The sequence below is a fragment of the Vicia villosa genome, unplaced genomic scaffold (genome assembly GCF_029867415.1).
Source record: "Vicia villosa cultivar HV-30 ecotype Madison, WI unplaced genomic scaffold, Vvil1.0 ctg.000077F_1_1, whole genome shotgun sequence".
Classification (NCBI taxonomy): Eukaryota; Viridiplantae; Streptophyta; class Magnoliopsida; order Fabales; family Fabaceae; genus Vicia; species Vicia villosa.
Genome location: NW_026705001.1, coordinates 174716 through 308596, shown reverse-complemented (window position 1 = coordinate 308596; position 133881 = coordinate 174716). Strand labels below are relative to the sequence as shown.

The following is a 133881-nucleotide window of genomic DNA, read 5'->3' as shown; positions in this document are numbered from 1 at the left end:
ATTTGTACTATGAAGGAGGAGCTGAAATCAATTGAGAAGAACAATACTTGAGAGTTAGTTTATCTACTGGTAAGAAAGAAGTCAATTGGTGTAAGATGGATGTTCAAGGTGAAGACAAATCCCAAAGGTGAAATAATCAAGCATAAGGCTCGATTAGTCGCAAATGGATTTTTGCAAAGATAAGACATAGACTTTAAAGAGGTATTTACATCGAAGGGTAGAATTAAAAACATTAGGCTAGTTATTGGTATTGATTCTAGCATGATTGAGTTTGGTATAATTTATTTTAACATATTGGGTTTAGCATAATTGATTTATGTTTGGATACATTTATGAAAATGTAAGTTGAATAATAAATTTCAGTGTAAAAATCACCAAGAATTAATTCTGGAAGCAGGAGCTACAAATTATACCTTTAAGTAAAATCAATTTTAAAAGAATAATCAATTATACTTAAATAGAACCTAAGATGTTAAAATTATTGCAAAATCAATTAAACACTCTAAAAGTGTTTTTACCCCCTTCTAGAATTTTTGTTAAGCCAAAAAAGGATTACATATAGATAATCAAAAGAAAAGGAATACAAGAAACATAAGAGGGAGACCAAGCCAAAACCTCTTAAGAACAAAGTCTAAGCCTAGGGGTTCCCTCCTTGTCTAACAAGTAATCCAGATGAATGTCACTATGCACAAAATTAAACCAAGTTAGACTTTTGCTCTTTAAGCCGATATTAGCTAAGAAATCCGCACAAAAATTGGCTTCATTGAATATATGTGTGATTTTAAAACTTATAGAGAGTGTATACGCCCAACACGTAAGCCAACGAGATTTGATTTTCCACGGGACCAAGTTAGAATCCGAAAAAGTTTTAACAACCAAGACACAATCTGTTTCCAACCATAGCTTTTTTTTTGTGTACAAATTTTAATTAGGCTTAGGTATCATTTACAAAATTAATTGGATCAATATAAAATTTTCGTATATAAAAATATTTAGATCAACTATAGATTTTTTCCTGTATACCATTTTTAATAAAAATTATTTGGATTATAAATACCATTTTTCGTATATAAAATTATGTAGATTAATAATAGATTGTTTTACTGTATACAAATATTATTTTTGTTTAGGTATTGTTGTGAATTCAATGTCAAGAACAAAGTATAGAACAAGGGAAGAATAAAGGACAAGGAATAAGAAGAACACAAGAATTTGTTATAACTGCTATTCTTTTACTTTCTCTTAAAAAACAAGATTACAAGTTTACAAGAATAACAAATAGCCTCTCTCACCCTAAATTAGGATTTCCAGCCTTGCAATAATGAGAGAGTAGTATGTTATTTATAATAAAACCTAACATACTAACTAATAGACTTTTTCCACAAGGCCCATTATACTATGTCGTAGACCACTGATAATTGACATGGTATATTCCCACCCTACCTATAAATAAATCCTTCAACTTTTTTCATCACTCGATAACTTCTTAATTTTGCTAGGAAAAAGAAAGTTAATGTTAATTAAAAAGATAATTTTATATCATTCTATATTTTGATGACATTTTTATCCATTATCAAGTTAGTTAAGCTCATTTTGAATTTTTCTTCCATTTTTATATAATTTTATCTGAATTTTAAAATACAATAATTATTATTATTATCTACAAACCTCTATTTATTTTACAATATTATTTTACAATCATTTTTAACAAAAAAAAATTTGTCAAAACAAATTTAATATTATTTTCAACTTTTTTTAACTAAGGTAATATTTTTTGGTTTCCACCAATATCTTACTTAGTGGACATTCTAATCTATTTGGATGAATGTTTTTATAGAGTTCATAAACTAAAGATCAATAATACTAAAGTTTATTTGCATTGACCTATTAGCAGGGCCGGCCCAATCAGACAGAAGACCCCGTTCTAATTTAAAAAATGAGCCCAATTTTTTTTAAAAAATATATAATTATAATAATTAAAAATGACACATAAAAAAATAATTATGTATTAATAAAACAAATTTAATTATAATTATTTAGACTTTGATCAATCTCATTTTTTAATTGTAATTAATTTTTATTATAACATTTTTTTGATTTATTGAATTTTTTTAATAACAATTTATATATTTATTTATATTAATGCAAAAAAAAATTGGACTTTTTAAAAATTGGAGGCCCTCTAAAATTTGGGGCCCTGTGCTGTGGAGCCTCTTGCTCTTGCACAGGGCCGGCCCTGCCTATTAGCATAAGTATTGTGAGACTATTTGCTTACGAAAATTTATGAAAATAACTTATGACAAAGTTCATAAGATGTTTTCGGCCTATTATAATAAATTTTTTAAGATAACTGTGTTTTATATCTGTATTTTACTTCAAAGTACAAAATACAATATAATTATAATAATAAAATTATTCATATTTATTTATAATGGCTGACCTTATAAGTTTAATAAACTTTTTTTTTTGTGGCCTAAGGCCTAACTTTTTTTAAATAGGCTTATAAGAAATCCTAGATATTTTTTATTTGAAGATTTTTTTATGCACCCATACACCTTCTTAGACCTAAAATACCCCTATATTTTGGATATGCATATGCGAAGTCACATTTTTTTATAAGAAAAAGGGACTTCGCATATGCATATCTGAAATAATTTGACTTATTCAAGGAGCGCAAAACAGAGACCTCACTCTTCCCATTGTCTTCAAACACCAAATACACCCCAAATAAAAAAACCCATTTTTTCCTAACACTACATTGAAGTTGAAAGGCTCCATTGAAGATTCTCAAGCATCAAAAGTTCCATAGAAGCATTCAGATTCATTTCAATTTCAACTCAAAGCTAAAAAAATTGTGTAAGTGTTCTCTACTCAAACCTCATCCTCAGAGTAGTTATTAGGTTTGTTAGAATCTAGGACACTGTGTATGTTGATGTTATTGTAGTTCAATGTTAGTGTCTGGAGTTAAAAATTAGATTTTGGATGAGTTAGGTCAAGAAGTGGAAGCTTTGAAAAAATTGTTGTTCGCATGTTATTTCGCAAGTACATATCTGAAATATCCTCTAACTAGTTTCAGATATACACTTGTGAAATCTTCCATGATTTGATTTTTTTAATTTTCAAATATGTTTCATTAAATGGATGTTAAATTATTCCCTTACCTTACCTCTTATTAATGAGTCATATTTTTTCAGGCAAATAGTTAACAACTATGAACCGACTGATCAACTAAAAGAGAGCCGCACAACAAGGAATCACTCAGGGACAGTGTCGAGTCCGCATGGAGGAAGCGCCCGCGGGATCCTCATCCGCATCGATGAGTCGCCTATCTCGGGCGTCTTCCTCTCGTGAGGTTACTCAGGAAGAGGAGGTACCTAAGCATGGTGAGGTACCTAAGGAGGAGGTTCACCCTGAGCATGACGATGTTGCTCAGGAGGATGTACATGATGCATATGAGAGGGAAACATCAGCTACCCAAGAGGGCCTTTTGACACGTTCATCTTGATATACTATAATGACCATGTCGCTCGACATATTTGGGATGGTGAGGTTATTTTCTTATTGCACTTTTTAATTTAAACGGTTTACTTACAAATATTTGGGATGGATTTAAACGGTTTATTCTAACATTGTTATTTTTTTGTGTGACAGGAACAGATGCCCATAAAATGTGTGAACCATTCCCAGAAAATCTTCGATCTCTTTAAATCGTAGACCGAGTGGTTTAATGATGTTGTTGCTGGATCCGAACTTGGCGGATTATGCTGTACCATATATGTTACCATAAGCCATGCAAAGCAGGGGGCATTTGCCGAAAGGTGGAACAAAGAGACGCCATCTTTCCACTTTTCTGTTGGGGAGTTGACAATCACCCTCTATGATGTGGTTTGTCTGCTCCACCTACCTATCAGAGGGAGGTTATATGACCATTCCCGGATACAGAGAGTTGAGGCCATCGAGTGGATGGTGGATTATCTGGGTATGAACCCATATATGGCTGATTATGAGTGTAAAATAGCGAATGAGGCGCATGTCAAGTTCTCCACCCTAGAAGAGCTTTATGAGCACCACTTGGTGGCAGCAGCTGGGGCCGAGGATGAGGGTGATGCAGTTTTTGTTGAGTATCACCGCGATTGTGCTTTGCGGTGTTGGCTGATGTTCTTGGTTAGCACGTCCCTCTTTGTGGACAAAAGTGCAACCTACGTGGACCTGACATACCTCCGGTATTTTATGAATTTGAGTACAGTTGATGAGTGAAGCTAAGGGGCCTCCATTCTAGTATACCTATACCAGAAGCTAAATAAAGCATGCAACTGGAGGACCAGACAGTTGACAAGCTCTTGCACACTCCTCACGATACATTTCTTTTCAATTATATGACACCCGATACTCCAGGGCATCCACCTAGGCCAGTGCATGAGGAGATATCGGAGAATCACCAGGTCGAGGATGACCATGCCATTGATCTCCAGCCGATATGTCAGCGGATACAGTTGACTGGGCATGAGGCATTGGGCAGAGGGATCATTCAGGAGGGCGGTGCAGAGGCGATCGCCATAGTTGAGAGGATGGTCGGTGAGGTGTAGAGTGCGGCGGTCTACAGGAGGCAGAGGAGGTCGCAGTGAGTTAGGATCAAGCATACTCAGCAGTAGCACTAGCCCATGTTTTATGACTTTTATTTCGTGATATAAAATAATAATTTTATATCATTTTATATTTTGATGACAATTTTATCCACTATCAAGTTAGTTATTTTGAAAAAATTTCCCCATTTTTATATAATTTTATTTGAATTTTAAAATACCATTAATTATTATTATCTACGAACCTCTATTTATTATACAATATTATTTTACAATCATTTTTAACAAAAACAAATTTATAAAAAACAGATGGGTCTTGCTAACGAATGCTCTCAGGACAGCATACTAAATAAAGAAAATATTCTTTATAAAATTTATGATTTCAATTTTCAATACATTGAATGCACATATTTTTAAAAAAATTTACCACTTTAATCACTTAAAAAGTACTCCAAAAACACTGGTTAACATTTCCCAAAACAAATTTAATATTATTTTCAATTTTTTTTTAACTCCTGTAATGTTTTTTGGTTTCCACCAATATCTAATTTAGTGGATTATCTAATCTATTTCAAAAATCAATTCTGAAATAAGTAATTTCAACTCCTATAATTTTAGTAAAGGAGGGATGTAGTAATTAATTTCGGCTAATTTCCCCTACAAACAATGTAATTAAGCTGCATAACTACTACTAGTGAGTACTATTTTATAGGGCCGGTCTTGGGCCAGGCAAGCAGGTCCACAGCCTAGGGCCTCGAAAAAACGGGGCCCTCAATTTTGGGAGGTGTGGTTAAAAAATTATAAATACTAAAAAAATATTATATTCATATGTTAGCGAAATCATTACATAAACCCGTGCTTGTGTTCCAGCAGTGCTGCCATAACTTATGTAGAATGGTGTACTTGGTTCGATTCTTCCTGAGCACTCTCTGTACATTTTATTCATTTTTAATTTTTATCATTCAGAAAGAATATAGAGAGGTAATGACTAACTTAGTTAATTATACCTTACAATTAACATTCCACAAATTTTAATTATAAAATAATTTGTATATAATTAAAATTTATAATGAGATTTAAAATCAAATTTTAATTTTATTACTTTTATAATTTTATTTTAATTTATTTTGATATAAATTTTAGAGACAATTTATATGTTATAATTAAATATTTAAAAGTTTATCATACAATTAATTTATTTATATATTATCACCTGTGCTTTGATTTATTATTTTTTGATCATAGAAATAAAATTCTTATCACTTGGGTAAACCTACGTATTAGGGACAATCCATGGTTTACGCCTACTTTTACATTTTCTAGCCATATGATTTGGTTTTCCACAATTAAAGCAAGAGAAACGTCACTTTTATTTCCTTGAGATAATGAGTATTGCGTAAAAATTAGAACAATTTAGGCACTTAAAAAATTTGCATTCTTAATATTTAATTGCTATGTATTTTTAGTGTAAAACTTTTTACACTATCAATTCATCACAACCACTCAATTATATTACTTTTAAATAAATTAAAATAGAAGTCAAACATTTTCAACAAATTAACGGTGTAAATGTTTTTTACTGTCAACAAGTAAAACGTTATTTTTTACTAGAGGTCTATTTTTTTTACTCGGGACCTCTAAAAAGTCGGGACCGACCCTGCAATCTTATATCTTACCATCTTATCATATGTACGTCGGGACACACTAATAATTATAAAATATTTACTATTATTCAACTAGAAACAGTAACAGTAAATATATAATACTGTGACACAAAACAACATGTCACAGAACACAGTAAAACCACGCATGACCTTAAAAATAAAAAAGTGAAACTTTTTTTTTCACTAACAAAATAAAAATAAAAACAGACACGGACAACAAAATTACCTCTTTCTTTTTACTACCGTGTTTTTCAAAATCCTCTTGTGCTGAAACTGGAAGCTAGTGCGTTCGACCGAGCAAAACAAACCAACAAAACTCGTTGGATCTTGTTCTTCCTCTGTTAAATAAATACCACTTTTTTTTCCTCTTAATCATAAATTTAATTTAATTTAATTAAATAATAGTGGGAGAAATTCAAGGAAGATCTGAAAGTCCAAAAAAAAAATGCAAGGTATTATTCATGTTATTATTATTCCTCTTTTTCTTCTTTTAATTGTTTGTGTTACTGTGAACCCTAAATTTAAATTCTCTCGAGTTTTACGCTTCTTTGACTCAATTTGACTTATACTGATTATTCTTAGCTGTGTTTTATCTTTCAGTTTTTGTTTCTGAATTATGCGTTTATTGTTGATGTGGATTTGTTTATGTGAATTTTGGTTCTATTTTTGGGTTGAGAAATTTGATATAAAATTCAAGTATTTGAGGAAATTTTAGGAATTTAGGAGATGTGTTTGTTGTTTGTTTCTGTTTGTGAATTTTGGATAGCCTTTATGCCTATTTTATATCCCTTTCCCTTATTCAAAGGGTGGGGAGGATGAAATTGTGGTTCCGGTTTGGGCGTGGCGGCTATTTCGACGAAGCTGGATGTTTCTTTTTGCTTAATTTTTTGGTTGGGGAAAATGTAGGAGAGGGGAGGGAAGAGATTAGTTTAAACCTCCAAAATAGGGCTTAAAATACCTCTCATTCATCCATTTGGCGTGCTCTTGAATCTTATATTCTCGTTAAACAACTTTGTTGATCTTAGCGATCTTCTGTGGGATTTCACTGTCATCCTACTCAAGTCCAATCTTATATGAGATCCGGCTCACCCACGGGTAGCAAGCTCGTAACGTCAGTTGCAAAGTTAGCCCAGAATTTTGGGTGATACTCATAGCTACGTGGCTTGTAGCTTGTAAGTCCAAGTGAGTGGATAAAATCGCATGGTGCTTCCCAAAAATAGAGTTCAGTAGGTCATTGTTGTTAATAGGAGTAATATTTTCTGATCATATCCTATCTTAGCTGTGATCATATAATGATCATATACATGATACAATGTGAATAGTGCTGGTTGTAATGGTGATGGTGATACTCTTAGTCGTCATCATATCCTATCTGCAGGGGATAAATGCAATGGGGCTGTTTCAAGTTTTCTTAGACATTTTATCCTTTCATGTCTTGAAAGCCTATTTTTGTTTCATTCAAAAGTTTGAGAACAGATAATGATAAAAACATCTATTGTATAGTTGGAATATTGAATAGTACAATAGTTTTTACAACTATTTTTGAACAAGTAGAAATCTATCTGACTCCTAAAAGGACTTAAACGTCTTTTTTTAAGAGTTTTCTTGTAACTATGTTCTGACAGCTCAATGCGCACTAACCATAGAGGCTGAGGGGTAACTTAAGCCTGGATTTAATGCAGAGCCTGCCTTTAATTTAATGCTTTTAGTTGGCATGTAGCACCGACACCTCTGAAAAAAGATGTGTCTGTGTCAGTGTTGAACACCTTCACCGACACTTGTGATTACGTTTAATTTTTTTTTCTTTTCAAATTATTACCGGTGTCGCCGTGTCAGTGTCATAGGTTGGCGTAGGTGGAACGAAAGTTTTTTACAATAATATTTAAACAATAAGCCGGTTACGGTGCAAGAAGTAATTTGTTTTCCTCCTGTTTATCACTTTTACGACTGGCGTGCGAGTTGAATTTGCTGATTGATGGCCTTTCGTTGGGACAAGCATCTGAAAATAACAGATGGTGAGATCTGTTTACTCCGAAACCGTAATCCTTTTCTCTCTCAAGTCTTGATCTGTAAACAATTATTGTATATAAAAAATCTGATCCATTTGTGATTTGTTTTGACATATACTGATAGCATCGAATTTAATGTTAGTAAGAATTGACTCATTCCAATAGCTTCTACGGTTTTATGCATCTTCCTGCTCTCAATAAATCCTCATGGTACCCATTTACAAAGGGCGCCGAATTTAGGTTAACTGTATGCTTTCATCCGTCTATCTATATATAAAAAATTAGGTTGAAAATCTTTTTTTTTTTTTAATGATGGGGTGTATCAGTTTTGTATTACCTTTTTTATCTCTGAATTTTCGGGTCACGTTAGAATTATTGCTATCTTTTCAACTTAATGAATGCAGGATTCTACTCTCCTCCAAAGAAGGAACAGTAGTTATAGTGATGTTAATGAAGTTTGATACCTATTTGCAGGTAGATCCCCAGGCCAGGAATCAATCGGGTCTGGGACAAAGAGGTCCAGTGCGTCATCTGGTGGTAGGTCTAGGAATCAGAAGGAGTTCTTCTATAAATTTGTTGAAAGTGAGAGTCTGAATGAAAAACTTGTAGATTGGTTTGAATCTGTAACAGAAAAATATACATCGAAACAGCAAGCATTTGATGTTCCATTTGAGTTGATCGAACTTCAAAAGTTTGATTATGCATTAGAGGGGATTCCATTTCAGCAGCTAACACGCATGCCTAATGCTGTTCATGCTTCTACATCTGAAGCTGTAGAAGCAACATCTTGTCTTGCTATTGAAGATTTTCTACATGCTAGTATGAAGGGTTTGTGGGAGGCATTTTGGAGTCAAGATGAGCCTATGCCTTTTTCTGCGGCTTGTCTGTATAATGCTAACATGAAATTTTATCAGGCGGAAAATGCTATTGCTAATGGAAGGCTTGGAGGACTTTGTGGCACTGGTATATTGCTTAATAATTCTAGACATCCTCATGGGAAATGGGATCATCTCCTTGAATTAACACTTCTAAGAACCGATATCAGAGGTCTAGCCGTTGGCAGTGACCGCCAGCCTTCTTTACCAGTTCTAGGCGAAGCTCTATTTTATGCTATTCGAATGCTGTTGGCAAGGAGTTTGAGTAGACTGAGTTTCTTTCCGGATCCAAGCACGGTTTTTGTTCTTTTAGTTGATTCCCAATACGGGGGAGTTGTAAAGGTTGAAGGAGATGTAAGTAAGCTCAATTTTGATGTGAATAATGTATATGAATGCGCCGCTGAATGGGTAAAAAATCATTCTAGAATTTCTGTTTCTCCAATTTATAGAATCTGGAACAAGCTAGGAAATGCAAACTGGGGAGATATTGGTGCTCTACAGGTTTTATTTGCAACCTTTCACTGTATTACGCAATATGCTGGAATGCCCAAGTACTCTATTGAGGATTTAGCTGCCGATCATAGTTCACGTCTCCAAACGAGAAGAATTGAGAGGCAGTTAGGAGATACCACCAGAGTGAATGGAAATGGCCTATTTCATTACCAGCAGCGTAGTGTTTCCCCTGAGATTGTCGAAGTTCAGGATGATTATGTCAATGTTGATTCCAAAGAGTCGATGAAATTAGAAGAAGGATCTTTATTATGGCTCGAGGATTCAGATGGACAAAAGGGTTATCAGATACAAGAAGTAATCAATACCGGTGAATTGACATACTACATTGCATCTTATGTTGAAGACCCGGGAATAGATCTGTTTCTGTATGTAGGCTCTCATCCCTCCCAGCTGGAACCGGCATGGGAAGATATGAATTTATGGTATCAGGTCCAGAGGCAAACCAAAGTATTGACAATAATGAAGCAGAAAGGTCTCTCAAGCAAATATCTTCCTGAATTAATTGCCTTTGGAAGGATCATACACCCTGGTCATTGTCGAAGGCCCAGCTCTGGTGGAAACTGTGACCACCCTTGGTGCGGGACCCCTGTTCTTGTGACCAGTCCAATTGGTGAAACAGTAGCTGAAATGGTAGAGTCAGGCCGATTTGGTTCAGACGAGGCTATCAAATGTTGCCATGATTGCTTATCAGCACTCTCAACTGCTACCTCGGCAGGACTACGGCATGGAGACATCAGGCCAGAGAATGTGATCTGTGTTAGGTCTGGCGTGAGGCACCCTTATTTTGTTCTAATTGGGTGGGGCCATGCAATTCTTGAAGACAGAGACCGCCCTGCCATGAATCTTCATTTCTCATCTACTTACGCACTTCAGGAAGGAAAGCTATGCTCCGCCTCCGATGCAGAAAGCCTAGTTTATATGCTTTATTATTCATGTGGCGGTGTATTCCCTGATCTTGATTCAGTAGAGGGAGCGCTACAATGGAGAGAGACATCTTGGTCAAGGAGATCAATTCAACAGAAGCTCGGTGATATTTCCACAGTGCTGAAAGCTTTTGCTGATTATGTCGACAGTCTATGCGGAACACCATATCCCATGAACTATGACATATGGCTGAGAAGGTTGACGCGAAATATTCAGGAAGATGATCATGGAAAGGAGATTGTTAGCGCATACTAAGATTTCCAACTGGGTCCATTTCCTGAAATGAAAACTCTATCTATCCTCTTAACATCTTTCTCATAGCATTGGTTGGACTTTTGGGGCGAGGATAAAAAATCGAAGTCAACAGTTTCGTATCTGATGCTCATGCATTTGTATTCATTGAAGGATTGTTTTGGGGAATGGCTGGTGTTTCTAATCAAAGGAGCATATCAAAATAGCCAATTCCTTCATTTTGAGGAGCCAAGACATGAATTTTAACAGTTTTCTTTTGATTTCATTGTTCTTGATGAGTTCCTAGTCAAAGTAAGTTTTATTCATTACAGCATTTGTTTGTAAAGATAATAGGCCTTCTAGAATACCCTGAGAGTCGTGCAGTTGCATGCATGATTCAAGACCATATAAATGGTAAGCACATTGCACAGGGTATATAAATCTTATTCTGTAAATGCCTTATTTTTAGTGTGTTCATTGTTAGTATCTATTTTATTGTTAGTTCGTTTCTACTTCTTATATATGTGCTTCAAGACTTCAACTTCATGTGGGGGAGGGATTATAACATTTTTGTTTGAAAACAGAAGACATTTTTTGTGACAAATTAAATTAAGATTTTAATTTTTTGTAAGAGCATAAATTAGTACAACTACAATAAGATATTTTAATGACAACTTCATAATTCCAAATCATATTATACGGTCAAATTCAAAATACAATTAAACTAGGAATTGCTTCAAAATTTAACATCAATATTGCCATTAAAATCTAATCAACAACATTCAAATTAAATTTCTAAAACACTAAAGTACCATAGAATTCAGATATTATTTATTGTATGAAATTCCAAAAGATAATTGCACGTCAAATTACAATTTAATGTTTAACAAGAAAAAAGTGTAAGTTTCTAATTTTTTAATTATAAAAATAATAAAGATCAATTTGTCTCTAATATTTTTTTATAAGAACCTAATTTTTTTTTTTTTACCTTTTCAGTTACATGAAACATGGATTGCCAAGTCACGGTTTTAAAAAATAAGAAGAAAAAAATCAATTGAATTGTATTTTTTAAAATGACTAACATTCCATTGTGTATACGCAAGAGATCAATTATTTTTTGTTATTAGAATAAATATGGATAGTGAGATATTTATGACAGACCAAAATCAACATTTCCTTTAACGAAATTTATACATATTTATTTAATTTTTTATTATTACATTAGAATGAAAATCAACAAAAATGTCTAATTATTGTTTTTTATTCTAAAATATCTTTTAAATTTCAAATAGAAATAATTTCGTACAACACAAATTTATTATTCCAAGTTGTATTAATAATAAGTATAAATAATTAATTCTCACATGAAATCTCTGTATTTTATTTCCGTAATTTAGTTGAGTTTTCCCGCATTTGAACACATCCCACTCCACTGGTTTCTCTATGGTAGCCACGTGTTCTTTCTCATTTCCTTTCCTTCTTCACGATCCACATATCTTATTTTCCTTCTTCATTTCTCTCTGAGGAACCAGTTCGTTCCTTCTTTTCCACGGTAACAATTTATATTTACCTGCAAATATTGGTTACTATTATTGTTATTATCGTTCAATTCACTTAGCGATGTTTTGCATTGGATATGAAATTGTTTGAATTTCAGTTGATAAGGAAATTGGATTGTGTTTAATCATAGATGCATGTTACCTGATAATGCTTGTTTGAATTAATTGTAGAAATCACGTGGTTAGAATATTCCTATCATTTTATAAATCACAAATGATTTTGAACCGTGCCATGCAACTTCTTTTTTTTGAAACTTACGATTTCAAATGATTTATGATTCAAGATTTACTTTGGAAATACACGATTTGAATTGTGTTTTGATATTGAAATTTATAACATCGTTTGCGCGATTGGTTTGAGATAATTATTTCTGTTGTTATTACTATTTTGATTTTGAATAACAGAAGTATTTCTGCCTACCTTGTTTTCATTTCATTTTGTATTTACAATTAAAAACTAGGGTTCTTCCTTAAGGAAAAGTGTTTTCTACTTTTCCCTAAATGATGGTAATAGAGGGATTTTGGTGCTTTCTTGTTGCCATAAATTATTTTCAACTATAATATTTTGAATAGCAGTATGGTGATTTTAGCCATTTTTAGGTCCAAACGGAGCAGTGAACCAATGGCCTTTTAGGTTGCATCTGTCTAGTTGACACCGATTAGTTATAGTTCAGTACTTCATTTTACGTACTAACATATTTTCAGGATGTTTTAGCTTGATTAAGATTTGGAAAGAAAGATGTCGTTTAAGAAATTGAAGGAGAGTATAACTGAAAAAAAATTATCTCCAGAAGAGCAGCAGATCAAGGTACTAGACATTAATTTTGTTTTGCCCTATTTTATGAACCTGAAGTATTAAATTTGATGTTTATTGTTATGTTTTAACCGTGCAGTCTCTATGATATTCTTCTATTCAAAAGTTTGTATGTAATCGAGCTATCTGTTAGGCATTGAATACATTTCTCTTAAAATTCCCACCTTACCAAAAGTCGGTAATGATCAAGTTAGGATAATTATTTCGTTTGTTGTTTTCAGATCGAAGAAACCAGAAAGATAATTGGTCCAATTGCCGACAAGTTCCCGACTATATGCTCGGATGCATCAGTGCTAAGGTTTCTTAAAGCACGGAACTATAATACTATTAAGGCTGCAAGGATGTTGAGAGGCACCATAAAATGGAGGCTGGAGTTCAAGCCTGAGAGGATTCAATGGGTGTGAATCAAATGTTACTTTTTATCTACTTTTTTCAAAAAATTATATAATAGAATATGCAATTTAGAAAAATATGAAACATGGAAATGTGTGAAACATGCTAGTCCTCCAAGTTCTTTTGGTATGTTTAATGAGTAGAAACTTGGGAACTTAGATAAATATAGCTCAATCCAAATGAAGAACGACTAAAACAAAGCTGTTAGCTTTAGTTTTACAAATGAACTCGATGTAATGTAACTAAGAAAGATCTATCACTGTACAATTTTAATTTTCATTGCAAACAAGTAACATTCTCTGTCTGTCAAATTTTATACTGTGTACCCGATTTCAGGATAACATTCCTGACCATAATCAGGTTGTTTTAACTAGCGATTAGTTACTTACCGTTTAGTAGATTAGTGCAACTAAAAAACCGTTATCTATTGTATTTCATACAATCAGGATGACGTAGCCAAAGAAGCTTTAACAGGAAGGCTATATAGGGCTGATTACTTGGACAAGCAAGGAAGGGTTGTTTTTGTCATTAAAGCTGGATTTCAGGTAATCTAAATACCTTGATGGGAATTCATTCGTTCCAATCTTTTTTGCGGTGATTATACTTGATCCTTCTTGTTTTGTTGATGTCATTGTTATTATAATTGATGATTCAATCTTGTAACTAAGTCCTTAGTTCTCCAATGTAGACTGCAAGTTTGGCAATGGTACAGATCAAGTACCTCGTTTACTGTTTGGAGAATGCTATATCAAATTCACCTTCCACACAAGAACAGATGGTTTGGCTAATTGATTTTCAAGGGTGGAGCACGTCGTGTATATCAGTAAAGGTCACCCGAGATACTGCTCAAGTCCTGCAGAATCATTACCCGGAAAGGCTAGGCCTTGCAGTCCTGTACAATCCACCAAAATTGTTCGAGTCATTTTGGACGGTACGATATCATAATCCACCAAAAATTTATGTATACATTGTTGTCAGTTATAGTGTTTTCTGTGTTTGATAAGTGTGCACTCTTTGGATCAGATGGTGAAACCGTTTCTTGAACCTAAGACTTACAAAAAGGCGATATTTGCGTACCCTGACAACCCGAAGAGCCGAGTGATGATGGAAGAACTCTTTGACATGGACAAGCTAGAATCCTGTTTCGGTGGAAATAATAAAGCGGGAATGAACTTTGAAGCTTATGGTAAGAAAATGAGAGAAGATGACAAAAGGATGTCTGGTTTGATTAATTCTGGCTGTTCAACCCCTAGTTTTTTAAGCGCGGAAGGTAATGAAACATTGCATTCAAGTAATGGTTCCGAGGATGGATCATCTTGTAGTGAAGCAGTTTATTCAAACTTCGAGGAAGATGATGATATTCAAACACAGACACCTCGCTCCGAATGTGAACCCGAAAATGAGGTTGATCATAACAAAATTGAGTGAAGAAGTGAAATAAAAGAGCACTGATAACTAACAGGGTCAATTATGTTACGCATCCAAAATTTACCAAACCAGTATGTAATGTTGGTTTTAAAGTGAAATTGGAGGAAGTTTTAGTTGTGATTCTTTTGACATGAGAGTTTCAATTAGCACTCAGGAAATAATGTTATTTTCTTATTCCCTCTCTCCTATTTATCACTATCTTTCTCTCTGAGGGGGAGTAGGATTATGGTGTTTGTGTTGTGTAATGTCTAAGGATTTATTGAGAAGCACCATTCACCACTCTTTCATGACCACTCTTTCGTGTACAGCCTAAGAACAGTGATTAAGAAGTTGATAATTAGATACAATTTTCTAATTGGAAATTATAACATTTTTACGAGGGAACGAAGATTGAAATAATTCCGGTCAATCTTCAAAGAGCTGTAGCGAGTAACACAAAAGATATTTGAACGTGAAAGGGTAAGGTCATGGCAAGCACATGATTTAGCCCGATCTAATATTCCTTAACGGAAAATGTTTATTGTTAAGAAAATGTGAAAATAAGAAGTGAAAGAATAATCTCAACCATTCATTATCACCACTATCCTATGATCCCAATTAAATAGGAAATTAAATTTAAAATAAATTAAAAATTCTATTATAAAATAATAACATGTGTACATTCTTGCATTTCTTCTTCAATTTCTTTCGTACTAAATAACACTACTCTTCCTTAACACAAAAGGTATTTGAGCGTGAAAGGGTAAGGTCAGCGTGAAAGGGTAAGGTCAAGTGGCAAGCACATGATTCAGCCCAATTCAATATTCCTTATCCATAATTTATGGGAGAATGTGTCATGTTTGGAGAATATTTAATTCATCCCAAGTCTCCATAAATGTGTTTTCTATTATGAGGGATGACTCAGTCCACTCACTTTCATTATTAGGTTAAAGTCATGGACGTGTGGTCGGATTAACAGACATGGGAATGAGTCTTCACATTGACTCATGGATCAAGTAATCACATCTATAAATACCTCAGTCAAACAATTGGGTGGATCATTAACTTTTTACATATCAATGAATCATTCATTCATGTTTTTCTTATCCAAATATTCGACTAATATGACTTGAATCACTTTGCATCGATTTTTACCTAAGGATTCAATTTATGCATGCAAAATATGATTTAATGAGGTGCACCCACTTTTAAGATATGCACAAAATATAACTTAGAGGAGACTTGATTACTAAAATGATAAGCGATAAAAGAGAATAAATGGGACAAGCAGCAATAACAAAATCCTAGAGAGACAAAACAATTTCAAAAGATTCAGACTTAAACTGCTTATTAGTGCTTAACACATTTGTCATCAAGTACTTAACTTGAAATTTTTGTTGTATTTTTCTCTCATTTTCTGTTGACAATATATTCTATGTTTGTTTACTACTTCATTATCAAAAGAATGAGTAAGAACAAAAGAGTCATCTCCAAAATAATTCCATAAATCACAATTAATGGAATTAAAAAATACTTTTATTTTCTCTTTCCATATATTAAAATTTTCACCATAAAATGGTGGAGCCGTATTTATGAAAAGATCTTGTGAAAGGAATAAGTATTTGAAGTCACAATACTACCTCCTAAGACGATTAGTCTTTTAACTTGAGTTAGACTCTGATTTCCATTTGTTGACCAAATGACTTCAAACACAGGAGAGAAGGTGAATTGCATTGGTTGAAAATGAAAAATAATTTATTAAAAATTTGTTTATTAAAACAATTATATTTAATTTGATAAATATCTAGAGATATGGCAGTGAAAATATATAAAGAAGATAAAGATGAAGAGAGTTATGTAACACAAGTAACATAAACAAAATAAAGCGAGAATGTTTAGAGAGAGTGAACCATAGATTTATACAGATTTAGTATAATCACTTAGCCTGCTCCTATTCTCAAGAGTTTCCTCTTGAGAATTTCACCAAAATCACACTTTAACTTTTTACAGGATTTACCAGAACTTTCAACAACAAACAAGTAGAGATTTTACTTTGGCTAAGTTCAAGAACCAATGAATAAAACTTTTACACTGATTTATCTCCAGAACCTTCAAACAAAGCTTTTGCACATGTCAAGATCAAGAACCTACAACCAAAGCTTTTACACGAGTCAAGTTCAAGAACCTACAAACAAAATTTTATCATGTTTAGCTTGCAACATGCTAAATATTTAAAATGATAATTTACAAGAGAATCACACTCTTGAATAAAGCAAATTAAGTACAACACCAATTACAACATAACTCTCACAAGGTGTTTTTTTGTCTTTTAGCACTATGACAGTTCTCGTGGAAAAACAATTTCAGAAAGAAAAAATAGTAGAATAAAAATAGAGATATTTCTATTCAGAAATTCAGTGTTAAACGAAATGAGGAGAAACATTCTTTATATAAAAAATGATTTAAAAATGAAATGATTCATGGGTCAAATTAATTGATTAATTCTAGATGGTAATTGATGATACTCTGTCATTACGTAAAATTCAGGAGTAATTTCGACGGAATCAGAGAAATAATGAACAAAAGTCGAGCAAAAATGTGAAAGAAAATAGAAGTATTTCCCATGATGTAACGTGCATGGGATACTCTCATCATGGACACGATGAAGCAGCATTGCGGGCACAATGGTTGAAATACGGACGGAATAATGCACAAACCTGACAGGCATAAATTGCTATAAATGAGTCTTTTGGATGCCTTTTTAGGAGTTTAGGATTTGACAGAGAAAGTGACGGGTTGGAGTTCTAAAGCAAAGATTTTGGAAGTCATTAAAGACATTCCTCTTCATTCTATTTCATGATCTTTTCATCTAAAATCATGATAATTGTTACATGCACTTTGAATAGCTAGATTCCTTAGATTATGTCTTTGTAGACAAACCTGCTTGTACTTGTTGGATCATATGGTTGTTTGATGTTAATTGAATTATTTTGTGTTATTATTATTATTATTATTATTATTATTATTATTATTATTTAATTGTCCTTGATTTTAATGCTTTTTATGTATTGACGAGTGCATGAATCGATACTAGATGAGTATGGATTATTGATCGTAAGTCTACCGGTCCGATCTAGGGCTATTATTCATCTTAGTAGTTAACTAGAAATAGATAATTATAAGTTGTGGCTTTTGAGTTAACGAACTTAGAACGCCTAATTTAACTTTGAATTGTCCTAAGGAATTAAGGGATTATTATGTAGATTAATGACTTGTACACCAGGTAATTAGGTGTAGTGGGCGTGTTAATTTGACGTAAGACCTTAACGTATTATAAATTTAGTTAATGCACAGCTCATCAAACAGTATAAGTTGGGGAGTCGAAAGAAGATCTAATCGCCTTTCTTTATTGAACTGTTTTCCAAATATTTTCTAGTTTTATTTGCGAACCAAATCAACTTTGAAAACTCCCTCATTATTATTTACGTAAATCACATTATTATTACTTTGTTAAATTTTGCAATTCTTGGGGAGACAAAATTTTTTTATTACTTTGACGAGACTAGTACACTTGCTAGAATTGTCATAAGTAATCAATTAAAACACCATCAAAAATAGAAACCCTAATCTAAAAAAGGAAACCCTAAACAATTATATTGATTAATCGATTATAATCATTTCTAATATATTAAGAGGTGTTTCACCTTTCTTTAATTGATTGGACCAAGTCCTCAATTGATTGGGCAGGGTGTAAACTTCTCTAATTGATTAGAGACCACTTTTTAATCAATTTCGTACATGCCTTGTTAGGTTTTCAAGAAGTTTTATGAAATTAGAGATGTTTTAGAAAGTATTTTTATGTGTTTGATTACCTCATTACTTCAAGACTTAGTCTTGATCGTTTACAATTTAATTAATCACTCTATGACGTTAAGCATAGGACCAAGCGAATTTTTACACCTTCTCTCTTAAAGATCCTTTTCCTGATTCAACAATTTGATTATCAATTCAACTAGATCTTTGAATTGTCGCACTTATGAGGTTTGAGATATCTTCTTGATCAGGTGCATCATGAGGAGCTTTAATTGATATTTAATATAAATTGTACATTAATTTTCTAATATTTTCTAATATTTTATTATTAACGTTTTTCTCAATAATTTATAATATTTTATTATTAACGTTTTTCTCAATATTTTATAAACAGTACACTAAATTGTACATTAATTTACACTTAATATAAACTGTACATTAATTTATTATAATATTTTTTTATAATATTCATTTTATTTAATATACTGTACATTAACATATTATACATTTTATAATATTAATTTTATTTAAAATACTGTACATTAACATATTATACATTTGATAATATTAATTTTATTTAATATACTGTATATTAACATTTTATACATTTTATAATATTAATTTTATTTAATATACTGTATATAGTTAATATTATGTTTTATAAATTTTATAACATTTTGTAATTTTTTTATTAACGTTTTAACATTTTATAAATATTAACATTTTACAAATACTAATATTTATAAATATGTTTAAAATTCTACAAATTATAATGTTTTACAAATTAATATATTATATTAATTTTTTATAAATTTTTTAACATTTTATAATATTTTATAATACTTTTTATATATTAAGAGTATATAAAGTACATTAATATATTAACGTTTTTTATAATGTAACTTTAATGTTAAAATATTAAATAAATATTAACTTTAAGTATTATTTACATTAGACAAGTTGTTAAAATATTAAATAAATACAGCTACAATATAATATAAAAGTTGAAAAAATGCATCACAATATAAAAGTTAAATTGCATTTTTTTCAAAACATACGGCTACATCATTTTTAATAAAAATGTTAACATATAAAATAAAATAAAGTTAACAAAACGTTAATATATATATATATATATATATATATATATATATATTACATATAAAATAAAATAAAATAAAAATGTTAACATATAATATATTATTTAATGAGCAAGATTAAACCAAATGAAATGAGTTGGTTTAGTGGTTGGGTATTGGCATGATATACATATGGGAACCATTTTTTAGAACTAATAATCTATATTATAATAGTTAACAAATCCAGTCAGCCAAACAAGAGATTCATATGCCCAGTCAACCAAGATTCATCACGTCCAATCAGCCAAACAAGGGATAGGGGGTAGCGGTCAGCCAAGATTCTTCACGCCCAGTCATCCAAACAAGGGATAGGGGGTAGCGGAAATGGAATCTGTGTTTTATAAGGGGGGAATCTAACAAAAAAAAAACTAATAGGGGGAAACCAAAACTCACCCTAATGGCAGGGGGTGAATATGTATTATCCCTACTTGCAAGCATATAGATACACATTTATTCCTAAAAGTATTTGCATGACTTTGAAAAGAAACAGGTCTGATTGTGTAACAAATATTAAGCAAGTTTATAATTTTGTACACATAAGCAATAGTGTCGTAAGTGGTATAAGAGTTAAAATGTAGCAATTGTTGAAATTGTTGGATGAATGTGAATATGTTTCTAGGTATAAAATGTTTGGTGATGAAAAATCATTTCAAAATATATTTGACGCATTCATAATCCATTAAGTATTTCAACACCTTTTCCACTGTATTCATAATGGATTCAACGTATAAGACAACCAAATACAAACTACAATTACTTGAATAATGTTATTTAGGATCTAGAAATGTGTTGTAATTTGTTGAAGGACATGGATAATATTTTGTAAGTCATTGTCAGTGATTATGATACGACAATAATGAATTTAGTTGCAAATTATTTCCTACTTCATCAGAGCTTTACCGTATCGGTATTTCATAATTAAAAAAATTATATCTAGATATAAGTTTCTTGCAAAAGTAAAGAATATCTAGGCTCAATATGGGAGTGTAAAGAATGTCAAACCTAAATAATTATGTAGTTTTGTAATGGTATATTGGAAAAGTGTAGTACATTCTTCTATAAATAAGTCTTATACTAATTTTGCTATGCATTTTATAAGTGTGTGAACAAAATTTTAAAAGTTTCTAAATTATGTTAAAACTACAATAACTGAGGAATCCCTTGGGACAATTTTCACAAACTTAAACTGCCTCAACACGCGCTCAGATAAATGGGGGTATGTAGTGATATATTTGCAAATGGCCTATTAAAGGTGGAAGGTTGTATCCCATAGGAGGGACGATGACCATATGTCTCCCTCGAATCCGAATCGCCTCGCCCTAAATACCCCTCACTCGCCCAAGTGATGGGAAATATGGGAAAAGACGTTTCTTTGTTAGAGAAAAGTCAGGGTCAATATTTAATCCACATCCTTCTAGGAAGTATGGATTCAACGGTCCACCATTGAGTGAGTGGGCGATTATCATTTCCAAGGAAACCCTAGGCCTAAGTGCCTCTATAAATACTTCTCTTCTAACAGGAGAAAGGTATATCATAACTTAACTAGCATAACACTTATACACTCGTAATACATAGCCTATCACCTCACATGAGATGATCTATATTACCACCATAAGCATCATCAAACATGGCCTCTCGATACCACAGGTAAGACCTAACCACCCTCATTTACTAAGGCCTCTGAGTATCTCCTAGACGTGTAAGGATACCACACACATGTAATTTTTGGCAAGTATAAGGTACATGACTCTTCTCCTAGAGGCTAATAATACTGACTATCAGCAAGTATCTTTTAATGGATGTGTCAGGAGGTGAATAGTGTATGGAGAGAAATAAACGACATTCACCATAATATGGCCTTGAGTGTGCCTATATGTATCACTAGTGGAACACACCCTATTTGGAGAAAGAAAATAAACTTGGACAACTCTTTGTAGTATCCAGTGCAAAGTTCCCACTTAGAGATAGCTGGAAAATGGTGCAATATCCAAAATTAAAAGTAAGTTACATGAAAAATATTAGTAATTATATAAACATATTAAGTTACACAAATATTACATGAAGGAAACAAGAGTTTGCTATCCAATTGTTCGGTATTGAACTTCCTTACATTGTCCATCTGGGTGTACAAGTGATTAATACATACAACTCTCCAAGAGAACTCATGAATATTATCTACCCATGTAAAGTATTGAAGACTCCATTCATAACGAGTATTTGGTATTGTTTTTATAGAGATAATGTTTTCTTTTAAGTGATTTTTGTTGAATTTGTTTAGAAATAGAGTTAATAATATGACTAACTTAATTTCTTCTAGCCAGATAACCGAGAAAGTTTGTTTATTGCTTTACCACTTTAGTAGGATATGTTGAATGACAAAGATAACGAGTTTCAATAAATCAGGACGCCAAGTCAAAACTAGAGAACTAAGGAATGAAACAAAGATTGCTCGGGAAACTTTTACCTAAAACAGCACATTTTGACCAAGAAACTACCTTACTCGCCACTGGTTCAATTGATAGGCGGCCATAAAGGAATAAAGGGTGTTTCCTTAAAAAATGCATGATTCCCTGTGAAAGAGTAAGGTGTTTCCTAAAGAACACAAGTTTATTTTGATTCTCGTGAAAGTGTGAATCTTTTCACCAAACCCTCAATATGTGCCACATGTCTATTTTGTTTAGATATTGAGATATTTGGAGACGAGTATTAAGAAGAATCAAAACAAGGATCACAATTGTGAGTTTTGCACACAAAAAATCTGCTGCATAAACAATTACAGAGCATATTGACGGTTGGGGAAATATGTTGTTTCACTAAGAGTTTTGAAGTTGAAGCTTCTCCTAGAGATTCTTTATGTGTAATTTCTCTTGTGTTCTCTTTATCTGTTATTTGTGACTTGAGCGGCTAAATTCTCATTGTTATGAGTGAGTGATTGATTTGGAGTCAACATTTTACTAAAATTTCTAATTGAGTAATAATTATTATGTTGTTTCTCTAATATTTGTACTTATTAATTTTTATCACTTTACAAACTTTAAACTAAATTACGATTTTCTTTTTGATCTTCGAGTTCACTTAACAAATGAGGTGGGTTATATAGTTTGCCTTCCATTTCCGAGGAATAGGATTGGAACCTTGAAATCTCTTCATATCTTTCACATTATATGAAATTGCATTATTTGTGTGATCGTGCTTATATGTGATTTTCTGGTTTTAAAGTAGTTTGACTTTGTATGGAATTTCGAATATTTTTCCATGATATTGAGAGTTCAAATGTGTGTGTATTATCTGATTTTTCCTTTCTCTTTTTGATATTTGTCAAAACGGTGAGAAGTTTGAGAGATATTATCATCGTATTTACACGTGTTAAGTGTTTAATGCATAGGGGCTTGAGAGCTCAAAAGATGTTCAAAGGTCTCGAAGAGTTTTATATCATTTGTCATACAATGATTAATAATTTTGGAATAAAATTTCTCAATAAAAATAGTCTGCTCAAATCAAATCAATGATATCTCAAATTTTTCAGACATCAAAAAGGGGAATGCTCAAATTATAATCATTGTCTTTTATTTTGATTTTCGGTTTAAATTTAATCTATGTGAAATTAGTTTATCTTTATTTGTAATTTGTTTTAATTTGTGTGTAATTATATTATTTCTCTTATTTGATTAAAATTGTACCTTTTAGCTACTCTTACATTCAATAAACTAGTTTTAGACCCATGGGAATATGTTTTTAGCCTAGGAAATTTGGTATTAAAAAAATGTTCATTGTAGTTGGAATCACAAGTTAGAATGTTTAAATCCAAGTTTTTATGAAGCTTGATTTGAATCACACCTTCTGGTAATTCGAATCATGTATCAATTAGAAATTAGGATTTTGGTTTTGTCTACCTAATTTAAATCATGGATGTGTGTGATTAGAATCACATCACTCCTTGACTCGAATCATAAAACTTTTGATCTGAGTAATGCAAACTCAGAATCTTTTAAAATATAACTATGATTTGAATCGTGCCTTAGTTTGACTCGAATCATACACATGAGTCTTGATTCAAATCAAAATATCAAATTCTTCATTTTACTACATTGATTCAAGTTATTTTTTCTTTGATTAAAATCATAATCTCATGAGTTGAATCGAATTATTTTGTATTATCTTCACCTTTATGTGCCTAACCTCTAGCACCTATTTAAACCCTTTTAGTGTCTCTTTCTAGGGTTGGTCATTCATGACACATTATGGTTAGAGAATTGATGGGTTGGTTAATCATGTCAATTTACCCAAGGATATTCATTAATAAAAAGAAGTCTCCCAATGAGATTCTTCCGAGATGAGATCTAGTGACATCCATACCCATATTCACAAAAAACATGAGAAAAACTATGAGATTCTCCATTCACAAACATATTTCCTCCTTGATTCAACCTTATGATAAGCTTCCAAGAATATTGATATAATCAGATTTTAGCTTTGTTGCATGATATTTTTTAGACACCCCTCATCATCTTCAACCTTGTACCAAGAAACCATTTTTGTGGTGCTCAACTCTAAAGATTGAATGTAAGAGATAGATCCAAGGTACATTAGGGAAGCTAATATTTTTTTGTGAATTTTTGTTGTGTGTATGAGGAAAATTAGTCATTTTTTGTCTATGGTATATGGCGGTTATCATCATACATGAGAAAAAATTCTCTATACTCCATTGAAGACTTCAGTGGAATTGAGTAAAGATTGTCGCAGAATAAAGTTGGGAGTTTTCCAATACTTTTTGTATATAACAATCGCTTAGACAAGGAACATGTAGAGCCAAGTAAATGTTATTGCATAATAGAAGCTTGGAGCAGGATTATTGTCTCTAGTAAGATCATTGGATCAAAATTATTGAAGATCTTGAATGTGTGCAGTTTCAGTAATCTGCTTTAACACAAGGGAAAATCAGTTTACATCTTTGTTGGCTAAAGCATTGGGATTGTAGTGTTCAGATTGTTGATAATCTGTTATACCAAAATACTTATATATTAACTTTAAAATAGTGGAAGATATTACAATTTTCAATGATGAAACCATTTAAGAGTGGACTAAGCTCTAGTGAGGTCAAATGAATCAAACCAATATACATTTGGCGTGCAATTTTCCTTTACTTATATCCTTTAAATTTGTTTATAGTGTTTTATCTTTAGAATGTCATCTAGATTTTGATCTTTCTAATAGTGTTTTATCATATAAGTTTAGGTTTGTGATGTATCTAGTTCAACAATTATTTGATTCCTTGATTATGATTGTAAATACTTTAATTTTGGATTATGCATTATGCATAAAATTGTATTATGATCAATGTTGAATTGCTTTCAAAACAACTTCTTTTATCCCGGTTATTGAACTCTAATTTTACGTAAGGAAAAGTTTTGAAATGGTTTAAGGGGATTGGTCTATTCAACCCCCTTCTAGATCGTTTTATTCCCTTATTCTCGCTCAATAACTTTATGTTGAGTTTCTCAAGCGAGTCTTTATGTTGGGTCCCCCATGTAAGACTTTATGTTAAGTCCCCTAAGAGAGTTCTTAAGTTGTTTGTGTTACTCTTTGGACCTTAAGAACCGTCATAGGGAAGTCGAACATTTATATTTTCCCAGAGGGCGACAAAAATCTTCTACTAGTAGTTCATCGTTTATATTACCTCTGAGGGAAACAAGGATATTCTAGTGGAAGTCCAATATTTATATTTCTTTTAAGGGTGGCGAGAATCTCCTAGTGGAAGTCCAACAATTATATTGCCTATGAGGGCGACAACGATCTTATAGTGAAAGTCCAACATTTATATGAACTTGGAAATTAGTTTACTTTATGTGAATGAAGTAATAAGTCGTGCTAAGAGAATTCATGCATTGGTAGGTTAATTTCCTTTTGCCTTATTCAAGATAGGTAACTAAAATATGGATGACTATGGTAATATCTCATGTTAATTGAGTTCTATGTCTTTGGGATGAGTCATCAAGTTAACTCCTCGAGCTTGTAGGATCCATTGGGGCACTTTATGATGTATATGATATAGAACCTCCCAATTAGGCTATAGTTTTCCCTGTTAGCTAGAACGACCACTTGCATGAGCACAAGGTCGCCCTCTTGCATCTCTCTCGAAACTACCTTTGAGTTGTATCTTCTAGCCACCCTTTGTTTGGAGGTGAATTCCCTGATGTGGGCGACATTTCAGGTTTCTTCTATTAGGTAGGATGCACATATGATTCCTACCTCATTTTCCTCTTCATTAAATTGAGAACGTCTCTAAGTAAGTGTGTCGATTTTGACGGGATATCATGGAGTCAACATTGTAAACCATGGTAAGTGGAGGTCCTTGTTGGTTGAACATGGGGTGGTGCGATACAACCATAGCACTTCGTGAAGTTGCTCAGCCTATAGTCTTTTAGCCTCATTAAGTTTTTTCTTAATCCCAACAAATATTATTTTTTCGCTTATTCAACTTGCTCGTTTGCTTGTCGATGGACAACAAAAATAAATTTCGTCTGAACAACTAGGCTACGACAGAAATCCACCACGGTGGAACTGGCGAGCTGGGTACCATTGTCAGAGATTATTGCTGCTAGTAAGCCAAACTTGCACATGATTTGTTGTCAGTAGAAGCGAAGAACCTTTTTTGCTATGATCTTGGAAACAACCTCAAACTCTATCCATTTTGTGAGATGATCTACTCATATGTGTCATACCCCAATTTTTGACCTAAGATACCACCTCATATCATAGCATATGCATCATTTGCATCTCTAACAAATTGCATAGCTTGTGTTTGTTACTTGTGACTCAGCAGGATTTAATCAAGAAATCACTCATCAATACAAGTAACAATCAATTAGGGTTTTGTTCTCCCTTCATCTCAAAAGAACTATCTTCATCAACAATCAACATTTGGTCCTCAGAGATTCATTTCAACAAGCTCAAAGACTTTGAATCGACTGAATTAGGGTTTTGACTGAAGATAGCATACTCCTGACTTTTGCTCAGGATTTGACCTAATGACTTGGGACATGACCTCAAGACCCCAAGTGCATCATTTTGACCTAATCCATTGGCTCAAGACATCTCCTACACAAAGATTGATCAGACAAATCCTCAGATCAGGGTTTTTGAACTATCAGGGACTGAAATCAGGGATCACATTTGGGAAACCCTAAAAATCCCCAGGGAGTCAATCAAAGGTTTCAATCATCTTCAAATAATCCCTATGGCAATATACAATGGAAATTACATCTCAATTCAAGACCTACAGGCATCAATTTCATCTGGTCGACAATTAGGGTTTTTGACCTAATTCACTGAACAACTGACTTTTTAATCAGGACATGGTGTCACAACTCAAATCATGGCTCAATATCCTCAAATGCTTCAATATAATCCATTCATACCATTCATTTGATGAGGATAGCCTGTTTCATTTGAAATCTCCAGAAACGCGATTCGTCTGAAAAAGTCAACTGTACAAGATCACCATTGACTTTTGGGGAATTTTGGTCAACCATGACTTTTGAAGTTTTAAATCATCAATATATGATATGAGAAGTCATTTGATCAAGGGAAATCAAGAAAATCAATCAAGAATCAAAAGTCAAAAGTTTGACTTTTCATACTTAGAAAATTTTCTAAGTGTTTTTCAATGGTTTTTTCCAAACTTTGGAAGGGAATTTCTCAAAATTTCACCTACAAACTGAAAAAAACTTCCAACATGAAAGTTGTAGATTTTGATCCAATAAACAACTTTAACACATATAAATTTTTTCCATAAGATCAACCATTTAAGAGATATGGTGCTTCAAAGTTGGTACTTTTTGAAAACTTCACTTGAAATCTCATTTTCTTCAAAGTTCATGGACCTTTTTCACCCACTTCCTTAAAGATCTTGAAGAAACTTTCAACTAGGGTTTTGAAGTGTGTCATATGAGCTTTCCAAAATGTCCAAGAGCATGAAAAAATTTGAAGTGTAGCTATGGTTTTGAATTTTGCCATTAGTGAACTTTTCACTTGAAATTTCAAGCCATTTTCACAAAGTTATGAACCAAATTGCCAAATGGACCAAGTAATGATGCATAGAGGCAATAATTGGGGATATTTTTCTGATTTGAGACAGATGGGAAAGAGATAAGAAGCATAGCCAATTTTAACCATGGTTTAGTAACTTTAACCATATGCATTAAATGGTAAGATTCCATTCTATCTCTTAAGTGCCAAATCACCATTCTTTGATCAACTTGCAAAGCTTGGAGTTCAGAATCCTTGGCCTATAAATAGAGGTCCAAACTTCATTCAAATTCACACCAAAACCTCATAATCATAGGTTTTCTCTCTTCTTTCTTAAGTTACAAGTTTCATGAGTTTCAAAGAGGGAGAATTGCAATTTCCATCTCTTGCAATTTCTAAGCAAAGTGAGGGTTCTAACATCCCATAAACATCAAATGTGAAGTGTTTGATCCATCCACACACCCCAAAAACACTCAGAATTCAAAATCACTACCTCACCTCCATATGAACACATAATGAGCCTTATCATGCCAATTTTCATTCTAGCTCATTTCTGTCCAATCTAACCATCCAAACACATTCCATATACCATATATGAGCTGTCCCAACCATCATCCATGATCTGAAACACCTCCATCTTCAAATTCGATTCATACTTGAAGCAACTGCAGTTCAGGTGCCACGGCCATGCTCAGATGAATCCAGCTTGTTCCAGACATCCAGACACCTTCCATATGGTCCATTGAAGCTATCCAGATCAAGAAACAACTTCTGTAACACCTCTATTGCAGAATTCGAATCCCAGCTTGGCCGTTTTTGAAGGTAAGTGCTATGAACTTCAAACTCATACATACATGCATCATAAATGAAAAATTGAGTTGCTATCTTGTTTCTGCACTATCACTGATCATTAACCCTCAATCAATTTCACAATTCATCAATCATACACGATTTCATGATCAATCTCAGAATTAGGGTTCTTCGTGTTCATCAGAAAATTGATCACCTTAGAGCAAAAATAAATGAATTATGAGGGCACCATCATGATCCTTATGAAAAAACGAGTGAGTTAGACCCTTCACTTGATCAATTTGGTTCAGTTTTCAGAAAATTCAAATTCAAAATGGGATTGTGTTCTTGGCGCGTTTTTTGGTTCATGAGTTTTAAAATTCAGTTTGAAAATATATTGTACCCAGCGCGTATTACTAACAAGCCACAAGCGTGGCTCAGTTGGCTTTTGTTTTGAGTAGTGACCTCAAGGTCACGAGTTCAAGTCCCTATGGGACCAAACCCTTCTTTTTATCACCTATTTTCTTAGATTTTTTACACAACTTCAACCATTAATTCAACCAATCAAATTAACTCATTTTCACTTCATTTTTTACACACCTCTTATTTAATATACACATTTTGACAATATCAAAAAAAATCACAAAAAAATATTTATTTAATGTGTTTTTAATTAGGTTTAAAATGATACATTTTAAGTGTTTTTAAATACTTTAAATATTGTTTTATTTGATTTTTTCAAACCTAATCACTTGTAAATATTTTTGTGATCAAACCCTAATCACTTAGGTCTTAATTAAGCATTAAAACTTGTTTTAAACTTAATTAAGTTGATTTCTTTCAAATTCAAATCGTTTTAAACGAGCGATCACAATTCTTTTCAAAAACGATAAACCATTTCTTTTTGGAACTATTGATTAAATCTTTTTTAATTGATCAAATGATTTTCAAAATGAAGCAGGGCCTCTCGAATATTAGAGAGTATAAGACCCACTCTTCTTCTTTTTTTTCAGTTTTTCTTTGTACAGAAAACTTTTTCAAAACAATACTTTTCAAACTGTTTTTCAAAACAATAAATCTCACATCTTTTTTTTCAGAACCATCCACCCTGTTTTGTAAATAAAACAGGGGCCTCTCGAATACTAGAGAGTGTAAGTCCCATTTCTTTTCTTTTTTGTACAGTTTTTCTTCAAACAGAATAAACTTTTCAAACAAACTTTCAAACAGTTTTTCAAACGACGCGTCTGTAAATAAACAATCAACCATGTTTTGTAAATAAAACACGGGCCTCCACGTAGGTATAAGTCCCAAGCCCTTTTGTACATACCCATTCCTGTACATGAAATTAGGTATTTCATTGTACACACACCGTTTTGTACATATCTCAATCAATTTGATTTTTAACTTTGAATAACAAACCAAAAATGAAGGTTTCTTTAAATCTTCCCAAAAATATACCATGGGCCTCCACGTAGGTATAAGTCCCAAGCCCTCTTGTAAAAACCTGTTTACATAGCTTTGAATAAATTCAAGCGGACCTCTCCCCGAGTGTAAGTCCCGAGCCCCCGTGTATGCAAATGGATCATGCTTACAGGTATATTTCCTTCATAAACTCCATTATATACACACACTTTGTCATATATATATAATTGTTCATACCTGTTCATGTTTGTTAATACTTGTTCATGTTTGTTCATATGTGTGATATGTGTGCTTGTTCAACTTAGTACAACACTAGGTTCCCCATAGCCTCCTATTGGGCTTCGTGCAAAGAATCTCCACTAGTTTAGGTTAGGACATAGAGTATGGTTTCTCGGTGAAATCGCTCTAAGAGCTCAGACCAACTATACCATGCCTCCCCTTGGGCTTTGTACAAACGAGTGACCCTCCCATAGCCTCCTCTTGGGCTTACAATGCAAGGACCCTCGATAGTCCCTCCCATAGCCTCCTCTTGGGCTTACAATGCAAGGACCCTCGGATAGCCTCCTCTTGGGCTTCGTACAAGGACCCACGGGCTTCTTATAAGCATCCCCAATATCCAAATCAAGTACCCTAGGAGATTAGACATTTATCATCTCTATGATAGGAGTATCTCTTCTATATCATCACAAACAATCAATCAATCAAACTTTTTTGCCACAAGGCTGGCTAATCAATCAAACAGTTTTGCCACCATACTGGCTGATTAATCAAAGTTTTTGTCACAAGGCTGACTTCATTGAAACTTTTGCCACGAGGCTGGCTGACTAATCAAAACTTTTTGTCACAAGGCTGACTTCATTGAAACTTTCGCCACAAGGCTGGTTAAACAAAAAAAACATCTTTATCATTCTAAGCACCCTAAGTGGCATGGCCCCGGGCTTATAATGAAAAGACTTTCAAACAAAAATCAAACAGATGTATGTGATGATATAGATTAGATACATCGAACATTGAGATGACATTTGTCTCTTATCCTTTGCTTCCACTAGCATAAGTGGGAACTACGATTGCTCTGACTTTCTCAACATCCCTTTGAGAATACGTAGGCACAAGGTCTTATTCCTTGGCGAGCAAAACCTCTCTCTCAAACCACTCAAACCTTAGCACCCGTAGACCCCGAGCTACAGATGCTCTGATTCCCTCTAAGGGATATGTATGCAGAGGATCGCGATGATCTTTGCGAGCATAATCAAACAAACACCTTAGGTCCCACCTCTTTCTCACAAGAACCTCCACCATAACATGGAATGAAAAACAAAGCAAAGAAACCTATAGAGTACTATAGATACGTTGGGTGCTAATACCTTCCCTTCGTATAACCAACCCTCTTACCCAAAGATCTCTCCCCCACTTTTTTAGGTTATTGCAGCTTTTTTCCTTTTCCTCCTTTGGAAATAATAAAAAGTTTGGTCGGTACAAAAGAAAAATCATTTTTTGAGCACTCGAGCCCAAAGAAGGCATCAGGTGTCTCATCCCGAAAAAGACAACGATTTTTCCCCGCGACAGAAAAAATGGCGACTTCACTGGGGACCATCTTTTTATTGTTTCCAAAGGAAGGGTTAATTCTATTTGCTTTATTTTTCATTTCATTTTTTGTTATATGTGTGATTCTTTGGTTCTGTTACTTGCGTGGTTCTGTTACAAGTGATACATTATGGACAAATCCTAACCCGGATTAAGTACACATAAGAAATTAGGTGGAGGGTATAGTCATGTGCAGGCGCACTTGAGAATCCTTCCGCTCAGTGGAGGTTCCTTGTTGGTAATATATGTTTAGCATGTTTCGTAGCGAAGACATTATTACTTTCATTGAACTGTAGAAGCTGAGAGACCGTAGAACACCAACCCATCCTGGCCTTATTAGGTTGTGGTGCAGAAACTATTCAGGTGAAGACTTGGATTAGTTGTCATGCGGAGAACCACACTCAGACGAGTTTTTCTTGAGAATATTACTGGCTCATGAGTTTAATTGTGGAAGGCCGGTAATATCCGAAAGAAAAATGTAGACTCTGACGTATCAGTAGAACATGTTGTGCAGGTGATTAACTAGAACTATCCCATTTTTGGTTCTCTGACCTCATGCTCGTGACTTTGGACCTGTGAACTTATGTGTTACCATGTTTGTATACCATGTTTGTAGTACCATGTTAGTGTTACCATGTTTGTGCTACCATGTTTGCTTCACCATGTTTGAATATGTGGCATCCATGCATCCATGCATTCATACATTCATTAAAAAACCCATCTTTTTCAAAAAAAAAAATAAAAACATGATTTTTCCAAAAAATTTAGAGAATTTTCTTTGCAAACATTATAGGATTAAGTTATGGAAAAAAGGTATACCAAAAAGTACGGTTTCAAAGCGCCTGATGTGGAAAGACTGATAGAGTTAGCATCTTCTGTACAAGATCCTTGTAGTTTTAGGAAAAGTTATGGAAAGCTTTTGCCTATTTTGAACACTCATGTTGATGAAGGACTTCTCAAGACTCTGGTTCAGTTCTATGATCCCGTCTACCGTTGTTTTACCTTTCCAGACTACCAGTTGGTACCGACCTTGGAAGAATATGCCAATCTTTTAGGTATTCCTGTGTCTGACAAGATACCCTTCAATGGTTCGGAAGCCATTCCTAAGTCACACGTCATTGCAGCAAGTATTCACATGAAAAAGTCTGAAGTAGAAAGTAATTGGACTACCAAAGGAAACCTCCCGGGTTTAACTTCACACTTCCTGGTAAAGAAAGCCTTTGATTTCATCGAAACTGGTAGCATGATAGCTTTTGAAGCTACACTAGCCTTGCTCATCTATGGGTTAGTTCTGTTTCCCAATATCGACAACTTTGTTGATATCAATGCCATAAAGATTTTTCTTATTGGAAATCCTGTTCCGACTTTGCTTGGTGACATGTATTTCTCTGTCCATCATAGGAATCGCCAAGGCGGTGGAATCATTGTTTGTTGTGCACCTCTGTTGTTCAAATGGATTGTTTCACACTTACCTCAGTCTCCTATTTTCACAGAAAACCGAGAAGGTTTGCGTTGGCCTCGAAGACTTATGTCTCTTACTAATAATGATATCTGTTGGTACACCTTGGCTCGCTGTGGTACAGAAACCATTGATAGTTGTGGGGAGTTCGCCAACGTACCCCTCATTGGTACGCAAGGAGGAATTAACTACAATCCGGTCCTAGCCCGACGACAACTCGGGTATGCAAATTCAGCTAAACCCATTGGTCCTACAGTGGAAGGCTACTTCTACCGAGAAGGGGATAATCCTAAAAGTTTGAAAGCGAGAATGGTAAGAGCTTGGTACGACGTCCGATGGAAAGAAAAAGGCGAGGAAAGAAATTGCATTGCCATGGACACCTACACTTGCTGGGTAAAGAAAAGAGCAAAAGAGTTCCAAATGCCTTATGCTTATGAAAAACCTATGTTTCCTGCAGTATCTCAACGACCCAACATTCCCGCTATGGAGGAATACCAAGACACTTTGACCAAGATGAGGGTAGAAAAAGACGCTTGGGAAGAAAAGTTTCGTAGCACTGAGGTGGAAAATAGAAAGTTGAAGAAAAGAGTGAAAGATCACGAAGAAACTCTCTATTACCAAGATGGATGGCTCATGAGTAAAGATGAGAAGATTCGTCAGAAAGATGCCGCAATCAGAAGATACATCAAAGAAAGCAAGAAGAATCTTGAAGGCTCAACTAGCAACGCTCCGACTCCTGATGATTGGAAGAATATTGTTGACAAGCTGAGGACTGAAAAGGCCGAATTGAAAGCTCACTATGGGAAAGAAATCATGAAGCTCAAGCTGCACAATGCATTTGGTTCTTCGTCTGATGAAGATGCTTAGGATTTATTTAGCTTTTTTTATTTATCATTTGCTTTTGTAAGGAGCTACGCTCCAATGTTGTAACATTTCCCATTATTGTAATAAAAAAAATGATGATGAATAAAAGATTTGTTTGTGTTCAAATGTTTGCAAAGAAATAATCTTTAAAATATTTGGAAAAATCATAAAACTTCTTTTTACATGCATCGTTCTGCATATCGAGTCTGTTGTATAGAGTCTCATCTTTTGGATCTTTCTCCAATAGATCGTCAAGCTGTCGCGTCTCAAAGTTTTTCGACCGCGCTCGCAATCAGATCACAGATATGATACTCGTTCGAATAGAAGAAGAGTAATGGAACACTCTGAACAAGAGAATATTGAGCTCCGTGGCACGGTAACCACTCTTCAGGAAAAGTTGGAAAGCCTCACTACTCTGGTTGACTCCTTGATGGCCGCACAAAATCAACCGCCGCCACCCAACAGCCAAGCGACGGTAACATCTGAAGTCACTACTCCAGTTTCTACAGTTGCGTTCGGTATTCCATCTTTCTCCATGCCAGAAGGTTGGGGCACGCCTTTCAGTTTTGGTACAGGATTTCGCCATAATTTCTCTGGGGTTCAAACATCCACGACTGAAGCGCCTGCTGCACAAAGTTCACAGTTTACTCCAAATCAGGGGGTAACTTTTTCTCAAGTCACTATGGCACTTTCTCAACCCACTATGACGGTTCCGACTCCTATGGTTCACACTGTTCCTTACGGAGATAATGAGATTTATCATGATCAGGGTGATAGCACAAATCAGCGTAATCTTGTGGGAGATCTCCAAGAACAATTCAACAAGATTCAGTTGGAAGTCAAAGCTATTCGGGGAAAAGACTTGTTTGGAAAGAATGCCCAAGAGCTATGTTTGGTTCCCAGTGTACAGATACCAGCTAAGTTCAAGGTCCCAGACTTTGAGAAATACAAAGGAAGTTCTTGTCCACAAAGTCATCTTGTGATGTATGCCAGAAAGATGTCTACTTATGCAGATAATCATCAGTTGCTTATCCATTACTTTCAAGACAGTTTGACTGGTGCCGCACTGAAGTGGTACACAGGCTTGGATAGCACTAATATTCGAACATTCAATGACCTAGGTGAGGCCTTTGTCCGACAATACAAGTATAACTCGGATATGGCTCCGGACAGAGATCAGCTTCGATCCATGGCTCAGAAAGATCATGAAGCTTTCAAAGAATATGCCCAACGATGGAGAGAAACCGCTGCTCAGATTAATCCACCGTTAAAAGAGAAAGAGATGACAAAGATCTTCTTGAATACTCTCAGTCCGTTTTACTATGAACGCATGATTGCTAGTGCTCCAAGTGATTTCACCGAAATGGTAAACATGGGGATGCGTCTAGAAGAAGGAGTCCGAACCGGACGTCTAACTAAAGAAGGTGGATCTTCAAGCGGAACCAAAAAGTTCGGAAGTGGTTTCCCAAAGAAGAAAGAACAAAGTGTTGACATGGTATCCCAAGGAAAGCCAAGAGGAAATGTCAATCGTCAACGACAGATTGCTACTATTGCGCTAGTCGTTAATACTGCACCGAATCCGGGTTTTACTCCGCAGTTTCAGCAACAGCCTCGACCACAGGTTCAGCAGTTTAACAATAATCAGAACCGTGTACAAAGAGCTCCACAGTTTGATCCGATTCCAATGACCTACACAGAGTTGTACCCTGCCTTGATTGAAAGAGGTCTTGTTCAAACTAAAGCACCACCACCCGTACATGAGAAACTCCCATGGTGGTACAAAGCTGAGGTCTCATGCCCTTATCATCAAGGAGCCCCTGGCCATGATCTCGAGCATTGCATAGCTTTGAAACATGAAGTTCAGAGGTTGGTAAGATCTAATCTCCTCTCTTTCAGAAATTTGAATCCTAATGTGCAAGCAAATCCGCTGCCCAATCATGGAGGGCATGTTGTAAACATGGTGTATGGATGTCCTGGTCCATATCGAGTCTATAATATCAATCACTCAAGAGCCGATTTGGTACAAATGCATGCTACTCTCTGTCGAGGGCAGAATTTTCGCCAGCATCACTATGGTTCCTGTAGCATATGTTGTGTAGATCCTCACGGATGTTCGATTGTGAGAAGAGATCTCCAAGTACTGTTGGATAATGATACTATTCAGATCTACAGAAATAGGGATGAAAATGAAGTTAACATGATAGGATGCTATCCGCATGAGCTTTTAGTCTCAGATATCAACTCGGAAATGCCTACGGTTAACGTCATCGTTCCTCATTTCAACATGCCTGAGCGCATGGAAGTTACTTATAACAAGCCGAAGGTTCCTGTTGCTCCTTTGATCATTTGTCTACCTGGACCTGTTCCTTATAACTCTGACAAGGCAGTTCCATACAACTACAATGCTACCATGATAAAGAATGGACAAGAAGTTCCTTTACCTACTCTTTCATCTGTCGTGAATATCGCCGATGTGAGTCGAGTAACAAGAAGTGGACGTGTGTATACTCCACTACCTCCAAAGCAGCCTGTTGCCCCTGCAACCGGACAAAATCCTGCCAATGTTCCAGTGGGAAATCCTGTGGAAACTCCTGTCAGTAACACAAACACTGATGTTGGCCAATCCAGTAGAACCAATGTGAATCTTGATTTTGATGAAATTTTGAAGCTTATCAAAAGAAGTGAATACAAGATTGTGGATCAGCTTATGCAGACTCCTTCAAAAATCTCAATACTTTCATTGCTGTTAAACTCTGAAGCACACTGGGAAGCCCTGATGCGAGTTTTGGATCAAGCTTTTGTAGATCATGATGTGACTGTTGATCACTTTGATGGGATAATAGCCAACATAACAGCTTGCAACAATTTAAGCTTCTGTGATGAGGAACTCCCCGAGGAGGGTAGAAATCACAATCTTGCTTTGCACATTTCTATGAACTGTCAGTCAGACTCTTTGTCCAATGTGTTGGTAGACACCGGATCTTCCTTGAATGTGATGCCAAAGACGACTCTTGCTCGCTTGTCTTACCAAGGAATGCCTATGAAGTGCAGTGGTGTAGTTGTCAAAGCATTTGATGGATCGCGAAAATCTGTTATCGGCGAAGTCAACCTTCCCATGGCAATTGGTCCACATACATTCCAAATCACTTTCCAGGTCATGGACATTCAAGCTGCTTATAGCTGTCTGTTAGGACGACCATGGATCCAAGAAGCAGGGGCAGTAACTTCTACGCTCCATCAAAAGTTAAAATTTGTAACAAATGGAAAATTGGTAACAATAAGTGGAGAACAGGCCTTGATGGTGAGTCATTTGTCCAATTTCTCTTTTATCAGTGCCGATGATGTTGAAGGAACGCGGTTCCAAGGTCTCTCTTTAGAAGACGAATCTTCCAAAAAGAAAGCGTCAATCTCTTCTTACAAAGAGGCGGTAAAAGTAGTGAAAGATGGAACTACCACTGGCTGGGGGCAAGTTGTGATCCCGACCAAGAATGAAACTAGAGCAGGTCTCGGATGTCCACCAACATTCTCAAACTGCACTAAGAAGGATGAAACCCTTCGTCCGATCAAAGAAACATTCATTAGTGGAGGATTCCTTAATCCAATTCCTCAAGAGGTTAATGTCCTTATTGAAGAATGCATCGAAGAAGGTCTACCTAATCCTGAAGAAGAATGGAAATGTTATCTCAATGACTCGGGATACATATCTCAGGAAGAACCATATCCTCCTTCAGAGAAATCCAAAGGCAATGAAACTGAACCTGTTCCTGCAGAAATTTGGGACACCTTGGGACAACCAAGTGGAAAATTTGATTACATGGTGAAATATACTGCACCTGAAAGTTACAAGATTGCGATTGAGGATATCCAACCAACTGGATGGGGAGATCCCTTTGACTATAATGGTCAACCAGAAGAGGTTTATCAGCCCTGTCAATTTTCTCAGCAGCCTGAAATTACTGAAGATTTCGGATTCAATGCATCTGCCAAGATTGATAATCCTGATGATGGTTATTATCACATAAATGCCATTTTTGAAGATGAAGGGGAAGGTGATCCCACAGCTGACTTAGAAAGTGTCGCTGACAATGAGTCTCTTCATCCTGAAGACTGGGAAATACATCCTGAAAATTCTGAAGATTGTGACTCATCTTATGCTCTTCAAGAAGTAGAAGAAGACCGTTTCAACTCTACAAAGAACAAGGGTGACAAACCAGGACCTTCAAATCCTGCTCGACCAGCAGACGATGTCAATGCTGAAGATAATTCTGGGGAGAATTTTCCTGAATACATAATACACAGAGGAGTTCGTTGCTACTGGAAGGCTGTCGACGTTCCGAATGTTGTTCGCCGCTCAAAGTAATCACCTCGCTGTTATTTTGACCTCCTGCCTTGCCCAAAGCAGAGAGATGTTTTATAAGGCTTTGTTTTTAAATGTTCCGCCCAAATAACTTTGTGTATAGGGCTTTGTTTTAAAAGTTTCCCTCTTTGTCCTGCCCAAGACAAATGAGTTTGTGTTTAGGGCTTTGTTTCAAAAATGAATCATAAATAAAGTGTCATTTTGAATTCCCTACATTATATGTTTTTTTTTTTTTTTTGCTTTTTTCTGGAAATGGTAATCCTAAAAAACCAAAAAAAAGAAAAAAAGGCTTTTCAAAAAATCTGCATACACTCTTGCATTCATAAATTTTCTGAAATAAATATAAATCATATGTGCAGATTAACTATTGATAAACCCATTGAATGCAATAACCCTATGCCCTCTCCCAACTTTGAGTTTCCTGTGTTCGAAGCCGAAGAAGAGGAAGAAGAGGAGATTCCGGACGAGATTTCTCGATTACTTAAGCACGAGGAAAGAACCATTCTGCCTCACAAAGAGCTTCTAGAAAAGATTAACTTGGGTTCTGAAGAAGACAAAAAAGAAGTGACCATTGGATCGCTGCTTGATGCTGATGTCAAGAGTAAGTTGACAGACATTCTCAAAGAATATGTTGACGTGTTTGCCTGGTCCTACCAAGACATGCCTGGGTTGGATACCAATGATGTTCAGCATTACTTGCCATTGAAGCCAGAATGTCCGCCAGTTAAGCAGAAATTGCGAAGGACTCACCCTGATATGGCTAACAAGATCAAAGTGGAAGTTCAAAAGCAACTCGACGCAGGTTTTCTTGTCACCTCCGAGTATCCTCAATGGTTAGCCAACATAGTGCCAGTTCCGAAGAAAGATGGCAAAGTCAGAATGTGTGTTGACTACCGTGATTTGAACAAGGCCAGTCCAAAAGATGACTTTCCATTACCACATATCGACATGCTGGTTGATAACACCGCTAAGTTCAACGTCTTTTCCTTCATGGACGGGTTCTCTGGTTATAATCAGATCAAGATGGCTCCTAAAGACATGGAGAAGACGTCTTTCATCACCCCATGGGGTACCTTTTGCTACAAAGTGATGCCGTTTGGATTAAAAAATGCAGGCGCAACTTACCAAAGGGCAATGACTACTCTCTTCCATGACATGATGCATAAAGAAATTGAAGTTTATGTGGACGACATGATAGCTAAGTCCAGCACAGAAGAAGAACATATTGAATACCTTTTGAAGTTGTTTCAACGACTAAGGAAATATCAGCTTCGCTTGAATCCTAACAAATGTACTTTCGGGGTTAGATCTGGAAAACTCTTAGGTTTCATTGTCAGCCAAAGAGGTATTGAAGTAGATCCCGACAAAGTCAGAGCTATTCAAGAGATGCCTGTACCAAAAACTGAAAAGCAAGTAAGAGGATTTCTCGGACGATTGAACTATATCTCCAGATTTATCTCTCAAATGACTGCTACTTGTGGGCCGATTTTCAAGCTTCTCCGCAAAGATCAAGGGGTTGTATGGACTGAAGATTGCCAGAAAGTGTTCGACAGTATCAAAGAGTACCTGTTAGAACCACCAATATTGATTCCTCCGGTTGAAGGAAGACCATTAATCATGTACCTTACCGTGTTGGAAGAATCCATGGGTTGTATGCTTGGGCAACAAGATGAAACTGGTAAGAAGGAGCATGCCATCTATTACTTGAGTAAGAAATTCACAGACTGTGAGTCTCGTTACTCCATGCTCGAAAAAACATGTTGTGCTTTGGCTTGGGCTTCAAAACGTCTCCGCCAATACATGATCAACAATACTACTTGGTTAATCTCCAAAATGGATCCGATCAAGTATGTCTTTGAAAAGCCTGCCTTAACAGGAAGGATTGCCCGGTGGCAAATGCTGTTATCCGAATATGACATTGAATACCGTGCTCAAAAAGCGGTCAAAGGAAGCATTCTCGCCAATCACTTGGCGCATCAACCAATTAATGAATATCAATCTCTCAAGCTTGACTTTCCTGATGAAGATGTCTTGTACTTGAAGATGAAAGATTGTGACAAACCGTTACCTGAAGAAGGTCCTGAACCTGGATCAAGATGGGGCCTAATTTTTGATGGAGCAGTAAACGCTTTTGGCAATGGAATTGGGGCAATCATCATCACTCCCAAGGGTACTCATATCCCATTCTCCGCCAGATTGCTATTTGAGTGCACCAACAACATCGCAGAATATGAAGCTTGTATCATGGGTCTCGAAGAAGCCATTGACTTAAGGATCAAGATCCTCGACATATATGGAGATTCAGCTCTCGTGATCAACCAAATCAAAGATAAGTGGGAAACTTACCACCCTGGCTTGATTCCTTACAGAGATTATGCAAGACGTCTGTTGACTTTCTTCAACAAGGTTGAATTGCATCATATACCTCGAGATCAGAATCGAATGGCAGACGCCTTGGCTACTCTATCTTCCATGTTCAAAGTCAATCATTGGAATGATATGCCTATAGTCAGAATTACGCGCCTTGAAAGGCCCGCCTATGTGTTTGCAACTGAAGCAGTCATCGATGATAAACCGTGGTTCCACGACATCAAACGCTTCCTTCAAACTCAAGAGTACCCACTTGAGGCATCAAACAAAGATAAGAAAACTCTAAGGAGACTTTCTGGCAGTTTCTTCCTGAACGGAGATGTGCTATACAAAAGAAACTTCGACATGGTTTTGCTCAGATGCGTGGACAGACACGAAGCAGACATGTTAATGCATGAAGTGCATGAAGGGTCCTTTGGAACTCATTCAAATGGGCATGCAATGTCCAAGAAGATCTTAAGAGCAGGATACTATTGGTTGACAATGGAATCTGACTGTTACAAACACGTGAAGAGATGTCACAAGTGCCAGATCTACGCAGATAAGATCCATGTGCCACCGAATCTACTCAACGTTCTCTCATCTCCGTGGCCTTTTTCCATGTGGGGTATCGACATGATTGGAATGATCGAACCAAAGGCTTCAAACGGTCATCGTTTCATCTTGGTAGCAATTGATTACTTCACCAAATGGGTCGAAGCAGCATCTTACGCCAATGTTACAAGACAAGTGGTTGTGAGGTTTATCAAGAATAACATCATTTGCCGATATGGTATTCCCAGCAAGATCATTACTGACAATGGTTCAAACTTGAACAATAAAATGATGAAAGAACTGTGTGAAGAATTCAAGATTGAGCATCATAACTCTTCTCCTTACAGACCAAAAATGAACGGCGCCGTTGAAGCCGCCAACAAGAACATTAAGAAGATCGTCCAGAAAATGGTCGTCACTTACAAAGACTGGCATGAAATGCTGCCATTTGCTTTACATGGGTACCGTACTTCCGTGCGTACTTCAACAGGGGCAACTCCCTTTTCTCTAGTATACGGCATGGAAGCTGTGCTCCCCGTAGAAGTTGAAATACCATCAATGAGAGTCCTCATGGAGACTAAATTATCAGAGGCTGAATGGTGTCAAAGCAGATACGATCAGTTGAACTTAATCGAAGAAAAACGTATGACTGCTCTATGCCATGGACAGTTATACCAAGCAAGGATGAAACAAGCCTTCAACAAAAAGGTTCGACCTCGTGAATTTCAAGAAGGCGACCTCGTGCTTAAAAAGATCTTGTCTTTTCAACCAGATTCTAGGGGCAAATGGTCTCCTAATTACGAAGGCCCGTATGTTGTCAAAAGAACATTTTTTGGCGGCGCCATGACTCTTGCAACCATGGATGGTGATGAACTCCCATATCCTGTGAATGCTGATGCAGTCAAGAAATACTTTGTCTAAAAAATACAAAAGAACAGCTCGGTAAGTTGAAAACCCGCAAAGGGCGACTTAGGCAAAAATGAGCGTCTCGGTGGACTGAAAACCCGAAAGGGCGGTCCAGGCAAAAATTAGAGACAATAAACAGAAAAGAATTCATCCTGGTAGATTGAAAACCTGAAAAGGGCAATCTAGGAAAAAATTAGGGATTTATGACAAAGTAACTGCATCAGTCCGTACTTCGTCACCTGAAGAGTCTTTTCATCAAAGGATCTTCGATCAAGTCAACACCAATCTGAAGCGACAAGCACGGTTAGAACTCAAAGTTGTTTGGGGGAATAGTGGTTATTGCTTTCAATGTAGCCTTTTCCGCATAATTACCATTTCCAACTTTTGTAAATACTCTATGGAATCATGCCTTTAGCTGATTACCATCCTATTAAATAAATTTGAGCCTTGTGCCCATTTGTTTGCAATCTTTAATTTCTTTCAGCTTGCAAAAAGACGCTTTAATTGTGTTATTCACTTTTGAAACAAAAAAAAAGGAAAAAAATAAGTTTTAAATGAATTTACTTTACTTTTCTTTTTCAAAATAAAAGCGAAACTTTCCTTTGAGTTGTGAACAACGGAAGGAACATCAGCGGTCGTCTCCATAGGATGAACAAAAGGATTCTCCTTGAAAATTGTCGAGACAACGGTATTTTTGTTCCAGAAAGGAATTCTTGAAGCAATTACCCCTCGAGGTAAAGAAGTTCTTCTATCCCCAGTGAAGAAGGTCTTCTATCCACAGTGACGAAGATTTTCCATCTCCAGTGAAGAAGCTCTTCCATCTCAGTAAAGATGCTTATCTTCCCCAGAGAAGTCTAAGGCACGCAGCATCATTCATCACCTGTGTTATCTACACCATGTCGAAGAACATTTGCCAAGTATCTGGTTGTATTGCGACGTCAGTCCCTCTCCAGTATACCTCTTTGTCTGTCAGTATCGTCAGCATGCATGCTACATTCATGACATTCATCATTCATACATATTTGCATCATTTATGCATTCTTGCATTTTTCGATGTTTGCTTTAAAATCACTTGTTTAGGAAAAAAAAGAAGAAGAAGAAAAAGAAACAAATATGGGCGTGTCATCTCTCCAAGTAGGTCGTCACCCATAAGCAGAAAAGAACATATTCTTTCTCCAGTTCCCCACTGAGATCATTCCTTGTGGAAGAAGGTTTCTTTAGTTTCTCCTCTCAAAACAAAGGAGAAAATCCCCATTTGAGTTCATTCCTCATGGGTACAAAGTCTTGTTTGGACTATTTCTTTCCAATTCATTCTTGGTTAGAACCCTGTCTTTACCGAAGATTCAAATTTTGATTCCTCAAACAGAATCGTGAAAAACAGACCATAAGCAATAACCTCATCATCTGAGCAGCTTATGTCTCTTTCAAAAGCTTTTTCCTCACAAGGAAATCAATCATGAAGACCATTTGACAATCAGGGCCTTAATACTGTTCACAAGGCTGAATAACCGGTAATTTCCCTAGCAAAGTCTCCAAGATCATTTTATCACTCGGCTGATAATTGATCATGTCTTCAGAACCACTATCACGAGGCTGGTAGTCGGTAACCTCTTTGTTCTGGTTATATTATTCAACATGTCTATCACAATGCTGATAGTCGGTAATATTAACCAAACCTTTGAAACTCTTTTTACCTTGTCAAGTCTATCACCATGCTGGTAGTCGGTAACACAGTTTCATACCTTTCACCTTCGCATTATTAAACAAGTCTATCCCCATGCTGATAGTCGGTAATGTCGATAGGTAAGCTTTTCTTACAAAGCTATCATTCCCAGGAAAAGCATACACTTGCTTTCCCGATAAAACGGATTCTCTTCCTAAAAATGGATTGAGGCATCCTTCCTAATCTCTTTTCCCCAGCGGAGTCAGTTTTGATATTCCCTCGGTAAAGATATCCTTGCATCATTCGCAATTTTGGTATCTTAGGTCCAAAATTCGCGTCTTCTGATATTTAAGTCTCTTCCACCCTATCAAAACGAAGATTTTCAATCTTCATGTCTCAGGTTGAAGAAACTTAAATAGGGGCATCTGTCATACCCCAATTTTTGACCTAAGATACCACCTCATATCATAGCATATGCATCATTTGCATCTCTAACAAATTGCATAGCTTGTGTTTGTTACTTGTGACTCAGCAGGATTTAATCAAGAAATCACTCATCAATACAAGTAACAATCAATTAGGGTTTTGTTCTCCCTTCATCTCAAAAGAACTATCTTCATCAACAATCAACATTTGGTCCTCAGAGATTCATTTCAACAAGCTCAAAGACTTTGAATCGACTGAATTAGGGTTTTGACTGAAGATAGCATACTCCTGACTTTTGCTCAGGATTTGACCTAATGACTTGGGACATGACCTCAAGACCCCAAGTGCATCATTTTGACCTAATCCATTGGCTCAAGACATCTCCTACACAAAGATTGATCAGACAAATCCTCAGATCAGGGTTTTTGAACTATCAGGGACTGAAATCAGGGATCACATTTGGGAAACCCTAAAAATCCCCAGGGAGTCAATCAAAGGTTTCAATCATCTTCAAATAATCCCTATGGCAATATACAATGGAAATTACATCTCAATTCAAGACCTACAGGCATCAATTTCATCTGGTCGACAATTAGGGTTTTTGACCTAATTCACTGAACAACTGACTTTTTAATCAGGACATGGTGTCACAACTCAAATCATGGCTCAATATCCTCAAATGCTTCAATATAATCCATTCATACCATTCATTTGATGAGGATAGCCTGTTTCATTTGAAATCTCCAGAAACGCGATTCGTCTGAAAAAGTCAACTGTACAAGATCACCATTGACTTTTGGGGAATTTTGGTCAACCATGACTTTTGAAGTTTTAAATCATCAATATATGATATGAGAAGTCATTTGATCAAGGGAAATCAAGAAAATCAATCAAGAATCAAAAGTCAAAAGTTTGACTTTTCATACTTAGAAAATTTTCTAAGTGTTTTTCAATGGTTTTTTCCAAACTTTGGAAGGGAGTTTCTCAAAATTTCACCTACAAACTGAAAAAAACTTCCAACATGAAAGTTGTAGATTTTGATCCAATAAACAACTTTAACACATATAAATTTTTTCCATAAGATCAACCATTTAAGAGATATGGTGCTTCAAAGTTGGTACTTTTTGAAAACTTCACTTGAAATCTCATTTTCTTCAAAGTTCATGGACCTTTTTCACCCACTTCCTTAAAGATCTTGAAGAAACTTTCAACTAGGGTTTTGAAGTGTGTCATATGAGCTTTCCAAAATGTCCAAGAGCATGAAAAAATTTGAAGTGTATCTATGGTTTTGAATTTTGCCATTAGTGAACTTTTCACTTGAAATTTCAAGCCATTTTCACAAAGTTGTGAACCAAATTGCCAAATGGACCAAGTAATGATGCATAGAGGCAATAATTGGGGATATTTTTCTGATTTGAGACAGATGGGAAAGAGATAAGAAGCATAGCCAATTTTAACCATGGTTTAGTAACTTTAACCATATGCATTAAATGGTAAGATTCCATTCTATCTCTTAAGTGCCAAATCACCATTCTTTGATCAACTTGCAAAGCTTGGAGTTCAGAATCCTTGGCCTATAAATAGAGGTCCAAACTTCATTCAAATTCACACCAAAACCTCATAATCATAGGTTTTCTCTCTTCTTTCTTAAGTTACAAGTTTCATGAGTTTCAAAGAGGGAGAATTGCAATTTCCATCTCTTGCAATTTCTAAGCAAAGTGAGGGTTCTAACATCCCATAAACATCAAATGTGAAGTGTTTGATCCATCCACACACCCCAAAAACACTCAGAATTCAAAATCACTACCTCACCTCCATATGAACACATAATGAGCCTTATCATGCCAATTTTCATTCTAGCTCATTTCTGTCCAATCTAACCATCCAAACACATTCCATATACCATATATGAGCTGTCCCAACCATCATCCATGATCTGAAACACCTCCATCTTCAAATTCGATTCATACTTGAAGCAATTGCAGTTCAGGTGCCACGGCCATGCTCAGATGAATCCAGCTTGTTCCAGACATCCAGACACCTTCCATATGGTCCATTGAAGCTATCCAGATCAAGAAACAACTTCTGTAACACCTCTATTGCAGAATTCGAATCCCAGCTTGGCCGTTTTTGAAGGTAAGTGCTATGAACTTCAAACTCATACATACATGCATCATAAATGAAAAATTGAGTTGCTATCTTGTTTCTGCACTATCACTGATCATTAACCCTCAATCAATTTCACAATTCATCAATCATACACGATTTCATGATCAATCTCAGAATTAGGGTTCTTCGTGTTCATCAGAAAATTGATCACCTTAGAGCAAAAATAAATGAATTATGAGGGCACCATCATGATCCTTATGAAAAAACGAGTGAGTTAGACCCTTCACTTGATCAATTTGGTTCAGTTTTCAGAAAATTCAAATTCAAAATGGGATTGTGTTCTTGGCGCGTTTTTTGGTTCATGAGTTTTAAAATTCAGTTTGAAAATATATTGTACCCAGCGCGTATTACTAACAAGCCACAAGCGTGGCTCAGTTGGCTTTTGTTTTGAGTAGTGACCTCAAGGTCACGAGTTCAAGTCCCTATGGGACCAAACCCTTCTTTTTATCACCTATTTTCTTTGATTTTTTACACAACTTCAACCATTAATTCAACCAATCAAATTAACTCATTTTCACTTCATTTTTTACACACCTCTTATTTAATATACATATTTTGACAATATAAAAAAAAATCACAAAAAAATATTTATTTAATGTGTTTTTAATTAGGTTTAAAATGATACATTTTAAGTGTTTTTAAATACTTTAAATATTGTTTTATTTGATTTTTTCAAACCTAATCACTTGTAAATATTTTTGTGATCAAACCCTAATCACTTAGGTCTTAATTAAGCATTAAAACTTGTTTTAAACTTAATTAAGTTGATTTCTTTCAAATTCAAATCGTTTTAAAACGAGCGATCACAATTCTTTTCAAAAACGATAAACCATTTCTTTTTGGAACTATTGATTAAATCTTTTTTAATTGATCAAATGATTTTCAAAATGAAGCGGGGCCTCTCGAATATTAGAGAGTATAAGACCCACTCTTCTTCTTTTTTTTTCAGTTTTTCTTTGTACAGAAAACTTTTTCAAAACAATACTTTTCAAACTGTTTTTCAAAACAATAAATCTCACATCTTTTTTTTCAGAACCATCCACCCTGTTTTGTAAATAAAACAGGGGCCTCTCGAATATTAGAGAGTGTAAGTCCCATTTCTTTTCTTTTTTGTACAGTTTTTCTTCAAACAGAATAAACTTTTCAAACAAACTTTCAAACAGTTTTTCAAACGACGCGTCTGTAAATAAACAATCAACCATGTTTTGTAAATAAAACACGGGCCTCCACGTAGGTATAAGTCCCAAGCCCTTTTGTACATACCCATTCCTGTACATGAAATTAGGTATTTCATTGTACACACACCGTTTTGTACATATCTCAATCAATTTGATTTTTAACTTTGAATAACAAACCAAAAATGAAGGTTTCTTTAAATCTTCCCAAAAATATACCATGGGCCTCCACGTAGGTATAAGTCCCAAGCCCTCTTGTAAAAACCTGTTTACATAGCTTTGAATAAATTCAAGCGGACCTCTCCCCGAGTGTAAGTCCCGAGCCCCCGTGTATGCAAATGGATCATGCTTACAGGTATATTTCCTTCATAAACTCCATTATATACACACACTTTGTCATATATATATAATTGTTCATACCTGTTCATGTTTGTTAATACTTGTTCATGTTTGTTCATATGTGTGATATGTGTGCTTGTTCAACTTAGTACAACACTAGGTTCCCCATAGCCTCCTATTGGGCTTCGTGCAAAGAATCTCCACTAGTTTAGGTTAGGACATAGAGTATGGTTTCTCGGTGAAATCGCTCTAAGAGCTCAGACCAACTATACCATACCTCCCCTTGGGCTTTGTACAAACGAGTGACCCTCCCATAGCCTCCTCTTGGGCTTACAATGCAAGGACCCTCGATAGTCCCTCCCATAGCCTCCTCTTGGGCTTACAATGCAAGGACCCTCGGATAGCCTCCTCTTGGGCTTCGTACAAGGACCCACGGGCTTCTTATAAGCATCCCCAATATCCAAATCAAGTACCCTAGGAGATTAGACATTTATCATCTCTATGATAGGAGTATCTCTTCTATATCATCACAAACAATCAATCAATCAAACTTTTTTGCCACAAGGCTGGCTAATCAATCAAACTTTTTTGCCACAAGGCTGGCTAATCAATCAAACAGTTTTGCCACCATACTGGCTGATTAATCAAAGTTTTTGTCACAAGGCTGACTTCATTGAAACTTTTGCCACGAGGCTGGCTGACTAATCAAAACTTTTTGTCACAAGGCTGACTCCATTGAAACTTTCGCCACAAGGCTGGTTAAACAAAAAAAACATCTTTATCATTCTAAGCACCCTAAGTGGCATGGCCCCGGGCTTATAATGAAAAGACTTTCAAACAAAAATCAAACAGGTGTATGTGATGATATAGATTAGATACATCGAACATTGAGATGACATTTGTCTCTTATCCTTTGCTTCCACTAGCATAAGTGGGAACTACGATTGCTCTGACTTTCTCAACATCCCTTTGAGAATACGTAGGCACAAGGTCTTATTCCTTGGCGAGCAAAACCTCTCTCTCAAACCACTCAAACCTTAGCACCCGTAGACCCCGAGCTACAGATGCTCTGATTCCCTCTAAGGGATATGTATGCAGAGGATCGCGATGATCTTTGCGAGCATAATCAAACAAACACCTTAGGTCCCACCTCTTTCTCACAAGAACCTCCACCATAACATGGAATGAAAAACAAAGCAAAGAAACCTATAGAGTACTATAGATACGTTGGGTGCTAATACCTTCCCTTCGTATAACCAACCCTCTTACCCAAAGATCTCTCCCCCACTTTTTTAGGTTATTGCAGCTTTTTTCCTTTTCCTCCTTTGGAAATAATAAAAAGTTTGGTCGGTACAAAAGAAAAATCATTTTTTGAGCACTCGAGCCCAAAGAAGGCATCAGGTGTCTCATCCCGAAAAAGACAACGATTTTTCCCCGCGACAATATGGTCAGGAACTTTAGTTGGTCGGACACCAATGGGAAAGGGGCATAAGATGTATATGCCTCATTGGTAAAATTACCAGGGTGACTTGAAGAATTTTTAGTCTAGCATATTATAAGCAAACATGCTCTGACTGACCAAAATAATGTAGCTTATAAAAAATAGGCTTGCTCGACTATTTGCACAAATGATGCATGGTTTTTTTCTCTACCGGAGGTACGTAATGTCCCATGTTCGACTAAATTATCTCATTTCTCAACTTTTCCCCTTACCCTCACACGTGCATTTCCCTCAGAGTGCAATTCCTTGCAAGTAAATTCATTTAGTTAATGGTGCCATAAGCATGGAATAAGAATTAACGATAAAATTATCAAGTCTTACATAGTCTTAATTTATTTTAACATTCATGCGACCTTTGGAGACCTAATAAAAATTTGATTACCTCGTATACGATTGGATTTGCACTAATCTAACCTCATACCAAATCCTGATTTATTTTGACATCAACCTTTGTTAACCTAATAAAAATAAAAATTTGATTGCCGAATATTGGTTGAGTTTACACTAATCTAACCTCTTAGGTAACATTGTCCAATGAAAAATCAACTAATACAATATTTTAATTTTAAACATCTACTAAAATTAAGAGGCTCCAAATCATATTAAATATGGAGTATAAATCAAAGATGAGTTAGAATTTAATACCAACAATCAATTTGTTTCTCAAAGGTATGATCCCCTTGAGATCCTGAGTTCGAAGGAGCCTAGGACCAACTTTCAGAGGCTACGTGGGCAGTAATGCTCTCGGGTGGATTAGTCGGTACGGAAGGAAGGAGACCACTCTATAAAAAAAACAATTTATTTCTCTCAAATCAAAGAGTAAGCAATTTAAAGCACGAGCTCTCACGCAATAAAAACAAAACAATTTTTTTTATTAATCTCTTAAAATATATAAATATGTAACAATAAGTATATAAAATATGTTAATTTAATCTATAATATTAAAGTATTATAGAAGAATTGACTAATTTGTATAATATTTTATGATAAATTGATCGAATCCATACACTTTAGTGATTATTGATTTTATTTGTTGGTCTAATTATTTTCATATATTTTATCACTAAGAGAATGTACTCCAACACTTATTCTCTTATAATTTATAATTAGTTATTTTCATACTTACTTGCAGGCCAATCAAAATCATGAACCAAATTAAATAATTTAAAAATATTCATTTATTAGTTTGGCAAACCCAATACCAACACCAGCCTGGAAGAACAAATCACTGACAATATGGCATGTCTTATGGAATAAACATAAAAATAGTTAAAAATTCAATGATGGTGACCAACATCTATTCTATTTATTCTTTATTTCTGTTAATATTTAATTAGTTTTACTAACTTCTACAAGTTAAACAATTTATATTTAGTCTCTAAGTTGTGTTTCAAAAGAACAAATTAACAATACTCATATTTTATTATTCATAAAATTTTAATTATTTAATAATAAATATCAATTTTCATATTAATTAAATATTAAATATGAACCATGGCATGGTGACTCATGAACACTATGTGAAGAAATTAAATTCAACATTTGAAATCAAACAATTGAACCCTAAAAATCAAAATTACCATGACATATGATGTCCCACAACATAGATCTCACAAACATGAGAACATGACAGAGTAAAAGGTTTCTTTCCAGAGACAGCAACAATGAAAAAAAGAAAATTTAGAATAGTTTTATTATTGTTGTCATCATGATGATAGTTGTATTCTATCCTTTTCTTTCTTTCTCTTTCTCTTCTTTTCGTGCCGCCCCACACTCTCTCTTTTGTCAATGCCATAACACATTCATCTCCTTTTTCTTCTTAAACCAAACCAACAAGAATTCCCAAATACCCTAATTGATTATAGCTGGTGAGTCATTTATCTCAACGAAAAAATTGTTCTTTTTTTCATATTCGCTTACCCTTTATCCCCTATTTGATGATACTGTGATCAATTCATCATTTCCTCAAAAAAATATTTGTTTTGTTTTTAGGGATTGGATTTATCATTGTGGTTCTGTTGTGATTCATTCATTGGTGTGAGGTAATATTAAGCTTAATTTTTTGATAAATTTCTAAACTTTCTTATTTTAGCTTTTCTTCTCTTTTATGAGAACTGTTTATCATGGATCAGTGGATCTTATTTGGGGTATTCTTTTGTTTGTTTATGGTTGATGATGAATGAAAAACAGGTTTGAACTAAAGGGGAGTTATCAAAAGAGAGGGAGATGGGATCAGCGATTGAAATTGGAATCAAAATTAGGAAACTTGTTTTCATTTCAGTCAGAGGGGTTTATAGATCAGCTTGCCATCATCCATTTCTTTTGGGATTCTTAGGTTTCTTGCTTTTTTTGTACAGATATTTTCCTTTTCTGTTTTCTCTTTTGGTTTCTGCATCTCCTGTTTTGGTTTGTACTGCTCTTCTGCTTGGAACCCTTCTCAGTTTCGGGCAGCCAAATGTACCCGAGTTTGAAGAAAAGGAAGAGAGAGTTATTCATGGTGTTTCGTCTTACCAAACCGGGTTTTCGGAGGGTGAAACTGTTGTTTCTGATAGAGATGAGAGCTATTTTGTGAGAGGATATTCGCAACGTAGGAGTGATGTCGAAGAGAGTGGCATTGATGAAGGAAGTGCGGCGGGTGAGAAAGATGATAGGACTGAGAAGGATCGTGGTTTGCTTTTTGAGTCCGTGCTGGATCACGAAAACTTGATAGATGTTCAACCCGAGAATCAAGTAAAAGAGGATGTGGAAAGGGGATTCCGTAGTTTTGAGTTGGGAAAGAGCAATGAAGTTCGTGATGGGAACCTCACGTCTGAAGTTGTTTCGAGTGATGATGAAGCTATTGAGAAACAGTATGTGATGGTTCAAAAAGAAGATGATGATGTTTTTGAATTTGAGAATGGGAAAGTTCTGCGAGGTGAATTTGTTTCTTTTAAGGAAGGTGATGCAGATTGTTCACCCAGTTCATCTTGGAAACAGGTGGAGAAGAACTCTGATGAGGACGACGACTCTGAGGATTCAGGGTCTGATGGGGCAGAGAGTTCTTCGCCAGATGCTTCCATGGCTGACATCATTCCGATGCTTGATGAGCTCCACCCACTTTTAGACATAGATGCCCCACAGCCTGCTCATTTGTCCCGACATGGTTCTGATGCTGCATCTCAGAAATCTCAGAAAAGTAGTGATGATGATGATGATCAGAGTGTTGAATCGGATGATGATCAGAGTGTTGAATCAGATGAAGATGTTGAAAAACGTGGTGAAGCGGCAGAAGATGGTGTTGACGAAGAGGAAGAAGAAACGGAGGGTGGCAAAGAGGATGAAAGTAAATCTGCTATCAAGTGGACAGAGGACGATCAAAAGAATCTTATGGATCTGGGAACTTTGGAGCTTGAAAGGAACCGACGATTGGAGAATCTTATTGCCAGGAGAATGGCAAGGAGATTGATGACTGAAAAGAATCTAATAGACTTAGATAGTGCCGATATTCCCTATAATGTTGCGCCTATTTCTGTTAGACGCAACCCTTTTGATTTCCCCGATGAATCCTATGCTGCTGGCATGGGACTACCACCCATTCCTGGATCCGCTCCATCAATTCTACAGCCTAGACGAAACCCTTTCGATATTCCATATGACCCAAATGAAGAAAAACCTGATCTTAAACGGGACAGTTTTCAACAGGAGTTCACACATTTTAATCAAAAAGATGCAGTATTTCGGAGGCATGAAAGTTTCAACGTAGGACCATCAGTATTTGGGATGTCCAAGCAAGAGAGACATGATATTAGTTGGAAGCCTGTCTTTATATCTGAAAGGATGGCTTCGGAAGGTCCAAGCTATTTCCAGAGGCAATCTAGTGAAGTAAGTGATTCAAAGGCGAGTTCTGTTCCGGATACTGAATCAGTGAGTTCAGGTGATCAGGATGAAAGGAAATTCAGTGAACCAGACTTGTCTCCAGAGGCTGAATTAACGTCTAACATGGATCACGTTTTTAATGAGGCTGGTCATGGAAGCGCATCCTCTGAAGAAAATGAATCCGTGGAGATGATACAAGCTGAAGAGAGCAATGTTTTCCATGAAGAAAATGAAATAGTGCTCGGTGGGGTGGAAGATCCCTCTGAGATAGAATTTCTTCCTGCAACAGGAGAGAGTGAAATCGATGAGCAATTCAATGATGGGGAGACACGTTTGAGAAGAGAACCGAGTGTTGAGGTGAGCAGCAGCAGATCAAGCCAGTCTTCCCGATCAGAAGTGATTGATGACATACCTGATGATGAATCAGAAAAAACTGCAAATTTGCAGCATGAAGATGGTCACATCCCAGAATCAAGAATTTCAACCCAAATTTCAGTAGAGGAATCGAGAATTTCAAGCCAATCTTCAATGGAGGAATCGAGAATTTCAACCCTATCTTCAGTGGAGGAATCGAGAATTTCAACCCAAACTTCAGTGGAGGAATCAAACTTCCAGCATATAAGTCGTGAGGTGGAAGACACCCAACTGGTAGAGCCAGTTTATGATTCTAGTCCACCTGCAGCAGAAAAGCTCATATCTTTTTCTTCGGTGTCTTCTGATTCAGCAGCAGAGATTTCTGAGACAGTATTGCCTCCTGTTTCAGTCGATACTACTGCTGATGTGGCTGATAACGAATCGGAGGCACATGACAGACTGGATCATAATTCTTCTGATCATGATAAAACTCAAGCAGCCTCTTCTGAACTGCATGCAGAAGTCAAAAATGAAATGAGGTCCGATAAATCTCAAGATATAGATCAGCACAATGTTGCTGCAGAGGAGTCATCTGCAGTTATACCAAACTTTGTTGATCAAAATGATTCTACAGTGGCTGAGTTTGTGGATTCAAAATTTTCTTCAGATGTTGGATCAGAAAAGGGTGTAACTGATTCAGGCATGGTTCGTGAACAGGATATAGAAAACGTATTTGCTGATTCTGAAATTCTGCGTCAAGACAGTGTAGAATCTCTAGATTCAAACTATCAACTGGCTTCTTCTGAAAAGTTACATCCTATAGATAATGAGTCTGTGGAGGAAGATGCACTGCCGAATGAAATATCAAGACAAGATAATGAAGTTATGTCTGTTCCAGTCCAAGACGGCAATGAAGTTTTGGATTTGGTGGCTTCTGATGCCCACCATATACCTTCTAATAATTCATTTATGCATGAGGCAGGGGATTCACAGTTCTCACCAGTAGAAACGGAGCATTTAGAGGAAAATTTGTCAAATGAGGAACACAGATTTCCAATTGAACAAGATAATGTCTTTTTGTCAAGTTCTGTGGAGCAAGGTAACACAGATATCCACCAAGATTTGGATTACAATATGGTTTCTTCCACTTCTGATAGCCAACATGAAGTTGATGTCAAGTCTCCATCCAACTTGGAGTATCATCTGTCAAGCTCTGATAAATTGGTGGGTGCACAATCTTCCAATGATCATGATGAAAGTCAAGTAAGTCAAATTACTCATCCCTTGAAATTCTTTTGCTTTAGTTTCCATATGTTTAAGGAAAATCACGTGATAAATACACACACGGCTTTAAATGTTTTGCTAGATAGAACTATTTTCCTATTCAATTTAAACACGGGAATTGTAGTTTTTCCTCCTACTGGTATTATTCTTGTTGAAATTATGAGTTTTAGAAAAAAGAATGAGAAGAAGAGTGAAAAATATATATAATCATGGTGAAATATGATTGATACTAACTTGATACAAAAGACTAAACACCAACTTCTATTTATAAATGTAGAAAAATAACATCCGATATATTTTTAAATTATAAATAATGTACAATCACTAATCTATCTAAATAGGTAATTCTAAATCTAATGGATGATATGAATAATGGACTAATGGGCCGAATACAAATGACTACTAATAATTACAAAAATACATTATTTACACCATTTCCTCTTCCTCTCAAACTGGTGAATGTGTTTGGTTTGCTTCTCATCTATGCTTCTCAGCTTGAAAACAATCATTTCTGATAGAATTAGAGTTTGGTTTGCCTATCTTCACAACATATTTTGTAGGGTTGAGTTTGGTTTGCCCACATATTCTTAAGATGATATCAGAGCCTAACCTAGGTCACTTGTTTGGCTTTCTGCATCGTCCACGCTTGAGGCTCATTGAGACCTTAGCGTGAGGGGGTGTGTTGGAAATTTTGCCTTTATTACGGTCCGCCCTACTAACACAATTGCAGCATTTGGCTTGCCTTATTGTAATCTCTGACACCTTCATTGTATTGTATGAGAGTCTAATTCATCTCTACAAAACCGGCTCGTAAGGTGAGGGTTGTCCAAGCTTTATAAACACTACACAAATCATATCTCTATGAAATGTGAGACAAAATCCACCCCCTTCAAACCCAACATAATGAAGGCAAGTCAAATCAAATGTCGCAATTAGACAGCTAGGGGTGGATCACATTGAATACAGAATTTCCAACACATCCCCTGATGCTTAGGTCTCAATGAGTCTGAAGCATGGACAATGCGGGAAGCCGGAAGCCCAACAAGTGATCTAGAATAGGCTCTATACCACTTTAGAATTTGAACGGAGCCTAACTCATCCCTACAAAACCATTTTGTAAGCTAAGGATTTCCCCCACTTATAAACACAATACAAGTCAAATCTCTAAGTAATGCGGGACTAAATCCACCCCTTCAAACCCAACACAATGTAAGTGTTGGCGGCTGCAATGAAGGCAACACAAATGCCGCAATTAGGCGACTAAGAGCAGACCGCAATAGTTCGATAGGAATCCTTTTTTATCCATCATATTTCATCCCAACATCCTTTAAAAGATACTTAGCATATGACTACTGCACTTCTATTGCACAAGTGGATAGAATTGTTGCTTATAAAGAAGTAATTGTTCAAAATATGTTTTCTTGTGATTATTTCTGCATGCACGTGATTGAAACGCATGAATAAATGCATGAATAATTTATTTTTCCTTTTGATCTGTTTTCAACTAATGCTTGTAACAGCTCTGCTGACATTGCATTTGTTTGGGGTAAAGTGATGTTATTGATCTAATACTCTAAGCTAAAATAATTGATAATAAATTTTTTGACATTCTACAGAGTTCCGAAGATATTAAGGTAGAACCTTCACAAGATGCAGGCACTTCCAATTATGGAGTTGGAGAATCGCATGACGACTTAGATGCAACTTCGGTTTTTGTCTCTACTGCAACTTCTGTTAATTCTGACACACCTGAATTCCCCTTAGATGCAACTTCGGTTTTTGTCTCTACTGCAACTTCTGTTAATTCTGACACACCTGAATTCCGTTCACCCACTAGTGAAGCGCAGTTGGAAGTTCATAACCAACGTAGGGAAATTGCGAATGACGACCAAAATGAAGCTCGACAGAACTTAGTTCCTTCAGCAGAGGGCTTCATGTCTCCGAACAATGAAGAAAATATCAATGAATTTGACTATATGAATGAGATTAATGAGGAATTCTTGTCAGAATTGGACACCGTTGGGGATTTTAGTGTCGGTGATGTTGGTGCATTGCATCATAATGACATTGTACATGATGAAACTAGAGATGCTCAACTTAGTTCATTGCCGGAGGATGTAAAGACAGCAGAGGTTGAGCAGGACAATGACATACCAGTTCTTGAAGCAAGATCCCTTGAAGATATTGACATAGCTTTTAAGCAACTTCAAGAAGGAGTTGATGTTAGCGATGTCATCCTGCCAAGTACGATAAAAGATCAGCTTGGTAGTGAAGAATGTAAAGATCAAGTTGAAGTAAATTCAGACCTTCAAGTTATTGAAGCCAGATCCCTGGAAGATATCGATGTTGCTATAAAGGAAATCCCCAAAGATAATCATGGGGAGCTTCCAGAAAAATTGGATGCAAAAGATGCTTCGATCAAAATAGAAGCAAATGAAGTTGGCTCGGCAAAGTTGAATGAGCAGAAAACTGATGCATCAACAAATGCTGAAGAAATGAGCAGAACTACCGTTGATAAATCGGAAAATGTATCCAGTAGCCACTCTAGTAATTGAGAAAAAGCTCACAGTAAGAAATCTAGTTCCAGTTTGAGCTCTAGCGATTCTGATTGATATCGAGAGAGTTTATTTTGAGGGAGATGGAAGAGTAGTGAGTTTGTTATTTATGTTTTTTTCTTTGGTGGTGGGAATTTGAGTTTGTAGCCTCGGCAGCGACATGTCTTGGCTAATGGTAGTTGGGTCAGATTTCTATAATTGTGATGGATTGGTTTCTTCAAGAATGAGTTTTGGTTTTAATTCTTGAAGTCTGTAGTTTTTTGGTTCAGTTTTACCCTTGAGTGTGAGCTATTTGGTATATGTATAGGGTGAGAGCTTATTTCCAACAGTGTTGCCCCTTGTGTAGTCCAAAAGAAATTGGATTTTTGTACATTATAATTTGATTGTAGAAATGGTGATTGAATATGTTTGTGTATATACCAAGTAGTTGTTTCCGGCTTCTGTGTTATTTTTCCTACTTCTTTTTCTCTTCTTTACATAATGAGTATGTAGTCGATTCCATTTAATGGGATAAGGCTTGATTGTTGTTGATGTTGTAAGCGCTAGAAAATGAAGTTTGGTTCGACTTTCAAGATGGGCAGGTGTGAAAAAAACGGGGGAAAAGAAACATGAATTTTTTCACTTCATTACACTGTCTCAATCTCAAGGTAAACAAAAAGTTAAAAGAGAAAGCATTGTATCCATATCTTGACTAGTACAAATCTTAAGATGGAGAAACTGTTTACAACAAGCTGGAAGCTTACTTCAATGTCATCCATGAAAGAATGGAATTACAAAGCATGTCAGAGCCATGTTCTTTTTATTTTACTAGCTCTGTTTTTCACTTTCTTCATCTAAAAGTATGAGATACTGTCTTAATATTTATAAGTATTCCTAACCTATGAGACATTACCAGAAAACAAGTTACTTCCTTTGTTTCTTGTTTGCTGGCCTGGAAGTAGTCCCAACCTGCAGTGCAAACACATACGTGAGGGACACAAATAAATACAATTCTAAAGACTGTTGTCTGCAGCATACAGAACAAAAACTTTAAATAATTCAAAGGAATCTTCTGCTTTTCCTTCTTATTATCAGATATCATGATTAACTCTTCAATTCAGAGCAAATAGGTTTTCGTGAGGAAAAAAACTAACACTCTTCCTCATTTTCAACAAAATACTCTTGATAAACTTTGTTAATTTGGGATTTATCTTCCAATTCACCATCATAACTATAGTTATATAAAAGAATGTCTTACAGCAATTAGCTGTTCACTGATGTATGTCAGTGATCTCAGCATAGCCTCAAATGTATCCTTTGTGAGCTGAAACTTGAGCTCTGTTTCGCCTAATGGAGAGTTACTACAATCCTGCAGCTATAAAAGAAAACAGATATCACAAGGATATCCTTTCATACTACTATAACAACATTACCACCGCAGCTCCAATAAATTATTTCAACATTGCATGTTCACTGTTGCTGTCCTCTAAACAAGCTACTTTTTTACACATTACCTTAAGGGTGATTATAGCCACTCTATCTGCAGGGGATGCGCCGCGATTCTCCATCGTCCATGTCATTGATTTGAGGTAAGGAAGGTTTTCCTACAATTTTATTTTATAAATTATAACAAATAAATAAATAAAAGAAAATAGAACTTTAGAATTCTAGCTAACCAAAGCTCTTGTCAACTATATCTTCCCTTTCACACTTCGTTATTATTTATATGATATATTTTAACTTGGTTATGTTTTTTAATTCCATTTCATTGATCTTCCACATACTATTGCCATATTCTTTTTCCAAAACTTTTTCAAATTTGCCTAGCACCAAATCTTTTGAAAATCTTCCAATTTGAAGCATTGTACCAATTTATGCAGCTGAATGATATTCGCCATATACGTACAGAACATTCAACCATTTTCATATGCAGCCTAATGAAATCTTATACATCTACCTCTGTAATGCATACCTCAGTGAATTCAAGTATCTAAAAGATAAGACTGTGTAATGTAGTTTGAAATTTTTGATGATGTATAAAAAATTAACAGTAATAGGAAAAGATATGCAGCTAATGCAAAATCAAGGATATGATACAAGATAAATAAGAAGACATAGCAAAACCAACTGACCTCAAGTAGCAAGTTCTCAGAAGAAGCGATATCAAGCTGGGAAAGAGCATCATCTTCTTGACGTGGCCTCATAGATGTTGACATCGAGGAAGAAGGTGCTGAAGAAAAAGATGGAGGGGCCTGATCCAAAACAGTTGTCCTTGGCAACAAATCCTTAACACATAAAAGCAAGAGAAGAAGAATAATATCCAATTAATAACTCTAACTTTTTCAAAAATACCTATTGAAAGAAATTTTAAGATAAACGGAGCAGAACAGAACAGAGTGAAACCGAAAAGAAATCACATTTCATTGTTGTAGATATTTTATTAGGATGGAATGGAACAAAATTGTTGTAAAAAATGAGAGTAAATGATGGAATTACATGTTGTTGTGAAGATATATCTTGCTTCCAGCGATGACGATTTTTCTGGAAAGCGAGTAAAAGAATGGTTTGCAACTGCAACGGAAGATCGTCAGGAAATAATTTGAGAAGCTCGTCGTCGCTCCAGTTTTGATAAACAAATTTTCTGATAAGCCATCGAAGGCACGCCAACACCTATTTCACGCGTTTCGAATTAACATGAATTTCATTGAATTTGAATTTGAATGAAAAAGAAGAAAGCAGTAGAATATAGTACAGGATCGAGTTGGGAATGTGAAGAGAGATTGAGAAGGGATTGGAAATGCGATTTATCGGAAGGGGGAAGACCGGTTTTCCTTGTGTTCCAGAGAGTGGAGAGTATGTGGTTTAGAGTTTCCTCTGATTTTATGTGGTGAAGTTTGTAGAGTTGAAGTTGAAGCTCTTGCTTCATTTCACCGGTGTCCTCCATTTTTTCAGGTGAAGGTGGTTGTGTTGTTTTTTTTCTCGGCGATGGCGAGGGTTTCTCCGGTGGGTAATGGGGTGGTTTATGTTCTTGATTTGAAATTTTGAATAATGAAGTAAATTATTTGTTTTGTTTTTTAAAACTATGACTAGTATCTAAATTGAATTTATTTTTCAAAAAAAAAAAAAAAATTAAATTAAATTTTTGATTTTTTTAAAATAAAAAAAAAATTGTTTTTTTAATTAAAAAAGTCGATTTTTTACGGAAAAATAAAAAAAAAGCCATTTTTTTTCAAACAAAAACGTCGATTATTTACGAAAAATAAAAAAGTCGATTTTTACGAAAAATAAACAAGTTGTTTTTTTCGAAAATAAAAAAAATCAATTTTTGTGTATTTTCAAAAAACTCGATTTTACTGTATTTTCGAAAAAGACTCGATTTTACAGTATTTTCATAAAACTCGATTTTACTGTATTTTCAAAAAACTTGATTTCACTGTATTTTCACAAACCTCGATTTTATTGTATTTTTGGAGAAACTCGATTTTACTGTATTTTTAGATAAAATCAATTTTACTATATTTCCAAAAAAAATCAATTTTATTGTATTCTCCAAAAAAAAAACTCGATTTTACAGTAATTTTGGAAAAACTCAATTTTACTGTAATTTTGAAAAACTCGATTTTACTATATTTTCAAAAAAAAACTCGATTTTACTATATTTTCAAAAAACTCATTTTACTGCATTTTCGAAAAAACTCGATGTTACTGTATTTTAAAAAAAAAAACTCGTTTTTACTGTATTTTCAGAAACTCGATGTTACTATATTTTTTGAAAAACTCGATGTTACTATATTTTAAAAAATTTGTTTTTACTGTATTATCAGAAACTCGATTTTATTATATTTTTGAAAAAACTCGATTTTACTGTAATTAAATAACTCACTTTTATTGTATTTTTGAAAAATCGATTTTACTGTATATTTGGAAAAAAACTCAATTTTATTGTATTTTTGGTAAAAACTCAATTTTACGGTATTTTCAAAATACTCGATTTTTAGAAAATACAGTAAAATCAAGTTTTTTGAAAATACAGTAAAACCGAGTTTTTTGAACATATAGTAAAAACGAGTTTTTTTCAAAACACAATAAAATTGATTTTTCAAAAAACACAGTAAAATCAAGTTTTTTGAAAATATAATAAAATCAAGTTTTTTGAAAATTCAAGTAAAATCGAGTTTTTTAAAAATACAGTAAAGTACTTTCAACTGTTATTTTAACTTCAGTTCAATACAGTTCAGCGATTCGGTTCGGTTCATGTTTTTTTAGCAACCCTAACTATGAGTAAAAAAATACTTTCAACTGTTAATTTTATTTTGGTTAAAAAATGCTTTAATGGATTTAGATTTTAAAAATAATTTTATATACATAAAAGTCTAATGTATTTTTAAAGAATTTCTTAAAAGATAATAACTAATACTTCCTCTACTCTTATATATATATATATATATATATATATATATATATATATATATATATATATATATATAAAAGAAAAAAATTGTTTTTTTTAATTATTGGATGATTAATATATTTACTCTATATATTTAAAATATGTTGATTATTAATAAATTTAAAAATTAATTTTTTTATAAATAGAATTAGAGGAAGTAATATTTTTTTAACAATATTTTTATAATAATAATTTTATTACATTGGCATTTATATCATACTGAAAGATTTCAAAAGATTTTGTCGATTTATGAATTTTGTAGTCTAAATTTCATAAAATTCTAAACAACTTTTATGATTTTTTTAATAAAAGAAAAAAATTAACTATAAAAAGAACATTTCTCTAATACAACAACTATGCATTGAACATGAGATGTTTCGACATAGAGATAGGAGAGAGGGTGCAACAAGTCGATTTGAGGACTAGGTTTCGACATTTTCTGATGTCCGGTGGAGCCATCCACCACATAGACGGATGGAAGGAAGTGACGAGAAGGCCTTTTCGGAACTGGTTTCCAAGCTGGGACTCCTTTCCGTTAGGTAGAAGACCGGAGGTAGGCGGGGATGCAGATGTTGTTTCTGTGTATTTCTCTAAGTTACCAAATAAGTGCAGAGCAAGGGATTTGTTTGAATTATTTGGGTGTATTGGGAAGGTTGTGGAGGTTTCAATTGCACCCAGGAGAAACAAATTTGGGAAGAAATTTGGTTTCACTAGGTTCAAAGAAGTCATGGATGCGAGGCTCTTAGTAGTGAAGTTGGATAATGTAATCGTTGACGAGAAGAAGATTCATGCGAATATCCTTCGATTCGAAAGGTTTAGGAGTATTGATTCAGTGAATTGCTCAAAGGCGATGAGATTTTCCAGGTTCAAGAACCAAGGCCATCGGAACGATAACGTCGTTCGTGCTGGTAATGATTTTAACTTAAGGAGGGAGGATAAATCTTTTCCAGATGTGTTAGTAAACAAGCAGGTTAAGGAGGACAATGTCAAGTTTTTCTATTTGCGATTTTGTTCGAGGGAAGTCGACAAAAATAGATTTTCTAAAGCTAAGTGGGGATCGTGAATATTTCAGGTTCCTCTTACAGGATGCAATATGTTCTGGAAAAGGAAGGTTATTTTAATATTAGAGTTTCTGTTGTGGGTTCGAATCTTGTCCTTCTTGAGGAAAATGAAATCGGTGCTTTGAAGGAATTTTTAGAGGAAGACAATTTGAAGTGGAAGGGGTGGTTCAAAGAGGTCAGGGGGTGGAAGGTGTAGGAGGTGGACGACGAAAGGTTGTTGGGGGTGAGAATCTTTAGTGTTCCATGCTTTGCGTGGTACATCGATTTTTTTTGTGGCGTTGGCAAATTCTTTTGGTTCGTTTGTGATTACGGACGAGAATACTTCTAATAGAGTGGATTTTGATTTCACTAGAGTCACGGTGAAAGTGAAACTGTTTTTTCAAACTCCAGTAGTCGATTTCGGTGGACATAGATAGAAAGATTTTTGCCTTAACTCTCTATGAAGATTCACTCAATCAGCAGTGTTTTACAGGTATATTCGAATCTCAAATTACTGAATCGGTTTCTTCCAAGGCCTTGGATTCGCATGAAGCTTGGTCGTATGATTCAATTAGGGAGAAAGTCTATAATGGGTGGTGGGAGTCAATTATGGCTCAGTATGTTCCAGTCATTCCTGTGAAGAGGAGTATAGTGAGGAAGGAAACAAGAGGAGGAAGTAGCGGTGACGTAACTGATGTTCCTTTACTATCTGATACCTGTAGCCTTACAAAGAAGGATACCATGGTTGCATCGTTTGACAGAAGTATTTGCAACGCCTCTTCTCAGACCTCTTCGCTTTTGTCCTCAATTCCTCCTTGTGTTCAAAGCAACTCTATGTATAGGAAGAAGTCGGAGTAGCTAAAATGTTCTTTGGCTTCTCGAAAAGAGGTTCGGTTTAAGAGAGTGAAGTTTTAAAATATGGTGGAATTTGGTGGTGTGTTGAGAAAGGGAGCTCTTAGGGGTATGAAGAAGAGGATCAAAAGGAAGGGACAAACTAATATGAGGTCGATTTCGTTGGGTAGGATAAACTCTACCAACCCATCTCTCGACACTTTCGCTTCAGTCGGTTTGCATGGGGACCAAAACGAGTTTTCTCACATTTGTAGAAATAATTCAAAACAGTGGGAAAATTTAGGAGACAATGGAGGTAAATTATGGTTGGCTATTAAGGCTTTGGGTGTGATGGAAAGGGAAGAAGAGAAAATATGTTTATTTAATAAAATTGAGAAGTTGGTGAAGAAGAGGGGAGAAAGGTATGAGAGAAGGAGAATCTTACTTATTCAAAATGATTATTGGTTCTTTGAACATTAGGGGGGATACTCTTAAAAGGATAAGAGTTAGTTCTATGATTATAAAAGGTGGAGTGGGTGTGTTCTTGATTTAAGAAACTAAGTTGGCAACGATGCAAGATTTTTGTGCGAAAAGTTTGTGGAGAAATACACATATTGGGTACTCGTTTTCTAATTCTTATGGCTCGTCAGGGGGTTTAATAACCCTTTGGAAGGAAGGGGTGATGGAGGTTTTACATAGTTTCAAAGGAGAGGGTTATCTGGAGATTAAAATCTCATGGAAGGATCAATATTACGATGTGGTGAATGTTTATCCGTCTTGTATTCTGAGAAAGAAGAAAGAATTATGGGGTAAGTTGTTGGAGCTGAAGGAGGTGTATAGGGATGGGGAGTCAATTATTGAAGGAGATTTTAATGCTATTAAGCACCATAGTGAAAGGAAAGGGAGAAGTTTGAACAAAAATGTTAACGAAACGAATCTTTTTGCAGACTTTATAGTGGAAATTGGTTTGGTGGATATTCCTTGTAATGGTAAAAAGTTTTCTTGGTATAGTGGTGACAAGAAGGCAATGAGTCGTATTGATCGGTTTATTATGTCGGATACTATGAATGGTTCAAAAATTGAGGATAACGTGAGGGTTATTAAATATGGGGGTGTTTGGAAGTAGAGTTTGATGTTTCTCAATCCGATAGCTTGAAGAATCGGAAGGAGGCGACAAGGAGTTTTAGGTTGAATTTGAGGATAAAAGAAAATATGCTTGCACAAAATTCGAAAGTTAAATGGCTCAATGATGGCGATTGTAATAGTAGCTACTTCCATAAGGCAATGAAGGAGAGAAGAAGATATTATCATATCAGTCCTATTTCTTTTTTGGGTTCTCTTTTTGAGTCGGTTGCGGATGTTAAGGAAGAAGCGTGGAGGCATTTTTCTAAATATTTTGTAGAATCAGAGAGATAGAGGATGGTTTTTGGAAGGGATTACTTTCAATAGTATTAGTATGGAGGAGAGGTTACTTCTTGAGAATCCCTTTCAAGAGGAGGAGATAAAAGAGGCTGTTTGGAGTAGCGGGAGTTCTAAGAGCCAGGGACCCGACAAATACACATTTTTGTTCATTAAAAAATGTTGGTATTTCCTTAAAGAGGATTTTATCCGTTTCTTCAATTGCTTTCACTTTGATGATGTGTTGTTCTAGGAAATGACTTCATCTTTCTTGACTTTGGTTCCAAAATCTCCAAACTCGTTCTCTTTGGAGGATTATAGACCAATTTGTCTAGTTGGTTATATGTATAATGTGATTGGTAAGCTTTTGGCAGGGAGAAAGGATGTTGAATTCTATTGTATCTCCGTGCCAAAGTACGTTTGTGCCTGGGAGACAATTACTCGATGGTGTTTTGGTGGCTAATGAAGTGGTTGATTATGCTAAGAGGGAGGGGAGAAATTGACTTTTTATTTAAAGTGAACTTCGAAAAATCATATGACAAAGTGAATTGGAATTTCTTAAGATTCATGTTGGAGAAATTGGGGTTTGGCACGGTTTGGAGGAGATAGATGGATCTTTTGGTTTTTCAAAGAAAAATTTCTGTGTTAGTCAATGGTAGTCCAACTAAGGAGTTTGTAGTGGAGAAAGGGTTGAGGCAAGGAGATCCCTTATCTTCTTTTATTTTTGTCTTGGTGGCGGAGGGCCTAACGAGGTTAGTAAGAAAATTTATTGAAATTGGGGAATATTATGGCTTTATCCTTAATGAGAGGTGTAAAATTGACATTCTTCAATTCGCGAATGATACTATTTTGGTGGGAGAAGGTTCTTGGAAGCATGTGTGGGCTATAACGTTGGTGTTCAAAGCCTTTTAGCTAGTATCGGGGCTCGGTATTAACTATCATAAAAGCAAATTGATTGGTATTAATACTAGTAGCAAATTCGTGGAAGCTGCGACTTATGTTCTTTCTTGTAAGGTGGAAGCTAGTAACTTCACTTTTCTTCGGATTCCGATTGGTGCCAATCCGAGGAAATATTCGACATGGGCCCCTCTTTTGAATAGAATGAGGAAACGTCTTTCGAGTTGGCAAAATCAATTTCTTAATCTTGGTGGAAGGATTACTCTCTTGAAATCTATTCTTTGTGCTCTTACTATTTTTACTATGTCTTTCTATAAAATGCCATCGAGGATAGCTAAAGACTTCATGAGTATTCAAGGCAACTTCTTATGGGGGGTTCGGAGGGTAAGAGAAAGATTCATTGGGTGAGTTGGAAGAAGGTGTGTCTTCCATGTGAGAAAGGGGAGCTAGGCATAAAAAACGTTTTAGATTTTAATTTAGCTCTTCTTAACAAATGGGGATGGAGAATTTTGCAAGGCTTCGATAATCTTTGGTATGATTTATTGAAAGCTCGCTACAGTGACATTTCTTTGAAGATGTATAGTGACGGGGCTAGCGGTAAAGTTTCCTTTTTTGACTCATCTTGGTGGAAGGACATCCTCAAAATCAGTTCACTTTCTCTTAGGGATCCTATTGTGGATTTTTGTAAGTTTGTAATTGCGAATGACTTTAATATTCCTTTTTGGGAATCTCGTTGGTTGAAGGAGTCTAGCTTGAGGGAGGAGTTTTCGAAATTATTTATGCTTTCTAGTTTGAAAGAAGTTTTGGTGGTCGGGATGGCGGGTTGGAGGAATGGAGAGTGGTGTTGGAGTGATATTGGTTTTAAGGCTTTAACGTGTCTTCTATGAATCGTTTGAGATTTTCTTATATCGAAATGTTATTAGGATGTGTTGTTGTGTGGGCTCCAAATGTGACAAGGTTGTTTGGTCCGTGGACCTGGGAGGATTTTTTGGTCTCTTCTTATTATGATTTGTATACTAGCTTCCAAAATCCTTTTGGCCCTCGCAATAGGAACGACGTCTTCTTGGACAAGGTTTGGAGTTTGGAGATTTATTTCAAGATCAAGGCTTTTGGTTAGAGACTTTTTGTTAATAGACTTCCAACGAAGGATCTTTTGAAGTTTAGAGGTATTGCTTTTCCTTTAAACTCTATAAAGTGCGCATTTTGTGGTATAGATTTTGAGGATAGGGATCATTCATTTTTCAATTGTAAAGTGGTGAAGATTATTTGGAATGATATAGCTCTATGGGTTGACAAACTGGTTGGTATAGAGGAGAAGTGCTTATCGAATTTTATGGATTGACACTTGTTTTGCAAAGGAAAGAAGGTTAAGGAGGGCAAGTTAAGTGTAATTTGGCTTGCAACTACAAGGTCTATTTTGCTTTTGCAGAATGGAATTTGCTTTCGGAATGACGGTTGGAATGTTGATTAGACGGTGTGGAATTAAATTTTTTTGATTTGGAAGTGGTTGCTTACAGGAGATATTACTAATCCCAATTCCAGTTTTTACGACTTTAGTCAATACCTTTTGTTATTTTTATCGTAGTTTCAGTTGCTTGGTAATTTCTTTCTTTTTGTCAGGTTTTTTACTCTCGTTCTATTGTGTAAACAAGTTGGAGAACCCTTAGTTCTCTCGTTAATATATTCTTGCTTACACAAAAAAAAAAAAACTATGCATTGAACATAAACGTTTTAGGTGTAGGAATAATAAGATCCCTAAAACCAAACTCTCCTCTACAACAAATAGTCCCTTTGTACTAATTAAAGGAAAAAAAAAACACACATACACATTTTTTCTATAATAAATTACAAATAAAAAATATTAAATTTTATTTTATTTTAATATTTTTTTACCAAAAATGCATCTTTTTAAAAATAAAATTAGATGAAAATTGTATTTTATACTCCTACTATTTTAAAAAAGATTCAACTAAGTTTTTCCAAAAGTGAATGATGTTTTTCTTGAGGTGCGTAGCTATCAACTAAGTCATCTTTCTACAATACATGATTAAATGGTTCCTTGGACAATTGATATCGTTGTACTTTTCGAACTTAAGTACTTTGAATTTTGGAGGAACCATAACATCAATGACCAAGCATAAGTCGAATGCATTCAAATTGTAACTATCATTCTCTTCAATTGCCCTTAGTCATTATGTGATTGAGCGTCTTGGGGTTGGTGATTGGCGATTGTGCACAAATTGTCGGATACATGATTTGAGGTATCATTACCCATTGAGAATGATGAAAAGGAGGACGATTAACATCTTGCGGTTGAGGAATAGAGTTATGGTGTCCTAGAAATGGGAGAAAAACCACGCCTTTGTCAATAGACAACCAAAGAATAACGCTATGTGAAAATTGTTTCAACACATAATATACCCTCAATTAACCTAGGTCCCAAATACAACCACACTCTCCAAAATAAATATTGAACTACATCTCACAACACAATAATACAAGAGCATAAGAGAACAAAGAAAGTCAAATAAAAGCTTAAAGTGTTTTTGGCTGGTGCATCTTCTAAAGAAAAACTTGAATCCTATATATAGCTTTGGATTCCCTCTTCCATCACTAAACTAAGTGATGTGGGACTTAGAAGAACTTTAATCCTATATATAACTTTAATCCTATATATATATATATATATATTATTTATGCCACATGTATTTTCACTTCTATCCTTAGCGATGATGATGTCAGTTGTACTCTCTTCGGCTCAAATTCTAAAGCTCCCATTAAAGGTATCATTGATGCTTTATGACCATTCATTTTTTATTTTAGATTCTCGGATCTCGTTGCTAATAGTGGAGTTACTCTTTTAGAGATGAGGGCAGAAGATTCTTTAATTGACGCTGAAAAAAGGATGAGGAGGATGATGGATGATGAGAAAGAGGAAAAAGAGAAGGAGAGAAACAATTTGGAGAACCGGAAACAAGAAATGGTTACAACGGTTGATTTGCAATTATTTGTGAAGGAATTTGAGATAAATCATCGCGATACCGCAAAATTCTTTGCTTTGTTGAGTTTATTATCATTGGTGGGTAATTATGATTTTTCTTGTTACATATTCGTCTATATTAGGTGTTGTTATTGTTTGAGTTGTTAATGATCTTTTAGGAAGATTTAGTTTTGCTATAGTGGTGGTTTAAGATGGTTTTTTACTTTTGTAAATAAGACATCTGCCATAAATAATACGCATAGCAGTCAAATCACAATACTAAAGTAAGAAAAAATGACTTAGTTAAATTTTCAAAGGGATTAAATAAGAATTTTTTTCTCAATAATTAATCTAGACTCTGTAGTTTTTGTGAAAGATTAAAATGAATATTCTTTTAATATTATATTTATTTTTTATACATAAGTAAATAAATAATTTTTTTAATTAAATATTACTTTTTATTTTTTACACATAAATAAATAAGAGATTAATTATTGTACATTGTGAGTGTAAAAAGTTGAGAATATCTTACCCCACCCTTTTGGGTCTCTCTTGCATCATGCAAGTTACCTAAAATGCCTATGCTTCCGTAGATGTACCTCAGGAAGCACCATTTTATTTTGTTTAACGTTGTTTTTTTTCTGTAGATGTACATACGAAAGCTTTCGTAGATGCATCTACAGAAGCATTTGATGTTATATTCGCGTCAGACTCTTCTCATTCCCCATTCTTCATTTTTCTCATTTCCAAACACTCAAACTCTCCAAACCTCAAAAATCAAACTTCCACAAAACTTGTTTTCTTTCTCTCGAGTTCGGCCGATAACGTCAACATCAACTATTAACACATTCCAACAACTTCAAAACTTAATTTAATCGGTCGGTTTTTGACTTTTTGAGTTATTTTAGAGTATTTGTAATAGATTTAGAGTTTAATTTTTAGGTGTAGAAATGATTGAATAGTTTTAGAAATGTAGTTTAGAGACAATGCAGGTACTGTATGATGTGTAAAATGGACGACCAAGCCACCAAATTGGGATTTTTAACCCTCTGCAACAGTGACCAGACACCATTGTTGCATTTTTGAGGTTTTAGAATCTTCTGTAGATTCATCTACGGAAGAATGGAACGTTGGGTCATTCCAAGATGCACCTACGGAAGAAAACCAGTTTATTGAAACGTAAGGTACTTCCGTAGATGCATCTACGTAAGATAATTTTTTTTTCTTTTCTTGTTATAACTACAGAGTATCTAACTCAATTTTATTTTTATCATAATGCAGACATTATGGCCGACCATCCAGACTGCATTATCCATGGGAGGACTGCACAACATGCATCCGTACGACATGAACAAAATGCATGTAGTATCACAGGGGACTGATGGAGTTGCCGTTCTAGCAAATGTACATGCTACACCCGTTCCAGCAAGGCCTTCTCCATCCATTCCAGGTGAGGGGACTTCTTCATCCATTCCAATTGAGGGGCCTTCTTCATCCATTCCAGTTGAGGGGCCTTCTTCATCTACTACTTCATCACGAAGGCCTCAGGATGATGTTAAGGGTTCCTCACAGATGCCCTCCGCCCGCAAACGTCAACGGGGAAGTTCTTCTACTCCTGTGCCTGTGCCAGTGACGACCGATGCAGGATCTCTAGTGCCACCTCTTGAGTTGCACGAGGATGATGAGGTGCCGGTGTAACGCCTCAGTCACCCATCCCATAATTGCTCAAAGTCAAGCACACTTAACTGTGGAGTTCTTATAAAACGGGATACCGAAAATAAGATGCATCTTGTTGGTATAGGTAGTACCCATAAATCCTTATATGCTTTCCATTAACCATGCAGTCCCAAACCTGCACGACATCAGGATCCCTTTCATTCCGATGTGGCAACCACCCTTGCCTTCTTCGGCCTTAGGTGTTACATGCGGTGCAACCACCCCTCGCCTTCTTCGGCCTCGGGTGTTACAGCCGGAGCCTATCTGGTACCCGAGGGTCCTATAGATATATCCCAGTTGACAGGGTATGCAGATCATTCAGCCAAAAATATCTAAGAGAGAGGTAAATTTTCTTTGGTTATTACTTATTACTTTTTTTCTCCAGTTTCTAATTAATTGTTTCTAACTTTGCTTATTAATAATTGTTTTTTTGAAAAAAATTTAGGATAGGGAACCCTAGAAGTTCTACAATCACGACCGGAAGATTGCCGCTCTCGTGCAGCCTAACGAGGCTTGGTTCCAGGATGTCCTCACAGCTTCTAGGCCGAGGGACCTCTGTCAGGTCGGGTTCTAGAAGATACATAATGGGATGCTGATGGCATTTGTAGAGAGGTGGCATCTAGAGACATTGTCATTTCATCTTCCTCACGGTGAGATTACCATCACTATTTACGACATTGCATGCCTCTTGCATATACCTATCAGGGGTACCCTCCTTAGTCACGGTAGGCTGGTGAAGGAGGAAGCGAGGGAGATGCTGATTGAGGAAATGAGGGCTGATTCAGAGGACGCGCTTGAGGAGGTTGAAAGGACCCGCGAGACGCATGTCAGGTTTCACTTCTTGAGGTGAGAGTACGATGCTGAGATCCTTGCGGCACAAGCTACTACTGGTGACAATGATGAGGTGCATATACACAAGCAGTTGGTTCTGAGATGTTACTTTCTATATTTGTTAGGCACCCAACTGTTTGTGGACACGAGCTCGTCGTATACAATCGTTGTTTACCTGAAGTATTCATTAGATACCGCATGTGTCCGAGAGTACAACTAGGGAGTGGCTACACTCGCGTACACCTACACAGACTCGGAGAGGGATACCTTTGGAAGACAAGGACTGTGGCAGGCAGTTGAATCCTTATAGCGTTAACAATCTTATACCCTTCTATTTTTTCTCAAAGTTTGTTATATATTTGTGACAATATATTTGATCCCCGTGTTTTATTTTTTAGGGTTGGATACTACAACACTTCCCAGACATTATTGGCTGGGGAGAGGTGTCGGGTTACACTGAGGCCATGTCGCGTGCTAGAGCCTTCGTCCCCTTCAGAGGGAATCATGTGTCGGATCCTTTCAGGCGCTGTCTCGACCTCATGGCCGCTGAGGACGTTCGATATGACTGCTATGATGATCACCGTGAGGCGGTTTTGTGGAACGACATCGCCCTATATTATGGATGGTTGGCTTCTAGTTTGACCATTATTATTCGTTATCTTCCGGAGCGCGCCGTGGGTTAGATTGGCTACCAGCAAACAATACCTCGCCACTCTTCGGTCTCCGCTCATGTCGCCATGACCCGTCGGCAGCTAGATGATGCCTTTGCAGACTGGGAGCATCACATGGTTCCTGACGAGGCTCGGGTGACCAGATCAGAGGTAGACTGGAGCTGCGTCAACGAGTACAACACCTGGTACCATGGAATGTCACACCCATAGATGATTTCCACTACATCGAGATCACCGCCCAGACCAGCCCACGAGGAGATTTTTTGAACTCATCAGGCTCAGCTGGACCACACTCAGGATGTTCTTCCTCGGTGTCGTCATATACCTAACATGGGACGGACATGCATTGCAGATGGTTTCTTTCCTGAGGGGTCTGATGCTAGGTGTATAATGGATGGTATGAATAGGCTGGCAGAGGAAACATTTTAGTACCATCGACATCGTGCTAGGACAAGTGGGCACTTGATGGTAGAGGCAGAGTAGCCACCAAACGGCATGGTGGACGCAAAGACGGAGGCGGGGCCAGAGGCAAAGGAGAGGCGCATGATGATGTCCGACACACACAATAGTGATGGCTGTGAATTTTTTTGATATCTGTATTTTGAATTCATTTATGTACGTTACTTTGATTATGTATTCGACTTGTTGGCCTATGATTTATATGATGTATTTTTTTGTGTACTATTTATTATTGCCTTTGAATTGCATTACTTTAATTTACTATAATTTGATTTTTCCTTTTTGTTATAAAAATTGAGTTTTGGAGTGAAATATATGTGATTTAAAAAGATAGCAGAGTGTTCCGTAGGTACATCTATGGAAGACTATATTTTTAACACGTTATGTAGATGTACATTTGGAGCAATTGCTGAACTGAAATAATTTGAATTAAGCCAACATTTGCTATGTTTTTTAACGTTTCCGTAGATGTACCTATGGAAAGAAACAAATTTTTTGAAAAAAATGTGCTACCGGATGTGCATCTCCGGAAGTAGGAGACATGATTGAAATTTCGCCAGCTGAATGAGAGAATTAAGAGGTGTAATGAGATATTCTCAAAAAGTTTTAATGTCTCAATTCATCACGACCATTCTTTTACCTTAATACTTTATAAGTGATTAAAATAAAAGTCAAATTTCTCCCAATATCCAACGACTATGATTAGTTATTGTATAATAGAAATTTATTTTTCGTATTCATTAAATAATTAATGTATCTGAAATATATATATAGACTAGATACATTAATTATTTAATAAATCTAAAAAATAAATTTCTCGTATAATTTTGGGCGAAGGAAATACATTAGATTTTTTTTTATTTAAAAAAGAATATTACAAAATAAAAAATAAAAAAAATTCTACACCCCAGTTTGAGAAAAAAATACAGGTTGGAAAGCTCCGCTCTCAGATACGGTGACGGAGGCCGTGCTCTGCCGTGGTTCTCCTTCTCCTCTCCCTTCATTCAACTCGTAAGTTTTTCGATCTATAAATTATTTCACAAAAAATAATTTTCCCATCTGTATTCGGAATTTGGATATTGAGCTTAGGATAAACCATTACCCTAACGAGTTTCATTGCTTTTGTTTTAAGAATTATCTGTGTATTTGTGTATTCACTGATTGACTATATTGCATTCTGAAAAGGAGTTGATGTTTGTAGCAGGATCAATAGAATTTAGATTAGTTAGTATTTTATTAATTAATAATAATTTAACCTTTAATTGTGGATTTTTTTTAATGATTTGTTGCGTGTCTTGAGAGTGTTTGTGGTTGTGGCATCTTACTTGCAATTTGTTGTTGATGGCAATATTACTGTTACATGTTTTGTTGAACATTTGATAGTTGATTTTATATGTACAACCATTAAATAATCTACTTCAAAGAGTGTTTCACCACTCAACACCTCTATTAGAACTGAGTTGTCAAGGCGAGTTGTCAAGGCGATAAGAGTCTCTCGTCGGATAATATATGGCCTGATCATATGTTTATAAGTAAGGGTAATTTTTATCTCACAAGCTTATTTTGTAAGATTGAGTCAGACCCATCCACACAATTTAAGATGATGTCAGAGTCTCGTTTAAGATCTGATGGGCTACATGCTATCTAGTTTCTGCTATTGGGCCACCTACCATTTATGTCCACGCTCCAAATGTTCAATCTTGGGCATGAGAAAGTGTGTTAAGAGTCCCACATCAGACAATATATGGCCTGGTCATATTTTTTTAAGTGGGGGTTATTTTAACCTTATAAGTCGGTTTTGTAAGGTTGAGTTAGATCCAACCATACATTTTATGAACAGGAAAGCCTCAATCTTAGATAAAAATTGAAAAGATTATGTGATTTTGATGGATTAGGGATTGTGGATGTTATTGTGATGATTTAACTTTGTGAATGTGATTTGCCTTTTTGAATGATCAAGTAAGACTTTTGGTAACCAACATGAATGGAAAATGAGGTTCTGTGTTTTTAAACGTTAAAAGACTAATTTGACCGAAAGAATGACTAGCTTGACAAGAAGAAAAGATTGAAGACTATATTGATACAAAAAATTAAGATAGAGGACCTCTGGTGAGAATTTTCCTTTGCAATATTACTCGAGTATTAGTCAATCTGTACCAAAAACAACTTTGGTTGTTGAGTTCTTCAGTTTGGTACTAAATAAAACAAACAAGTGCTTCACTTCCTTCTAATCTTGTGCTTTCTTTGAAAAAGTATGACTATTTGGTATATTTATGGTGTTTTGTTGAAACCCTGCTCATAATAAAAGGTATATTTATATATTATAATTTAAAATAATTGCCTTTTCTTTTATATTACCCGCAATATTTATTTTCCTCATGATTGATTTACATATTACCAGCAATATTTATTTTCCTCGTGATTGATTTACTTGATTTTTATGCAATTTTGTTCCAAGCTACGGATCAAATCCCTTATTTAACAGATGTCATTCATTTGAATGTAGGAATTCTCCCAGATATATAAACTTGCCAAAAAGCAGTATGAGCAATGACATTTTTGACGGACAGATATTAGCCGAGAAGTTGTCGAAACTCAACAATACACAACAAAGCATTGAATGTATCCTGCACTAATGCTTCTTTTTAAGTTGTTTATGTTTCCGGTTGACAATTATCTGAATACCAATCGTACCAATGGATCATTCATGTGAATAAACTTTATATGGCACAACTAATTCATTATTCAATTGCAACAACACTTTCTGTACCAATTGTTTTGAAGGTCTTACAGGTTGTATCTCCGCCCTTCCTTCACATTCACTTCGGTGGGATAGAAATATATTTTTGTCTGCTGTTTATTTCTCTAGGCTCTTGCTCTCGCTCAACATATGTCTATTTCTACTTCCCTACTATTTTAGCTGATTCCTTTGTCACTCCTGGTCGTAGTCTTCTCAATTTTTATCTATTAACATTTTAATTCGATTTTTTAGAAGTTTTCATAATGAGTACAATCAGAAGGATGTTGAATATCATAAAACAATGAAAACAACACTTAGAATTTGGATTGAGTCTAATTCAACCTGTCAATATGTGCTCTTAAGGCGAGAAGTGTCGCTCTTTATAAACTCTAGTTAGGCCTTATCTTTAAACCGAGTTATGTCACTCTTTATAAGCTCTTGTTAGACCTCTTCTTTAATTTATGTAGGATTTGGTTTTTCCAATACACCCCCTCACATACTGCATTGTTGGGCTTGGTGCGTGACCCGAATCGATACTATGATACCATCTTAATATTTTAATATATTGGGTCTACCCCATTCTTATAAAACCGGCTTGTAAGGTAAGACCTGCTTTCACTTAATAACTCATGTTGAGACTTTATCTCATCCAATGTGAGACCTCTTAATATCCTCACGCTTAGGATTGGACCTCTTATTAATCCAAATGACCCTATAGCAGAAACCTGATAACAGGTGATCCAACCGATCTTAGATAAACTCTGATACTATTTTAGAATTCGAATTGAGTCGAACTCAGCCTTACACAACTGATTTTTAAGGTGAAAACTATCACTCTTTATAAACTTTAGTCCGACCTTATCTTTAATTAATGCGGGACTTAGTTTTTCCAATAACGACACATTAAAGGAAACAAACAAAAGATCATTTATCAAAGGTCTTTCAAAATTTAGGTAAGTTATACATATATATTATACATTTTATTTCAGTTTAATATTAATTATACATTGAAATAATTAATTTATGTGCATCACACGGGTCTAAATACTAGTTTTATATCATAATCACCTTGTTGTCATTTTGGTTGTTATGTTGTTGACAAATGAAAGTAGTATTTTGCTTGATATTCTGCAGGGTTGTATAGTTTTTAAGGTGTAATACTGTTTTACATATTGATTTGATTTCTGCTTTTGAAGAATATGTAATATATTCACCTTGTTAATTTATTTCATCTATCATTCCTCACATTGTTCCCTGTCACTAGTTTTTGTTAATTAGTAGTGAAATTGGATTATTGCAATATGTATTTCTTAAGCATTCATTCAGCACTGTCCCGTTGGTGCATTCCTCACCAGAAGAGAGCAAAGGATATAGTTGAAATATGGGATAAATTGTTCAATGCATCCCAGAAAGAGCAGCGTGTCTCCTTTTTGAACTTGGCTAATGACATCCTGCAAAATAGTAGGCGGAAAGGTATTGAGTTTGTCAATGAGTTTTGGAAAGTTCTTCCAGCAGCTCTCAGGTGTGTATATGAAAGTGGTGATGTACATGGAAGGAAAGCAGTGAACAGACTTGTAAGTCTTATATTCACTTGTTATAAGTTCTGTGAATGAAGTGTAATGCAACTAGTGTAGTCAATGTCTTCATACTATGCCTGACAAGGGTGATATCTTCGTTTCCTCTGTTTTTGTTTTGGACATTTCCCCTATTTATTAGAATAATTCACAACAGACAGCACAAATCATATCATCTTTATATGCAACTGCCAGAGAAAAATGATGCATGAAAGAAATCACTTTTACAACGGAGCTCATTTAGTGGGATAAGGCTTGACTAGTTTGTAGAAAATCCTTTTTATCCGCTACAGTTATATGTTACCATAATTTGTGCTTTCCGGGTATTTTTTATCTTATGCCATTAGTCTTGTTAATTTTTTTTTAACCCGACCTTTTCTTTTTCTTTCATTCTGGGTGGAATATTTTTGGGGTTGGGGTGTTGGATTGGATTGGTGATGGTGTCGTCTTCTGATTTGTCCAGATTGACGTATGGGAGGAGAGAAAGGTTTTTGGGTCGCGAAGTCAGGGTCTTAAGGATGAACTGATGAGTAAGAATCCCCTTCCGTGCCCCCCTGCAAGCAATGGAAAAGGTTCAGATTCTATCAAGATAGTGAAGAGGGATGCCCACTCAGTGAGAATAGTAAGCAAGTTGCAGCGCAGCATTGTCTGATGTTGGTCTGTTGCCTTGTTGTTTTGATATGTCTGATTTTGAGGTGTCTCCTTTCTTGATCATCTTCATTGCAGAAATTGGCTGTTGGGTGTTTGCCAGAAAAAATACTAACAGCATTTCACTCTGTTCTTGATGAACATCTTAATGAGGAAGCTGCCTTAAATAATTGTAATGCTGGTGTACAAAACATGGTCAAACTCTTGGGAGAGGTTGAAAATACACTAGCTCAAGGTAAGAGAATTGCCGAAAAGACTTAATCTATTCTTCGTGCTACTTGACATATGCAAATATTTTGTTTTGATTATGGAAATTGATTAGTTAGCATCAATTATATGATAACAAATCTTTTTTAGGTGTAACTTGTACAAGGCTTTCAGTAGATTTTTTAGTTACAGGAACTGGTGGGATAGTCATCATAACTGTAACGCTAATTTTGAAATATAAAAAATATCAGTCAGAAAGTTATGGTAAAGATATTCCTTGGGATTATTGATTCTCGTGAAAGGAATATACCTACCTATGTTTTGCTTGATTTTTGTTCTCATGATTACCGGTGTGATCTTACTGTTGTAAATATGTAACTGCCACTAATTTTGCACTGTACATATTTCATTTGCATATGTAATTTTTGAGGCAAATTTTATTCCCCTTTTGCCTAATTTTGTGTTATTAGGTTTAGCCTATATAATTTGAATTAGTGCTTGTACTTTTCAATTTAATCACCAATGTTCAGTTTTTCTCTAATTTTCCACATGGTATATTTGATCCCATTTTGGGCCTCTACTTCTGCCTCAACCTAGCGTCCTTCATTTCAGCCATCTTAGGCAGCCTTCATTGCTACTCTGCTTCTTCATTGTGCATGTAACTGATTCAGTTTGCATTTATCCGGGAACCACCACCATCTTCTGTGCCACCCCTGGTCATTGTTTGGCGCATTTTCCCAGCTAAACCACCACCGATTGGAGCGTCTCCTGCTGATCTTTCTAGACACAACCTTGGTCCTATCTGATCTTTTACTCACCCATGCTCCGTTCTCAATGCCGTTTGGGCAGAATAATTCTTTCTAGTCATGTCTGATACATCAACTAATTTGAAGCAGTTATGAGCGGAACACCAAAGAGAAGCCAAAAGTTTAACTTTCCTCCACAAATTTAGAGACAAAAGACACCTTTAAATACAAGTTTTCTATTCCTAAAGGTGCACCAAAGAACTGCTTAAATTACACAGCTAAAAAAATAGTCAACCTGGTTCTTTCATAACTTTTTACATTAGACCATCTAAAGTTGCACTACATACATATTGCTTAGCGATAGCTGTGAAAAGGTTCTTCCAAATAAATTTTTTCACTTATAGTGCAAAAATAAGTTTACTATAATTACAAAAAAGAACGAACAAAAGAACTGAGTCCTCTGTCACCATCTTAACAAGTGAAAGTTCAAGCTTCTTGTTCACCATATTCCCCCCGTCTTCCATATTTTGCATCTCTACAACCTACATAAATCATTTTTGGCATGTCTTTCAGATGTGTTAACATTTAAAGCTGCATGGTTGTAGGCCCAAAGCATGATGCACAGCTAAAATGAACTATCAAGATTCATGAGTCAAGACTTGTTATCTGGTGTTATGTGTGGATAAAGCAGTAGCATGGGTCACATAACATCTGTCTGGGACGAGATACCTGTTTATCCTTCAATGTACGGTGTCTTCGTTCTATCCGCCTGGCCTTTAGGAGTTGTGGTCTGTCCAACTTTAGTCATGGATGGACAACTCTTTTGTGCCGAACTGTGTGATGTAGAAGCATGAGTCACATATAGAACTCTTTTGTCATGGGTGTAAAATATAAAATTCCCATTTAAGACCTGGTAGTGTGGGCTTTTGGGAGCATCGGTCACGATGTGAAACTGTTATTCTATTAGGGAATTGACGGTGGGAAGCAATGAATTATAGTTATGGATTTTCTTGTGGGTGTGTTGTCAATGTCATTATTCCCAATCAAAAGCTACTTGCACTTCCCTTATTTTTATGGCATTTGAAGACATGCATGGGCAATTTCATTTGCTAACTCTTCTAAATTTCAAGCAATGCAGCATAACTTTTATCTATCTCTATTGCCATGGCGAAGTAATTGATGAATAATTTTAGGTTACATTTTGTACTGACATTGGTTGGATTGACATCAGGGAGCCAGCCAGGATCCACACTGGCGAATGAATTACAAGAACGGGAAAAGGAGCTTAAGCAATATATGGAGCAACTCGAAAATGCAGAGGCTGCTAGGAATTCTTTGCTTTCTCAACTTAAAGACGCACTGCATGAACAAGTACAGGCGTTTCTACCAACATGCTTGTTAAAAATATGAAATTGGTAACTGCTTACTAATAAAACACTTTTCAGGAATCAAAGCAAGAGCTTGTTCGCACTCAGTTGCTAGTAAGTGAAATCTTCGTCTCTCATCTTTTCTCTCTCCATTGATGTATGGCTGTTGCTTTTTCCTAATTATAATATATTTAAGGTTTTCTTACCTCTTACTATGGTAGGAGTATCCTTACTAAATGCCATCTTGATTGACCAGTACAGCGCATGTTTTTTTTCCCTCCCAATTATCTCGCGTTTCTTCCAAAATTTTTGCTCACAATGCCACAAAAAGGTGAAGCAATTATTTCCTCGAAGTAAAAGGGAATTTTTATTTAATCATCAACTTAGTCAGGCACTAAATACATGATATGATAAAGAATACAATCATTAGAGAGATAATTTGGGTAGCTCTCTCCTATCCTAGAAAGTATGATAAAATCTCATCTTAGGTGGTTTCAAGGTCACTAAAATTACGAGTAAAGTTGTTCAATTCCACGGGTTTAGGTATTAATTTCGAGTGAACTCGGTAAACTCAAAAATGACACCGAGTTTACTTGGCTAGACTTGTAGTGAACTCGGTAAACTCACGAGAAATTTTTAAATTTTTTTAAAATATTTTTTCATATTAGTTTTTTTCTCATTTAGTTATTTTTCTTCATTGAGACCGGCATCGAATTTCTCTTTTATAAAGTGACGGTCTATCTGAATGTGCTTGGTCCTGTCATGTTGAACTAAATTATGAGCTATGCTGATGGTTGCCTTATTGTCGGAGTATAATTTCAGCAGAAGTTCAATCTTTACTTTCAATTCTTCTAAAACTCTGTGGATCCAAAGTTCTTCACAAATACCTCGAGCCATAACTCTAAATTAGGCCTTTACACCACTTCTTGCTACCACTCATTGTTTCTTGCTTCTCCAAGTTACAAGATTACTCTAAACATAGGTACGATATCTAGAACATAGGTACAATATCTAGAGGTAGATCTTTGATATGTTACTGATCCTGCCCAATCAGCATAGTCTTCTTAAAAAAACAAGCCATTTCCTGGATTAGTTTTTAGATACCTTATGATTCTATAAACAACCTCAAGATGTTCCTCAAAAGGAGAATGTATAAATTGACTTACCACACTAATTGGTATAATGTTCAGTCTAGTATAAGACAAATAAATTAGTTTACCAACCAATCTTTGATACATTCCGGTGTCTATTGGAATCTCCCCTTTTTCACAAAGTTTTGCATTAGGTTCCATGGGAGTATCTATTGATCTACAACCACTCACCAGTTTCTTTCAGGAGTTCTAGAATATATTTTTGTTGGGAAACAACGATTCCCTTCTTTGATCGGTCAATCTCCATACCAAGAAAGTATTTCAAGAATCCAAAGTCCTTGATTTCAAAGTTGGCAGCTAGTTTCTCTTTTACTCTAGCCATCTCATCTATGTTATCTCCGATAAAAACAATATCATCGACATAGACTGGTAGTGCTGCATATTTTCCATTATGGGAGAACTTTGTGAACAATGTGCGATCAAGTTGGCTTTAAATATGACTCTGTTTTTTCATAAACTGGATGAACTTTTCAAACCAAGCTCTAGGGAGCTGCTTTAGCCTAGGGGTGGCAAAACAGGCTTGGCCTGTTGGACATGTCCATTTGGCAAAACAAGCGAGGCAGGCCAAGAGTTTAGACCCGCACCCTCTAATGTGCCTGCCCCTCTAATCAGGATATATGATACGACTATTAGACACTGAAATAGATTTACCTTTCTTTTTTTTAGGAGATTGGTCATTTTCCAGTTTAGATTCATGGCAGTGTTGGGTTGTGGACTCATCACTTTCCTCGTGATTTTTCTCACAAAGACCTTTCCTTTCCAAATCTTAATTTCCATTTGAGTCTATTATCTTCAAGTGTTTCATTATTATGTGACCTTTTTATTAGTTTATCATTATCATCATGAGAAAAGGTATGCTTATATTCCCCAAGTTCCTCACTTATAGTAGGATTAGGTTCAATGGGTGAATCATAATCATTTGTTGGTGTTGTAGGGCAAGTCTCAGAATTGTGATATTGGCAAAGAGGAATTAAAAAAACTTATATCAGTTTGAAATTAGTTTTCTTCCTTTAAATTCTTCCCAGAAGATGAGTATCATTAAAAAAAAGTTTTGTTTTCAAAGAATGTTACATCCCTAATTACATAACATTTTTTCTTCTTTGGATCAAAACATTTATATTTTTTTGTGTTGGAGAATATCCAACAAAAACACATTTTATAACTAATGATTCAAATTTCCCAACATTTTTGTAAAACACATTTTATAACTAATGATTCAAATTTCCCAACATTTTTGTGTTCATGAACAAAAAATGTACATCTAAGATTTTTTAAAGGTAGATTATTTATAACACGATTACTAGAGAAACATACTTTGAAATTATTAATCGGAGTTTGAAGATTAAGGACCTTAGAAGGCATTTTGTTAATCAAATACGAAGCAGTTACAACAACTTCACCCACAAATAATTTGACACCTTATTTGTAAAAGTAAAGCACGAGCTACTTCTAATACATGTGTATTTTTTCTTTCTGCATCTCTGTTTTGTTGGGGGTGTTAGGACATAAACTTTGATGCACTATTCAATTTTTACGAAAAAAATCATTCAAATTAATGTTGAAATATTCTTTGCCATTATCACTTATAAAAATTTAAATAATTTCTTGGAATTGATTTTGCACCATATTAAAAAAATCCTTTACACATAAAAAGTACATGTTAGACGTTGACAACTTATTTAGAGAGAGGAGTGGGGGTGGTGGTGGTGGTGTAGGGGGTGGGGTGAATAGATACCCAAGGTAAAATTTCTGTTTTTAAAATGTTTTTGAAAAGATCACAAACTATAGCAAGCGAAAGTTTTAGCTTAAAATCGGAAAAGTTGTCTACTCGGCCGAATCCATCGTGTCGCGCTACTCCTTTGCAAGAACCTTTCGTTCTTCAAAGCTTTCACTCGGCCGAATCTGAATTCCGAATTATCATATCCCACGTTTTCCAAACGATTCACTGTCTCACGCAACTCCTTTGCAAGAACCTTCCGTTCTTCAGAGCTTTCACTCGATTGAATCCGTATTGCAAAAACTTGTATTCCAAGATTTACCATTGTAATCCATCGTTTCACGCTACTTCTTCGACAAAATTTCCCTTTCTTCGAAGCTTTCTCTCGATCAAATCCAATTGTCTAATCTTGTCCAAAACCTTCAAATCCCAATGATCTCGAAGGAAAACCCCAACTTGATTTTCTTATTATCAAAACCCCCAAATCAACACTATGATCTTGGAGGACAAACTCCTTAGGTTTTTGCATATGAAACCCCCAAAGAACTCAATATACCGATACATCGACCTAAATTGGACGTTATCAACACAAATGTAGATGACACCCTAGCAAAAATATGATTATGTGTAGTTTGCTTGTGTCTATGCATAGATGAGAGGTTGAAGATGAAGAACAATCTTTGTATGTATTTATAGTTTCATCAAATTGAAAATGTTGCATGTATGAAGTATTTATAAGTGTGCAAGTTTGAAGCAAAAGGGAAACCTAGAAGTTTGAAAAAATATGCAATTTTTCCAGAAAAGTTACAGCATGTGTCAACACGTATAAGTCATGTGTCGACACATAGTAATGCTTGTGTCGACCTCTGTAAGGTCATGTGTCGACACATTCATCATAAAAGCTACAAGCTTTAAAACTGCAACACATGTGTCGACCTGAAAATTGTATGTGTCGACACATAAAAGTAATTTTTTCAGTATGTGTCAACCTGAAAGGCTGCATGTGTCGACACATACAAATAAAAGCTACAAACTTTATTATTGAAGCACATGTGTCTTCCTCTCTTGATCACAAAATATCGCATTTCATTTTATTTCCTAAAGAACCATTCTTTCTTATTGCTTCTTGGGTTTTTGGTTGCACCTGCTTTGTTCATGACTTGTCTCTAGGTCTTGATAAGCTTTCAGCTCGAGCCACAAAGTGTGTTTTTAGAGTACTCTAGGTTACTAAAAGGTTACAAATGTTACTCCCATGTACAGAATTGTTACTATATTTCTGCAGATATCACGTTCTTCGGAAAAAAGTTTTACTTCTCACCATCCATAGTTGAGTCTCATACAACTCGAGAAGTTTTTTCTTTCGATTCCTTATCTTGGTCCATCGCCTTCCCCTCTCCCAGAATTAGTTTTGATTACAAATATTCCTGACAATCCTCCTTTTAGCAATCGCAAAGATCACCAATCGTATACCAACGTTGTCCACATGTTGCTAATACAAAATTGGAAGGCACTAAAATACCATTTGAATCATTGTTCTAAGTTACCATTGTCTCTATGCTTCTTATTCTTTTGTATGCTTCTTATTCTTTTGTGTCATCTATATATTCTATTTTCATTTCTAAAATTGTTTTCGAGGCACTTGATCATCTAGGTTGGCGACAAGCCATGATTGATGAAAAACAAGCTTTAGAGCATAATGGTACTTGAAAATTAACTCCTTTCCTCCTGGGAAGAAACTTACTGGATGTCGATGGGTATATGCTATAAAAGTTGGGGCTAATGGACAAATTGATTGTCTCAGAGTCCAACTTGTAGCAAAAGGATATTCCTAAATTTATGGACTTGATTATGGAGATACTTTCTCCTCTATGACCATAATAACATGTTTAATTATTTATAGCTACCATTTGTCATGAGCATTATATCAATTGTAGACTACAATGATCTCTCTTTGGGGATGTTATGCTAATAGCATGTTATCTTATAAACCATATACCCTCATCTTTCCTTAACAATAATATCCCTCATTCAATCCGTTTTCTCTATTTTCACCTCCACCCAATCTTCCTTGTGTCTTCAAGTCTACATGTTTTGTTCACAATCTTTTTCCCGAACTTGATAAACTATCTGTTCAATCACTCAAGTTTGTCTTTTTTGGTTATCATCGATCTCAAAAAGGTTATCGTTGCTATTCTCCTACACTACGACAATACCTCATATAAGTCGTTGTTACCTTTTTCGAGTTTGTTCCAGATTTCAAGTCCAACCACGTGACTCCGAAATTCCTTTAGGAAATTACTCCTACGCCTCTTCCAAAAGTTATTAATGTCCCTCTTACCATTGTTCCTTTTGAGTACTGGGAGTCTGACCCACTGGGTATCCTTACGGTTGACCCCCCTCCCCATCACTTCACGACCACTAAAAACATATCACCATCGTCACCCAACGTGTGTCGTACCTATCCTCGAGGTTATTGCAGACTCATACTACGCTATTTCCATCACCGGATCAGATTATGCAGCCAGAGTCTGATCTTCCAATTGCCATTCAGAAAGGTATACGTAAAACACGAAATCCTTTTCCATATTATATTGATTTATGTTATCACCGTCTTTCCCCTTTGTATTATACTTGCTTGTCTTTTGTTTCTATTTCTAAAACTCCAAGTGAAACATTATCTCACCTTGAGTGGAGCCAATCAATGATTGACAAGATGTGTGCTCTGGTACCTGGGAACTGGTTCCTTTACCCCTTGAGAAGTCTTTGGTAGGTTGACGGTGACTTAATACATCGAAGGTTGGTCCAAATGGTAAGATTGATCGTTTTAAAACTCGCTTAGTTGTCAAAGGATACACTTAGATTTTTAGGTTGGATTGTAGTGATACTTTTAGCCAAGATGGCATCAACTAGACTTCTTCTCGCCTTTGGAGCCATTCAACATTGGTCTCTTCGTCAACTTGACATCAAAAATGCATTTTTACATGGTGATCTTGAAGAGGAAGTATATATGGAGCAGCCACTTGAGTTTTTTGCTTTGGGGGAGTCATTGACTATGGTTTGTCGGCTACATACATCTCTTTATGGTTTTAAGCAATCTCTGAGAGCTTGGTTTGGGAGATTCAACACTGTAGTACAATAATTTAGTATGGTTTGTAGTGAAGCCAACCATTCTATTTTTTATTGCCACTCAGCTGAATGGTGCCTTTATCTTATTGCATATGTAGATGATATTATCATAATTGGTACTGATTAGGAGATAATACTCTAGTTAAAACAACATCTTTTGAATCAATTTTAGACAAAAGACTTTGGTAAACTCCGCTATTTTTTGGGCATTAAGGTAGCTCCATTTCATTACATTTCTTTTTCATTTTGTGTTGTAAGTCAATTCTTAAATTCTCTTTGCATAGAACACGTGAATGGTGTTATCTGGATTCTGAGATGCATCAAAGGTGCTCCAAGAAAAATGTCTCATGTATGAAGATATAAGACATACTTAGATAATTGGACACTTCATAGTTGATTGGGAAAACTCACCCATTTATAAACAAACCACTTCTGGGTACTGTGTGTAATTATTGGGGGAAACCTGATATCCTGGAAAAGTAAGAAACAAAATGTAGTTGTAAAATCTAGCGCTAAGGCAGAATATAGGACCATGGCACGACTGACAAGTGAGTTTCTTTGGTTGAAGTAGTTGCAAGATCTAGCGTTAAGGCAGACTATAGGACCATGACACGGATAACATGTGAGTTTATTTGGTTGAAGTAGTTGTTTAAGGAACTTCTAATTGAAGATGAAGACCAAGGACACTTATTTGTGATAATCAAGCTGCATTGCATATTGTTTCGAATCCAGTCTTCCACGAGAAGACTAAACATATTGAGATAGACTGTCATTTTGTCAAAGAGAAGATCGAATCAGGCGACATTGTCATAAGCTTTGTCAACTCTAATGATCAATTGACTGACGTATTTACAAAGTCCCTACGAAGTCTCAAAATTAATTATATATGTGACAAACTTAGTGCATTTGACTTATATGGTTCAACTTGAGAAGGAGTATCGATATTTGTATATACATAGAATAGAATATTTCATAGCATATTCCGTAAATTTATCATAGTATATTCCTTATGTAATTAATACAGTTAGTTGTGTAAACTCTTATATAAGAAAACTTCTGTAGTACTATTCAGTAACACGATTTTACCTAACTGTTTCTCTTTCTCTCTCGTATTTCAACCATTAGTTTTGAATGTTTATGTGCACACTCATTTGCACAAACCAACTGTAAATTTATTGAAAAAGAAACTTTGTGAAAAGAATTTCTATGAGTTGGTGTCAGTGATAAGAAGTTATACATAAAATTTAAATAGAAGAATACTTTTAGAAGAATAGATAGGCTACAACAAAATCATATTTTAAATACTTTTAGAAGAATAGATAGGCTACGCCAAAATCATATTTCATTTTTGTGTTTAGCTTATCCATCTATTAGTCAGATCCATTAGATTTAGAATAACCTATTTAATCAGATTAATACTTTAACATTATTGAAAACTTTGAAATATATGTTATTGTTCTACATATTTTAATGTAAAAAAATAGACATTTGGAAGAAAGTATAAACATTGGAGATTTGAGATGAAAAAAAATGGAAAAAGAAACTAATAATTTTAGAGTTAAGGTTTGAGGGAAAATTACGAAGTTTTAATACATAAAGATGAGTATTGTCTTCACTATTTAAAATTCTTATATAAATTGATGGTGTTATTATTATTATTATTGTGAAGGTTGTACGAAGCCAGATTGAGAAAACAACTGGTATCAGGAAGTGGCTTAACCAAACAACAGAGGCTGCACATCCATCAGCTCAACTAAACAGCACGGCTTCTGAGCCTACTTTTGCACAACCTTCCATGTCATTTCCTCCTTTCCAAACTTCTGAAGAAGATAACAAGAAGGCGGCAGCAGCTGTTGCTGCTAAGCTTGCCGCCTCTTCATCATCTGCTCAGATGCTTGCATCTGTTCTTTCTTCTCTAGTGGCCGAAGAAGCAGCCTCCAATAATGGTAGTTTCAATTCCAAAGGATTTACATCAGGATTACCTATGTTCAACCCAGAGAAAAGACCCAAAATTGAAAGATTATCGCCTGTTTCTGATGTTAACAATTCTGATATGGCGAGCTCTTCCTTTTTCACCAATATGCAACAGCCATTGCCAACAAATCCGCAGCATGCACCGTCAGCCAACATGCAAACCATGTCTCAAGCCAATCAATTACAACCTGCATTTGTCTCGGCACCCCTTCCTCCTCAGTATGTCCAATCAACTAGTTTCATGGATGGAGGAATGCCTTACGGATACATGTCAAATAATCTACCACCTCCACCTCCTTTTCCTCCACATGCTGCATCAGGGTTATCAATGCCCAGTACTCAACCAGCACAGCAGTCACCGCCAGGAGGATTTTATAGGCCACACGGCATTGGATTTTATGGGCAAAACCACCCGTCAACCCCACCACCAGTTCATAGGCATTGAGCTTTGTTCAAAGACAATCAGCGGCAAAATCTTTGTAGGTCGCTCCTCTGAGAAATTGCTGTAGGCTGAGGATTTTCCATGAGGCTGTATCATGATGTACATTATTAGATATATAAATCTGGCCAGAGCTCATTTGTATCCTTAAGCATCCGTTCCTTTTTTATTTTGCTTATTACCTAAATTTTGTGTAGTAGGCTTTTGACATCATAGAGGTACTTGAGATGTACTTCATCAGTGTCAAACTAATTTTTATGAAGCATCACAATGTCCCCTTATGATGCATATGAGTTCTTGTTTCCCTGAAGCTGCCTATGGAGAAAACCATAAGCAGCTGATGTTATTCCCCTCTAGATGACACCATGCTCATTGTATGCTATCCTACAGTCCTGAGGTTGGCTGTAAATGTAGAGTAGTATTAGTATCTATTGAAAATATGATGTTGGTATTTTAGTTGTCTGCTAATGTATGTATGGCATATTTCAAGAGTATTTTTAGGAGGTAAGCTAGACACAATACATTTATTTATCTTCCCTTTTGAACTAGTGATGATGTTTTGGACCATCAACATGCCCAAAATATTTTTAGTTAAACTGTCTTTGAAAATTGAGATATTCAAACTAGTTGGATGGTGCTGAAGTGATTGTTTATTTTATCATACTTTTATGAGTTTATGATTGGTTTAAACTTATGCAAGTCTTGTAAAATAATGTTTATAAGTAGAATATGACCTTTGTTTTGCACAAGTTTGAATATTATTTTAGTTTGTTTTGAATTTACTAGATTGTCCACCCGTGCTCCGCACGGATATGTTAGAAATAAAATTACATTATTTTATAATAATTTATATTAAATTTTTATATTTGCATATAAAATTAGTTTATAGTCCATTTAGCTTATGTTTGAAATTATACTTTTAATTTTTTAATTAGAAACAATAATATCTATTATGGTTGCATTTATATATTAAAACATTAAGGGTATAAAAATATTACTACTTGAACTATAATAAGTTTAACATTTAATTTATAATTTATATTAATTTTTGTACAAATGAATATAATTGTAATAATCGTAATATCGTAGAAATAAAAAAAATTAGATTTAAAATAAATGTATTTATGTCAACAACAATTGCATATTTATAGTTAATATACTAAAAATATCAAATTTGAGAAAAAAATAATTTTCACTACAGTAGTGAAAAATATGTAGCTATTAAAATTTCAAAAGCACAATTATAAAATTACGTTCTAGTAAATCACGTTATTCTATATATAAAACATTTACATGTAATAAATCTATATAATACACAAATGGTTGAATATGTAATTATTGATTTTATTTTATTAATTAGATCATATAGTATTGATTAAATAAATATTTTATTTATTAGCACTATTATTAATTTTATTTTATTATCATATTAACTTTTATTAAATAAATATTTTATTTATTAGCATTATTATCAAATTTTGAATACCAATTAATTAGAATAATAAAAGGCAACTTTGACGATTTTGCTTTGAAACAATAATCCACTTTACTATATTGAAAATAAAAGGACAATCAACTTTACTATATTGAAAATAAAATGACAATCAACTTTACAATATTGAAAATAATAGGACAAATCAATTGCACAACATGCTTGCAAATACCAATTGTTCTGATTATTCTCATTTTGGTTCGACTCCTCCACTCTCTCCAATGTGACTGTCATTCCTCGCCAGAAAAAAATGAAAATGAAAATTCATCAAAACCAAAACAATAACAAACAAACAACATCAATGAACCACATATTATCATCACACTTATCACTGTATAATTTATATATTCTCCTTTCTTCCGAGCATTCAAATCAGGTAAAAATTTGCATTTGAAGCCCTTAACACACTAACCCAATTTAAAAAACTCACATAATATAGACTTGGGATCAACCCATTCAGGTAAATTAGTTTCCAGCACCACTAAATAACACAAACTTGTTAAGAAAAGAGCATGAAAAAGAAAGAGAAAGAATAAAAGAAAGATGATGGTGAGAATATGAGTTTTGGTGGAAATCCTAGCAAAGTGATTTGGAAACCCTATTTGCACTTTTTTCTCTTGTCGAAGTTGAAGAGATCGGATGAATAAGCAGACAGATTTGAATCCAAATATATAGGTGGGAGTGAGAAGAAAAAAGTCTATCTAGATCTGCAAATGAAGTTATTAGATTTACGATTATTTATGGGATATGTGATATGTAACGGTTGTAGGAACCATTTTTTTTTTTTGCATATGGAAGATAAACTATTTTGTAACCCCTGTAGAAGGAGAAGGATGCACCAAATGTGAAACTATCGTAGAAGTTGGAAGAAGAAATATCACGTTGGATATTTTACCCATTAATAAAAAATAATAACCGAAAAAAACAGAAATAAAATATTGTATTAAAATAGTAACCATTAATAAAAAAATAGTAACCGAAAAAAACAGAAATAAAATATTGCATTAAAATAGTAATATATGGCACCTTTAATGAATAGTTAAAGAGATGAAAAAAAACTAAAAATTAAAAAGTTGTAGGTGGTTATGAAATAGAAAATATATATATATATATATATATATATATATATATATATATATATATATATATATATATATATATATATATATATATATATATATATAAACAGTTTAAAAGTTTTAAAAAATTAGTAATTTGAACTTTAAAAATTATCGTACTAACTTATATAAATAAAAAATATATTTTATTAAATGTCAAGATTAAAATTTGAATTATATAAAATTAAATATATGATTTAGCCCCAGAATAAAATTGAGACAAATTCAATTTTTATAATAATTTACACCAAAATATATTATTACTATTAAAATTAGAGAAATATTAAAAAAAGTCATTTGATAAATTATTTTTCAAAAACAGTTTTAAAATTAAAAATAAATTTGTTAATTTAAATTTTAAAAATTATTATTCTAATTTATATAAATGAATTTTTTAAAAATTATATTTCATCATTTAATTTTGAGTTATATAAAATTAAATATATGATGTAATTACTAATTAACAATTTATATAAAAATAGGAATAAAGTTTTAAATAGTTTTATTCTTACTTGGTTTCTTTAAATTTTTGTTGAGTAGTAATTATTATTTTTTTTTGTTTTTTACTTTTATATTATCATAATTGTAGTATATTAGTTATAATTAAAGTGATTATAAAATGGATTTTGTTATTGTTATTAATATTTATTTTTAATAAGGGACAATTTATTATGTTATTATTATTATTAATATTTATTTTTAATATAGGGTCAATTTAGTAAATAACACATTAGGTTTTTTTGTTAAGAGTAGCTATCATGGTGATACGTGGCTAGGAAATAGCTATCATGATGACACGTGGCTAGGGTTGCCATCATGACAACCTTCCATTTATATATATTAAGATATTAAGATTAAGATTAAGATAAGATGAGGAGAATAATTGAGATGAAAAAAAAAAGATAAATTTGTTAGTGATTATCACTCTTAAGAATTTTGATAAAAAAGATGAATGATTTATTATTTGATTTTAAAGTAACGTTTTTAATGTGAGTGTGACTATTTGATTTTAAAGTAATATTTTTAATGTTAAAGAGTGTTGATTTTGTTTTACTCTTTTCTGTAAAAGCTATGTTCTAATTTATCACATATTAGCATTTTTTTAATGAACAATTTATATAAATATAATATTTTAACTCTGATTGAAGAATTATATAATAGAAGTAATATTTATGAAAATAATAATAATTTAATAATTTTGAGAAATTTTGATTAGATATTGATTTCATTTTTTAATAATTAGTACATAATTATTTTTATAATTCTACAAGAAATTATTGGCATCTTTTAATTAATTGGAAGAATATTTTATACATTATATGTTTCTTTGTAGGGCAATGTTAACGAGTGTCCCAGGGGCACTGATTAAGAGTATAAAAATGATATGTTCTGTTATTAATACTTGTATTCATTGCATTAAAAATAGAAATAATTGACTTCTTTAAAGTAACAAAATTTATGTTTTATTGAAAATATTTGTATTTAATGAATTGAAAATTGAAACAATTAATTAATTTAGATAATATTTTATTTATTTGGAAACCTTAAAGAGTGTCCCGGGGGCACTCGTTAGCATGATCCTTCTTTGTATTCAAAATATCTTATATTTTAAAAGAAAAATACACGTGTAGATAAATTAATAAACGGTGGAATCCACTTTCTATTTGTGTTTTTGAAAGTTTTTTAAAAGATAGATCGGACACTCAACTATATATATATATATATATATATATATATATATATATATATATATATATATATATATATATATATATATATATATATATATATATATATATATATATATATATATATATATATATATATATATGGTATGTGTAATATCATTTAAGGGTTTTTTTTATAGAGTGGTCTCATTTCTTCTGTACCAACTAATCCACCCGAGAGCATTACTGCCCCATGTAGCCTCTGAAAGTTGGTCCTAGGCTCCTTCGAATTCAGGACTTCAAGGGGAGCAAACCCTTGAGACCCAAACACCCTCCCACTAGGTCAACCCTCTCGGGTTAATATCATTTAAGGGTGAGATGTAGTCTAAGTTGGTTGATGCCATTTTTGGCATGAGACGACATTATCATTAAGGCTGTTAAAAAAAAACTAAGAACTAAATTAAACTGAACTGAAGTTAAAATAACCAAACCGTTATAGTTGGTTAGTGAACCAAATCATTATGCACAAATAGTTCTAGAACCAAACCCTAACTGAAATCAAATCGAACTGAAATTGAACTCGAACCGAACCAAAACTGAAAAAATGCTTAAAAAAGTTAATCTTAAAAATTTTTATTTTTGAAAAATAGCTTAACAGTTCAATTCTTTGATAAACAGTTCCGTTTGAAAAAAATTATCTTTTAACGGTTTAGAATTTCGAAACGGTATACGAAACTAATAATTTTGGTTTAGCTCATTTTTTAGTAAATTGAAACGATTCGATTCAGTTCAAATGAATTTTTACTATGGTTTGATTTGGTTCGATTAAGTTTTTCTAACAAATACCATGAAGAACCCTAGGCAGACATTATGAATAACAGGAAGTAGTGACAGTGGTATGGAATTTTGGTTAGAGCTAGAATTGGTAGTTGTAATAAAAGAGACAAATTAAGAGTTTTGGATTGTGGTGGTTGAAGCTATAAAATGTAGTGGTGAAAATGTATTTTTGAGAGAGAGAGAGAGAGAGAGAGAGAGAGAGAGAGAGAGAGAGAGAGAGAGAGAGAGAGAGAGAGAGAGAGGTGTTTGGGGTGTAAGAGGTGAGGTGGGTGAGGTTGTAATCTCATTTTAAGAGACTAAATAAGATTTTGGAAAGCTGTGTAGGTTGTGGACTAGGCACATAAGGAATAAAGTTTGCAAGATTTGGTGTTGAGGAAGATGTGGTGATGTATGCAAGTGAAGACTAAGTATATGATTAGTAGAGTGTGTAGGAATAAATAAGGATAAAGTTGAGGTTATCCAATCTGCTAAGGAGTGTGTAGGAACAAAAGTATGAGAAGAGGACTCTTTGGATATGATCACATAGTATGGAAATTTGAGTTCATTAAATATTACATTTTTAGAGTTGTAAATACAATCATTTGTAACCTTTGGGATACATGAAATATCCTAGAAAAACACACTCTTGAGATCTACATTAATCAAGTTTGTTTGAATTGTAGGGAGAAAGGAAAGGAAAACAATCACATCCAAAAGGTTCTAAGAATTATGCAATCCTGATTTTATGTAGAAGGACAAAGTAGGGAGATTTGTGACCAAGAATGGAATTGGTAGACGGTTATTAATGAGGTAAGCAGCAGTAGCAAAAGCTTGGTCCTAATATTATAGTGAAATTTTTACTTGAGCTAAGAGTGTAAGTTAACATATGTTTCAACAATATTCCTATGTTTTCTCTCTACCAAAACCATTTTGTCGATGGGTGTGTGGACAAGCTAGATGATGAACAATGCCTAGGGTTGTAAGATACTTAGTGAAATGGAGAAATCGCCTCCTTTATCACTTTGGACATATTTAATTTTGTAGCCACATATTTAATTTTGTAGCCGAACTGAAGTTCAATCATGACTTCAAATTGTATAAATTTATCCATGGTATTAGACGCAAGAGCTAAAGAAAAAACCCAAACAAATATAGAAAAGACATCAACACAAATATGAAAATTTGTATAGCCATTAAATGATTTTCATAGGGATGGGTCCTCAGAGGTCAAAAACAACAAGTTCAAAGGGATTTTTTATAAACAATTGAGGAGGAGGGAGAAATAAGGCAATGTTATTTTCCAAAGCAACAATCTGAACATAGCTAAATAGATGTCTTAGATGGTGGAGAGATATTACAAACGTTGAGAACCTATTTTAGAACTTCAAAAAATGAGGATGACCCTGGTATTCATAATTTAAAAGATGTATGTGAATTACTATAAACACTATTATGCAAAGTAGATGAATTATCTCTCACAGCTTAATCACAGATTTTGAGTTCGATTTTTGACTGGGAAAGCAGTAGTGTTAAATCTCTAGAGGGAGAACTTGATCGCCTATATGGTCCTACACAGTTCGAGGGATTACAAATTATTCTCTACAGTTGTGCGCAGAGGATACCCTGTATTTATAGTAGGCACCTGTATTTACAATAGGCAAGACAACAAATTTGTTTAATGAAACACAATTACAACAAGCTATGAAAAATGGGAGATAATAGGTCTGGTAGTGGTAAAGTTGTTATGCATTGATGTTGTTGTGGGGTTTTGGACTTGGGAAAGTTAGTGAATTTGAGGAAGATGACTAAGAGCAAAACCTAAAATTTCAGCAATAATGTTTAACATCGATTTTTCCAACCCTAACTCCATCACAAGAGTTGGTCAAATCCACCTGTCACCGCCACGTAGATTTTTAACAAACTTTGACTAACGAAGTAGGCAAAAAGGAATCATACGCCTCTATTTAAAAGTTAAAGGATCAAGGTGACACGAAAAAAATTAAGAGACCAATCTGAGCCCAAGGGTATAGTTGAGGGATCAAAAAAGATGTTTTGTCTTTTTGATGTGTTGGCAGTAGTTTTAAAATGGATAACTCATGCCAAGGAACCCAAAATGTAATGGAAGACAATTTAACTATGTGGGTGGACCAAGAAATGTTAGATGTCATATTTGTCTTCACTGGTAATGGCTGTCGGGATCATGCTTTCATCGAGATGGTTCCCCCTCGAATTGAGGATTACTTTTCCCATAGGAAACAAAATGGTGTGTAAGAAGTATGAAGGGGTGTGCCATTCCTTTCCATGAATGTTTATTTTCCATAACAAGTTTCTGCATTCCTTTCAATGACTTTGAGGAGAGCATTCTGAATCACTTGGGAATTGCCCCATTCGCACTACTTTTGGTGAGCTGGACTTATGTCAAAATCTTAGAATATTGGTATGAGTACAAGAAAAATGCGCCAATCATGACACATTTTTCATATTTTTAAGGTCAAACACCGTTTGAGTGATTAAGCAATGAGTCACGATTTTCTCTCCCTTAGATTGAGCCAAAAGATGTTTGAGGTCTACGTTGTCTCTGATTAAAGTAACAATCTAATTTTAGCTTTTCGTATTAGTAGTGTTGATTGTGGTTTCCGCATTAACAATCAGGATTTCAAAATTTGGATTTGACGTATCATAATTCATACCAATATAAACCCTAAAATCTATGAAAATTTTGGATGCATCAAAACAAAAAGTAAGGCAATGATGAGAAATTTATTGAATTACTCTTCAAATGTGAGAAATGAATGATCAAAATTGATTAAGGAACTTACTCTGAATAAAATGAGTGAAAATTGAGAGATTTTTTTTAAAGAATGTTGAGTCCAGAATTTTGAGAGGTTATGTGTGTGCTTTTTCACTTAATTTCAGATGTAAGGAAATGAGGAGGAAAATACGGGTCATGTTATTTAAAAGAGTGTATATGGATATCAATTTTCTTAGGGTGTTTCTGAAGATTATAATTTAGACGTATATATTTTTGGAATTAGTGTTTTTCTGATGGGCATGGTTTGTTGTAGCATGTGGTGCGCCTAAATTCAAACTCCGGACTAGGCATTACAACGGGGGCTGGGTAAGGGTGAGTTTAAGTAATATCATCCCCACCCCTCCTCTCTTCACTAGCCGCGCCGTGCCCCAAGTCCAGTCAAAGGTAACAAATTGACTACTCCCTTCCAATTCCCATAAATTGTAGTTTTTTTTTTTTAATTTTTTAAATACATATTTTTTTATAGCAATAAAAACCAATAACTAAACTAAGTACTTGATCATTTTAAAAATAATCATAATACTTGGTCATTCTTATTTATTATATATTTTTAAAAAAGAGTAATAATTCTATTAAACTTGTTATCTTAATATTAATAAGGCTAAATGAATAATAAAATTATTACAACTAAGAATAATAAATTAAATTTAATAACTGGGGACAAAGCGGGATGGGTGCGGATGAGATACTAACATTCCCGTCTGCCCCGTCCCCGCTCCCAATAAAACAGATTTTTCCTTTAAAATTCAGGGCATGGTTGGTCGAGTTCAAAATATTTATACCGTACCTCCTACTTCTAATGATGCAAGAGGTATTTTTAGTTTTTTAAAGAGTGCGAGAGAATTAATAAAGATCCAATGAACAACTTCTTGAACTTAAAACTCTATTTGTAACAAAAAAAATTTGTTTTTTTTTTTAATTTGTATTTTCAAAAAATATAATTCATTTAAATATTGTTTTTTAAACTATTTAAAAAATACATATATTTGGACTTTAAATTTTAAAAAATAATTTCAATTTTTTTCTCATAAAAGCCAAAAAGATATGCTTGAAAAATATAATTTTGAAATAAAATTTTTTAGATAAAAAAGTAGAAGCTTTGAAGACTAATTTTAATTTTGAGAGATTTAACTTTAAAAAACTTATTTATTTTAAATTTATTTCGTCTTAGAATTTTAAGTTTAAACTCTTAGGCTATGTTTGGGAGTTTGGAGGGGAGGGGAGGGGAAGACTTCCAAAAATTAAATTTTAAAAAAATGTAGGAAAATATTTAACATTTTTTGAAAAAATGATTTTGTTTAGAATGATAAAAGAGTCATTATCATTACTAAATTTTTAATTTTCATAAAACTATAACAACCTAAAAGATATTTGGAAAATTTATGTAAGCCCTTCAAAATCCTCCAAAACCCTCCTTTAATACAATTTTTGAGTTCCCCCATTTTATGAGGTTTTTGGTGTTATGAGTAAACTCAAACCCTCCAAAACCCTCCTATCCAAAATCTTTTTAGCATTTTCATCCAATTCTTCCTATTTTCCAAAGCCTTCCCCTCCCTTCCCCTCCAAACTCCCAAACATAGCCTTAAAGTTTGAAACATTTAAAATTAGACCTCAATTTCAGAAATGTTCATAAAAAGACTATTGCCTTTCCTCTTTCGACATATTAAAAACTAGTTGAGCTACTCAAAATCAAGGTTCTAATTTAAACTTAATTAATCAATTACTAAGTATATATTTTTAGTACTTTTCTATTTTTTTTTATACTTTATCAATATAATTTTTTTAAATTGTTTAAGTTCAATAATTCCACTTGATAACAATATTTTGTGTTGTGGTCTCGAACTCGCATATGTATCGCAAGTTCAAACATGTCTTTATTTTAATATTTTTATATAACTATCAATACCAACCAAAATAATTTAACGAGATAATTAACTCCACTCATTTGTTATTTAAATTAATTATATATGTTTTTAAAAATAATTATAATTGCAAATTTAATTGATTATATTAACTGAAATACATTATTTTCAATATAAATTTATAAAATCTATATTTACTATTTTTTGAGACTAACAGTTAATAAAATACATCAATACTACTAGAATAAAAGCTCAAATATGGATTTACAACTCAACTCAAACAAACAATTACAATGTTTACATAAAAAATTTACTGTTAGATACAGTTGGGAAGTAGTTTATTTAGAAAAATTTCCTAATAAAACATTTTTTTTAGAAAATTGACACATAACAAAATACAATTATCCTAAAAAATGCTCAAATTAAGTCTACTAAAAATTCCATGAAAACAAAAATTAAAAATAGAATCTATTTATCTTCAAAATTAGTCAAAGAGTTTCCACACCCAGCACGCATTTGACCTGTCTCTACCAACACGCTACTGTCACAGACACGTCACCCTTCATTTATTTCTTTATTTTAACTTTTTTTTTTATTCTTTTATTTTTAAGGAAAAGTTCTTTTTTTCTTCCTTTTCAAGCACGAAAAGTAAAAACAATTTATGATTTTCTTCCAATTTCAATTTTATTTATAAAACCCTAAAAATATTTTTGTTACTTTGCATTTTCGTACTGAGATTCGTTTCAGTCTGAGAAAAATTCAGGTACTGTTGTTAACAATTTGTTGATTTGAATTTCCGTTTACTTGAAATTAGGGTTTATATGCTGTATGTGTTATTGTTGCTATTGCTATTGCTATTGCTATTGCCCCTTTTGAAATTCAGTTATGTTGATTTGTATATTGTGTTGATTTTCATTGAGTTGAGTAATTTGAGAGGTTAATTTTGTATGGTGCTTGTTATGAACATAATGGGGTTTTGTTAGAATTGATGAACTTGGTGGTTTTGGGATTTTAGAATTGTGAATTTTTTTTTTTGACTTGTAGGCTGAGATATATAGTAAAGAAGAGTTTTAATGTCTTCAAAAACGTTGAGGAGAAGGCTCCATCATGGGGATGTCGATGGTAAAAGGAAGGATCATTTGGATGCTTCGGAGTTTGATTCTTTGAATGAGCCGTTGTTGGGGGGTGATGATTATATTGAGAACAAGAAGGTTTGAAATTGTTGTTGTTTTTTATTTTGGGAGTAGGGGTTTAGTTCATTTTGTTTTTGTTTGATTTTATGTTTTTTAATGTTATGTTTATCGATTATGAAGATATGTACACTTGAAGATTTGTGGGATGATGAGAGAAAGAAGGCTCAAATTCATTGGACATTCTTGTTTTCGAACCTTATTGCGCAATGGGCACAGTGGTTAGGTATGTGTACGGCGATTTGGCTTGCCATTAATTTATACTTGACATTGTTAGTGATAATTGAGTATAAATTGTTTTGCTTTAATTGTCTAGTGAAAAGCAATATTAGATTGTTTCTCAGTTTTTACATTCTATGCTAGCTGACTGTGGACTTATTTACCATTAGTGATAGTTATGGAGTGAATAATTCCTATTCCAAATGATTTATCAGGAAAGTTGATGATCCATTTTTCCTCTGAACTTCTCAGTTCGTACATTCTATGCTAGAGGATTGTGGACATATTTTCCACTAGTGATAGTAATGGAGCGAATAAAATCCTATTACAAATGATTTGTTAGGAAAGTTGATGATCTATTTTTCCTCTGAATCTGAAATTTTACGTTTAGAGTGTCGGCTAAAAGAATTAGTTGTAGGATTTGCTCGATCGAGCATTTCTTTTGGAGCTTGTCTTGAGTATTTGTTGACTGAATCGACGGCGCTGCGCATATCAATTTTGAATATGAATCACAGCTCGATTCTCAATTAATTTTGATAATGAATTGCAACTTACTGCTAAATTTTGTTTATTCAGCTACATTTTATTTGTCATTTTGTTTTATGAACTATTCATTGATTGTTTTGAAGTTCATGTATGAATCTTACAACTCATGACAAGATTTGATTATCGAATTCACAATTTGATAATCATGTTTACACTCTTTGGTGTTTGTTGTTTTTGTAAATAGATGAATTTACTATCAAAGGGATTGCTTATATATTTTTTTCATTTTTGAAAATATCATTTATGGACTATGGGGAAAATCTGGTTCTTATGTATGTTTTATATCTACCTTTTCCCCATTGTTGACTGGTGTACAAATAAAAATAAAATGCAAATTGCATGATTTTAGTTGTGATTATCTGACATGTGATCAATCATTTCATATTGCCTTTGCAGCGAACGTTGTAATAGGGTCTGGGACTCTTCTTGGTCGTCTTTTATCTCTTCCTTCTAATGCTCTTTACTTACAAAATAATAGGATGCTGCCTCCACCTCTTAGTCCTGTGCAGGTATGTATTGTGATATCTTATTTAAATTTCTATAAGTGTGTTTTGATCAAAATCAAGTAACCAACTTCAATCTTAAGTTAACCCTATCCTAAAATATGGTTGATCTAAATTATGAACTTAGTAGACATATCTGAGCATACCTTTGAATTGAACTCCACCAAAGCCCCTTACTCAATCATCCTCTGTCTTTTGAAAAAGAAACGGTGACCGGGGAAATTCTGATTTTTGATGATAAAAACACTAGATAGGATATTATCACCGGATTTGGTTTGATACTGCCACACAATTTCTTGAATAGGTGGGTAATAATAGATAATAAAAACACTTGATAGGATATTATCACCGTGTTGTTTTTTTGCAAAGAATAGGTGGGTAATGGATAATTCATTGGAATTTGATGATATTGATATGTATTTGGTTGCATTGTTCTATATCCATTAACGTACTTGTTTTTTTTCCTTTTTAATTAAAGATCACATGAGATTTATAAAAATTGTGGGAATTATAATTGAAAAAGTTATCTGAACAATCAATTTTAATCAAATAGTTGTTAAGTAAATGTTCTCATTTGTCGAACAATAATTTTCACTGACTGTATGCTTTTGTTTTTTTAACTTTCAGTAATCTGCTACATGTATTTATGTCATATTTATTCATATTTCTTTCTTTCTTAGGAAGAAAGACTAAGAAACTTACGGCAACGGCTTGAAGTCCCTTTTGATGGTTCTAAAACAGAGCACCAAGTATGTATTTAATGTTTTTCTCACCTAATCACATGAATGATTTTTCTTTCTATATTTTGTGTTTGTCCAATCCTGCTGTCGTTTTGATACGCACCTGATACCATTTATAAATTGAGTTTGCTTACATTTGTAAATTGAGTTTCCTTACATGGATGAACTAACAAGTGGCCAAGGAAACTGCTCTCCATGTATCTAATTTATCCATAGCATACTTTTGAGATTCTATAATATAATACTTGAAAATAAACTTGTAATTAACATTTTATTTTATTTTGATAAAGAATTACATTTTCTAATCTCTTTTTTGTTGTTGTGCAGGAGGCTCTTTTACTATTGTGGAGATTGGCTTATCCTGACAGGGAGCTTCCTTCACTTAAATCAGATCTTTGGAAGGAAATGGGATGGCAAGGTTCAGACCCATCAACAGATTTTAGGTGTGTGGTCAAAAGCTATATGTTTTGCTCTAACAAGATGGGGTAGGGGCTTGAATATGAATAGGGTTTTAGTTAGCTATAGGTTACATACTCAAAATCACTTGAACTAGCTTTTGGGGTTGAGTTGAGCCCAATATATACTCAATTTTATTAGTTTCTTGTTTAATTTTGGAATCAGGGTTGAATTGAGCCCAATCTATACTCAATTTTAATAGTTTCTTGTTTACTTTTGGAATCAGGGTTAAACTCCCTGGCATATTCTTAACTAAAAAACACTACCTCAAAAAACATTTTGAGGAATATATGCCTAATCTTGAAGTTTTAGTGCAGCAACTAACTGAAAAGAACAAAAAAATGCAACTCATGGAATGCCTAAGTCATTTATTAGAATGAGCGGAACAGTGTGTACAAAAATATCTCCACATTTAGGAAGATATATCTTTTTTTTATGCCGACAACTTGACGTGTTTTCAAAATTATGAAAGAATTCATAAGAATTTTATTATCTTGGTTTTGCAGGGGTGGAGGATTTATATCATTAGAGAACCTCATCTTTTTTGCGCAGAAGTATCCAGTAAGTTTCTTCTACCATAATTGCATTTACATTTATATTCTACATAGTTGTGACAAATAATTAAGCGGGTGATTCTAACTAGTCTAGCACATTTCTACCTGGCAATGTCATAGGCTTCATTCCAGCGATTATTGCTTAAACAAGATGGAGACAGAGCAGAATGGGAATATCCATTTGCAGTAGCTGGAATCAATATTTCATTTATGTTGGTGCAGATGCTGGATCTTCAATCAGGTAACTTGAATTCTCTTGAGGAGAAATTCAGTGGTTGTACTGATTACATTATGCGTGAGTGAAAATAAAGGCGCTATTGACAAAATGGTTTTGAGAATCGTAATACCTAAACAGATACCATGAAATATTGTCATATCACGTCACATTCATAGATTATGTTTGGGTTTCTGTTGCAAACTACGATAGAGTCCAAAAGTATGTTTGCTTCACGTTTCATGTGAAATCATCTGATGATGAACTATTCTCCTTGCAGTTCATCCATCTTCTTTGTCAGGAATCTATTTTCTACGGCTGCTTGAGGAGGATGAAATGGCATTTGATATCCTTTTCTGCATCGCCTTTCAAATGATGGATGCTCAGTGGCTAGCAAAGCGAGCTACATATATGGAATTTAACGTAATATATCATATAAAATTTTCTTTGCTCACCGGTTAATTTATTATTGTTCTTTGACAGTGTTCTTATTGCTTTAAGATATTTTGCTTTTTTCTTTAGGATGTTTTGAAGTCAACAAGAACGCAGTTAGAGCGGGAGCTTGCTCTTGAAGACATCTCCAGTATAAAAGATTTACCTGCTCACAACTTGTTGTGATGATTAGTGCTCATTTTAGTTCAACATTTCTCTCTCACATTTTGTAGCTAGAGAATGTTACCTTAAAAATGTATCTAAAATATTTGTGATTCTATCTCTCTGAATAGAAGCATGAAAATCATAAAGGAAAGTGGGATCCCAAATATCAAATTAATCCTTCTGTTGATTTCCATCACGCCTTGTATTTAAGCATTTATTAGCATTCAGGAAATTGTTTACAATAATACAAAAAGAAAAGAGGGTCAATCATTTGCTATTTTATTGATAGTTTGATGTCATTACACAAAACATGATATTGATGAATCTAGTTTAACATGTTGAACTGCTGCTGCTAGTCTTGTGTTATGCCGTCCACTGGTTTTATTTATATGCATGCTAAAGCTTGGTTCGAGGTTATTTTCTGTTGTTTTGAATTAAAAAAAAAAAAAAATTAAAATCAGTTTTAGTTTTGAGTTTTGAACTTTTCAAAAACCAAAATTAATTTTTTATTTTTTTTGACAAAAGCAAACTTAACTTCTTTCACTAATCAAATAAGAAGAAATACAAAGAGGAATCTATTCAAGTAACATACGTCGAGACCAAGAATTGGCCGCCTTAGCTAATGTATGGGCAACCAAGTTTGCTTGACGCTTAACAAATTTTACCTCAAAGTTGGGAAAATCTAGTAACAACAACTTAATAGAAGAAATAATCAAATTAAAATCTGACCACTTAATTTAGACCGTAGACTATAGACTACCACCTTAGAGTCACTTTCAAATAAGACATGATCAATGTGAAGGGAACTAACACCTTGGATGGCTTCCTTGAGAGATAAAGCCTCCGCTTCCAGAATAGATAAAGAACCACCATCCCAAGCAGTGCCAGCAATAACAAAGTCGCCATGATCATCTCGAAGACACCGCCCCCGGTTCGATGTACCAAACTGACGGTTAAAACCCGCATCCACATTACACTTAAAGCTACCACTCGGCGGTGGAGTCCAATGAACCAACTCCCTGTTGTTACCATCAGAGGGTCGAATATGTTGAGCAGAAAACCATTCTTGCCACTTGTGCAAAGCAATCCAACCAAGTTTAGTCGCATCTTCCTTTTCATTGTTCCAAAGCCAATCATTTCTATTCCTCCACAAGCCCTCTATCATTACCGCTACTCTACCCGCAACATGACTATCTTCCTTGCAACAAATATCAATAATAACGGATTTAGCATCCTCCAAAGAGTGGAGACGGGGAGATATAACATTATACAAACCTGCTGCCCTCCAAGAGGAAATTGCTTCTGAACACCCAAAAAAAACATGCCAATCGTCTTCATGAGGATCTTCACAAGACGGACAGTTATGAGCACAAGAAACATGATGCTGACGGAGTCGCATTCTAGTAGGGAGGCATTCCTTGCAATTTCTCCAAAGGAGATGTTTTACTCTAGCCGGTGCCGATATCTTCCAAAGATTATTCCAGTTGCTATTCTCCGCCACTCCCCCATTTCTTTTCGTCGCCTTCCTCCAGATGTGGTACCCCGATCTGACACTATAAGAACCATATTTTTCTCCCTTCCAAATCAATCTATCAACCATAACTTCCTCGACCAAAGGCATTTGTAAGATTTCTTTTGTAACTGTAAAGTCAAACAAATCACGAATAACCCTCATATTCCACTGTTTAACATTGGGCAGCAATAAATCCTTAACCGTAATATTATACGCACCTTGCATTTGTGGTCCAGCCAAACACCCGTCACAATTACCACAGAGCCAAGGTTCGTTCATTGCTTTTATATTGCTCCCATCCCCAATACTCCACCTGCATCCCAAAGTTAGAACTTCTCGAGCCTTCCAAATACCTCTCCAAACAAAACTGGGGTTATTACCAAGGTGTGCATCAAAGAAAGAAGATCTCGGAAAGTACCTTGCTTTGAAAATTCTGGACACAAGAGCCTGAGGATTAGACATGATAAACCAGCCTTGTTTAGAAAAAAAAAAACCAAAATTAATTTTAAACTTAAACATAAACATAAATATTTATGATAAATATAAAGAATATCTCAATCCACCCCATAACTCTTAGGCATCTGGCGCAGTTACATTTATGTCCATTGCTTTCGTAGATACACTTTCGGAAATACATATTTTAAACATTTTTTTCCCCTAAAATTTAGATTTTTCTGGAGAAGCATTTACGGAAGTATTTTAGATTGAGAAACATGGGGGAAAACTCCAAAATAATTCAGTTAAGAAAATGTTTCGTAGATGCATTTACAGAATAAATCAACGTAAAATAAAAAAAAGTGCTTCTAGAGATACACCTTCGAAATCAGAAGGGCAAATTTGACAATGCATATGATGTGTGAGAACTCCATGAGGTGAGATAAGATATTTTTTAAATATATTTTAATATAAACAATTCATACAATTAAGTTTGTAAAATAATAAAAATATAGAGAATTTCTTAATGCACTCTATGCATTACTATGACACTTCATAAAAATACTATAATGCCCCCAAGTTCCGGAGGTACATTTTCGGACGCACCAAATGCATATACAATTAAGACAGAAACAAAACATCTAATAAATGCAATTTTTTTTGACAAACTTCAAAATGTATATATTAGATATCATAACACACTAATACAATGTTACTTCTATAAATTGATAAATAAATACTAAAATAAACAGAAAGACTTGTTGTCGGCTAAATCCTTAACTATTGGTGGTACCCCTTTTGATTTTTGTTTATTTGATTCTCTTTCAATCTCGCTCAATTTGGTGAAATCTTGCATCCTTTCAACAAAATGGTCCGACCAAGTCTCCGCTTTGATAGTTGAATGAGCTGTCCACTATGGTGATGTAAGTGCTATAGGGCATCCCAGTTTCAAAAAACTTGAACAAAATACCGTAAATTTGAAATCCACCCAACACACATAATACAATCATTAAGATTTTGAGGTGGTGCAGTGCGTAGTGGAAAAATGTTTTTAGGGAAGCACAATACACACTTGCTATGAGATGACTCATTTCAGGGAAGCACATCCGTTTATCTTCTGGTGCAGGTCCACTAATGCAAGGAACAAGAGAGTGATAAATTGCTTCAAAATTTTCTTTATTCCCGTATAGTCGTGTGTATGATTCTTTATTGCCCATCTACTCTTGGATAAGTTGATGTCAGACAAGTGTGAGATCCTCTTCTCCTTTACCGAGCAAAGCAGAAACTGCTCGAAATATACAGTTACCGTCATCCTCTACATTGATGATCCGTTCAATGTATTTGTTCATAAAAATCAACATTTCTTCAAAGAATAGGATTTTTGGTGGAGGCGGTGAATGAGGTGGATTGCTAAAGCGGGCTCCTATGAAAACGTTTTTTTTTAGATTTCAGAGTTGGTGACTCCGGAAAAAGTTTGTCAACATGTTCATAATATGAAGGAGACCGCATCGTTGAATTGTAGGTTTGACCTTCTTAGGAGCTCCTTTTGTTTTTGCCGGTTGAGAGGGTGGTTCCAAGTCTGTGGTTTTTCAGATATGCAATCTTCCTCAATTGCTTTGATGTGGAGTTTCATATTGTCATCGACTTTAAAAAATCTATCTTGTATCACTTCCCATTCAGTCAATATAGAGATATTTGATTTATCGTCTTTCAATAAATTTGGATATTTCTCACACTCCTTTCTGAATTGTATAACAACATCGACATATAAATATTTTGTTGAAGAATTTATTATAACATTTCATGCATACATTATTTTTCCACTATGACGCATGCCTTAACCATTTTTCCATCTTCGTCCTCTATCTGTTTTGTCTCTACCGCGGGTTTAATCTAACTTCTCACATTCTTTTTTATGTGATACCTACAAAGTAATGCATAAGAAGTAGAAAATACCTTTGCAACCGAATTCATCAAAGTGGTAACATGGTCGGTAACAATTACTTTCGACATATGTTTTTGTTTCTCAGCATTGCCCGACACACCTCTAAAGCGCAAGTAAAATTCTCCTCTTTTTTCACTCTCTAGAAATACAAACCCGATAGAATAAGTCTTCCAAGTAGAGGTAACACCAACAATTTCCAATAATGGGAGCCTGTACTTGTTGGTCTTATACGTTGAATCAATGATGAACACAGTAGGAAACATGTTGATCAACTTTATGAAATCAGGATGAGTCCAAAATATATTTCTAACGGTTACTCCATTCTCGCACATTCGGTACCTATATACATACTTGTTATCATCTAAAAGTTTTAAGATGTGTTACATTTCAGTTTTATCCCCTTCAACGCTTTGTTTGTATGGTAAGGAATATTGTACACTTGCTTGATATTTGCGATATTTCTGGGTCTTTTATGTTTCAAAGTTGTAAGTAAGTTTTTTGGCTGCACCAAATTTAATGTCATGTCTGAAACGCATTCCTTCTCTTTCAGCACGAGGTGACATACAATTGGATGACCGACTAACTTTTCACACAAATCATGGTTATGTAAACCACAAATCAAATTAAATCTCCATTTGTCATTTGCCAACCAATAACCACGCAACCTAAAGGGACACTCACATTTTCTTGTACCAGTGTCATCTCGTTTGAAATTCTGGAGAAGATGTCTATATTTCCCACTTCTTTCACATATTAATGTCACAAATGCACCTCTTCTATCCGAACCATTATCAGATCTTCCGATTACAATACCAAACTCCAATTTGGATGCCTTCGTACGAATCCATTGAAGCATATGGTCACAAAATTTAAACTCTTGTTCATTTTTAAATTGTTTGCTAATATCTACCTCCTTCACAACAACATATTTGGCATCCGAAGATACAATAAGTTTCCGAAAAACATCAGAGTGCACCATATCTAATAAAAAAACATACAATACTAAAAATAGATAATAGTGAAAAATAGACTGGTGGAAAATGAAAACAGACAACATCTGAAAATACATATCCGAATTAATTCATACATTCTTTGGAAATACATTTCTAGATACAACATAACTTTTTTCAACTTCAAAACATGATTAATGTGAGTAATGAGACTTAAAATAAATGAAATTTACCTTGAATTCCAACTTCTTTTTCTGCTTTTGATTTGACGAAACACAAGAATGAAGTTTTGGAGTGAAAATCTTGATTGAAAATGGAAGGGTTTATGGAAAAAATAGATACAGGGTCTAATAATGTACGTGGTTGTTTTTAGCAATTACATATTTTATTTTTCCGGAGATGCATCTTCAGAATAATCTGACATGTAAAGGTGACAGATAATAAAATTCCCGCTTCAAATATTAGGACATGCATGTCTGGATAACTCACCGAATTACAGCTTCAGCCCACACGTACTTTGGTAATTTGTTTTCATGGATCATGGTTCTGGCCATTTCTTGTAAATATCCGTTCTTTCTCTCTACAACCTCATTTTGTTGAGGAGTTATAAGAGAAGAGAATTCATGGAGATTTCTATATTTTTCAAAAATGATTTCAAATGGCTCATTTTTAAATTCTCCTCCATGACCACTTTTGACTTTTAAAATTTTAGATTCTTTTTCATTTTGTACTTGTATGCAGAAGATGCTAAATACATCATATGACTCATATTTGGTTCTTAAGAATTTAACCCAAGTCCATCTGCTATAGTCATTAACAATGACTAATCCATACTTCTTCCCATTGATTGATGTTGTACTGACTAAACCAAATAAATCAACGTGAAGTAGTTCTAAGGGTCTAGAGGTAGAGACAATGATTTTTAGTTTTGAAACAGGTTTTATTAATTTTTCCTAATTGGTATGCTCCACAAAGAGCATCTATATGATAATTAAGATCTGACAAACCCTTAAAAAGTTTTAGCTTGCTAAGCTTAGAGATTAACCTCCAGTTAGCATGACCGAACCTTCGGTGCCAGAGCCATTTTTCCCAACTCATTGATTGAAGGCAAGGTACCTTCTGATCATGCAATTAAAAAACAATATTTTATAAATGTTGCCTTTTTTTCTACCTTTGAACACTATGGACTTGTTAAATTCATTCATGATTATACATATGTTCTTATTAAACACTACTTCATAACCACTATCACAAAATTGACTTATGCTAAAAGTAGGTTATATATTAGTTCATCTACTAACCAAACATTATTAATAGAGATAGAAGAATTATCAATAGTTTCCATACCAATGATCTTCCCTTTCTGGTTTCCTCCAAATCCCACATTTCCCCCTCTTTCAGAGTTAGGGTTTAGAAACATGCTTTTCTCTTGTCATATTTCGCGAGCATCCACTGTCTAGGTACCAAGACTGCTGCTTTGTTCCCCCTTTAAACATATCCGTATAAAAAACAATTCATATTTAGGTACTCATAATTTCATGGGTCCTTTGAGGTTAGTTCGAAAGGTTTCTTCTAACTTTGTACCTTAGCCCTTGTGAAACAATGCTTGGGATTATTTAAGATTTTTGGTTTAATATTTTTGGATATGGAAATAACCTTAGTCATTGGTTGTGAACCTTTTAGATCTTTAGACTCTGCTGTCTTAGGTTTTGGCTTGTTCAGATTCATTGACTTCTGAGTCCTTTGTTATGGTCTGTTCAGAATCTTTGACTTCTGAGTCCTTGGCTTTAGTCTGTTTAGAACCTTAGATTTCCGAGTCCTTGATTATGGTTTCTTCAGATCCTTTGACTTTAAAGTACTAGGTTTTGAATTATTTAGAACCTTGGACTCTTGAGTTTTTGGTTCTGACTAGTTCTGAACTTTTTTCTTATTTGCAGTTGGTACAAAGTAAGAATATAGTCCTTTCAGAGCAGAACTTGAAGAAGAAGGATCCTTTGGTTTAACTACAGCTCCAAACCATTGATGGTCAGATTTTTGAGAATAACCAAGACATTCTCCTTTGCTCCTATTTACACCATAATCATGGATGCAAGTTTTGTCTTGTTAAAGCCATTTATGATAAATTCCTTAAGAGCAAGTTCATGCTCATCTGGAATTTTATTAGACACATGAACAATTTGAATTCTTTCTAAATCATCATATTGATTTTGAAGAGATTTTAATTCATTTGTTTTTTTTTTTGTTCAAAATGCTTTTTCAAAATTTTCATGTGTCTGCCTTTCTCTTGTCACCGTTCCATAAGGTCTTGAATTAATGTAATTAAATCAAAATTAGAAAGTTTAGAAAATACCTCAACTTCTTTTTCAGAATCTGAACCAAAACCAGAGTCAGATTATGTGCCTAAAGATGTTGAAGCCATAAAATCTAGATTGGCTTCTTCTTACCCTCTGTCAGATTATTCTTCTTTGTCAAGTTGATCCCATGTTGCCACAAGACTCTTTTTAAACTTGTTTCTGAAGCCGTTTTTTTGAAAGCTTCATTTATTTGACTTGTCATTTTGCAGCTCTAGGCAGTCAGCAATAAAGTGACCAGGCTTATGACAGTTGAAACATCCCTTCTGATCATCTTTCTTATCGCTGGACCTTGATCCTCTGAAGCCACTACTTCTTCCAAAGGTTCGTTTGTTTTTCTTGGCCAAATATTGAAATCTTTTGACAATGAATTCCATATCTTCTTCATCTAAACCCTCTTCAGAACCTCCTTCATAGGTATATTCTTTAGGTTCACAAACTTAAAAAGATGGGGTAAATTTACTAATAGATTTCAAAGCAAGATACTTTGATTTCTCGGCAGGTTCATCTCCAATAAGCTCCATATCATGACTTTGAAGATTGCTTATTAGACTTTCAAGACTTATAGTGTTTAAATCTTTAGCTTCTTGAATGGCAGTTACTTTTGGTATGTATTTTACAAGAAGACTCCTAAGAATTTTCTTGACATGATCAACAGTTGTATATCTCTTGTCCAGAACCTGAAGTCCAAAAACAAGAACTTGAAACCTTAAAAATATGGTTTCAATGTCTTCATCTTCCTTCATTCTGAACAATTCATACTATTGGATTAAAATGTTTTCCTTTGCCTCTTTAACTTGTTGATTTCCTGCATAAGTAGCACAAAGAGATTTGAAAATGATTTGAGCAGTAGATTTATAAATGATTTTAATGTACTCAAAGTGAGGTAAAGAATCCACTAGAATCCCCCGCAGTCTGTGATGTTTTCTATAGGTCTTCTTTTGCTCAGGTTTGAGACTATTTATGTCAGCAACCATTCCTACTCCATCAATTGGAATATAAATGACATCTTCAAAAATATTCCATAACTCATCATCAAGACCTATTATGTTGGTGTACATCTTGCTTTTCTACCATTCAAATTGAGTAGAATCTCCAATGAAGGTCGGAGGTCTAGAAATATAGTTATTCTTCTTAGAAGCACTATAACCATTTGTAATTTTTTTTCTGTCTCAAAATAATTGTCCTTTTACAATACCAATGTAATATTTATTATTATTTTCCACTTCTATACTACTATTTATTAACTTTTACTTTATTCAACTACTCTATTAACTACAAATAATAGGGATATTCTAGTAAATGGTATTAGTTTTATCATTAAAATCAACATATCTAATATTTCTAAAAACCATATATTGCTTCTATAAAACACTTTTTATGAGACGGTAGGAGTATCTATTTTTAAAATGGTGAAAAAGTAAACATTAATGTAAGGATAACTAAAGTTTAATACTTAAATTTTAAGATTCAACGATAACCAAAATATCAATCAACCCTCCTTAGATGTATAATTTCAGGAAAAAAAATCAAGACAGAAAATTTGGAGATTTTTCTTCAATAAAATTTCCAAAACATACACTAATTATCTGATGAAACTATTTCATGATCAGGCTCCACCTTAGACCACTTGCTCCTATGATTACGAGTAATAGTTACCTGCACATAAAAACATGACTATTTTATAAATATTACTATAAATAACATAAGATAGACATAGACATGTTTTTAAAAGTCGCCCGTAAAGACTTTTGCGATTCCCGTCTATGCAGGTGTTGTGTTACTGATTACGGTCATCACAATGTGAATTAATTACAATTTATTCTTTAACATAAAATGGTGAATAATTGGATTTGGTAGCACCTGTTAATACCATTTTGTCGCGGTCATTTTTGTAAACGTTTCATATAGTCTTTAGAATCAATTAAATAATTACCTGTTTATCCCAGTCAGTTTTATAACTAATTATGAGTAGTATTATAGTTTGAATAAGTGTCCCAAACAACATTCCAATCCATATACCCTACAAAAACATCACAAAAATAGTATGTTATGATAGAAGAAGCAACAATTTGAAAATGAGAAAAAAAGAACTCACTCACTTATGACTTACCTTGACTTGCAAGTGAAAAACATTGCCAAGTACAACTCCAACTGGAACACCTATGATGTAATAACATCCTAGGTTCACATATGCCACAGTGCTTTGCCACCCTGCTCCAATAGCAACTCCTGCAGTTCCAAATGATAATTTCATGCATGCACTTTTCTACATAACCTCTGATCACATTTATAAGCAAATGCATGTAGTCTTATATGGATTATATACATTAATAGTCAAATGTACCGAAAAAGTCAAATTTGCTTATAAACGTGACTGGAGGGTATACACAAGTTCAAAGAGAACATGAAATGTATGGTGTACCTGATAGTACAGGTTGAACACTGTTTAGTAGTATTGAAACTGCCAATAGAGGTGACAAATCACCAACAGCATTGGCCACATCCTCATTTGTGGTAAAAATATATGCAAGTTTTTCTCTAAAGAATAAGAAAAATAGAAACAGAAGGAACCCAATTGTGAATGATGTAAGAACTACCATGTTCACTGCAAACTTTGCACCTTTTGCACTTCCTTTACCAAGCTCATTTGCTACTCTAACACTGCAAATTAATATTGATAAGAATTCATTAAGATTCTATAGTAAAAAAAAAAAAAAAACAAAAACTGTTTGTTCAAGATGATATATAAGGGTAAGAATCTCATTACCTTGCTGCAGCAAAGAAACCAAGTGATATCATCATTTCCCATCCATTGATGTTGAGACTAGGTGAACACATAATATGTGTATTTAGTATACTTGTTAGCATTTTTCAAATAGCAGACAAACGGACAACAAACTGCACCGCTAAAATAATGAAATGTGAATATGAAAAATTACCAAATGGATAGAGCATCAATTTGAATCTCTGCATTTTCCATGTTGCCTGTTAAAAGAATAAGTATTGTGTTGTACCATAGCTCTAAACTGCAAAAGATTCAATAGCTTCAAATTTGTGTTTACATAGGTATGATCAGGGTTTTAAAAAACGGTCGCGGTCGTATAAAGGTTTTCGCGATTTTGGTCGTTACAAGTGTGAATTATCCACAATTTGTTCCTTAATATAGAAAATAGTGTTAATAGAATTAGTATCGGCATCTGCCAAAACCGTTTTGTTGCGGCCATTTTCGTGGCCGCTAATCAAAGTTGAATATGTAAAAGCTCACCATAACATGATACCAGATGAAAGGGAAAGCTTGATAACAGGCCAAAGATCTTTGAAAGCTAAAAAAGTGAAACCTTTCCAAGTAGTAGAACACCAACCACATGTAATATATATAAGTTGACCAATATTTGGAATCCATAAAGCCAAACAAGTTGACATCATTGCACCCGAAAGTCCAAACTTGAGTTTGTTTGTTAAAAGCCAAGAGAGTAATATATGAATAGAAAGTGAAAAAGCTGCTAAGAATGCAATGATTGTGTTCTTGCTTTGTGATTGAAGGAATGTTTGGCAAGTGAATGAGGCAATAAAAGAAAACAGAATTGGAATTGCCCAGTAACCAACTGTTCCTGCTATTTGTGATATGGTTTCATCTTGGCCTAAGATAATCAAAATTGGAGTTGTGAAGATGAATATTGGAAGAAGAATGAATGTAGTTAAGGTTAAAACTATCCATGATCTTTGAAGGTAGACTCCCATTTGGCCATAATCTTTTGCACCAAATGCTTGCCCACATAGTGTTGCTAATGCACTTGCCATTCCTAACTACAATGCACAATTTGTTAACGCAATTAGTCTTTCACTAAAACGAGAGTTTAAATAAAGCAATTTTGAGTAATATATAAACTTAAGAAAATTAGTCATTGTTGAATTCACAAATCAACCTTTAACATTACTTTTTAATCGTGACAAACAGTAGTACTCAACTTTCCTATTTTGTCCAATACACTCATTAATCAATTTGAATATTTCACTTGGTTGTGTTTGTTTGTTCCATACAAATAAAACATAACAAATATTTATTGATAATTATAAAATAAAATACAAGACAAATACTTATCACCAATAAACAAAAATATACTAAACAAATGTTTTTTTGTTAATAAATCTGAAAAACACATTATTTATCACTATAGAACAATTATTTGTTCCATATATATATATATATATATATATATATATATATATATATATATATATATATATATATATATATATATATATATATATATATATATATATATATATATATATATATATAAAACGCATTCATATATTTATCATTGATTAATATAAAAAAATGTAAAATATATTTATCATTGATACATTAATAAATACAAGAAAAATACTTATTATTAATTTAATATAAAAACACAATAGAAAATGTCATCGATAATTATAAAATGAATTTAATTGAAATGTACTGATACTTTTAAAAAAACTTAATAAATGATATTAAATTATGTTTGACTTTTATTTTTGTGATGAATTGATTGTATAAAACTTTTTATATCTCAATTAAAATACAAAATAAATATAAAAAAGATTTATCACAAATATATAAAATAAAGCCAGAAATATATTTCAAAGTGAGAGAACAAATTTGAAACTCGTGAAATGTATAAATGTATGATGACATAGCTATCCATAGAACTGGGAGGGCATGGTCCACCACTAACATAGTTAAATAAATTTTTAAGGTAAGATTATTGTTAATTGTAGATTTTGGTAGAAAACTACTATGTTATTAATATTTTAATATACTTTATTTATTTATTTATTTATTTATATTCTATATATTATAAATTATAATATTTATTCTATCAATAAAAATGTTCTATTAGTGTCTCTAAGATTTAATTAAATTAATAACTGATAATATTTATAATCTTTATTTGTATTTAAACCTAAACTCTATTAGTTGTGTATTCTTTTTTTATATTTATTGTCATTTCGCTAAAAATAAAAAAGAATATTATATATTATAGTAATATCAATTTTTAAAATAACATATACTTTATATATAAAAGTATATTATATTTTGAATATAATTTAATTAATATGCATAAAATATCCCACAAATATAAATGTTTGTTCAAATATTTAATAAATAATATAAAAAGTGACATAATAATACAAAATAATTAAAAGTTTCTGGCCCGTCCCATCTATATCATATGTGTTGTATGAAAACCTTTCCAGATTTCAATTATTTTTTGTTTTAATATTCAATATTAAATTAAATAAATATTAAGTTTAATATAGTATAGCTTATTATCATATAAAAATATTTATGCAACTACATAAATTCTTCATGGCATCCATTGATCCAATCAACAACTAAGTTTGTTTATTAAAATCGTAATATAAATTATTAAATGAAATAAATATTCAATTTAATTAAATTTACATGAATATATATTTCATAAAGTATACTTTCTCCGTTATAACATTTAATTTCTAAATTTATTAAATAATTAATTATTAATATATTTTAATTATATATAATTCAGATACATTCTAAACGGAATAATTATTCAATAAATCTAATAAAAAAATTGTTTCTTATTATTTGTTTTCTTCTTCTTCTTCTTTTATTTGAGATCTATTAGTATAAATAGGTAAGAAAGAGAATAAAAATAGTAGTTGATAAAGAATGAAGATATACCAAAATACCATTGACGAATCTAACAAGCACAGTGAACACAAGAGAATAGGCAGCAAGTTCCTTAGATCCAATATGACCAACAAATGCTTGACTTATAATCTGAATACCAAAAGTTGAAAATCTTGTGAATATGGCTGGACCTGCCACCACCCACATCAGCTTGCTCTCTTCCCACACCCTCTTCATCAATGACAACTCTTCTTCTTCATCTTTATGTAGCAACTTCTTCTTTGCATCTTCATCTCTTTCCATTTTGATTCTAATAAAACTTATTGGTGGCTTGTTATGGAATGTATAAATACATGACCTTAAGATAAAAGAGCCTATGTAGGGAATGATGAGAATGAGACTTTACAGCAACAAAATTTAATTTCCTTGAACTTTCTTGTGCAAAACGGTTGTGACATTTAATACAGTTTTAGAATCTAGAAGCATGCATATTAATGTTTTTTCATGTTTGGCGGATTAGATAAATGTCGCAGTTATACATATAAAAGGTACTAGAAAAATTAAAGCAAAATATGTGATTGGAGTTTATTCACTTACGTGTAATTGTGCAAACCAATTACGTGTAAATGTCGCAGTCATATATATATATATATATATATATATATATATATATATATATATATATATATATATATATATATATATATATATATATATATATATATATATATATATATATATATCGCAGTTAAATTAAAGCAAAATTTAATATATAAATATTCATTATTTTGTGTTTGGCCATCCAATAAGAATCACCTGAATTTTTATTTGTGACGCAATAAGGTGTAATGATGTTGGCTTGTCTGCGGATGAGTATCGTTTCAACAACACTTTTGATGAAACCCTAATTCTTATCTTTCTTGACAAGTTCAATCAAGTCAGTAGATCTTCTTCTGCATCGGCTCTTCGTCCCTTTGCAAGAGTCTGACATCAAGTGATTTTGTCAAACATTCGTCCAAGGGAAATAAACAAAGAAGTCATTACAAATGAAGACAAGCATTTTCTGTATTTTCTTGTATTCAAGGCCCGCATCAACCTTCCAAAGACCATCTTTAACTATTTCAAAGAAGCAATTCTGCCTTCTAGAAACCTGACAACCTTTCTCATTCTTTATGGAAGAGTGTTGTATGAGCTTTTCTTACGAGCAAGGATAGTTGATAGGGTCAGAAATGGAATGCTTGTCGATGCTTTAGTTGTAGAACAATGGAAAATGTTTGATTATGTTGAGTGATTTTTTTTTGTTTCTTCTGGTTGCTTGTTTCACTGTGTTGTTATCATCATGTACTTCCATTACTTATTAATGAAAGTTTCTCTCTCTTTTATACTATTGTTTTAGGAAAGCATGTTACGATTTATTTTAATATCTATTTCCAAAAACTATCCCAAACATTTGCTCCTTTAAATCCTGTACATTATCATTATTAATCAATGAAGTGTATCTTTTTGGTCATTTTGTTAAAGTCTTTTTGATTTTTGATAAAGGGGGCGAAGTAAAGATGATTTTGATACACCTATTCTCAATAGATCATTCCCATACATGATAATAAACATGCAAAACTCTGAAGGATATATGGTCAAGATCTTTTAGAAGCCATCAAGTTCAGATGTTCTGAACATGGTCAATATTCAAGATGACCCAAGTTTTGAAGCTTAGCGCAACATTCACAACGGTTCTGACAATTCATCGTGTTTTGATAGCAAGTCAGGATCTGAGATGAAGAACCAGACATTTCTAGTCAGACTCTGATGGAATGAAAACGGAGAAGTATTCCTTTCTTGCTACCTTCTTATACTTCAAAATTATTTTGTAAGTCTTGAGCTTAGTGGGGGGGGGGGGGGGGGGGGGGGGGGGGGGGGGGGGGGCTCTGAACAAGCTTAAATGAATTTCGGGAGTATAGTTCTCAGGGGGAGCTGTTTAGCTAACTCTGAATTTAATTTATATGATTAAACCTAGTATAAATTGTTCATCATAATACATAGTGCTTACAGACTCAGAAACTAATGTTATGAACTCAACAATCTCTGACACTGAAAGAAACTAACGATGTTTACAGACTCAGTCATGTTCCATAATGCTTCTATTATAACAATTCTGATGAACATTAGTGATAGAGCCTCTGATCGTGACTCTTGTGGAAGAGCTTTTAGAGACTTCTTTAGCTCTGAGATTTTGTTGTCCAAGTTCTGAAGATTCTGAAGACAAGGTTCTAGAAGATTAAGTTCTGAAGATTCTGAAGACAAGGTTCTAGAAGATTAAGTTATGAAGATTCTGAAGATAGAGATTCTGAAGACCAAGTGCTGAAGACTCTGAAGATGGATAATTTTTGTGGTTTGCAACATTGAAAATTGGTCATTGTTGTGGTGTATGTAATCAGTTTGGTTTAGTGGATTAAGTCCTTGTTGAGAATGTAAAATCACCTTGACGGGTGGACTTGATTAACTTTGTTAACAGTGAACCAGGATAAAAATATTTGTGTCATTTATTTTTGCTCTTGTGTTCTTTGTTTTTGACTTGGAAAGATTTTTATTTTTAACCTTGAAACCCAATTCAAACCCCTTTTCTTACCTTCAACATCTTCATCATCTCTCATTGCATACATACAATAATTGCACATAATCTTTTTTGTTATGTGATATTGAGATAAGTTGATAAGGTCTAATTAGGTTTGATGTAATTGATTGGGTTAGAAATTCTTTGGGGGTTTCAAGATGAATTCAGCTGGCGTTTTCCTCCAAGATCAAGGATTAATTTGGGGCCTTTCACAAGATTTCTCAAATTAGATTCAACTGAGTGAAAGCTTTGAAGAAATACGTTTCTCTCAAAGGCCACAATAGTTCGCAATTTGGGTTCAGCTGAGTGAAAGCTTCGAAGAAAAGAGCTATGTCGAAGGAGTAGCGGTAACCAGAGGATCAAATTGAAAGTATTGGGTTACTTGATCGAGCTTAAGATCAAGGGAAGAGAAAAAGATATGATCAACATCAACCACAGGGTTTGGAGGGTTGGATGTCTACTTTTTCTCTTGTAAACAACATTTGTAAAGGTTAATTTTCATTATCTCAATTGCATTAGGAATTAGGGGTAGACTTACCCATAGTGAGGCCGATTAGTGAACTTCCTAAACAAATCCCCCTCTTCCGCTCTCTCCCCCTCTCTCTTTACTTTCATTGCAAATTGTGAATTCATTAATTGTGCAATCAATACATTTAGATAATTTCTTAGTCAATAATATTTCAAGTTTTTTTTATTTGATTGCAATCTATAAGATTGCAATTGGATTTTCATATCAATAAAACCAAAGAAAAATCTGATCAGAATTGATTGCACACCAAGTGTTCGACAAATGGCTTAAGTCAAGTTTTTGTTTAATATTTCATTGGAAATCGATTGTCATTGTGTTCTTTTATTCAAACATAATTGTTGAAAATATATTGATTAATTTTTTCATCAATTAAATACGTTAGTCATGGTTTAAACGCATATCTGATCCTTTCGTTAACAGTTCGGGATAGACGATTGTCGATCCGAAATTATTTTCGCTTTCCATAGTTAAACAATTTTTTAAACACGTATTAAACAAGAAAATTTTATTAGCAATCTATTCACCCCCTCTAAATTGTTGCCTATTGTCTAACAGTAACTAACACTCGAAATACAACAAAGTTGCCACCAAAGTTTATTTATTTTAAAGGAAAGGGAAAATATCGATAAAACCCTTAAAGAACAAAAAGCAATAGTCGTTGCAACTAAATTCAGGTTCGAGATTAGGTTATACGAAGGGAAGATATTAGCATCCCTCGTATCTGGTGTACTGAACTGTTTAGTTAGTGTTGCAAAAGAGTGTTAGCGTATGTTACTTATTTCTTTGAATTATTATTCTTATTTGCAAAATGAAAGAAAGGGGGAATTTTTAGGTTTTTAATTAGGGTGTTTGACGAGATGTTGGATCTCGCTCCTACGTATCCCCAAGAGTGATGGGGAGCTCAAAACTACGTAGATCTTAGTAAAAAACCACATATATGTTGGTTGATTTTAGTGAACGATGCTTATGTCGCATTCTAGTTGTTAAACGTTTCTTGTATGCTCGCGCGTGGGAGGCTTAAGCGTTTGTTTTTAATATGGTATAATGGGTAAAATAACTTTCGTTTGTGATAAGTTTTGCGGTCGCGCTAAGGCGGAAACAAGATTTGATTGGTTAGATCGTTTTTATGTGGATGATGAGTATTCGAACAGTAAGCTATACACCTAGTATCCACATATTTGGTGAAGAAAGAGGTCTACACCCAATTAATCCTTTTTCACCCAATTTATTGTAAAATATCTGAAGCGAATAGAGTCACGATTCCATAACGAAAGACGAGTATTCGAATAGTAAGCTCTACAACTAGTATTCAAATACTCGAGAAAAAAAATAGGCATACGGCCAATTAATCTTTTTTCATCCACGAAAGAATGGACTAAACTCGGTTAATTATTGTGTTATGGCTTGAAAAACAAGTACTCAAACAGTAAGCTCTACAGCTAGTATTGCAGTGCTTGGGGGAGGAAGAGACTTACGCCAATCAATCCTTTTTCATCTGATTTATTTGGGAAAAGTATTTTTTACGCATTTTTAAGTAGGAAAAGAACTTGGTGTTTATCAAATGTTTGATTTGCGTTTGTATTGAAAAATTATTTGATTGAGTTTGAAAAGGACGATTTGACATTGATCAAGTGTTTGGTTCGCATTTGTTTGAGATTGAATGGAAAAGTTTTTAAATTGGTGATGAGATGATTGAAATTATTTGTAAAGATTTTGGTTTGGTTTTGAAAATGCATTGATGTTGATCAAGAGTTCTAATATAGAAAGGTTGATTTTAATTTTTTTTAGTTAATTAATTAAGTTAATTAACAATTTTTAAACAAACAAATAATAATTTAAGACAAAAATAAAAGGGAGGAGGTGCATTACAACACGGGGATAAAGAGTAAAGAGAAGGATAGTGGACTTAAGGCCCACCAACACAAAAAAAAAAATTAAAATAATAAATAAAAGATTTAAACTTCATTAATAAATTAGTTGTCATGTGTTGTGCTTGTCATGCGCATGCGAGAGATAGAGAGCAAACTAAAAGCCTATTTTAGTATTACATTTTATATTGTTTTTTTTCACTTACAAAACAATGCTTATAAGGCTATAAATGTTTTAACTTATAGTATTTGAAATTCAACAGCAAATTTCAATTTGTATGAGAAACTATTGTTTAAAAGCTCATGATTATTGTAATAATTTTTAAATATTTCTTGTACCAATTTTATACAAACTATGTTCCGATTGCCTATAAATGTTTAATAATGTTTTAATGTGGGTGTTTCTCTTAGGCAAAGCACAAACACTGCCCCAACATTCAAAGTGTAAAAAGAAATGAATATGGAAATTAACTTTGTGTCTCTCCTGTTTGGTTAGTAGAATGTTATAGCCGTTAAAATTAGTTTATAGTTTGGTTTAATTGCAGTGTGACAGTTGTGTTAGTTAGAGGGTCAACTAGCAGTTAGTTTTTATACTCCCTCCGTTCCTTTATAATTGTCACTTTTGTGAAAAAAAATTGTTTCTTTTTAAGTGTCACATTTCAAAGTTCAAGAATGTATTTTTGTTGTTTTGTCAAAATTACCCCTAATCATTATGATAGAGAGAGAAAAAGTTAAATAAAATATTAAAAAATTAAGGGTATTATTGGAAAAATAATAATCATTACTTAAAAAGTAACAATAATCATTGGTTGTCTTGGTATGTAAAAAAACTTAAAAAGTGACAATTATAAATGAACTCGGAGGGAGTAATTTGTAAAATATTGTGTTGACTTTATCTCACATATTGTCCCTGATAATCATGAGATCCGATCGAAGTTGGATGAGGTGGAAAAAGAAATATAATGGTCAATGAAGAATTTAAGAATGGAGTTAATAAATTGATTGAGTTTCTAAAAGACACCCAAGAGTTGCTATGTATTGGGACAGTTATTTTTTTCCATGTTCTAAATGCAATAGTTATGTTAGAGAACAAGTATTTTGGGTGGAGAAACAGTTGTATGAATATGAACTTATGAAAGATTATTTAAATTGAACAGTTTACACTGAAGAACAATGAGGGCATAATAGTTCAATAGATTTAGAGACTAGGAATCCATATTTAGATATGGTTAAAGATTGCATGGATGAATTTAGAGACTAGGAATCCATATTTAGATACGATTAAAGATTGCATGGATGAAGATCTTTGAGAGGCTTCCATGTGTTTTGTTTCTAATTAAGGCGTACTAAAGTTCCTCGAAATGATGATGGTGGGCATGGTAGGATTGATGTAGCTAGAGAGGATTGAATTGTTAATCTCGTCGACTATGTGTATCGGGTCAGATAGATTTAATTTTCTGTACTCAAACTTCTGGTCTTTACCACTGTATTGCTCATAGCACTTTTTGTGCTTTTCAATACAATTCTATTACTTATCAAAAAAAAAAGTTTTGTTTTACTTTAGCTAAATTAAGATATAGCACATTAGGTGTTATCTTTTATTATTTTAAGTGTTTTGTGTCTGTGCATAAGTAGCTTTGGTGACGAGTTATGATACGCCCAGAAACTCATTAACACCGCCTAATAGACCTTGAGTTAGAAGATGATGGTATGATTTCTCAACATCATTGCTAGAAATGAGATGGCAGGTCTTTGAGAAGGAAAATTAGCGCTGACTTGGAGGAGCTATAAGGATAAGGGTTAAACGCTAGAAAACACACTCCGAAAACCTGAAATTAAGGTTGTGAAGGAATCGTCCTACACAATAGACCTGGTGTGAGATATGTTGTCTCCTGCATGCAATGTGTACACACATAATACATGTAATATGGGATAAGAAAGGGAAAATGCTTTATTCCTTAGGCCACATCCACGGATAATCAAAAGACATGTGATCTAAGGTTTGAGGACAACCCTAATAATGAATGAGCTAATTAAAGGAGCTGCATTGGGATCAGAAAAGAGGTTTAAACATTGAGAATCACTTAGAGAATATATTCTACCAATAGACAAACCTTCACCAACAGATGATGGTTTATGCTCATTCTTCTCGTTCAAGTCCTTTGAGTACAAGGAGGATTGAACTTCTTCAAAGATCAAAGAATTTCTTCCATACAAAACAGTTTCTTTGAAGTAAGCATGAGAACATGGTAAAGTACACAACAAGAACAACGTTTGATCTTCATCATCAATCTTAACATCGATATTTTTAAGATCAAGAATCAGTTTGTTGAACATATCCAACTGCTCAGCCAAGAATTTGTATTCACTCATCTTAAATGAATACAAAGCTTGCTTCAGGTAGAGGCGATTGAGCAACGATTAGGTCATGTACAAACTTTCGAGTTTTTCCCATACACCCGTCGTCGTATTCTCCTTTGAAAACTTTCAGAGAACCTTATCACCAAGGCCCAATATGATGACATTGTACGTTTTCTCTACCATTGTCATTTTATCCTTCCTCGTTCACGCAACATCCATGGTTGCGGCTTCCTTCAACGCTTCTAGTAAACCCTACTAAACCAGTAGGGCTTGCATCTTAAAGTGCCACAAACCAAAATCATTCACACCGGTGAATTTGACATCTTTTTATCCACGCTCACCGCACCAGTTTGTTGTAACGGAGTAGCGTCAAGAACAAACTAAAACTATAAGAAAAATTGAGTTTCTTGAACAAACACAAGAAATTCTATTAGATTTTCACTAAATAAAGAGAAGAAGAGAAGAAAATCATAATTGTTTATAACTGTTTTACTATTCACTTACTCAATAAGGGTTCAAAGATTTCAAGTGAATATACCTCTCTCAACAACCTGAGAAAAGTAGTCTATTTATAGACTACTAATCTAACTTAGGCTACAAATTAACTTAAATAATTGGGCTAAACAAACATGCTTAATTCGACATGCTAACAAACTTAGAATTATTGACTTCTGCATGCTAGAACTCATTTTGACTACAACATCCATAACTACAACATCAACATGTGAAGAGACTTCGACAACATGCTTAAACTCTGTCGAACAAAGAAGTTATCCCCGTCGAGATACTAGAGTTCGATCCAAAATCGCACGACTGCCATCAGTAATGTTCCCTTGTATTTCTCATACAACCATATTTCATCAATTTGAATAAAAGATTTGTAGAACACAAAACCTTTGATGCATGCTTGAAACATCTAAAAGAGACGATGAAATATTTTTTTTCCATTAACATGTCCTGCATATATGCCGACAGTGTCTCCATAATTGCAATAGTTCCAGTTGCATATGTCTCAAGTGCCACAAAATATTGTGGAAGTTATTTGTACCAAGCATTCACACTAATGTCGTCATTCAATCGACCATGCCACCCTCCAATAATCCTATTAACTCAAACAAGACAACCAAACTACAACAACATGTGAAACAAACTCAATTACGACAACCTGTTAATGTAGACACAAGACTACAAAGAATTACAATTTTTTTTTAGAGATGATGGTGATGCTTTAGGGACCTCGTATCAAACACCTCATGTGAATAGAGACATGTACGAGAAAAGGTACTTCTATGATCTAGCTGATCGTTGTCAGTAGTGTAAAAAAATCTCCTCATATATAATACGGTTTAAATTAATTAATATTAGCATTTAATCCATTTGTTTACTAAACTAATTGTTTTAGTTAAAATACAAAATTTTTTTTAAAAAATTCAAAGTGTAGGCGCTAGATGAATTGACACATTTTTGAACTCCAAAACATAATTGGAGACAATTTGCGTGGCTTAAGCTTCACGCATAAAAAAATTGTTTGAAACATGGATATTTTGGAAAATAGTAGAAAAACATGGTTATTTTAATATTTTAGTTGAAAAACATGGTTTTTTTTTATTTAAAAACATATATATTAATCTTTTGAGCAGAAGAAAAATTATAATAAATATTAAAACATCTTCTCGAGAGTTTTTAGAGTTAAGGAATACTTCAATATAATATAATATTTCTAATTTTAAAATTTTTCTCACTCAGACATTCTCAGTTGAATTCGAACTTTAAACTCAAATTTTTTAATTAAATTAAAATATATATTTGTCATTTCATGGTAGTCTACTCTATCACTAAATATAAGATTTTTAAATATTTTGTTAGAACTTGTGTTTGGGGTCTACTGTAAAAAAATAAACAAAAAGAAGATGAAAATGGTACGATGAAAATAAATTATCCGGCAAATCCCCTTCAGAATACTTTGGAAACCTTAACATGAATCGTACATTCACATTAAGCATATGGATCGACGATATTTTACATAATAAAGTTCTCTCATTTATTCTCGTACACTAGAAAAATAAAAGAATGACTTAGATATATTTTTGGCTCTTGAAATATATTAATTTCGTATATTTTTTTGTTTGCACAATATCTTTATGGGAAATGCTAATCAGTACCCTTAGGGCAATTTTTAAGTTATTTTCTTTATTTAGTATGCTTAAAGAGTGCCCTGATGGCACTCATTACAAGACCCTATCTTTTTTTAATAGAGAAACTCATATTGTTTGGGGAAGACATGTTTCTTTTAAATTACTGGTCGCAAATTTGTAACCAATTAACAATGCATATTATGATGAACAGTAAATATATGCATCATAAAATCAAATTCATGATTTTTCTTTTAATTTTTACAAAATCTTTTCATCTAGAAATAATGCATTAAAAATAGATTACTTACACCAAACAATAATATGTTACATGTAATTTATATTCAAGTTTATGCCATAAACCAAATATATTCATAATAATTCAAACTCAAATACTTGAATAGTTCATGCATATACAAATTTAATTCCACATGTTAAATTTAACATAAATAATTATGTACCTTTCACCATCTTTATGAATAAGGAAGCATGAATGTTCATTTCTCCATTGAAGTTGCAGGCACAAATAAATTACAAAAATTGTTAATCGAAATCGCATAAATTCTAAAAAATTATATGAATTAATTGTGTATTTCACTATCATTGAAAGTTGTTATCATCTTCTTTAAAGTTGCATATTTTAATATTAATTATAAATAAAGTATAGATCAATATCAAACAATCAAAATCGAAAGTTGTATATGAACGAGAAGAAGATGAAAACGATATGATGAAAGTTGTATATGAAAACAGTACGACGAAAATTGCATAAAATAAATTTCAAAGCGTGTTACCGGCTCGAATCGAGGAGGTGTAACTTTTAGCTCTTATTTTTTACATTTATTTTGTTAATGTAACAAATAATTTCTAAGAAATGGGTAAAACTAAGATTTGAACTCACAGCCTTTAAGGACATAAAACAATAAAAACCACGACACCAAAATAACCAATCATGATAATAGAAATCCATTAAAAGAATTTAATCATATCTACTTATTAATTAAATATTTTGAAAATTCTCCAACATATTTTTTATTTAAAACTTTTAATATAACATTATTTACAAAATTCAACATTTATTAATGATTTCTCTACAAAAGTACATATTTAAAATATTATTAGAAAATATAAAGTATTTTTCTCTATCATGATATCAATAAATGTATAATAGTACTATAATATTTTAACAATTTTATCATTTAATAAATTTTTAATAATGTTTATTATGTTGAAAATCTCATAATAAAGCTCGAAGGAAAGAGTAACTATTTCAAACTAATTTATACAATTTGAACTAAGTTCGTCCAAAAGCAACGAGATAGTATAGTATAAGCTTGTCGCATGGAATGCGTTTTGAATAGTTTGACATTTTATACTTATTCCATAAAGGAAAAATATTCTATATTTCATTGTCTCATTATTTGTCTTTATTAAAAAGTTATGGCACAAACCAACTTTCTTTGATAAGAAAAAGCAAAGGACCTCGAACGAAGGAATGAGTAGCCACAAAAATGAATGAAGAAATGATCTAGTTCAGTGGATCAATAGCATGTGTCACACTGTCACCATACAAAATGTCCAATTTTGATAGGGCACTATCTTTTTGTTCAGAAAAATATTCTCCAATGAGGATAAGTACCCAACCCCCAAGAGATATGAGGGAGTAGTTAACCCAACTCTATTAAGGTGACTTAAAGGGTTACATTTAGCATGGATTAGTAAAGTTTTGATCTATAATGGTTCAGTTGATCTTAAAGCCGTTGATTTAATATATTTAATAGTAAACGGATTAGATTGATTACATGTTACATGTTGTAAAAGTGATTTTATAAATATTTATTTAATTCGATTATTTCCATAATATATTTATTTTTAAAATTATAAGAAAAATCTAAAACTATAAGAAAAATTTTTAATTGAAAAAGAAGATTGTTATTTTATACAAAAAATCTAAAACTAAAAATTTACACTGTAACAAATACACTACAATCTCATTTGTTTGTGTCAAAATGAAAAAATAATAATTAAAAATTTTGAAAAATAAAACTACTGTGGTATACGGTGTAAGTGTTAGGATTAATGGCAAAATAACATTTCTCTTTGAAAAAACACTTCTAATATTCAACAACCTTACTATTTTTACCGCAGATTTCCATACACCTTATGATACACGGTAGATCATCACAAAGCAAAATAGTTTGGCACGGAAACCAAAGTAAGTATATAATTATTAAAAATTTAAATTAAAAAATACGGTGTAGTGTTAGAAAATAGGGTACACATATCTTTTCTTAATATTCAATCATCTTTTTCATTGTCTTACTTCATAAAGTTCAGATGTTCATATTTAAATAATTTTACTTTCTTCCTCTCACTAATTTTCTTCCTATTATCATAAAATTTAGGTAACTTTTCATTTGTTAATTTCAATGAAAACAACACAAAAATCTGAATAATTAATCAACACAAAAATTTTACTCTCGTCATTCTAAAATTGGCGATTCAAATGGAAAAGGAATTGAAATTTTATCTTGGTTGTATTTTGTTATTTGATAATGAACTAATGAGTTTGTTGTATTTGCAATTGATATGATAGTGAATTTATTTTGGTTGTATTAGTCATTATCTAATGTAAGTTTTTATATTTGATGGTGAACTTATTTTGTTTGTTGTAGTTACTATCAATGGCCAATTTTTATATTTGATAGTAAATTTATTTCACGACTTTGTATTGATTAAGTATAAGTTGTAAGTTGTTTGAAAAGTAGAGCATGAAATATATTACTATATAAAATGTATTATTTGAAAACATAATAATTGAAAACATGTTTGTGGAGAATACACGAATGAATATAATGTTTGAAAAAAAAACATTGTAAATTGATCAACTTAATTGAACAAAATCAAATCAAATCGATTAGTTTGGTTTGATTCCATTTTTTAAGAACATTAAAAATCAAATCAAACTAAATCGGTGAAGATATCATCGATTCAAACATTTGTTTTAATCAAAAACTGATTCAAACCAAATTCATTACACCCCTAATACAATGGACATATGTTCTTCGCATTCTTCATTATCTTCCGGTAATCCATTTTCCAAACCTTTTTATTTCCCTCTCATTGGAGATTGGAGGTACATGCTTATTTAGACCCTTATTGGGCTAATGACTCCCTAAATTTACCATTTGTTCTTGTTTTTTTTTTTTTTAAACATCTCTTATTATTGTTTTTTTTAAATGAAAAAAAAAATCAATAATTCCAAAGAGGATATTGTATTAGTATTTTACGGTCACATCCACCACTACTAATTTGACTAACTTAATTAATAGTCATTTTTTCTAAACTAATTTTCGCGTATTATAATAACAAGATCTCATTCAAATTAGTCACACTCATTAATTCATGAATGTACCAATCAAATTGAGATTCATTATCACTTTGTTTGTTGTCATCTTTTTTTTTTTTTGATAAGATGTTTGTTGTCATCTTTAATATAGAACAATTAATCTACAATTTGTCTTTTTTTTACATATAGTTAATTTGTTTACGAAGACCTTTTTCAATAAATATTTTTCACTTTTTAATTGACAAACTTATTATAATGAATCGTTTTAAAGAAAGATGTTACATAGTATTATTTATTATCATATTATTATATATTAGTAAATATGATTTGATATCTTTTAATATATAATATCAACACTCTGTTATAATTGTTATATTGGTTATTTCAATATAAACATTGGTACCATTTCTCCTTATAATTTAGTTTGTTTTATTTTTTAATGTTATTTTCAGTTTAATAAAAAAAAAAAGTTTCATAATGTGATATGTCTTTATTAAAGTTATGACACAAATCAGCTTTCTTTGTTGACAAAAAAAGAATGAATGAAAGGGTGTACTCCAAATAGACCAAACAAGTAACATATCATTCATTATACACGAAATGTTCAATGTTGATATGCCAATATTTTCTTCTTTTTTCTTTGTTGACAAAAAGGAAAAGGACTAAACAAAAGGATGAAAAGGGTGTGCTCAGTGGAACATATAACATATCATTACACACAAATTTAATAATGGAGATAAAAGTTTTTCTAAATTATTTACGATAGTATATCAACTATGAGTAAGAGTATGGCGCATGATAGAAAAACCGATGTTAAATATGGTGCAAGTGAAAAGACCCATAAACTCATGGTCTTAAGATTTTGGTTAAAATATATGGTGTCCAATTCATTTAAAGTTAGTGTTGAAAATTTAATGAGATGATCTTCATATCTCTTTAATGACCCAACTTTGATACCAAAGCCTAGTTCGACTATAAGTCCTTATATAAAAAATCCTTTTGACAAGAATGTTGAGGCGGCATGTGTCGTTGAGGAACATTTTATTATTTTTCATAAATTCATAAATCATAATTTGTGGCTCTCATCGACTTTATAGATAAAGCATCTAATTTCATAATCTGCTTAATAAGAATTGCGAGTTTTGTTAAAATACCATGAATCATGACAAGGCTTTGGGATTAGGATGTGACAAGAAAGGAACTCAAAACCATAACACTTTGAAATTAAATTTTCACCAAATTTTAATTAAGACATGCAATTGCTATCTAACTATCAACATCTTGGCTGCATAACACAGCACAAGACACAAATGATTCTATTTTCCAATTAATTTTCGTTCTTGTTCTTGATCAGTACTCTTTACCTTGGACCACCGGCTTACACGGTTCCGAGCTACAATCACCTGTAATCAATGTATTAATCATGTTAAGTGTATATCTATAAGAGTTTAATTACTCTACACTGTCTGTTATGATTAAACAAGTAAAATACCTGCTCGTCCCAGTTAGTTTTATAGGTGATTATAACTAGCACTATAGTTTGAATCAATGTTCCAAACAACATTCCCATCCAAATTCCCTACAAAAGTTTCTTCAATTAATTAGAAAGCATAAACATATAACTTATGCAGAAGACGTGTACATTATCCAACACCACACTGATTCATGTATTTACATTATCAAGCCGATGTGTTAGTATGTGTGTCTGTGTCAGTATCTGTGTCTGTGTTAGTGATTCATATAAATGCAATGCAATTTGAAGACAAGAGGGATTGTCAAAGCCTACCTTGACTTGCCAATGGATGACATTACCAAGTACAATTCCAACAGGAATTCCTATGATGTAATAACATCCTATGTTCACATATGCTACAATGCTTTGCCAACCTGCTCCAATAGCCACTCCTGTTCAAATCAAATCACTTTTTTGTTTATCATTTCTTACATTAGGATTCAATGCATTGAAGAGGAAATGTTGTAAATAAATAGTACCTGAGAGTACTGGTTGAACACTGTTTAGCAGTATAGAGATCGATAACAAAGGCGATAAGTCTCCGACCGCTGCAGCCACCTCTTTGTTTGAGGTAAATATGTAAGCAAGTCTTTCCCTAAAGAATAAGAAAAACAAAAACAGACAGGTTCCGATGGCCAATGATGTAAGCACTGTCACGACGATTGAGAATTTCGCGGCTTTTGCACTTCCTTTACCAAGCTCATTTGATACTCGAACGCTACACCATAAAATAAACAATCATATAACATAAGAATAAATATGGATGCATCAATGATAGATAAGGGATTGGAACAATGCTATTACCTTGCTGCAGCCATGAAACCGAGCGATATCATCATTTCCCATCCATTGATGTTGAGACTGTCATTAATCAAATTGATTTTAAGCAAACTATAAAAACAGCGCATATAATTTGATAACATGAACGTTACAATGCATTACCATATAGATAGTGCATCGATTTGAACCTCTGCGTTTTTCATGTTTCCTGTCAAAAGAACCAATATCGTGTTGTACCAGAGCTCAAGGCTGCATAATAACATAAACAGATTCAAGTTACACATTGAAGCTTCAACCATATTACGCTGCCACCGTGATTCAAAACACACACCGAATGAAGTTTAAATCAATTGATCGATAATCGGATTGTTAAAGAACTCACCACAACATGGCACCAGCTGAAAGGGAAAGTTTGACAACAGGCCAAAGGTCTTGGAATGCTAAAAAAGAGAAACCTTTCCAAGTTTCAGGACACCAACCACATGTAACAAATATAAGCTGACCAATGTTGGGAATCCAGTAAGCCAAACCAGTCGAAATCATTGCGCCAGCGATCCCGAATTTGTATTTCATTGTCAAAAGCCAAGAGAGGAAAGCGTGAATGATGATCGAAAATGCTGCCAAGAATGCAATGATGGTGTTCTTGCTTTGTGATTGAAGGAATGTTTGACAAGTGAATGAGACAATGAAAGCAAACATAACAGGAATTGACCATAGAGAAATGGTTCCTGCAACTTCTGCTATGCTTTCATCTTGGCCTAAGAGTATCAAAATTGGAGATGTGAGGAAGAACACAGGAAGAAGAATGAGTGCAGTTAAGAATAAAACTAGCCATGATCTTTGAAGATACACTCCCATCATTCCATATTCTTTTGCACCATAGGCTTGTCCACAAAGGGTCGCCAACGCAGTCGCCATTCCCGACTACAAAATTCATTTTACAAACAATTTACTTGTGTTAGTATCAAAGTTTTAAATAACAGTCATGTGTTGTGATACTGATTGCAGTCGTTGCAGTGTGAGTTAACCGCAATTTTTTTCCTCATAAAAACAGTGAATAACTGTATCATGGTATCGTAGCACCTTCTGATATCGTTTTGTCACGGCCGTTTTCATGATAACGAACCGTGTTTTTTAAGAACCTTGGTTAATATGATCTATGAAATACTAACACAAACATCAAATACAACACCAGCACGTTTAGCAATGCATAGATCAACCAAAAATACACAAAGGAAAGTTATTTAGAAACCAACAAAGTAACAAAACTTTGAATGTTGTGATTGAAAAAATGCAAAGGTCCCACCTTTACTTCATTCTCACTATAATCTTTGAAATAAAGGGTTCTCTCACAAAGTAACTAAAACCCCATTTTATTAATCTCTAGAATCACCACCACTCAAACACTAAAAAAAATCTATTCTAACATACCAAAAAGGGTATTAAAAAAAAATCAAATTTTTATTTGAAAAAACAGAAAAACACAGAACAAGTTCCTTAAAAATAACAACTTTTTGAGAAACCAATAGTAACATAAACATAAACATAGTACTATGTTATTATTCAGAGAAAAGTACTAACCAGAATACCATTGGCAAACCTAATGAGGACAGTGAAAACAAGAGCAAAAGCAGCGAGTTCTTTGGAACCAATATGGCCAACAAAAGCTTGACTAATAACTTGGATACCAAAAGTTGAGAATCTTGTGAATATGGCTGGTGCTGCAACTATCCACATAAGCTTTGTTTCATTCCATACCCTTTTACCAAGTGTCTCTTCTTCATTTTCTTGTTCTGGTTTTCTCAGTAGCTTTTGGTTTAGATCTTTTTCCATTTTTGTGATGGTGAGTTTTTGGCTCTGAGAGAGAGGCTATGCTATGTGTTTACATGAAAAGAAGAGAAACGATTGAACAAAAAGGTAGTGATTATAAATGTGATGTGTTTGTTTTTGTAACAATTGACAACTTGTCTTCATGCATACACAATATATAGTATTTGTATTTTGATGATTTTTATTCTATAATACAAAACCACTCTTCAAAAAAAGTATGGTAATAAATTTTGATATAATTTTGTAAATTAGATAAGTTGGTAGTTGTTTGAAAATATTTAATTGTTTGAGAATGAATTTAAATTTGAATTTGTGATATCTAACTCACATGAGTTTTCAGAATTCAACTCACTTAAATTTATTTATTTCTGATAAGTTTTTAGAGTTAATTCACTTAAATTTTTTATAATAAGAAAAAATAATATTTTATTTATGTAATAACAAATAATGATAAAAAAGAATAATAAAAATATATATATTTTTCAATTCTTAAAAAATATCTCTGAACAAGATGAAATTTAAATGATCAAAATTTAAGAAATGAAAGGGCGCGGTCTACAGTCAGATCTTAATAGGTTTTCCGTAAGATCTCTCACACAAATGACTATGTGATTTTGAGAGTTTCTTTTTAAAGCATGTAGTTGAGAATATTAAATCTTGAAAAATTAAAAACCCCCAAAATAATAATGAACAATACATTTTTTATGAATAGTAAAAATAAGGGAAATATTAACCAGTGTTCTTAAGACAGTTTTTAAGTGATTGAA

At 33.8% G+C, this 133881-nt stretch overlaps 10 protein-coding genes across 14 annotated transcripts; 7 read left to right on the top strand and 3 right to left on the bottom strand.

Annotated features, from left to right (window-relative positions):
- Positions 1 to 3316: 3316 nt before the first annotated feature.
- On the top strand, positions 3317 to 4257 carry LOC131623736 (protein MAIN-LIKE 2-like). The gene is made up of 2 exons (XM_058894760.1): positions 3317 to 3439; positions 3715 to 4257. The coding sequence occupies exons 1-2, from the start codon at positions 3317 to 3319 to the stop codon at positions 4255 to 4257; spliced, it is 666 nt and encodes a 221-aa protein (XP_058750743.1).
- A 2218-nt stretch (positions 4258 to 6475) lies between these two features.
- Positions 6476 to 11289, top strand: LOC131623687 (uncharacterized). Of its 2 annotated transcripts, none has more exons than XM_058894703.1 (2): positions 6476 to 6699; positions 8731 to 11289. In XM_058894703.1, exons 1-2 carry the CDS (start codon positions 6693 to 6695, stop codon positions 10821 to 10823), a joined length of 2100 nt encoding a protein of 699 aa, XP_058750686.1. In that variant the 5' UTR covers positions 6476 to 6692; the 3' UTR covers positions 10824 to 11289. The 2 variants fall into 2 exon arrangements, with proteins under 2 accessions (XP_058750686.1, XP_058750685.1); XM_058894702.1 differs by lacking the exon at positions 6476 to 6699 and adding an exon at positions 6714 to 8262.
- An 852-nt stretch (positions 11290 to 12141) lies between these two features.
- Positions 12142 to 15286, top strand: LOC131623686 (uncharacterized). 2 transcript variants are annotated; one of them, XM_058894701.1, is made up of 6 exons: positions 12142 to 12351; positions 13074 to 13166; positions 13394 to 13570; positions 14012 to 14110; positions 14254 to 14496; positions 14589 to 15286. In XM_058894701.1, the coding sequence occupies exons 2-6, from the start codon at positions 13098 to 13100 to the stop codon at positions 14991 to 14993; spliced, it is 993 nt and encodes a 330-aa protein (XP_058750684.1). In that variant the 5' UTR covers positions 12142 to 12351; positions 13074 to 13097; the 3' UTR covers positions 14994 to 15286. The 2 variants fall into 2 exon arrangements, with proteins under 2 accessions (XP_058750684.1, XP_058750683.1); XM_058894700.1 differs by having other exon boundaries at positions 12143 to 12351; positions 13064 to 13166.
- A 35803-nt stretch (positions 15287 to 51089) lies between these two features.
- LOC131623684 (uncharacterized) lies at positions 51090 to 57973 on the top strand. The gene is made up of 4 exons (XM_058894697.1): positions 51090 to 51378; positions 51503 to 51552; positions 51701 to 54982; positions 56620 to 57973. Exons 3-4 carry the CDS (start codon positions 51737 to 51739, stop codon positions 57556 to 57558), a joined length of 4185 nt encoding a protein of 1394 aa, XP_058750680.1. The 5' UTR covers positions 51090 to 51378; positions 51503 to 51552; positions 51701 to 51736; the 3' UTR covers positions 57559 to 57973.
- A 221-nt stretch (positions 57974 to 58194) lies between these two features.
- Positions 58195 to 60563, bottom strand: LOC131623685 (uncharacterized). Of its 2 annotated transcripts, none has more exons than XM_058894698.1 (6): positions 60290 to 60563; positions 60034 to 60207; positions 59670 to 59822; positions 59052 to 59141; positions 58796 to 58912; positions 58195 to 58506 (listed from the first exon to the last, which is right to left on the bottom strand). In XM_058894698.1, the coding sequence occupies exons 1-6, from the start codon at positions 60479 to 60481 to the stop codon at positions 58462 to 58464; spliced, it is 771 nt and encodes a 256-aa protein (XP_058750681.1). In that variant the 5' UTR covers positions 60482 to 60563; the 3' UTR covers positions 58195 to 58461. The 2 variants fall into 2 exon arrangements, with proteins under 2 accessions (XP_058750681.1, XP_058750682.1); XM_058894699.1 differs by having other exon boundaries at positions 58796 to 58906.
- Positions 60564 to 71444: 10881 nt separating this feature from the next.
- LOC131623735 (uncharacterized) lies at positions 71445 to 72363 on the top strand. Its single transcript, XM_058894759.1, has 3 exons — positions 71445 to 71695; positions 71806 to 71917; positions 72079 to 72363. The coding sequence occupies exons 1-3, from the start codon at positions 71445 to 71447 to the stop codon at positions 72361 to 72363; spliced, it is 648 nt and encodes a 215-aa protein (XP_058750742.1).
- Positions 72364 to 73687: 1324 nt separating this feature from the next.
- LOC131623683 (uncharacterized) lies at positions 73688 to 89160 on the top strand. Its single transcript, XM_058894696.1, has 8 exons — positions 73688 to 73821; positions 75317 to 75432; positions 76877 to 77124; positions 77588 to 77746; positions 77851 to 78007; positions 79957 to 80096; positions 80171 to 80206; positions 87756 to 89160. Exons 2-8 carry the CDS (start codon positions 75354 to 75356, stop codon positions 88503 to 88505), a joined length of 1569 nt encoding a protein of 522 aa, XP_058750679.1. The 5' UTR covers positions 73688 to 73821; positions 75317 to 75353; the 3' UTR covers positions 88506 to 89160.
- A 9714-nt stretch (positions 89161 to 98874) lies between these two features.
- On the top strand, positions 98875 to 103567 carry LOC131623681 (uncharacterized). The gene is made up of 10 exons (XM_058894695.1): positions 98875 to 99029; positions 99311 to 99477; positions 99580 to 99682; positions 100618 to 100730; positions 101405 to 101473; positions 101792 to 101907; positions 102427 to 102481; positions 102595 to 102715; positions 102969 to 103111; positions 103211 to 103567. Exons 2-10 carry the CDS (start codon positions 99340 to 99342, stop codon positions 103304 to 103306), a joined length of 954 nt encoding a protein of 317 aa, XP_058750678.1. The 5' UTR covers positions 98875 to 99029; positions 99311 to 99339; the 3' UTR covers positions 103307 to 103567.
- A 4881-nt stretch (positions 103568 to 108448) lies between these two features.
- LOC131623680 (protein DETOXIFICATION 21-like) lies at positions 108449 to 116645 on the bottom strand. Of its 2 annotated transcripts, XM_058894694.1 has the most exons (9): positions 116193 to 116645; positions 113748 to 114289; positions 113422 to 113508; positions 113250 to 113306; positions 112905 to 113143; positions 112593 to 112711; positions 112416 to 112502; positions 112060 to 112138; positions 108449 to 111287 (listed from the first exon to the last, which is right to left on the bottom strand). In XM_058894694.1, exons 1-8 carry the CDS (start codon positions 116442 to 116444, stop codon positions 112061 to 112063), a joined length of 1461 nt encoding a protein of 486 aa, XP_058750677.1. In that variant the 5' UTR covers positions 116445 to 116645; the 3' UTR covers positions 108449 to 111287; position 112060. The 2 variants fall into 2 exon arrangements, with proteins under 2 accessions (XP_058750677.1, XP_058750676.1); XM_058894693.1 differs by lacking the exon at positions 108449 to 111287 and having other exon boundaries at positions 111957 to 112138.
- A 13533-nt stretch (positions 116646 to 130178) lies between these two features.
- Positions 130179 to 133261, bottom strand: LOC131623679 (protein DETOXIFICATION 21-like). The gene is made up of 8 exons (XM_058894692.1): positions 132866 to 133261; positions 131667 to 132208; positions 131447 to 131533; positions 131309 to 131365; positions 130984 to 131222; positions 130778 to 130896; positions 130484 to 130570; positions 130179 to 130394 (listed from the first exon to the last, which is right to left on the bottom strand). Exons 1-8 carry the CDS (start codon positions 133115 to 133117, stop codon positions 130308 to 130310), a joined length of 1470 nt encoding a protein of 489 aa, XP_058750675.1. The 5' UTR covers positions 133118 to 133261; the 3' UTR covers positions 130179 to 130307.
- Positions 133262 to 133881: the final 620 nt, after the last annotated feature.

What these genes read in the sequence shown, in the direction of transcription:
- LOC131623736 (XM_058894760.1), top strand. Translation starts at nt 3,317, where the DNA reads ATGAGTCGCCTATCTCGGGCGTCTTCCTCTCGTGAGGTTACTCAGGAA. An exon ending in ACGATGTTGCTCAGGAGGAT is followed by an intron (nt 3,440 to 3,714) that starts GTACATGATGCA and finishes TTTAAATCGTAG; the next exon opens with ACCGAGTGGTTTAATGATGT.
- LOC131623687 (XM_058894702.1), top strand. Translation starts at nt 8,223, where the DNA reads ATGGCCTTTCGTTGGGACAAGCATCTGAAAATAACAGATG. An exon ending in GCATCTGAAAATAACAGATG is followed by an intron (nt 8,263 to 8,730) that starts GTGAGATCTGTT and finishes ACCTATTTGCAG; the next exon opens with GTAGATCCCCAGGCCAGGAA.
- LOC131623686 (XM_058894701.1), top strand. Translation starts at nt 13,098, where the DNA reads ATGTCGTTTAAGAAATTGAAGGAGAGTATAACTGAAAAAAAATTATCT. An exon ending in CAGAAGAGCAGCAGATCAAG is followed by an intron (nt 13,167 to 13,393) that starts GTACTAGACATT and finishes TGTTGTTTTCAG; the next exon opens with ATCGAAGAAACCAGAAAGAT. An exon ending in AGCCTGAGAGGATTCAATGG is followed by an intron (nt 13,571 to 14,011) that starts GTGTGAATCAAA and finishes TCATACAATCAG; the next exon opens with GATGACGTAGCCAAAGAAGC.
- LOC131623684 (XM_058894697.1), top strand. Translation starts at nt 51,737, where the DNA reads ATGGGATCAGCGATTGAAATTGGAATCAAAATTAGGAAACTTGTTTTC. An exon ending in ATGATCATGATGAAAGTCAA is followed by an intron (nt 54,983 to 56,619) that starts GTAAGTCAAATT and finishes GACATTCTACAG; the next exon opens with AGTTCCGAAGATATTAAGGT.
- LOC131623685 (XM_058894698.1), bottom strand. Translation starts at nt 60,481, where the DNA reads ATGGAGGACACCGGTGAAATGAAGCAAGAGCTTCAACTTCAACTCTAC. An exon ending in CTGAGAACTTGCTACTTGAG is followed by an intron (nt 59,142 to 59,669) that starts GTCAGTTGGTTT and finishes ATAAAATTGTAG; the next exon opens with GAAAACCTTCCTTACCTCAA. An exon ending in TGGCTATAATCACCCTTAAG is followed by an intron (nt 58,913 to 59,051) that starts GTAATGTGTAAA and finishes TTTCTTTTATAG; the next exon opens with CTGCAGGATTGTAGTAACTC.
- LOC131623735 (XM_058894759.1), top strand. Translation starts at nt 71,445, where the DNA reads ATGGCATTTGTAGAGAGGTGGCATCTAGAGACATTGTCATTTCATCTT. An exon ending in GTCAGGTTTCACTTCTTGAG is followed by an intron (nt 71,696 to 71,805) that starts GTGAGAGTACGA and finishes TATATTTGTTAG; the next exon opens with GCACCCAACTGTTTGTGGAC. An exon ending in TAGGGAGTGGCTACACTCGC is followed by an intron (nt 71,918 to 72,078) that starts GTACACCTACAC and finishes TTTATTTTTTAG; the next exon opens with GGTTGGATACTACAACACTT.
- LOC131623683 (XM_058894696.1), top strand. Translation starts at nt 75,354, where the DNA reads ATGAGCAATGACATTTTTGACGGACAGATATTAGCCGAGAAGTTGTCG. An exon ending in TGAAAATACACTAGCTCAAG is followed by an intron (nt 78,008 to 79,956) that starts GTAAGAGAATTG and finishes GATTGACATCAG; the next exon opens with GGAGCCAGCCAGGATCCACA. An exon ending in AAGACGCACTGCATGAACAA is followed by an intron (nt 80,097 to 80,170) that starts GTACAGGCGTTT and finishes AACACTTTTCAG; the next exon opens with GAATCAAAGCAAGAGCTTGT.
- LOC131623681 (XM_058894695.1), top strand. Translation starts at nt 99,340, where the DNA reads ATGTCTTCAAAAACGTTGAGGAGAAGGCTCCATCATGGGGATGTCGAT. An exon ending in GTTCTAAAACAGAGCACCAA is followed by an intron (nt 101,474 to 101,791) that starts GTATGTATTTAA and finishes GTTGTTGTGCAG; the next exon opens with GAGGCTCTTTTACTATTGTG. An exon ending in CTACATATATGGAATTTAAC is followed by an intron (nt 103,112 to 103,210) that starts GTAATATATCAT and finishes TTTTTTCTTTAG; the next exon opens with GATGTTTTGAAGTCAACAAG.
- LOC131623680 (XM_058894694.1), bottom strand. Translation starts at nt 116,444, where the DNA reads ATGGAAAGAGATGAAGATGCAAAGAAGAAGTTGCTACATAAAGATGAA. An exon ending in TGTTCAACCTGTACTATCAG is followed by an intron (nt 112,712 to 112,904) that starts GTACACCATACA and finishes TTGGAACTGCAG; the next exon opens with GAGTTGCTATTGGAGCAGGG. An exon ending in TTTTTCACTTGCAAGTCAAG is followed by an intron (nt 112,503 to 112,592) that starts GTAAGTCATAAG and finishes ATGTTTTTGTAG; the next exon opens with GGTATATGGATTGGAATGTT.
- LOC131623679 (XM_058894692.1), bottom strand. Translation starts at nt 133,117, where the DNA reads ATGGAAAAAGATCTAAACCAAAAGCTACTGAGAAAACCAGAACAAGAA. An exon ending in GGTTTCATGGCTGCAGCAAG is followed by an intron (nt 131,223 to 131,308) that starts GTAATAGCATTG and finishes TTTATGGTGTAG; the next exon opens with CGTTCGAGTATCAAATGAGC. An exon ending in TGTTCAACCAGTACTCTCAG is followed by an intron (nt 130,897 to 130,983) that starts GTACTATTTATT and finishes TGATTTGAACAG; the next exon opens with GAGTGGCTATTGGAGCAGGT.